Genomic DNA, 126,638 nt, shown 5'->3' on the forward strand with positions numbered 1-126,638 from the left:
GCATGAGAGGATTTCTACACAGCATGTTGTTCATGACAGTCTGTCCTACCCCTGTACAAAAATTTACGACTGCACAACGTATTTCTCACATACGGCCTGTTTTGGTCTTCATTGACTGGCCTTATTACGCCATCGGCTTAGTCGAGCACTTAACGATTGTAAACTTGACATTTGTGTAAATTTTACTGAACAATTTTGTGTATTCGCCAGGCCCTCTGACTACGTAACCACTGTCATTGTGAGGGTTAAGTTTGGATCGAATTGTCAAAGTAATTACTTTTTGCGTAATGCTTACAAAAGTCATTTTTCGTTCATTAACCTCCTAAGCACGTTCTAATTAATAACATTCCGACGTGGCCGCCTATGCTGGTCGCGTAATAACTACAGAGACCAAGCCCCCCAGGGAGTTCGCCACTCTTCAGCGAGTTCGTGCTTGGCTACCACGAGGCCCCAGCCTTTGCAGCATTTTTTCCCTTCTGTGCTGCATGTCTATCCTCTTGATATTCTTTTTTCCCTCACTTGGGAAACATGTCTGGGATGTTATTGCGAATGCTCTGCAATGTCTGTCACTAACGTAAGAACAGTCTCACCTTTGTTTTTAGCTCCCTTATCCTTTCTTTGTTTCCCTTCTCCCCTCGTTCCTCCTCTTCGGCGTTTGAGGTACTTCTTTCTCTTATTCCTCCCTATGTGCTCCTGAAGGCTGGCCCACGCGTCTGACTTGTAACAGGTGACTGGGTAATGAGTAATTCTCAGCCCCAGATCGACAGGTAGGGTTCGCACATACCCCTTGATACAGGCCAGGGAGGGGTGACTGCCTGAGCTGCAACCTTCCCAAATTGACGATTGGTCCCTCTGACAGGCGTTCAGGAGGTGTGACCTGAGGTGTGAACAATCACCTAATGCGGGTGCGCCCCCTTGTGAGGGGGGCCCACAGTTGGAAGGACTGCAGCATCAGAGACGCTGGCAATTATGGGGGATTTTCTCGCAATGAGTCAGTCATTTTCCCAATCAATGTCTACAACGTAAACGTTATGAGGCTAATGATTGAAAGACTCTTCCTGCTGCACCACAGTTCCTCGTGGTCTCTCATACTGAGGACGGTCAGTCCTTTGCCACAGTAAATCCGTTTATTATTCAGAAAGGTGCTGATGCAACTGCTAGCCGTATGAAATCCTCCTCTCGTTTACGGAATGGCACTTTGCTTTTAGAGACTACTTCTGATTCTTAAGCACAACAACTGCTTGCTGCCTCGCTTCTCCACAGCTACCCTGTTCGTGTCGAGGCCCATAGAACTGTGAATTCTTCCCACGGTATAATTTACACCAGGCTGCTCGACGGTTTAACCGATGCCAAAATCCAATCTTACCTCTCTGATAAGTGTGTCATTGCTGTCCATCGTGTAATGAAAAATGTAGATTCCTCCTTAGTGCCCACGCACACTCTTTGTCTCAACTTTGATAGAATCCATCCAAGATCAAAGCAGGCTATGAAATTATCACAGTCGGCCATACATTCCGAACCCGATGCACTGCTACCAGTGTCATCGTTTCAACCGCACTAGAACGTCTGGTCGACACCCAGCCAAATGTGTCACCTGTGGTAGGAATGTGCACAAGGGTGATTGTCTGCCTCCTTCTCCCCGCTGTATCAACTACAATGGCGGCCATGCCGCCTCTTCTCTGGACTGTTCTGTGTATCTTGATGAGTGGGCTGTCCAAGAGATCTAGCTAAAGGAAAAGGTGCTTTACCCAGTAGCTCGCTAGACTGGATAGTCGCAAACGCTGCATTCTCCTGTCTGGCACCTATAGTTCTGTTATTGCTACCCCTCGCACCTTCATGGACATGGCCACGAAGACGTGCGACCTCCAACTCAGCTCTGAGGTTGTGAAATCGCCCAGTGTCAAGGTAGCATCGCCATCTCCCCGTCCAGCTGTGCAACAACTCTTGCCTCAAGGGGCGAAGCCACCAGCTACACAATCAGTAGGCCAGGAGGGACAGAAGGAGTACTCCCGTGAAGACTTTCTCCATCCCCCCAGCCAAACAACACCCGAGTCTTCCTCTAATTGGAAAGGCTTGAAGAAGTCCACAAAGGCAAACGGTCTTCTCCTTTGCCAATTTGAAGATCCTCTTCGACGGTGTCGCCATGTGATACCTTAGCCCAGCTGGCCTCCTTGTCGCCGGTGCGCACCACCAGCCGTTGTTCAGCGTTGGACTCCACAGACCGCCCGCACAAGCAAGCTGATGCTTCTGTGGACACCATGGAGTAGATTCCTCCTGCTTCTGTGCCCTGTAGTAGCATCTCTTCACCGGCTGTCACTCGGCAGCTGCCAAGGTGGCACTCCTACATCTCTTTCTTATCATGACTCTCCTCCAATGGAATGTTTGTGGCCTTTGGTCCCATAAAGAGGATTTACGGCTGCTTTAAGCATCGCATCGTCCCCTTGTACTCCACCTTCAGGAAACAAAATAGCTCCCTAATGACCACTTTGAGCTTTCACATTTCCTACTGATTCGTTCTGAGCTTCACCTGAGGTCAGCATTCTATCTCATGGGGGCGTCATGCTGCTCATATGGGATGACATTCATAGTCAACCCATCTCCCTGACTACTCATCTTCAAGCTGTTGCAGTTTGCCTTTTCCTTCCTCACCTGACCTTTTACCCCTGTACCATTTACGTCCCTCCGTCATTCAGTGTCATCAGGGCAAACTTCCTTCAGCTTATTGGGCAGCTACCTCCTCCATTTTTGCTACTCAATGACTTTAATGTGTGTCATCCCCTTTGGGGTTCTCCCAGGACCTGTCGGAGAGGTGCCCTCTTGGCTGACCTTCTTAACCAACTTAACCTCTTCTGCTTTAACACTAGGACACCCACTTTCCTTTCCAACTCCTCACACACCTATTCCCATTTGGACCTATCCTTCTGCACTGCCCGCCCAGTTTGCCCATTATCTTGACTGGTCCTTTCTTTCTGACACCTACTCGAGCGACCATTTTCTGTGTGCTATCTGTTTGCTGATGGCTACGCCCAAATGGCAGCTTACTAAGGCTGACTGGTAGTTTTACTCTTCCCTGGCGACATTTGGAGAACAAGATCTCCCCTGTTGTGATGACCAGGTGGAGTAGCTGACAAACGTTATCCTTACTGCTGCAGAACATTCCATTCCTCACACTTCCTCTTTATCATGTCGCATCCCAGTCCTTTGGTGGACTGAGACATGCCACGACGCAATTCGCGCACGGAGACGTGCTCTCCGCGTTTTTAACCATCCTCCTAAGATGGCAAACTGCATTGTTATAAACAGATGCGTGCAAAGTGTCGTCACGTTCTTCGAGGCAGCAAAAAAGCTAGCTGGATTTCATTCACTAGTTCATCCTTCCTCTGTTGTGTGGGCCAACCTCCGAGGCTCTCTGGAACCAAGATCCATTCCCCAATTTCCGGCCTGACAGTAGCAGACGATGTTCTTGTGGACCCTATTGCTATCTACAACATCTTGGGCCCCCATTTTGCGGAGGTTTCGAGCTCTTCCCACTATCACCCTGCCTTCCTCCATTTGAAACGAGTGGACAAGGCCTGGGCGATACCCTTCTCTTCTCTGATTCGTGAGTGCTACAATTCCGCCTGTGAGGGAGCTAGATCACGCTCTCAGTTCATCCCAATCCTCCACCCCAGAGCCAGACGTCATCCACAGTTCTTGCCGGCAAGCACTTCCTGCTTAACACGTACAATCGCATGTGGGCAGAGGGCACATTTTCTGGACGCTGGCATGAAGCCACTGTCATACCCATACCTAAGGCCAGTAAGGACAAAAACCTTCCTTCTAGCTACAACCCCATCTCTCTTACCAGCTGCATTTGCAAGGCGATGGAACATGTGATTCATGCCATGCTGGTATGGTGGGTCGAGTCTCGCAATTTACTGACGAATGCACACTGTGGATTTTGAGTGCAGCGTTCTGCAGTTGACCATCTCATTACTTTGTCCACCCATGTCATGGATGGTTTGTTGCGGAAATCACAGACTGTGGCCGTGTTTTTCGATTTGGAGAAGGTCTATGACACCTGCTGGAGAACTGGTATCCACTGTACTCTTTACATGTGGGGCTTCTGTGGCCGCCTACCCTGTTTCCTTCAGGCATTTTTAAAAGACCGAGTTTTTAAGATGCATGTGGGTTCTGCATTGTCGGACACTTTCATCCAGGAAAACGGTGTGCCTCAGGGTTCCGTCCTGAGCGTCGTCCTCTTTGCTATCGCCATTAACCCTATAATGGTCTGTCTCCAGCTCTCTTTTTGTTGACGATTTTGCCATCTACTGCAGTTCTTCACCCATCTGTTTCACTGAACGGCGTCTTCAGCGATGTTTTGATCGTCTTTACTCCTGGAGCATTGGCTTTTCTACCAACAAAACCGTCTGTATGAATTTCTGGCGACGCAGTTAGTTTCTCTCACCATCTTAACATCTTGGGCCAGTTTCCCTTCTATTCGTTGAAACTACGAAATCCTGGGGCTCATGTTCAATACGAAACTCTCTTGGTCCTCCAGTGTGTCTTACCTGGTAGCCCACTGCACACAGTTCCTCAATGTCCTGTGTGTCCTCAATGGTACTTCCTGGGTGCCAATCGAACCGCCCTCCTCTGTTTGCACCGGTCCCTTGTCCAATTGAAACTCGACTATGGGTGCTTTGTTTATGTGCCTGCATGTCCACCCATCTTACGCCATCTCAACACTATCCACCATCGTGGCATCTGTTCAGCCACAGGTGCCTTTTACACTAGCCTGGTGGAGAGTCTGTATGCTGAAGCTGCTGAACTACCACTGTCCTACCACCGTAACTTTCTTCTCAGCAGGTATAATGTCGTTTGACTGCCATGCGGGGCCACCCATCCCATGCCGCCTCCTTTGATGATTTCTTTGATCACCAGTATGGGGTACATCCCTCTTCTCTGTTACGTCCTGGAGTCCGATTTTGGCACCTGCTACGGTGGCTTAACTTCACACTACCTGCTTCTTTCCCAGTGGGTTTGAACCCTTCACCACCTTGGTTCGTGAAGCAGCCCACGTTAACCTTGGCCTTCATTCGCTTCCTAAGGACAGTACTCCAGCTTTGGTCTATCGCCTTCAGTTTCATGGCCTTTGCATGGAACTTCAGGATAATACTTTTGTATACATTGATGGCTCTCGGACTGACTGTGGGGTCAAGTGTGCCTTTGTCACTGGGTATGTTTGCAATCGGAACACAGAACACAACATCTTTCAGATAGCCCCCCAGCCAGAAGTCATACAGATTAGGATCAGGTGATCAAGACGGCCAGGCTGTAGAGAAGTGGCAGCTCATAATTCTAGCATTTCCGAAATGCTTCAGCAGCTGCTTAACTGGATTTGCAATGTGCGGAGGTGTGCAATCTTGTATAAAGATGATCCCATCCACACATCCAAGCTGCTGGAGAGCTGAAATGACGTTGTTGCACAAAAGACACTCATAGCACTTACCAGTGACAGTACAGGTAACAGGACCAGAAGCACCTGTCTCTTCGAAAAACTATGGCACTATGATAACTGATGCCATAAACCCACACCACACAGTGACCTTTTCAGGATGAAGTGGTACTGATTGATGTGCGTGTGGATTTTCTGTTGCCCATATTCGACAATTCTTTGTATTGACATATCCTGTCAAGTGGAAGTGCTCTTCGTCTGTCAACAAAATCTTCCACAGCCAATCACTGTCCATTTCCATGTCAGCAAGAAATCCTAAAGCAATGGTCTCTCTTGCTGGTAGATCAACAGGAAGCAACTCATGCACTTGGGTAATTTTGAATGGATAGCAAAGAAGGATGTTTCATAGGATTTTACACACCGTGCTCACGGGTATGTCCAATGTTTGGGCAATTCTCCATGCAGTACACGTTTGCACACCACCACTCATCTCCTCCTGCATTGCTGTGGCCACTGCTTCCACTGACATCGAATCAATTCGTTTCCTCCCTCTACCAGGATGCACACCAAAAGAACTCATCTTTTCGAATTTCCGAATCATTTTCTCCAGACCCACGGCAGTCATTGGACCAACGCCTTTTTTCAAACCCTTCAGTGTCCGGAACTTCTGCAGAGCTATGTGTGCACAGTCATCTTTCTTGTAATACAGCTTTACAAGCAGAGCGCGAGAGGAGGCAAAGCCATGTACCCGGCATGTGTACACCAACTTCAAAGAGTCGTACGCATGACAGGTGTTTTCATTTGCATATTCTGGCACATAAGCGCCATCTATTGATCAATTTCCACACTATTTTTTTCTTCTGCCATACGTTTTGCCCCTTTTCCAATGATATTCTGTTGCAATTTGACGTCGTTCTGACCAGCGGTATTATTTCTACAGCGTTTTGAAAGTTTGATTTAATTATAATCACCCTGTATATCTTGACCATGATGTGTATCAGTGGTTAAAATTAGGAATTGCCAGTAAGCCATTTGCTGCGATGGTAGTGTAGACTGTAGATGATTAAGAAATGTGTAGGGTCTTTCATTAAGATTAAATGTGTAGGGTCTTTTTAATATTACGATTTTCAGTATGTAATACTTTTTGTGTGCCTCCTGGTGTGCAAATATCTAGTACAATTTACAGTTTCGTCAAGCTACGACTCACCTTTCCTGAACGTTTAAAAATCATTAAAAATTTTACCAATGTGGCTGCTCAGTTGTCAGTGCTCATCGTTTGTTCAGTAGAGAAATGGGTCGCCATCACTGTTTCGCTGTTCACGCTATGCGGCACATTACAGCCAAGTACGAGTGTGATTTAGCTCTACACGACCGTAACCCATCAAAAAGACAACATAAACCACGAAGCGAGGATAATATTGTACCAGCAGCGGCGAATACTGACGATACTTTCAAGACGATCAATACAATTGCAACTCTCCGAGATATCCACTTGACAAATATTGAGATGGGATCTGGGCCTACAGCCACACAATGTTGTGGTGACTCAAGAATTGAAGCCAGACGATCACACAATGCGTCGTGACTTTGCTGATTGGGCCATATAGCTGTTTGAAGCAGAAAGATCATCTTCTCACACGAGGCGCATTTTTGTCTCACTGGCTTCGTCAATACGCAGAACTGTTGTTATTAGAGTGAAAATAAGCCATAAGTGGTCCATGAAGTGCCACTTCATTGAGAAAAAGCTCACTATGTTTTACGGTTTACGGCGTGACAGCATCATTGGACATCATTTGTTTCGAGATAATGAGAGAAGAAACATTACCATCAATGGTAACCACTATAGATCCATGTTACGTGAATTTCTGTGCCTGTAAGCTGAGTCCACAGATACTTAAAACATGTCGTACCAGCAGGACGACGCTACATGCCACACAGCTGATGCTACGCTCGATTTGTTGAGGGGAATTTTGGCGACCGGATCATCACAAGACGTGGATCTGTGAAGTGGCTGCCACAGCCTTGTGATGTAACACCCATGGATTTTTTCTTTGGAGAATTTAGCAGAAAAAACACTCAATGCCATGAGTGTACTGTCTCTTCTGATAGCCCACCGAGAACTTCAGCTCAAAAACGAAATGCTTTTCAGTAACAGGACACTTATTGCATGTCAGAAGGTATTTTTTATCTTTAAAAGACACGAGGAAAGCTTTAAGACAGTATCATCTTGCTACATACAAGTGTAGCAAGTACAGGGTGACAATTATTGAGCTATATGAGATAAAATCGTCATAACTTCTGAACGGTCCGCGGTAGGACGTTCAAACTGCACGGTTGGCTATGGGGCATGACGGGAATTAGTGTGCACACACGCACACGACTTGTTGTTGTTGCCCATTTTCACATGAAAATGTCACGGTACAGCGTGCCTGAGCTTATGGCGCTTGTGAAGGCTACTATGCGAACAATACAGCCCAGTTGTGGCTCAAAGGAAGTTTGCGACCGAGTTCAAGCTGAAGACAACCAGTCCAAGTGTGCTGACAATCATGAATTTGATTCGCAAGTATGAGAGAACAGATAGCGTTTATGATGACACTGTTAGCAATGTCGGTCGTCCAAAGAGGGTGAAAACGCTTGAAAACATCAAGAAGACACGTGTACTGTGTTTCAAACCAGCCCCAGGAAATCGATCAGAGGAGCTACACAACAGATGGGAATCAACCGGGAGACACTGCGACAAACTGAAGACCTGCATCTCTTCCCATATAAAATTCAAACCCATCAGCCATTAAGACACAGGGCCATGGAACAGCAGTAGTGTTTCGCCAACAGTATTTCCCACGGAATTGATGAAGTGGACTTTGATGTGAATATGGTTTGGTTTAGCGACAAAGCCCACTTTCATATGGATGGTTTCGTCAATAAGCAAAATTGGCGCATGTGGGGGACTGGGAATCCGCATTTCGCAATTGAGAAGTCTCTTCCCCATCAACGGATCACTGTGTGGTGTGCAGGGCCTGTCACAGAACAATTGGTGCAATATTCCTTGATGACATGGTGACTTCCGAACAGTACGGGAAGGCTTTGGAAGATTATTTCATCCCCATTATCCAGAGTGACTCTGATTTCGTCAGTATTCGCCGCTGCTGGTACAATATTATCCTCGCTTCGTGGTTTATGTTGTCTTTTTGATGGGTTACGGTCGTGTAGAGCTAAATCACACTCGTACTTGGCTGTAATGTGCCGCATAGCGTGAACAGCGAAACAGTGATGGCGACCCATTTCTCTACTGAACAAACAATGAGCACTGACAACTGAGCAGCCACATTGGTAAAATTTTTAATGATTTTTAAACGTTCAGGAAAGGTGAGTCGTAGCTTGACGAAACTGTAAATTACATTTTTATTGCTGGGGTTGGTTGAATTATTGATCCCATTTACTGTAGTCAGCAATGGGTAGCCTGGTTCTGCATATTTTTAGGGTCTGTTTACTATTTTTCTTGTTAATTACTTGAATTACTATTAGTTTGAATACAATATTGACGTGGCTGTGTTGTTCAGAAGTACGATGGAATGTTTGAAGGAACAGGCACTGCAGCAACTAGTCATTATGAAATATATGAAAGGTATTTGCAGTTGTGAATAAGGACAGCCATCAGCTGTATACTGGAATGATAATGAGAATTTTTGCAGGCTGGGACTTGAACCTGGATTTCCTGCTTTACACAACTGCTCGCCTTAACTGCTTTGGCTATCAGTGCACGATTCATGGCTGGGCTCTAATTTCCTTATGTCATCAACCCTACATCACATCCTGTACTCCTACACACATACAAGGGCTGGAACTTAAATAGTGGCAACTACTTATTCACAACCAGTTACATGTTTGCACCTGTTCCTGTCCTTCAAAGTAGTCACCAGCATTGTGTACAACCCATTGCCAGCGATGTGAAAGGCGTAGTATGCCGTTAGCAGAGCCTGCTCTGTTGATGGTGAGAATGGAGCGGTCTAAAGTTATAGTAATTGTTGTGTATGACTGTGATGTGTGTTATTCTAAAACATTAAGTTCTTCCATGGCATACCGTCAATGCACAGTATTAATGTTCATTTTTGGAATATCACCTGCAATCAGTATTGTGAAAGAAGTGGTGACACTTTCTGCGCAACCCACCGGTCATTTTACACGACAATGCGCAGGCGCATACAGTGCAAGCTGTGGCTGCTCTATTCGGTCGATGGGACTGGGAAGTACTGTACCATCCACCATACTCCCCGCACTTATGTCCTTGTGACCGATTTGATTCCGAAGATGAAGGAACCACTTCGTGGTATTTGCTTCAGAACTGTTCCAGAGATTCGACAGGCAGAAGACCACTCCATTCGCACCATCAACAGAACAGGCACTGCTAACAGTATACTATGCCTTCCACATTGCTCACAACAGGTTCTACACAACGTTGGTGACTACTTTGAAGGACAGTAACAGGTGCAAACACGGAACTCTTTTGTGTGTTGTGAATAGATAACTGCCACTATTTAAGTTCCAACCCTCGTATTATGTAATTCCTGTACAGGGGATGACATTTAATGTATTTGTTAACAGCAGTAGTTGCTGCAGTGCCTGTTCCTTTGGACATGCATACATGTCTGAAGGAACATTTCATCATTCTTCTGAACAACACAGGCACCACAATATCATATTTACCTGCTGACACCCGACAAGCGACTTTCAATTAAAATGTCTCCCCTGTATGGAAACATACATAATGGATGTATGAGTACAGGTTAAGGAAGTTTGGGTCTGGCCATGAGTCATGCTCAGAGTGCCTAATGGTAAGGTGAATGGTGACAATAAGTAGGATATCTGGGTTCGAGTTCCAGTCTGGCACAAATTTTCATTGTTACTCCATTATATAGCTGATTGTTGTCCACATCGCAACTTTGAATGCATTTCACTTATTAGTTTGGGGCTTTGGTGGTCAGCTTCTGCTGGGGTGTTCTTTGGATATTATGTCCTGAGCGGACATGTCCAAAAGAACAGACACCATGCGTTCATATAATTAATTCGCCTAGATGGGCAATGGATCCACCTTCTTCAGTTTGGATGCACAGGTACATCCTACCTACTGCAGGAATCTCAGAGTTGCGAGCATGGAGGAAATGTACAGGGGCTTTGGAATAGGTGGCACTCGGTGGTTGTGAGGATTGGCCATGAGGCATGCTGAGATAGTCTGCTCAGTTGCGATAACAATGTGTCCTGGATGGAGCAGTGGTTAACGCACCTAGCTGGTTAGCAGATCCCGAGTTCAAATCCCAGTCCAGTACGCAGTTTCACTCATCGCCACTGATTCTGTGTAATGTTCCAATGCAGCTGACATCAGTTATCCCTTCCCTTTCCTTTCCTTTCCTTTCCCCCCACTCTATCTTCAACTCATATATATTTTATAATATTGTCGTAAATTATTTCATAAACACTTATTATTGTGAAGTTAAAGGTATTTTAAGGAGCAGAGGACTTTACTGTTTGTTATGTTGCACTAGATATTACATTTTGCAATTTGTGAATTGAGGGCATACTGTTTTACTTGTGTTTGATATTATTTATGAGTTCTGTTTTGTTGAATTTTATTGTCGATAATTCTATTTAAAACTTGTTAATTATTTACACCCACACAACCCCAGTCACCTTCCACTCTGATAGTTCCCTGCACCATAATTGGTAGCTGAGCATGTTCGTGCATTTTGCTGGCACGCTGTTAGTACATAAGGTATTGGTGATATTTCCTGTATGCTTGCACTGTTTTGCAATCATATTGCAAGAACAGTAATTAGAGTGTTCCCTGGATTGAATTGGCTCAACAAGGATGAGTTAGCCCCCCAAATCTGCTATTCGCACAGAGGTCCCTCGAAGGTAGTGTGTCCAAGTTGACACAGCAGCTTCATCTGGTAGTGAGGGAGCAGAGGTGGTTAGCATCAGGAAAGCAGCTGTGCGTAAGGAGTGTAAGTTCTACAATACAGTTAACCCCAACTGAAATTGTATTGTTAATCAAGTTTTCAGAAGGTGAAATGTGCTCCCAGTCACAATTAAAGAGTTACAGGCCTGGGTAACACAATATTTGGTTCGACTGAATGAATTAACAATTTTCACTAAAGATGGTGTAAACATTGATGCACTAGAGGGACTGCACACAAAGGGTGAGCACATAAAATTGACATTAAAATGTAGGCTGGCACTACTTTTGTGCAAGGTAGTATGGTTAATTTAAATGTGGTGCAGGTAGATGACAGTTGTCAAGTTCAGGAGTTAGCAGCTCCAGGTGTGGAAGTGGTGCACTGAAATAAACAGTTCTCTAGCTTATACCACGCTCTCATAGGGAAGATGAAAGAACAAGTATTTTTAGTGGATTCTAGCCAGGGTATTGTACTATTTATTGTCACCTGATGAGGAGAAAGAAGTGTTTCGTTTAAGGGTTATTGAAATTTTACCGATGTTGAATTCAAAACATCCACATTCTAAGCGAAGTTTTCTCAGTGGGTGACTAGGGCAATAATATCATGACAATCGGTAAGAAATGACTTTTCAGGCTTTCCCAGTGGATCTGTTGCAAATACACTTCCCAGGTTTGCTGCCAGATGGTATTGTGTGAATCCCGCAATATTTCACTGATGCAACTGCTTGACATCTTCAGGTGGTGGTCTTCAGATAGTGCTGTTGTCACTACTGCAAGACATGACTGACGATAATCACGTGACAGAATCTAAATTTATCATGCCAGGAACAGGCAATACGTGTGTGCAGGAAGACACTTACAGTTGGAGGACAGTGGCGTGTGTGTGTGTGTGTGTGTGTGTGTGTGTGTGTGTGTGTGTGTGTGTGTGTGTGTGTGCGCACGCGCGCGCAGGTGTGCATGCGCGTGTGTGCGCACGCGCGCGCAGGTGTGCATGCGCGTGTGTGCGCACGCGCGCGCAGGTGTGCATGCGCGTGTGCGCGCACGCGCGCGCAGGTGTGCATGCGCGTGTGCGCGCACGCGCGCGCAGGTGTGCATGCGCGTGTGCGCGCACGCGCGCGCAGGTGTGCATGCGCGTGTGCGCGCACGCGCGCGCAGGTGTGCATGCGCGTGTGCGCGCACGCGCGCGCAGGTGTGCATGCGCGTGTGCGCAGGTGCGGGTGTGTGTGCGCACGGGTGAAGTGGGTCCGCGCGCGCACGCTTGTGCACTCAATGTAAAGTTACCAGTGCCCTTATAAAAATTGGTAGAAATGAATGAGGATAAAACGTCTAAAATATTATAGAACAAATAAAGAGTCATTCTCACACAAAATTATGCTCACTCTCTCCAAACTCTCACAGTCCCCTATGATAACAGTATCTTATATCGTTTAAGACAATGTAAATTTGATTAAACACTAAAATGTCAATTAAAACACAAGTAATACAAGAGAAAAGCTAAAATAATTACACAGTGATATATGGCTGGCTACTCACTTACAAAAAACATAGATGATCCAGCTAACATAATGAAAACAAGTTGGATATTTCACAGAACCCTAAGAATTGTACCACATACATATAACTGACTTTTATAACAGGTGACAAAACTGTAGGTAAATTAGCTGCTGTTCTCTTGTACAAATTAACACAAAGTCAACAAAAACGCAGCACACACTTATCTGTGTGCCACAAGCGCCACACACTGAAGGGTCATTTGCCTGGAGCTAGAAGCCAATCACCACAAGGCTGTTCCTATGTGGAAACAACTGAGAAAAAACACATTCTGTCTGGCTGGCTGGAAGGATGTATGCCACAGCCGAGCTGTCCAGTTTACTAGGTGCAGTTTAATGTCTGTCACTTCCAGACACTCTTCTTCTAGTCTTGCAAGGGCTCATTTATATTTTAAGTTAGCTTGTTGTGGTGTACAGCTCGGAGTAGTCTTCAAACTCCCGACTTGTTAAATATTCTTCTTATTTGTAGAATAATTTAATTTTTACTAAAAAACAGGATTTTGCACAATTCTGATCTTTTAAGGCATTTACAGCATTTTTATATACAACACGTATTAGGTGGTAAGTATCTTGTTACAAGAGACGTTCTGAGTAGTGAACAAGTGGTTTTTCAATACACAGATATATAAATTATTGATATAAACTTCTGGCCATTGGTAACCTTTGACAGTGTGACTGGCACAGAAGGCTTTTTACCACCTTTGACTACTTTGCCTATCAAGACTCCAAGTACGTCTCCAATTCAATTGGAAAGGACCAGCTACCAGGTGGAATACCTCATGCAAATAATAAAATACACAAAACAGGACTTGTCCCCTAATAAATCTTCTTACATGATAATTAAAACTTTTTATTCTGAACAATTATTCTCGATAATAAAAATGCATATAATTCTAATAATAAAGCTTGTTAATTTATATTCAAAATTACTATGAGATTTCACTTTCAATCAACGAAGCAGCAGAATGCGGATCCTGGCAGACAGTGGCAGCAGTCACTGCAAAATGGAACAACTGATGCTGGTATAGGTAAACAACTGCATTTACCAGAAATCATCCTGCTGGCTTCCCATACTTTTGTTGAAAAAGTGCAGTGGTCAATAGAGTCCAGAAACACTTGCCATGAACCATTCTTGTTCCCATTGATTATTCGTCAAGCTTTAGCTATTGCTACTTGACAAGCTGTTTGGTTTTCTGCTGTTGGTAAATCCTTAAACTGTTGCACAAATGCACACCTCACATGAATTGCTGAGGGGCACTCTATGTCTACCAAGGTACAGGCTGCCTTCTAAGACGAACTGAGGACTCTGGCATCCATAAGTTTCTTTTTGAGAAACACTATTGAGAAAATTCAGTGAACTGGCATTTGAAGCTGACTGCCGAACGATTTTACTACCGCCAACATACATCGCGTGTAAGGAACACGTAGATAAGATACAAAAAAATAGGGCTCATACGGAGGCGTACAGACATTCGCTTTTCTCTCACTCCATTTGCGAGTAGAACAGGAGGGGAAATGACAAGTAGTGGTATAGGGTACCTTCCACCACGCACCTTTCGGTGGCCTGCTGATTGTCTAGGTAGATTTAGATGTAGATGGTGGATTACATGTGATCCATCCATTACTGGACACTGTCTTTGTGTTCAAACACAGCCAGCTGGCTGAACAGCATCCATCTTGGCAGCTTCCTTTCAAGGACTGCTCCATCTGGTAGTGGGCCCACAGTTGGAAGTGGTCATTGGAATGAAGGTCATCAGCAAGTCCCCACTGACCAGAATCCGCAAAGGCTGGAGAGCAGAAACAGAGGTCTATGGCTGAGGATGACCCAACGGCAGCAACGAAATGAGTGGGATGGCCCATGATGAGGCCAACACAGCTGCTGAGACATCATAAAACTCTCTAAAACTCAACGTGTGAGGTAGGTTGGGCATGAGTCTCTTAATACATTACGGTTATTCATACCTCCCACTGGAAAGAATGATCAAGGACTTTTTCTGTAAGACCTGTGAGAGCCTTAGAATATTATCATATTACTGAAAAAATTAGAGACAAGTCTTCATCAATACTAAATACTTTGAACAATATTATGAAAAGGGAAAGTTGCTACTCACTATATTGTGGAGATGCTGAGTCGCAGATAGGCACAAATACAGCTTTCGCCCATGAAGGCCTTTGTCAACAATAGAAGACACACACACACACACACACACACACACACACACACACACACGACTGCAGTTTCAGGCATCTGAAAACACACTGCGAGCAGCAGGACCAGTGCATGATGGGAGTGTTGACTGGTTGGGGGTAAGGGCGGTGAGGGAGAGGGATAGTATGGTGGGGATGGCAGACAGTGAAGTACCGCAGGTTAGATGGAGGGCAGGGGAGAGGTGGGTAGGTGGGGGGAGGGGGGGGGGGGCAAGTAGTGGAAAAGGAGAAAATAAAAAGACTGGGCGTGATGGTGGAATGATGGCTGTGGAGTGCTGGAATGGGAACAGGGAAGGGGCTGGAAGGACGAGGACAGTGCCTAATGAAGATTGAGGCCAGGAGGGTTGCAGGGAAAGTTCCCACCTGCGCAGTTCAGAAAAGCTGGTGTTGGTGGGGAGGATTCATATGGCACAGCCCACCCAGTCGCCACTCCCATCATGCATTGGTGCTGCTGCCCGCAGTGTGGTTTCAGCTGCCTGGGACTGCAGTCGCGCGCGCGCGCGCGTGTGTGTGTGTGTGTGTGTGTGTGTGTGTGTGTGTGTGTGTGTGTATTGTTGACAAAGGCCTTAATGGCCGAAAGCTTTATTTGTGACAGTCTTTTTATTGTGTCCATCTGCGACTCAGCATCTCCACTATATGGTAAGTAGCAACTTTCCTTTTCATAATATTGTTTCATTCCATCCTGGATTTTCCATTCCTAGATACTTCGAAATCGCATCCATTACTGTACAAAAACTCATCAGTCATATCATTCTCTACATTCTCCACAAAATCAATTACAGCCTCACAAATTTCCTTGAAGAAACTGAGTGCCTCAAAGACAACAACACAGATGTTCTCAAGCAAAATGAATCACAAAGATCATTGAATCCCTCTTATGTTAACACAAAAAAGTTGCTAAAACCTTCATCTTCATTTGGAGAAAAAAAGAGAGAAGAAAATTACCACAATTAAATAATGACTGCCGCATTACATCAAACTCTTTCAAACTAATTAGAGCAATTTGGCACCAAATGGATTATATACGTCCTGAAATGTGCACTACTTAAGTCATTTCTAAAAAAACAGATGCGATACCAAAGCTGCCATAATCATTCTGTGAATAAACATATTCTGAAAATAGGCATCAGATAGCAGTGTACAAGTGAAGTGTAATCTGTAGCCATTTCTTATACAGATAAGGAAACATTTCAAGTGTCAAACAATGTCTCCATATGAAAAACTATTTAAGCAATTATACTTCAACTACAATGGAACTTAAATTTTGTTTTCAAAATAAGATAAAAAAATTTGAAGTGAATGCAAAAGTAATTTACACCAAATATCTTAAAACATTTTTATTATATACATATCACACATCATCTTCAAATTACTGGCATGTTCTTAAAAATACCCACATCGACAAATGATAATGTTTGTTTTTACTCCACCACTGGACACCATCGTCAAAATACAAGACGTCAAACAAAGAATCCAGTAACAGTAGCAGATCTCCAGAAACATTAAAATCTGTCAATTATGTAAGCCAACAGTACGTCAATCTGATGTTCAGATAGACACTAGTGTCACAATCATAATCACAAACACATTCACAAGAGGCACTTGTTGTATTGCCCTAGTATAACATGTTCATCATACAAACATAAATCAACACGAAAACAGAATGTAAGAGTGGAATTTATTGCTGCTAAACATTATTTCAAATTTTCTGAACAAATATGCCTCATGTTCCACAGTAACCTCTTGCGATTACGAAAAATAGAGAACATCTTTTCAAGAAGCCAAAAATGTAACAAAACCGAGGCAATTTCAATGCAAACTGCAGAAAACATTTGTGTATAAATAATTTTTATGGATAATTGCTACTAAGCAATTTGAGAAGAAAGGAAAACCACATGTACAAAAATCCTGATACATACACAATTTGTCCACAGATCGAATAAATCACAGAAACAAAATATTAACATATATTGACATAGACAACCACTTCAGGACTGATGAGTGTCTCACCAACATCAGTTTATTTCAAACAAACACAAATTCATATTCATTAATAAAATATTTCTGGAATAATTAAATTATAACTTGAAACATTCGGCAATTGTGACGACCTTCAAGGAAATCACAGTATGTATGATAACTGAGTCTTAGTTGCTGTGATCAGGCACTGCTGGAATGATCCAAAGAAGCAAACTTTCCTCAACAGACATGCAGAAAAAAAAGTTATTAAGACACCAAGACACCTCATTTTAGATGCCACAAACAATGTGCTGTATAACTAACTTCTCACTTTTATCAAAGTGTCCACGACACTTCCAGGTCTATTTATTACACTGCATGCTTCCGTATCATTTTTAGAGGCACCTTCTAAACTGATATATGAGGCCTTAAGGCTTCCACAGCCTCAGAAGTCCATCTTCACTGTATGTGCACAGTAGGTTTTGATGGGGATGATGGGCAATTCCAATGACATCCTTCTCATGTACCTGGACAAAATAATTACAGAAAAATTATTTTCATTTCTCCGACAAAATATGACAGAAAAACAGCATGAACACTAAGTAAAATAAAATACATGGCTGCAGTTGAAATACTAAGATGTAATTTCACAGACAAACTACAAATGTATTTACCAGAAAAACCACAACAAAAATCGTTTTTTGAACCAATAAGAGAGCATGTATATATCTACTAGAAAGTCATAGGTTTCTTGTATGACTTAGGATTCCTCCTATTCATCACATTAATAAACACACACAAGTGTTATGCTGCCAGAGAAGGTCTGATAAGGCAACAGGAACATTAAGGAAACTCTATTTACTTATCAATTCTTCTACCTCACACTTATTCCAGTGAATACACAAAGGCTGGATCGTTAATTCACATACTCTTTGAGTATAATTTTGTGAAATTTTTTAATTTATATCCTTGGCTCCAGCTTTACTACCTAGGTCAGTTGGTCCCAATATTTATGAGTCAACTAAGACCATGCGCACATCTATCTGTGTCATATTAAAAGTTTGAAACCAATATTTGAGTCATGTGGCAGAAGGTAAAAAGTTGAGTTCCCATCATTACGCATTATGCGAACTGGAGCCTATATTTACAGTTTTTCTCATTTATCGCTGAAATCAAGAACGGATTTTTACAACTGATCAACTTCTTGTATTAGTGTTACATATTTAGTGGAACACTTAATCTAATTTTTTTGAAATTCTCGATCTTAATGCACTGGTTATAATTTCTTTATTTTGCTGAGTGAAAGGGTTAAAAACAGTATGAAGCATTGTAGTTCTTTGGTAATTTCCATTCTCATGTTTGTTGCACTGAGAATCAGTCCGTTCACCACTTTCACAGGAGAATAAGACAAAATACTGGTCTGGCAGGAAGAATTTAGTTTTCTCAACAATAAGTGTGAAATATTTTATTGTGTTTTTTTTAAAAAAAATTGCACTGTTCATATCCAACTAACTAACTAGATAATGTCCAGCTTTTACAACAAATAAATGTTTATGTTTTATGGCTTTTGCTTCATCCAGTACAGATACTGAAACAATATCAAATATGAAACGAAATGCTATCACATCAAAACAACAATCACATCCACACCTGAAGGCACAGTCGTCAATGTAGTACAACACTTAGACCTGCAAGCACATTTATTACCAACACCAAAGTACAGCCAAAACAAAACTAACCTCCTTGATGAAGAGTGCTCCTATCAATAGAAACACTGAATATTCCAGATCGTTGGTATTTATGCAAACATCACATATTTAAGAATGTATATTTCAAAAACCTTCCAGAAATGATAAATTCTAAACTACAAACACTTGTCAGTGGTGGATTTGAACTCGTGACCCACAGCGCACCAGCCAGAATGCTTACCACTATGCCACACTACATGCACCACAGCTCACAGCAGCATATTAAAAAACATTGATTTAGAGACACCTTTGTAGTGAGTTAGATATTAATATTCTATCTTATCAAAATCTAAATCATTCATTGTGTTTCAGATCTGACAACCAACATATTTTTACAAGATAGATATACAATGACTCTTATTAATAAACTCATATTATTTAGACACAAATAGATAATCTCAAACAGAAGACTCTCCCATCTGCTTGGTAAAGAAATCACTCCTTTGCTTCACCCAGTAAGTCACTGACTTAATCTGGGAAAATATGTTCACAATACTTTTTATGTGTTTGTAAGACACCATTACCTGTAGAATGAAATAGTACTTCATTTCACAAATCCTTCACCACATTTAAATGCTGCAAGAGATTTCACTTTTGTAACAAAGAAATCTTTACTGAAAATACTTCAAGTATGTTAAACTGAAGAGTATTCCAGATATTGCTTGCAAATGGATTCCACCAATAGTTGTTTCAACATAATGTTGTAATGATCTGACTACATCAGCCATACACTCTCCCCCCCCCCCCCCCCTCCCCCTACCTAGGTCAATGCCATAAGATGTTTGCTGAGTGATGGAATTAGGGCTGCAAATTGGGGGTAACCATTGTATTAACAGTTTTGGAAAACTGTTTTATGCTGAGTAACGAGCCACAACAAAGTATCTCAACCTGCCAGGAGATAGAGGATTTGGTTGAAGGAGGCACGAGTGGTGACAGCAATACAACAACAACAACAACAACTTGGGCAACACAGAACTTGCAGATGCTGTCAAGGAGTGTAATGAATACTCTGTAATAATTTTGTCAATGCCAGTCACGCTAGTTATCACCTTATATTTGTATCAGATACACATAATACTTTTAGGTGCACCATGCAAGAATAATTGACTGAATCAATCTTAACCAACTTTGATTCTGTAAGGAACTGCTGTGCACAGCGACCATACACTACAAGGAAGGAGAGGCACATAGCAATCAAGTCATCATCCCACTAGTTTATTACTCTTGCATATCTAGATTTCAGTTATTAATTGCCATTTTCAGTGCATTTGAATTCCAGTCCAACAAACTCGTGGCAGTGCATGTCACTTCTTACTGGTGAATAGACGTAAGGTATCTTCTGCCTACAAGTAAGATTGCTTGGTGACATGTACTACCATGAGTTTGTTGGATTGCAAGTGAAATGCAACGAAGATTGCTATTTATAAACAAAACCTAGATATGCGAGAGTAATAAAAACAAGTGGATTGCAACTGATTGCTGAGTGCCTCTCTTCCTGAATTCAATCTTGATCAAATCTCTTAATGAAAGTATGGTAAGCTATTACAAGGCACACTGAGTGCAGTTTGTGGTTTCAGAATACACTGGAAAGCTTAGTATTCAGCAATCTACTGTTTTTCTTTTACCAGTCAAGAGAACTGAGAGAATAAATGGTGATTTAATTTTGAATTTGTTACATCACAGTTCAAAATACTTTTCATTTAAGCATGAAATGTGTTATAGTGAGAGATAAATTACTCTTTAAATGTGCTGTTTATTCCTTGAAATAAATATTCACGTGGAACACCAGAATTTTTTCTATTGTAGGAATTGTGTTACCTTATGCAATCAGATGCAAATTTAGGCACCCAAGAAGATAATCAGTTGTGCATAATCAGAAATTTTTATGTTATGCTCTTTTTCAATGGGCAGCTCACCCAAGCCAAAACTGTAAGATTTATATTGCTACAGAACTTTAGTCCTAGGGATGAGAGGCTGGGAAAGTTATTAGTTAAAACAAACTTTTCAGGCCATTAAATAAGAGAACTGTGACACTGTCACATGCAGTCTATATCAGCTTCCAACTGCATCAAGAGGCTTAAAATACATAAGCTTTTGACCAAGTACTCCTGGGTCATTGTCAAGTGGGGAGTGACCTTCAGTTGCTGCTGCCATCCTTGTAAACCAGTGCTATCACCTGTGACATCACTGATACCCCTTGCAGGACCAAATAAGGTAACATTTTAGTCATGTGCATCAAACTTCCAATGGCCAAGTCTCATCTTGTGCTTAACTGCAACCTGCTGTCTTTATTAAGGGTGGTTTCAGAAATTTTTATCTTGCTCGCTTTTTTTATGACACTATCCCAGAAATCATCTGTCTTTTTAATAACAAATGCTACATCAAGTGCAATTTGGTGTCTGTTTTTGGTGTCCTTTTCCACACCAAGTTGTGCTCCTACTAGTATCTTAGGATATCACAACACAGGCACAAACATCTCTCATGCTGTATATTGTGCTGTTCAATAATGCACATAGTCTGCCCAACATACAACTGTCCACAACCACATGGTATTCTGTATATTCCACGCATTCTGAGTCCTACATCATCTTTCACAGGTCTAAAGAGTTGTCGAATTCATCTGGAGGCATAGAGACTGAATCAATTCTGTGCCTCTTTAGGACCCACATAATCATTCCTGTTACTGAATCACAGAATGGCAAAAACATAAGCACCTTCATGTCATCCTGAGAAGGTTTCTGATTACGGGTCTTCAGCAAAATGGATTCTGAAATTTATTGGTTGCTGTAGCCATCTTTAAAAAAAGTTCTGCAAGTTGCTTGGTCCTTTCGGTAGGTTTTCAGCATCTCAAACGCCTTCTCCTCAATGTACCAAGACTCTCCGAATAAGTAAATCTCAGGTATTTTTGGGAGCATTTTATAATACCTAGAGACAGTAAGCCATTAGACTGGTGGTACTGCTCTTTTCTAATATCGCCCCCCTCTCTCTATCTATCTACTTATCCACCTATCTTTGTTCAACGTACATTGTAAGTAATGCTTTAAGTTCATTTCATGTCTCATTTTCGTTTTCATGACTACTACATTGTACAGTCCAATTTAACATCTGCTTCATGCTTTTTCTGATAATAATGGATGCTCACCACCAACCTTTCACTAAAACGTTACTGTTTCTGTGCTATGAAAGCCTATTTTCAATGTGGTGTCCTCGCGGGACCTAAGAAATCTTGCTTTGTAACGAATTTCGCTTTCTGAAAATATTCATTCACTCATTTATTCTTAGACAATGAGTCTAGTATACATGCATTTATTCTAGAGTTTCCAAATCAGGAAAACAGATGCTAATACAAAGCAGTACAAATGACAAGTACAGGCTACGAGGACTGGATGCACAGTAAATGAAATAAATGTAAGAGTAAACCTGGTGAGATGTGGTTCTGGCATACTACATAAAAAAAAGATTCCATTTTGTCTGAAACAGTAAATATACAAACAGTATGCATTACCAGTTCTGAATTATGGTAGTGGGACTTTGAATATTAATGTGAAAAGCAGCAAGCATTTGAGAGATGTAAGTTGGCAGGGAAAAAAAAAAAAAAAAAAAAAAAAAAAAAAAAAAAAAAAAAAAAAAAAAAAAAAAAAAATGGGGGATCAAGGAACACAATGGAGTGAAAGATGTAATTATGACCAATGAAAATAAAGTGCCGGTATGTGGTACGTGTGAGAATGGATGGCAGATAAATGAAATAAGGTCTTTGCTGAATTGCAGAAAGATGTGAAAAGACAGAGATTTACCTAATCTGCAGCACAGGGGCCGACAGATAACAGAAATATATGTAGAAGTAGCTAGGCCATGTATAGATTAAGACTCCAGCCTGTGGAAAGGTGTGGTGGGAGCCTTTACCCAGCAGTGGATGGCCAATGAGCTAATAAATATTAGAGCCATATGAATTAGTGTTTATGGATGTTACTTTTAAGGAAGAAGCAACTGAAATCACTTAATAAAAGCAAATCTTTCAGTCTAAAATACACAACAGTCGGGTTCCTTGCAGAGTATACATTTTTAGCAATCATAAACAATTACACAGCTGTCACCAGCATACAATAATGTAATCTGTTGACTAGTAAATGTATGTCACTGACATCCATCTGCCATAGGATTTTGTAACATGCACTGTAATCAAACACTGTGAAATAATTTGGAGCAAATGATCTACTGACAGAGACAGCATGGTTTCAAAAAATCTCATTCTTGAAAAACATGCATGGCTCTTCATTCACACAAAGTAATGAGTTCTATTGACAGAAGATATCAAATTAATTCCATGTATCTGGAGTTCCATGTTCTGGACACTGTTTTCATGCCTATGGAGTACTATTGCAGTTGTCCAACTGGATTCAAGATTTTCTGTCAAAAAAGTCACAGATCATACCAAATGACATAAGCTGAAATGTAACTGATATCTGGAATTCCCCAAGGAAGTGCTATAGGCCCTCTGCTGCTCCAAAATCCAAGCAGCTCTCTCAGATTGTTTATAGATGATGCTGTTGTTTATCATTAAGTAAACATATGATAAGATCAAAACAAATTGCAAAATTATCTAAATAAGACATCTATATGGTGCAAAAAATGGCAATTAAATCTAAACAATAAAACATGTGAGGTTCTCCATATGACTGCTAAAAAATTGTGTTAAATTTTGGTTGAATAATAAATAACACAAATTTAAGCATTGTAAATCCAACTAAACACCTAGTAATTAAAATAACAAATTTTTAGAAGATGCAGGAAAAATCTACTGAAGTGGCAGCATATACTACACTTGTCCAACCCCTTCTGGCACATTACTGTGTGGTATGGAATTCTTACCAGAGATAGCATTGATGTAAGACTTCAAAAAAGTTCAAAAAGCAGACAGCTCATTTGTGTTATTGTAAAGTAGGGGAGAGTGTATCACAGATATGATAAGTGAGTTGGGATAGCAGTCACTAAAGCAAAGGGGTTTTACATTGTGGTGAAATCTTTACACGAAATTTCAATCACAAACTTTCTTCTTTGAATGCCAAAATATTTTGTCAACTCCCACCTACCTAGGAAGAAATGACCATCATCAAAAATAAGATAAATGAGAGCTCACAAAGAAAGATTTGGGAATTCATTTTCCTCGTGTGCTATTCGAGACTGGAATGGTAGAGATATAGTCTAAGAGTGGTTTTACAAACACTCAAGTGTTAATGACAGAGTAATCATGTTATGCAAATGTACAATAAATCACAATTACATCCCTTCTGTTTTTACCTCTTCGAAAATAATACCACTGCCACCTTGCCACTGTCCGCTCCTCTGGGGGAGCTTCTGCTGGAGATGAATTTTATGAAGGTCGACCCCAATCAGTTGCGCCAAGAAAACATTGATGCTATGTGCAACACGACTGAAGAGAGTCAGCACACAACTTACCATTATAGAGAGCGGCATCCTTACGCATAGTGAAGACTGCAGTACATTCGTTTCTGTGTCAACAATTAGCTGTGCTAAACATGTGTTCCCAATGGATTCTGCACAATTTAATCAAAATTCAAAAACATGCTTGTGCCAAAAGATATAACAAAATGCTAAAAAAAATTAACACTGTGATAGGAAATGAAACTTTAACAGATTTGTATGATCTTGCATTACAAAACAAACCAAAACCAACGCAAATGGTTTGCAGGCAGAGCACTTCCAAGAGAATGATCTCTCATTCCTGTGGTTACACTGGCCATGTCAAAACCATTACTTTAGTGGATCAAAAAACAGTTAATACATGTATTTGATTGCTATAGGTCTTTGAGAAAATCAAGAAAAACAAACAAAATTAATATATTAAAATTTGGTAATTTACTTTTATTCTGTCCATCTCAGTTGCATTAACATAAAATTCAGCCCAGAAATGAACAGCTGTGAACCTATCATCCCATGGCAGCACGTCTCAAATAAGCAAATAAATGAAAAGCTCAATACTGTGTATGTTCTATAGAATCCTGTAGGACACACACACTATTGTGTTTTTCATTTATTGTTCATTCCCTTATGAGAAATTTTTTTTTTAATGTAGACACTGATTTTCACATCAAGAAGCTGCCAAATCTTTTCAAAAGGTTGTCTTTAAGGTACAAACATCAGACTGGAAAAAATGATATCTGAACTGTGTAAATTTTAAAGATGAGTATTTCGAGGAACAATAAGATAATTTCTACCAAAATACATTCTTTTTTAATTGATTCTGTAAAAATGTAAAAGGCAGCCCTTATATCTTATTTCAACCAACTTTGTTCCTACTCTGCTTACATCTCCCTATAAATTTTTTATCACAGTCTTCTATTTTGCTCTTTCCTCAGTCAACATTCATTTCTATTATTTTCTGTGTCAGGTCTTATACTGGTATAAGATGTCCCTGAATATAAGACGATCCCCCATTTTTTAAGACGGTCCTTGAGAAAAATAGATTTTTAATGTGTTCTAACTAATCAAAACTGATTCACTGTCTTAAAGTATCTACCAAAAAGTTAACATTATGCCTATTATAAACTAATGCCATTGTCTACATTTTGATAATACTAGGAGAAATAAAATAAACAAAAAGAAATGCTTTACATTAATCTTTGGACCATTTTCTTTTCTATCTTTCTTGCTTAGTAACCCTGTAGTCCGTGACGTCACTATTTTTAATCATAATCATCATCATCATCCTAACAGCAAAGCTGTGAAATTTATACCTTCATCATCACAAATAATTGGCAGTTTCTTCTGAATATGTTGCTATTTCTGAGGTTGCTGCTATGGTGAGACCTGAGAACACAGTTTTTTTTTTTTTTTTTTTCCCAAATACGTATCAGATTTCGCTTCTTTACTGACATGAGAATGTTACAACAATTCCAAACAAATCGCCGCCCACTGCTCTCTCATTGGCTGTGTACAAACAGCTGAAATGCCCCCTTTCATTCCCGTCATGTCACGGCAAGCATCAACAACACTGCAGCAAGAAATGCTTCAGTATGCCACCGGCCCCATCTAGACTTTTACCATCTCCTGCAGAAATGAATACTATTGTTGAGTATTTGTCCAATTTTTAAGTCAGTTTGATTCTGACTACAAGTGGATTCAGGCAAACTGCAGTTTAAACATGGTCGATGTTCATAAAAAGCCAAAGTATGTAGTAAATATGCCCACGGTTGGCAACACGACGACATTTGCTGCTTGCTCACTGCTCAGCTCCCCGCAATCGTGCTTGCTCTCAGCCAAGCTCATGTGTCCGTTCCACTTCCAACCCTTTCTTATTGCTGAGCCTGAATAACTGTGAAAAACAGACTGCAATATCTTCTAGTGTGCAGGTCATATGTAACAACACCAACTAATGCATATGTAAAAGATCACAAGTATGATTCCGTCCCATTCTTGAGCTTTCCCTTGTCCCACAATCTAGTGACATTTGTTGGTACTATCTCCACAACAGGTCTAGTCACTGCAATTTATTCTTGCGAAAACAATTACAGTCAGTTTACTATGATCTACTTACTTTGTTAGACATTTCATTCTGGATTAATTTTCCTTCTTATTCGAGACTACATGTCACCATCATGTTTAATGCTGATTAAAAGCTGGTAACATTTTTACCTTGTGTTCTAATACATGAACAGCGACCGAATTTCTCATCTGCCATCCACTTTGTAAATCATTACAGCCTCTCATAACCAAATAAAATACAGGCCTGGGTTATGAATCAACTAACGGAGGACAACATTTATGTTTTTGAATGCTACCTTTACTTAAAAACCTGCATTAATGTTTGTATACAGTATCCATACATGTACGAGAATGTTTATCACAAACTTGTTTTGTAAGATGATAAAATTTAATGCTATTTCCTCCCGTGTTTCACAAAATTGTCAAATTTTAACCACTGCTATAAAACTGTTGTAGTGGTTAGTTCATTGTGAGTATCATTTGCCAAGCCCTTCCCTTCCGAATTCTTCAAAATACATCTGCACGATCTCAATAGCCAAAGCTTCATCTCTAAATGTAAGATGACCCTTATAAATGTAAGACTACTACATTACTAAACAATGTAAAAATGTTGACATCACTACCATTAGTTTAATCCGCGTTAAGACAATCCTAGATTTCTCAAATTATGACTTTGGAAAAAAACCTTATAATCGGTACTTTCACCCATCTGATTTTGATTCCCATTTCATTTTTTCTTTTTTGATCTCCGTGTCTCCAATAGCTTTCCTTCCAAAATCCTCTGTCGGTTGATCCTGGTTTTTGTTTGTAATTTTTGAGGCACTCTATTTAGCAGTGTTGTTCTTACTGCAGGATCCTAACCAAGTATCCACCTGGCCTTAAAACATTTGTCACACACACCCTTTCTTTCATCATATTTAAAGACCAAGAGAGCTCATATAAATGTTCTAGAGTTGTTCTCGATTTATATATCACGACTAGATCTTAATTAAGTTCAAGATATAAAACTGCGAATATTTTTGATGTTTTTTTGCTGTCCAATTAATATAAAAAATCTAAATGTCTGCTACATTTATGCTACAGTTTCCCAGTTGTGAATATTTCTCATTTTCCCTGTTATTTTATTGTATGCCTTTTTCTTTTTTTTTTTTTTTATTTGCTTCTTATCGCAAAATTGGTTGTGTTTGAGGTCACAATTCATTTCTACTGCCTTTCTAAACACTAAGTTTTCATGCAGTAAGTGCAAACCTTTATCATCACTATCTAATCAAAGTTTAAATCAAACATAGGAAACTCCAGGCTGGAATATCAACAACATTAGGAAATGGATAGAATTCTACTCACCGTGAAGATGACATATTGAGCTGCAGACAGGCGCAACAAAACACAGTTACATATTTCGCTTTCAGCCAAAGCCTTCATTAGAAAAGAAAACACACACACATCCATACAAGCAAGTAAATCACACACATGACCACCGTTTCCAGCAGCTCTGACCGGAATGCAACTGTCATGCTGAATGAAGCAAGCAATCTGGAGAGGGGCTGGGAAGAGTATCAGTTACTTCTCCGTCCCACTCCAAATTGCTGCTTTCATTCACCATGACAGTTGCACTCCGATCTGAGCTGCCAGAGATGGTGATCATGTGTGTGTAAGGTGTGATTGTTTGTGTTAGAGAGAGAGAGAGAGTGAGAGAGAGAGAGAGAGAGAGAGAGAGAGAGAGAGAAGGCCTTTGTCGAAAACTAAATGTGTAACAGTGTTTTCATTTTGCCTGTCTGTAACTCAACGAGTGACAATCTATCCTTTTCCAAATACTGTTAATCAAAATTTCATCCATGTGTTTCACATTTCAGTGGACAAAATAAGAACAAGGCAACCACTCAACTATAGCAGAGTATGGGTGTGGACCATAGCAAGACCTAACGGAAAATATTATTCACACTGGCTTTCAAGTCTCTGCTCTTTTTTTCTGGTAAATGTACACACATTCACATATGCAACCACACAGAAATCATATTTCGGTGCATAGTTTAAGACATAACACCATATTACTAAACAAATAAGTGATCCAAACAGGAGACGTAACACTCACATTTAGAGTTCTTTCCAGTTTACCAGAGGCTGTTGAGAAACAATAAAGCACAAGATCTTCACCAACACAATATATCCATTCACCACGTGGCGAGAGAGTAGCACACACAAAATCACCACCTTCACGCTTACCGCTGGAGAATGAACGTACAATCTGAAATAAAATTAACAACATGAACAGAGTATACCCATTAGGAAGGCTATACGTACAAAGTAACCAATAAGAATCACTTAATACAGGGTAAGAAAAAATAAAAAGTAGTAAAATACACATTGAAATCACAATACAGCAACTGCATGCATGGGTAAGGTGAGTAGATCTCAGCCTGGTGGTGAAAAACTGATTAGAATGATTCATTCTTTTGCACAATTATACGAAATTTCAAATGGAATCTGGTTTCTGCAATCATCCACAGTCTTCAGCTCATTTAACTGACAGTCTAGTTTTTGGAAAGTGCTTGTGAATGAGCTCCTACTTCCTCTTATGATCTGAAGGTGGTGAGAAATTGTCAAACTGGTAATTTCCATGTGGAATTTTATACAATTGTGCCTAACAAACTATTTTAAAAAGAATTTTATCAAACACAGCTGTCTACAACATGACAAAAATGTGATTTTTCCCCACAAACACAAAGACTGAGTCATTTAGGTAACAAATGCATCTTTTTTTTTTTATGTTGTCACCTGTTAGGTCAATCCACTTTTGAGCAGATTCCATTCTGAGTGTAGGTCACGAAGTTCTGCAACATACGCACTTCCAGCTATCATAACCCATCATTGGACTCAAAAATTTGTGTAAATCACAAATTCTTTTAGCCCATTTAGGGAGAAAAGGTAACAACTAATTGAATAGTTGAGGTGATGAGTCATCAATACTACATCGTGCCAGCAGTGCACTTTACTGGTGAGAGGGGTTGAGTCACTCCACTTCCCATTACCAAATTTCTTTGGTTGTGAGAGGTGGAAGTCACTGTTCGTATTTTCCCAACAACTGATACTGCAAATTTCTTAGTTTTGTTATAATTCTATCCTTCTACACAATAAGACAGATCCCTTCTGCATGTCAGAAAAAATTGACTATAATCTTTACAGCACTTAAAACACATTCCATTTTAGTGTAAGACCATCAGCCTCCAATCCACATGTTTGTTGTTTTGTTTCTGGCATGAAGCAACAGAAACACACCATTCACAATGACAAATCAATGCATCACGCCATTTAATACTTTTTAATGGTCCAAACATGCTTATAAATTGTTTTCACATTTGTTTTTGTTCAGCATTAAATAAATATGGCATTCTTATTTCAGCTATCTTCCTGATTGGTAATCATTCCATTTAAAATATACTGTGCTTTTCTTCTGACGTGTCTCTGATGTAAGCTATTCCATAAACGTTAATAGCCAATTTTCCAGTGCCATATTATGGACTTCCATTTTTTCATTTTTTTTTTTACCTGTTGTTGCAATTTTGGGATATCATTCATACAGATAACCTTCAAAATAATTACCACATTTATGTTTAAAAACAACTATCCATGTTCTAAGTGTTAAAAAATCAATGTGAAGAACATTTACAATATTCTTTAGCTGTGGATAATTTTCCACTGTCCTAAATATGAAAATTTATGAATGCACAGTACTACAGTATATTTAGACAAAACATAAAAAACTAATTTTAACAAGCACATAAAAACTATATATTTGGAGATCAAGTTGAAACTTCGCTTAAATTATTGTGCAACATTTACCAACAAAAATACAACGAATTTTCATTGATATCAATGCCACCTCTGCACCACGTCAAGTACCTTAAACCTCACCCTTTTATTCATAGCTGCTCATAATCTTAAATGTATTTGTTCTACATATTTTTCTTTCACCTGCTTTCTTCAGTTTTAACAGGTGAGTTAACAATGACAATTTACAACACGATTTAATGGCTTTCTCAATTTGTTCTGGAAATGGTCCCCTTAAGTACATGACTTATGTCCACAACATACAAGGAGCTGTGGGTCCAAGACCTACATGTAATATATTAATCCGGTCAATTTAAAAAAGGAAGGGAACTAAAGGTTCAATGTCACACTGTTGACAGACATTACAGACAATATGTGCTGAACTGAGAAAGGAAATTGGTCATATCCTTTTCAAACATACATTTTTGGGATTCTACTAAAGAGATTTAGGGAAACCGCATAAAATCTAATATATACAACTGAACAAGGATTTGAACCATTATGTGAGGTATTGGTGAGAGTGGAATAAATGCTGAACAGTGTTGTACTGAGGCATTCTATATGTTGATCTTTCAGAAAGAAAAATAACCATTCACATGCCACAGTTACACTAAAAATTATTTATTATCTTGAAACTGGTTCTTTATCACAAAATGAGTACAAGCACATAAACTTTTTCCTACTGCACTAAGCCTAACAATCCTCATTTCAACTTCTGACAACAATAGCATTTGCTACGACCATTAGTCATGAGAATAATGTGCCAACTACATGTGCTCCACACCTCAAAAAACTGAAGAGCAATTAAGGCACAGATACCTTACATATGAGGGTCCAGCGTTTTGTCAGCATAACACACTACTAAAATGTCACTGATAATTATGTTGAAGGAGCTAAGATATACTAAAAAGAAGTTGGTTACTCACCATACAGTTCTGCACATTTAATGAATCATAAAACATAACATTTGATACATTTACATAAAGTAAAAAAGTCATAATAATGTATGTAGAAATTAAAAGTTATCGGCTCACTGGCTACCTTTTCAAAGAAATAGCACCTTCCAGACATTACAATAACTGTAAAAAGAGCTTATGTTTGCCTTAATAGCAATCATAACACATACATCCTTAAAAGTGGTTGTTCACCAGTAAACTGCCTAGACTTCACAAAAATCAGTTCCTATTTAAAATATATACATTCTGAATAATTAGCAACAATGAAGTGTCATGCCTTTTCATAAACATACCATCAAGTGGGAATAAAAGGATTATAAGCTATTATGTCTAATTAATCTGGCTAAGTGTCCCAATAGCAATTTGTACATTCATCTGCAGTAGCCTAGGTCATTTATCAATACAGCCATTTCTGTGATTGTTACTATTAAGAGTCAGACTGTAGTTTCAGCAAACAAAAGAGCAACCTATGATAGAGGAAATCTCATAACTTCATACCTGTCCTTGCATGTTCATGATGACAACAGTATTTGATCGATTACATACAACAAAATGTTCAGGGTTTTTGGGTAAGAGGTGTATGCTGTTAACTGTTATGTCAGCTGCTCCCAGTGATTTAAAGGTTGCTGTGCACTCAGTTGATTTTGTGCTCCATACCTTCACTGTACCATCAGATGATGCGCTATAATATATAAACAAAACACCTGTCTAAGAAACACTGCAGCATTTTTTTAAAAAGTCTGTAACAAGCAATCATATTAATGCAGAAATATACACTTCATGAGTAATTCATACATTGTGAAAACAACACTGAGAATAATACATAGAATTTTCACAAAAACTGCTATTATTTTTCTGCAAAGGCAGTACCACTTAATATAGAGAAAATGAGTAAATAAAACACTACGTGATACAGGACATTTAAAGAATGGTTAAGGTGAATCAGTTAGTTCAAATTCTCTATTATATATGGCAATAACAGCTAGAAACATTTTAGATTGCTTTCAATTCTCAATTTCAAAAACTCTCACTCTGTACATTATTGAAAATGAAACTGCCTGAAAACTTACTCTGTGTATTTCCATTCATCAGTATCATAGAAGATAAAATTTTGTGGAAGTTCTTCACTTACACACTAAGTAACTGGAAACAAATGTTCTACAATAATGTTGGTAACAACTTCAACTGAACAGCAACATGCATAAATATACAAAGTCAGACAAATCAAAATGAAAATCAAGTGCCAATAACAGGTACATTCTACCAGGGGAGCAAGCTGACCGCTGACACCACTAAAGGAATGACGATGGCATAGGCTACTTGACCCACATGTGTACGAAGGGACCTACTTCCCAAAACAGGCATGAAAAGCTACTACAGTGGGACAAAGAAGCCATAAGAGTAGATAAATATATTAAAAATAACACTACAGAAGTTTAAAAGTTGTAAAACACTGTTAGTAACATGGTAAGCCAAATTTTACACAAATAGCCCAGTCCATTTTCTGTGTCTAAGTAACTGGTAATAAAGTACAAATTAAATAAAATTTGCATGCATAAGGGAACACACAAGAGAGAAAAACAAAGATTACACACACAGCGAAAAGTGTAATCAAGAATCCTGAATATAACAAATTGCAATTTATAACTGATGAAGGTGTTCCACAGAGTGACAATCAGAATAGGACAACTACAAGTCATATACGTAACAGTATGTATGAACAAAGCAATACTAACATGGGCAACAATAACTGGATGATGAACAGCCTCTATTGCCAGTGAAGAAAATGTTTCAGCACATAATCTCATCCACATCTTAATACACATACAGCTGATGACATACCTCAGAACTCCAATATAAGTCACGGATCAGTATATATGTTACAATCCTCAACCAGTTGCTGTACTGTAAAGTGCGCAAAGTCGGAGACAAAATACTTCAAACAAGAGCAGAAATAGAGATTCTGTTCATATTGCAAATATTTTCTTATACAGTAGAATGTCAATGGGTGAAACGTGATACAAGCCCTATGAACCATATGATCAAAAAATGGAAAATCCAGAATGAAATAACAGTATGAGTATTAAGATAGACTACTACTATTAAACATGTCTTTCTGCTATCCAATGCCTCCTCTAATGGTGACTAGCAATCTATCCTAGTTTCATACAGAACCATATAATCAGTAAAAAAATGTATTACTTTTATTAACTAAATGATATATTCCACATTATTGCAATATATTGTGAACATGATCTATAGAACACCCTAAAAACAGTCACTCAAGTCACAGCATACTTCTTGTTATGTCTCAAACACAATGGTCTTCATTCACTCCCCCTGAGTCATCAATATCATAATTCAGTGTAGTCATAACAAAATACCTATCACTTCTTGTTATATAAGGCTGTACAAAAAGGATGCACTTAGCAAAACAATGCTACACTTACTGATGTAGCATCTAACACCTGAAAATTAACTTCGATGTTACATACAGACAAGAAAACAAAATTTATGACAGCCAACAGTATACCTACATTTGTTTACATCCTCTACTAGAAATCGGGTATGGGATGTATAGCAAATACAAACCGCAGATGTTTACAGACAAGCAACGAAACAAGATCAAAAAGAAACAAGATGGAAAAATCCAATTTATTAAAAAAGTAGATGACATATGATTGCAAGGTGGTGGTGTTGGTGATGGTGGGGGTGGTGGTGGTGGTGGTGGTGGTGGTGGTGGTGGTGGGAGAGGGGAGCAGGCAATGCTTGCCACATCTGTGGCTAACCACATGTGCCACTTTGATTACGTCAAATATCAAGCTCCACAGAAATCTCTGTCTCCATTGCCCCAGTACAGATTTCACGATTCTATGTTTTCCAATCTGGGGTTGGCGAGTACTGCCAATACTCTGTAACTGCAGGTTATGTGCAAACTTCAGCAATTATAGTGTGGCACGGTAGCGGAATGTTGTGTGTCATACTGCCTGAGTACCATGATGGTACAAACTTCTGTTAGACTAAACACTACACATCATGGTATGCAATGTGGTGATGGGGTGGCTGGCTGCTGAGACAGAATGGAAGTTAGCAGGCAACCTCTGGGGAACCTGTCCCATGCCATTTGTATAACGCTTACCCAGCCAATGAAGGCTCTGTCGGGGTGGACACTGGAGGCTCTGTCTGGATGTATTCCTTGTTCTCATACCTGCTCACAGGATGTTCATGGATCCCATTACACACAATAAAAACACTTCCTGCCGCTAGAGTGGACAGTTAGGTACTACTTAATACCCAATTCGTTAAGAGAAGTCATGAGTTTAGCCCACCTGAAAACACACTGTGTAAGATGTAAGATGATGATAAAGGGACAACTCAACTGCCATGATGTGTTTTGCTAATTATAAAGTGAAGAGGGTACACTGGAAAGCTTGACATCTTTCTACATTTAGAAGCCTTTATATTCCTTATCAGGAAACCTCAAGGAAGTGAAATGCCTCTAAAGTGGGATACTGATAGTAGAGACTACTACTTAACATCAAGCAACACTGGTGCAAACTGCAAAACAACTTGATGAGTACCAAGTCATGAAGGGGCTAAGGAACACCTTACATTTTAGCACAGATTCCCTGACTTGTAGCAGTATAATAGACTTATGACACTAATAAATTAAAAGAAAAATGGGAGATCGAGGCAGTGAAATGTGTACGTGTCATCATGGGAAAAAAAAAAATCAATGGTGTAACTGCAGAGAACAGCTACATTTGTTATTTTGACTTTAAATATGTCTTTTCTTTCTGAAGGGTTTATCTGCTTCAGAGTCCAGCCCTAGACAGCAAACACATTAAGAAGTTAAAAGACATTTTGAAGTTTTCCTCCTAAGCTATTGTTGACAGGTATTCACTTTATTACACCTTGCACGACTGGCTAATTCTGGCCTTGCAGGTCATTACCAAGAGCAGTGGATGTCAATGTATTGTTCAATTACCTGTTATTGTTCAACATATTGAAATCTACTGCACTTGAAAATGCCCTTTAAGACTAAATTTGGCCAATTATGTAAACTGTAATAAAGTAAACACTTGTCAACAACAGCCTATGAGGAAAATTTCAAAATATCTTCTAACAAAGATACGGCTGTGGTACACCTCATGAGGAAATGATCATTTCAGGTGTTCAATATACCAACATTTTGGATTCACTACGCCATTATGTAAAGATTGGGCAACTTGCAAAACATGGACCAAAGCTGCCCATGACCTTGGCATCACATGCATGTCTCTGCTGTCATGTGTTATAATTTTGACAGAAGCCTTGCTCTTTGAAGGTGAGATTGTCCCATTTACTTTGGAAAGAAATCTCAGCACATCAATGTAAACAAACTAATGATGTACAGCAAAGTAAAAAAGATGTTTAAGGCAACAGCCACCTATTTTTAATTCCCAGTACATAAATTTAATGTGTGTGTCTGCCTGTGGCATCGTAGCTCCCAAATGAAAGGTCCGATTGTAATCCAGTTTTTTTATTTTTTATTTTATTTTAAGCTGGTTCAATCAAGATGGTTCTTAGCTATGTTCCATGAAAGTTTGTGCAGTCAATCAAACTTCATAAGCTGAATTAAGTACAAATGTTTTCCAGCAGCGAGCCCTTTTAATATATGCTACGTAACACATAAGAGCAACATCATCAAGTTATGTAGTACCAGATTATAGAGTTCAGAAAGATCTAAAGAAAAATCCATGGGAACATATGTTCATCTTCATGACTGACCATCAATGATGATTTTTGCCTTTTGAAATTGCCCACTTCAGCAGCTACAAAGCAGAAAAAGGGAGGTTGTGACTCAAAATAAAATATAAACATATGCTCTTGCAGATGTTTCTGTAATTTTTTTTAAGGTCTACAATTCAGTACTATGTCAAATGATTTTGCCCTAATAGTTAAGGCAGCCTATTGCACGAGATCGCATGGCAGCTGACTTTCTTCCAACTTGATTTAGAATAATCACCATTGCTTATTGCTTATGTTATTTAAATTAGCTAAATATATACTAAATTAATATCTGAGTGAATTAATAAAACAAACATCACATAAGTTACAATGGTAAAATATAACTATAATTTTATGTTTAATGTGTTTTAATTATTAATAGTACTGCAAATGAGAATTGCAAAAGTATTCTAAACAAAAAAATATTTTTAAATAATGAAGTATGACACTCAGTACAAAATTAGAGTACTAAAGAACTGTTTCTCAGTCTTTGCAACTCTGCTAAAACCAATCTGTTAGATGGATTATTAAACAGTTTCCTTTGATTGAATTTACAAATAGCAACACCTTACAAGCTTTGTAAACACCTTAAGGTCACATAATTTTGCCCTTCTACAAAAGTACTTATGCCTAAATAAATGACAGCTTTTTCCACAGTGGTCCCTAGCAACTTAAGGACAGTAACAGACCCAACTTACAATTATCAGAAACATTATTTGTTTTATGTTGCCATACTCTCTAAGACCTTGAAATGTCAGACTTCGGTGCCTTTCTGGAATCTATCCATTTTTGTCTTTAAAGCTCTCCCTAATCAATTTGTCATTGAAGTCCATAAATATCTTTTTCACACAAATTCCTCTTGTTCTAATTGATCTCTGCGAAGTCCATTCCAATCCAGTTAAATAAAAAGTTCAAAAAGCATAAAATAAAACTTAAATTAAAAATTTAAAAAAGGACAAGAAACCCTAGAATTAAAAAATAATATGTGTTGCAACTATATGTTTAATGTAAGTAGTAATATTTTCATGCAGGTGGGACCACTTCAGTAGACTGACAAGCAAATAAAATAATAACAGAATACATCTAAAAATAATAAAATATGAAATTTAAATACCAGTAAGCTACTTAGGCAACGCAGGTAAATATCAAAACAACATCAAAATGTTACTCTGAGAAATTTGCAATATAGACACAATCATTAACAAAGCCTGCGCTCATAAGACAGCCCATTTGGGGCACAGCACATGGCCACACCCCAGGTGCCACATACCACGCACTGCACAACTTGTGCGATTTAATTAAGTGTGATTTATACGCTATCATCAAACCACTGCAAGGCATAGGCCTCGTAAGCTAGATTAATGTGTGAAACTAATCTCACTTGTGTAACTAGGTAAAAATACGATATAAAATAAATAGGTTACTCTATTCTTTAACAATGTTAGGCTACTAAGAGATGGATTGGTTTTGATATTTTATATAACAAGTAATTATAACTTCACTCTCTATTTTGAGGTGTGGATGTGTGACATATAGGACTAGTAGAGACGACGTCAAACAGAAGAGGCTTATACCAAGCAATAATGAAAGAATGCGTTCTAGAAAGCATAGCTGCTGTTAACTTCTTTTTTTATTTATAGGTTTTTGTGTTTTTTGTTTAAGTTTTCAACATTATCATTTGTATCTGCTGCAAAAAAGATGATGCCAAATTACAGATATCAGTGATGAGAAAGAACACATGGGTCTGCCAACACACTTGCAGTGGCACAATAGCTACAAAGCAGCCTAACTCCTCTAAGTGGCTAAAAAAAGACCACAGCTACAAAATAACGCACAGCAAACCGCAACAACCTGACCACCCTGTTGCTGAGCGTGCCACCCATCATGACATTCCCCATTTCAACGACTGCTTCAAAGCCTGTGCCATCTGGATCCTCCCCACCAACACCAGCTTTTCCAAATTGCACAGGTGGAAACTCTCCCTGCAATGTATCCTACGTACCCATAACCCTCCTGGCCTCAACCTACATTAGTCATTGTCCTTGCCCACCTGGTCCCTTTCCTGTTCCCATTCCAGCACAACACAGCCCTCTATTCCACCAACGCACCCAGTCTTTTTACTTCTCTCCTTTTCCGCTACCCCTCCTCCTCTCTCTGTTGCCTTTCATTTAACCTTCTGACAACCTAGCTGCCCTACTCTCCACTTCATCCCTGCATGCTCCCAGCAGCACCTTACTGTCCCCCACCCCTAACCTGCTATCACTATATCACTATCCTTACCCCTCCTCACCCCAGGCTCCTCCTTACCCCCACCCGGTTGCCTCTCCCATAATCCGCTGCTGCTCACAGTCTAGCTCCAGCTGCCAGGGACTGTGGTCATATCTGTGTGTGTGTGTGTGTGTGTGTGTGTGTGTGTGTGTGTGTGTGTGTGTGTGTGTGTGTGTACAAAGGCCCTGTTGGCTGAAAGCTAACTTTCCAACAGTCTTTCTTGTGTCTTTCTGCGACTCAGCAACTCTGCTATATGGTGAGTAGCAACTATCCTTTTCATAATATTGTTACATTCCATCCTGGATTTTCCTTTGTTTGTAACTATCAATGACTTACACACTATGTTGTATGAGGGACAATTGCAGCCACAAGTAGACATCTAGAATAATAACTGCTTGGCTGCTCCTGTAAATAATTTCTTAACAAGCAGTTTTGTAACCTAACAGCCACATCATCAGGTTCGATGTGTTAAATCAGAAAAAGTGTTACCTACAATTGTTGTGATATTATAGTTACAGTCAACAGTGTGATACAGGGCAAGTAATTAACATGTTGAATTTTAACACGAAAGTTGCAATATGGATGTTCTAGCCCATTATTAGTCTTTTTTCGCATTAGAATGGGAGGTGACGTCTTGACAGTTCTGCGGTTCTGATGGCAAAAAAAAGGAGAGGGAGAGATAGAGAGAGAGAGAGAGAGAGAGAGAGAGAGAGAGAGAGAGAGAGGGAGAGGGAGAGGGAGAGAGAGAGAGAGAGAAGAGAAAAAGGCACATTTCAGGAACTGGGGATCTATACTTTCTGCTTACATGATGACCCACTAACTGCACCGAGCGGGGTGGCACAGTGGTTAGCACACTGGACTCGCATTCGGGAGGATGACGGTTCAATCCAACGTGCGGCCATCCTGATTTAGGTTTTCCGTGATTTCCCTAAATCGCTCCAGGCAAATGCTGGGATGGTTCCTTTGAAAGGGCATGGCCGACTTCCTTCCCTGTCCTTCCCTAATCCGATGAAACCGATGACCTCGCTGTCTGGTCTCCTTCCCCACAACAATCCAACCCCACTAACTGCATTATTTATTCATGGACAAGGAAAGTTCAGTTCTGTCCATGTTGCAACTTTAATGTCACGATTCACCATGTAAGTAGTTTTCTCTATTCCTCACTATTGATTGTAGGTATAATTCGACCACAATTGTAGTGAAAACTCTTTGGTTGGTTGGTTTTGCGGAAGGAGACCAGACAGCGTGGTCATCGGTCTCATCGGATTATGGAAGGATGGGAAAGGAAGTCGGCCGTGCCCTTTCAGAGGAACCATCCCGGCATTTGCCTGGAGTGATTTAGGGAAATCACGGAAAACCTAAATTAGGATGGCCGGACGCGGGATTGAACCGTCGTCCTCCCAAACACTCTTTGTATTTAGCATATCTAACCTTATGATGTGCCTTCTACACTACAAAGCTGGCCATTAACTAAATTATTTACAAGAGCAGCCACGCCGTTTTATTCCACATGTGTATGAATTCTTTTATACCATTCATCAAATACTATAAAAACATTCAACTCTCACCTAGGAAGAATTATGGCTGTTATCAGATATGTTTATCATTACACCACCTAAAATACCAATTGTTTTAGCATAGTAATGTAGTGAAAACAAACAGTTTTCCTTTTGACAAGTTAACAATTATGAAAGCACCAAATTTATGTCTAATATTAAATTTTGCAGTAAGAGATTTAGAGTTTAAGTTTCTTAGCCAAACTTAAAATTTCAACATTTAAAACTCCAGCTTCTTACTTTGCCTTTTCTTTAATCATCCTTTTCTATCTTGGAGCTCTTATTTCTTGGACTGTTCTCTCTTGAAGACTGATCATGTTGTTTTCATTTTCACCTGATTTCTTCTTTTTTAAGGTTTGTATTCTTTTCGATGAAGCATTCTTCACAGCTAGTATCAATGATTTTGTAATGTCTACATTCAGCTGTTTCTCATTATTAAATAAACTGCTTAATTGCAAACATTTCTTGTAATGTCCGCATTCAGCTGTTTCTCATTATTAAATAAACTGCTTAATTGCAAACATTTCTTTCTGCAACAATTGTTCTACTTCTCTGATTTCAACAACATATCTTTGTCAACAGAAAAGCCTTTTCAACTGCAGCATTTCCATGAAACGTGCATAACACCATCTGTACGAACCTGATGTCATCGTTTGCACTTTACAGTAAATTCACCAGAAAGTGATTAAGTTCGCCCTTCTTAGGACTGTACTGTTTCATTTGTATTTCAGAGTATCCAAAAAATTTAAAATATTTGCTCTTCACTGCCCCTGTTTCTTGACACACATTCTTCCAATGCAACTGTCACTCGAAAATTTCTTAAAATGAAAATCCTCATAACTTCTGGAATAAACACGAGCCACCTTTGACAAACTTTAATTTCAAAGGACTCTCCTCAGCAATTTTTAGATACACACTTTGCAAAACATCTGTGCAGTCATTTCTGAAAATTTTCAATGTAGCTCTTGCTAGCAGCAATGGCACCAAATCCAATACCTACATTATGACTTGTTTTATGACTATGTGCTTTGGTAAAATCAACAAGTAACATGCTAGAACTTCTTGTCATTTCCTTAACAGTTTTCTTTATGAACTGAGAAGCAACACTTTACATTAGCTGAACAAATCTGAGGGAGGGAGGGAGCGAGTCATTTCACTGACACTTAGTTACAAACTCCTATAGTTTAACTGATAATGATATAAGAAACTCAAGTTTTGGACAAAGGACTGTCTTCTAAATGACATTACAAAACTTTTACGTGAGTTGTTAAAAAAGCCTTTCTGACAAAGATGCAAATTAAAGAAATGTAAGTAGAAGAGGAAGCAAACAGACCTAAAGAAACAGCTCCACTAACTGATACGCCTCCAGCAACAGAGCAAAGCTACAGTTTACACATCATTTCACTAGTTGTATATACCTCATATACTCATAGATATGTGTTAACAATGCTAGACCTCCAAATTTCTCCTCTGCACCTGCCCCTTAAGGTTCGAAACTCCTGGAGGCAGAGGTAATGTTAACATGGCTTACACAGATGGATGGACATATGAGGTCCCTCCAGATAGCAAAGACTTTATAAGAGTTCTGACAAATCTTTATAAAATATATATTATTGTTTATTAAATGGGCTGCTGGATACAACATTTTTGGTGGTACTGCTACTTTGCTATTCCCTAGGAACTGCACCTCAATGACACACAAAACAAATTTCATGACCGCTCAATCAATTTCATTACTTTCAAAATCATGTTATCATTTTCATTACTTTTTTACAATGTTGACAACCAGTAGAAACCCTAACCCCAGATTTCTCTGACCACCTTAGGAAGCAGTCAGCACATTAGTAGAGTGACAAGTGCCACTCAGCAGACAAGGTCAGGCATGTAGCTCTACAACCGTTTATATACCAACCAATGACAAAAACTTCACAGCCATTCGACAAGTTAGGACTAAATCTTGACAAATAATAGAAGAGAGCAAAGAAAAGATTCAGGGTCAATGGTCCGTTGATTTCCATAAAATACAGCCAGCCAAATAGCAGTGGTGCTGAGGCAGGAGTGTCTCAAAACAATGGCACAATCCTGCAACTATGGAGAGGAGTGGAAGACATAACTATCCCTTCTCCTGATGGGTGCTGGAACTAACACTGCCTGAGGCTCACGATACTGCACCCAGTCGCAAATAATTCCAATACAGTATACGGCAACGCTTGCAAAAGGTGCAAAAGCAATCAATGGAAATCCTGCTTCAAACTATGAATGGACCAAATGTGTCCCAGTTGTTACAGACACATCACCTTAATGAGCTGTGTAGGAAAGATCCTGAAGCAACTGTCATTTGGTTTGAACATAAAAGAACAGGCAACTTCTTAGCTAGTCTCAGTGCATATTCAGAAAGTGTCAAATAAAGTTGTCAACCTGATACAGATGGCTGCAACTATACAGCAGGTTTTTTTTTATGTAAACATCATCGTACAGCAAAATTTTTTGACATAAGTAAGGCATAAGACACTAGTTGGAGACAGAAAGTTTTAGGATAATTTCACCAACAGGGCTTTTGTGGCCATCTGCGCATATTCACGTAGTGCTTCCAATCACAATGCTTTTTTACATACTGAGTTGTCAAAGCAGTGACCAACAGTTTTGAACAAAAGAATGGTGCCCCTGAAGGGGAGAAACAGGAAACATCTGCTTTTGTGAGGCATCAACTAGCTTATGGGACTTAAGATCACTGCCACTATACACCATGAGGTAATTAGGCTGGCCACAGGTGGTTACAGTGACATACCCATACTCATTCTCTGTACTGATGCTGCAGATCTGCCATGTACCATCTGGTGGCAACTGTTATTCATCCTTTTACAGAACAAATTTCCTTATACTGACTGTGAACTATGACAGTGAACTCAAAGTGCGGGGAAACTATCAATCCAAACACAGAGCTGGAAGACAGTGTCGTCCTTGTTACAGAAGAGGGCAAGAGCAAGTGAAGTACAGGAGAAACTGCTCTTCTGCCTATGTTTATAATCCAATGTTTTATTAAATTTTTAATTCACAGCTGGGTCTAAGCAGTTCGCTTAACTGCTTTGTGGTTTGCACTGATTATGATGCAGAAAACTCGATGCCTTTGGAAGAGAGGATGGGTGTTTGGAGTGCAAAATTCGTCATCTACTCAGCCTCCCTGCATATCCTTCACCCTATAAATTCTTTTACTTGGCAGATAAAGTAGTCCAGAATACCCTTCTCTGCCTACAAAGCCTGGGAAAGGACATATCGTTCCACTGGGTACCAGGCTATACGGGAGTTCAGAGAAATGTATTAACAGATGTAGCAACCAATGAGGCATACAGTGCTAATCAGATAGTTCAGTGAACCACTCCCCTGGATACTACCATCTCACCGTTGAGGTATGGAGTCATGGTATGAAAAACAGCTGAAAATGACTATAAGCCATAGCTAGTAAAGTCAACAATGCAGCCAAGACAAAGTCCTCCTCACTACTCTACACAGAGGACACAGTGCCCTGCCCCCCCCCCCCCCCCCCCCCACACACACACACAGCATATGGGTTCATACACACAGAACACTATTAAGATCTATTTCACAGGTTTCGTGCTATAATGATCTATTTAGCTGTATCAACATTTCACGTGCAAAATTTCTTTCCCTTGTTTATATTAGGCAACCTATAAGAAAACACTACCATAATTTTCTCATCGACATAGATTAATACTAATGTAGGGGAATTTACTGGAGTAACAGTGTGAACTGTCATAGATAAAAAATTTGTCAAATTCTAAAAAGCTCTAATTTATTATGAAGGATTAATGTCTCCACAAAATAAATAGCATTACTTCGATTTAAAGAGTTTAGTTGAATAAATCATTAAAGGTCAAAATGCAGCAAGAATCTTATGACTCTACAGCTTCTTAAACAAGCAAATATTTTTAAGGCCTATCTGCAGATAAAAATGCTGTGGCATTAAGAATCAAAATAAAAACAAACCTCAAAACATTATGTCCATCTAGTGTAAAGGCTACTTCATTCACAAAGGAGCTGTGGCCCCGGAATTCCTTGAGTGTCTTACCAGATTTCAAACCATGAATCCTGAAACATAGGAAGTTAACATCACAATAATATCTAAATGTCACAAATGTGCAGTGACAATTACAATCTTAACAATACAAAGGCTAATTTACAGAAAAAATATTTAAAATTTATTTACATGAGCTACAAATATTTTTGAATACAAATTTAGGATAAACTGATAGGTAATGAGAATCTCTAACTGTTTCCAGATCATACTATTTCCAAATGAGACTTTCAAAGTTTTTTACATCCTTCAAAGTCAATGCCATAAACTTTATCACTCCCTGTGATTAACATGTCATCACATTATTATGCATTTAATATAATAACTCACTCCACAATACCCACAAGTAAAACACAAATTGCAATCTCTTGTGTGTGTGTGTGTGTGTGAGAGAGAGAGAGAGAGAGAGAGAGAGAGAGAGAGAGAGAGAGAGAGAGAGAGTCCTTTTTCTTTCTGTCTACTTCTTCACCAAGCTCCTGAAGGTGGATTATGTAATAGCTTTCATAGAGGCCACACATTTTCCACTGTAGTTAACTAACCAGATCGCCAAATCTGCATCTGGAACTATCTATGCCGTTTGCAAATCTGTTTATTTTAGAAGGAAATGAAATTGAGATAAAATTCATTGAAGATAATCATGATGATAAATAAAACAGACCAATCTCAAGACTAAACTGCAGACTGACTTCATGGTATTGAGGTCCTATCATAGCACAAGTGGGAAATGAAGGAGAGATATTATTTGACAACAGTAAAAGAAAGGCTATGAAACTGTGAAAAAGACAGGAAAATAAGAATTTTTTTACCAGACCCTGAGCTTCATAACTTGTACCCATAAATGTCACAGGAGGATTACTTTCTAACTGTAACTGCAACTAGTAATGGTGAAACTGTCAGTATCTGAAACAGATGAACATCTAATTTGTAAATGTAGGAACCAGAACATTTGATGCGAGGATTCTGAATAAAAGAAAAAGAGGCATCTTTAATAATACAATGTTTTAAAACAGTTCCTTCTTTAGAAGAAAGGGAAAACCATAAAACACAGTACAAAAAAAGGTACGATACAGGGTAGACTCAAATTACAAGAAAAACAATGTTTTACTTTCAACAGATGATAGCTTACATAAATTACAATGTAACAGTGACAAGCACCCACTCATCCACAAAAATATAAGTTCTTCACTCAAAAACAAATTACCATGTACAAATGGATATGACACTTCCAAATGGGCATGAAAAGGAAAAGAATGGGACCAAGTGAAGAAAATATTAACAAGAAAATGTAATTGAAAGGAAACAGATATTAATATACTTAGAGAACATAGAATGTACACTGAATAGAATACAAAGAAAGGATGTGAAATGAATGAAGAAGAGGAAAGAAAGAAAGAATTGTAGAAATAACATTAAACTGTTGGTGAGAGCCAAGATTATCCATTCATCAGGTTCTCTATATCCCATCAAGAGTTTATCTTTCAGTGTCAGTTCCCGCCTCCTTCATTTGGCACGCTGGTGCAAATTATCCTAACCATGAAACCAGAACACAGCTTTCTGCTGCTGCTGTTGCCGTTGTCGTCGTCGTCGTCGTAGTATCAGTCCAGAAACTGGTTTGATGCAGCTCTCCACACTCCTCTATCCTGTGCAAGGCTCTTCATCTTTGTCCAACTACTGCAAATAATATACATTTGAAAATACTTACTGCATTCATCCCATGGTCTCCCTCTACCATTTTTTCCCTCCACATTTCTATCAGTTACCAAACTGATGATTCTTTGCTGCCTCAGAATATCCTACCAACAAATCCCTTCTTTTAGCCAAGTTCTGTCATAAGTACCTTTCCCCCCATACACAATTAAGTATGTCTTCATTTGTTATATTGTCTACCCATCTAAATTTCAGTATTCTTCTGCAGCACTACATTTCAGAACTTTCTATTCTCTGCTTATCTGAACTGTTTATTGCCCACATTTCACTTTCATACAAAGCTGCATGCAAGACTAATACCTTCAGAACAGTCTTCCTAACACTTAAATTTATATTCACTGTTAATAAATTCCTCTTTTTTGGAAAACGCTTTTCTTGTTATGGCCAGTTTGCATTTTATATCTTCTCTACTTGAGCCATAATCTTTTTTGCTGTCCAAATAGGAAATCTCATCTACTACTTTTAAGTGTCTCATTTTCTAATCTAATTCCTTCCTCATCACCTGATTTAATTTAAGCGCATACCATTACTCATTTTACTTTTGTTTATTCTCATCTTATAGTCTCTTTTCAAGACACTATCCATTCCATTCAACTGTTCATCCAAATCATTTGTCACCTTTGGCAGAATTACAGTGTCACTTGCAAATTTTTAAGTTGTTCAAGAACTGCATTATGCAATACACTCCTGTGTCAATATATTTTATCAGAGACAATTGATTTCAGTCTAGGATCAGACCATGATAAGGTCCAAAAACCATCTCAGCTGTGCACTTGTGTAACTGGAATGACAGTAATCAGATGTAGATTGTTCCACCACTAATAGAGCCGTATGTATAAATGTAACATATATGTCCATTCAACCTCAGACTTTTTTGACACAAACATCTATGAGATTAAATGAAAACACTCAATCTCTGACAAAATAATTTAACTGGATAGATAAAAAATCTACTCACCAAGCAGCGGCAGAACACACACATAAAAGAAGGTTATAATCAGGCAAGCTCTCGGAGTCAGTGGCTCTTTCTTCAGGCAGAATGGTTGAAAGGGAGGAAAGAGGGGTGAAGGAAAAGGACTGGAGAGGTCTAGGAAAAAGAGGTAAATTTTGGGAAAGTCAACCAGAACTGCGGGTCAGGGGAGAATTACTGGACAGGATGAGAAGGAAAGACTGATTGATGGGGATCGCATCGTATGAGATTTGAAAATCTGAGAGCTTAAAGGTGGAAGACAGGTTAATATGGAAGACAGAGATTACTGCTTAACATCGTGCATGAGTTAATAAGAGTGAAAGGTAAAGTGCACTGTACATAACAGAGTGGGGGGGGGGGGGGGGTGAAAGATGCCAAAAAGAGTGAAGAAAAGGGTAGTTACTGTGAAGAAATGCTGAGACAGAAAACAACCACTGAGGTCACAACTGTCATTCTGTACAGCACATTCTGCAGAAGGATATTGCATGTTCCAGTATACACCCTCTGCTTATGCCCATTCCTCCTAACTGATAATCTGGCAGTAGTCATGCCGATGTAAAAAGAAAAACACTGTTTACATAACATGTGTCCTTTCGCAGGTGGCTCTCCCTTTCATAGTATATGTTTTGCCACTTACAGAGCTTATATAGATGATGATTGGAGGGTGCATAGGGCAAGTCTTACAGTGGGGAATGGTCACAGGGGTAGGAGCCATACGGTACCGATATGAGTGCAGAAGGAGCATAGGGTCCGACAAGAAATGTGGATGTTGGGAAGGTGACGAAAAGCTATTCTAGCTGTGGTGGGCAAGATCTCAGACAGAATGGATCTCATTTCAAGAGCATGATTTTAGGAAGTCATGGACTTGTCAAAGTAGCTGATTAATAAATTCCAGACAGGATAATACTGAGTGACTGGTGGTGTGCTTCTTAAGACGCTTTTTGGAGGGATCAGCAAGTATCAGGATTGAATGTGATGGCCCAGGAAATCTGTTTTGAACTAGGCTGGTGGGGTAATTACGTCCAGTGAAGGCTGAGGTGAGAATGGTGGTGGTATTGCTATAAAGAGTCTGCAGTTGAACAAATATGTTTGCCTCAAACGCCAAGGCCGTATGGGAGGGAACATTTGACATGGAATGGGATAGCAACTGTCAAAATGTAAGTACTGTTGTTGGTTAGTAGGTTTAATGTAGACAGACTGAATGTGTGTAGCTGACCTTCAGTGAGGATGGGATCAGCATGAGATTCAGAATAGGACCATGTGAAATTTAATTGAGAGAAGGTATTCAGAGATTCCAGGAATTTTAACAGGTCAGCTTCACCATGACTCCAGATGACAAAGATAACATCTATGTATCTAAACCAAACCAGGGGCTGAAGACTTATGGATCCCAGGAAAGCCCCCTCCAAGTGGCCCATGAAAATGTTGCCATAGAAGGAGTCATCCTGGTTCCCATGGCCCTACCCCTGAATTGTTTGTACGTCTGGCCACTCAAAGGTGAAGTAGTTGCTGGTACGCATAAAGTTGATTAAGGTGAGGTAAAAGGATGTCATGGGTTCGGAATCAGGTAGGCACTGACTGAGGAAATGTTCAGCAGCACAGACCATGTTGGTGGGGGATGTTTGTATAGAGGGAGGTGGCATCAATGATGACATGCAAAGTGTGTGGTGGAAGTGGGATGGGCACAGATTTCATACAATCTAGGAAGTGGTTGGTATCCTTGATATAGGAGTGATGTATTTGTACTATGGGTTGCAGGTGCTGATCAATTGAGGCAGATTTACATTTGGTGGGTGTTTTGAAGCCAGCAACTATAGGACGTCAGGATGATTGGGTTTGTGGACCTTTCGAAGGAGGTAAAAGGTGAAGGTGCGTGGTTTGGGAGAGATGAGATTTTCTATGGATTGAGGTGTTAGCCCTTGCAAGGTGCCTGTGGTTTTAAGGAGGGACTACTGGTCAGTTTAAATCACAGGGATGGGATCTTGATGGCAGATACTGTATGTAAAGGTACAGTGCACTTAGCTTTTCACTTTTATTAACTCTTGCACAATGTTTAAGCAGTAATCTATGTCTTGCATATTACCCTGTCTTCCACCTTTAATCTTTCAGATTTTAAAACCTCGTCCGATTCAGTCCCCAACTATCAGTCCTTCCTTCACATCCCATCCGGTAAGCCTCCGCTGACCAATGACTCTGGGTGAGTTTCCCAACATCTACCCCTTTTCGTAGACTTCTCCACTCCTTTTCCTTCATACCTCTTCCTTCCCCTTCAACGCTTCTGCCTGAAGGAGCCACTGGCTCCAACAGCCTGCCTAATTACAACCTTCTTTTATGTATGTGTTCTGCTGCCACTTCATAAGTAGATTTTTTATCTATTCAATTATATTATTTTGTCAAAAATTGTTTGTTTTTGTTGTTATATTAACCCATGTGGCCACCATTCCTTCTTATGTAACACTCTTCTCAGTCTTCTTTGTCATCCATCTGATTCAAACTGTTTCTGTTTTCTATCTTATGCGCTAATCTGTTCATTCATTTATCCGTATCACCAATATTAATCAACACTTTGCACCTACATATCTTCTAGTAATGATTTCTGTGCACGTAGATGGGTCCATTTTTATTTGCATACAACAATTATATTGTTATTAAATTAAATTATGAGGTTAAATGGACATGTATATTACATATATACAGCTATTATTAACAATGTACATCTGATAACTGTTACTCCAATTATGCAAATGTATAGCTAAGATTGTTTGACCCAGGGGTGGTCTGATTCTAGACTAAAACTGGTCGTCTCTAATAAAATATACTGACACAGCAGTGTATCGCATAATGCATTCCTTAAAATTCGTTAAAGCTGTGCAATATTTCTTAAAGTTTTTATCTTCTTTCCATGAACTTTAAGCCTTTGTCATTTCCTTTACTGCTTACTCAGTGTACAGATTGAATAACACCAGGGACAGGCTACAACACTGTCTCACTATCTTCTCAACCAACTCTACTTTCATTCCTTCAACTTATAACTGCAGCCTGGTTTCTGTACAAGTTGTAAATAACCTTTCACTTCTGTATTTCATCCCAGCTACCTTCAGAATTTCAATGAGTGTCCATTCAACAATATCAAAGAATTTCTCTATATCTACAAATATTATAAACGTAATCTTGCCTTTCTTCAGTCTACTTACTGAGATAAGTCACAGGGTTGACTGAGATTCAACATTACATTTTAACAAACTCCTTAAATTGTCTTAGAAAGTGAAATCAATGGCATGAACAGTGACACAGTAAAATTAGAAATCCTCTGTTGTGGTGAGATTCTCATATTGAAATGTTAACATCTACCACTAACACCACAAATTTGTTTAATGTTATTACAAAATTGTTTAATGTTGTTAAAGTGTGTGAATTATTTCATCCGTCACGGAAGTATATTTGATACCTTATGCGTCGCAATGCCAGACATGCAATAGCAATCACTGTACCCCAGGAACACAAAAAGTTTCTCTTGTTAATTTACAAATACACAACTTGAAATAACTTAGATCTACAAGTCAACAAATGCTGAAAATCCTGGCCCACCATGTTTTTTTATATAAAGGCATGGTGGTGGTACAGATACACTATCAGACTGTAGTTCACAAGTTTAATAATTACAATATCATTCTTACAATATCATGAAAAGAAAAGTTGCTACTGACCATATAGTGGAGATGCTGATTCACAGATAGGCACAACGAAAAGACTGTCACAAATAAAGCTTTCGTGTGTGAGTTGCATTTGTGTGAGTATGTGGTGTGTGTGTCTGTCATCTATTATACTTACTGGCTGAAAGCTTTATTTGTGACAGTCTTTTTGTTGTGTCTATCTGCAACTCAGAATCTCCACTATATGTTGAGTAGCAACTTTTCTTTTCATAATATTGTTACATTCTATCCTGGATTTGTTTAATTGTTTAATATCAGTCTTAATAATTTAACCAGTATCTTTCTTGGCACTTCACATTGTTGAGTTTTGTAAGTGGAAACTGTGTACAAATTCAGGTTACTATTTCTTACACCCTTAAATCCTGTATGGATATCACCTGAATTATCATCTAGCTATGCCATGCCATTCTCTTGATGGATGACTACTTCTCTCCCACAACTACATCTGTGCTGAAAATCTGAAAGTGCTTATGTAATTTTTGACGTGCTACTAAATTAATGGAAATCGCTCCTTTTCATATGTGATTATACTGAACCATCAATTACAGTACTTAAACACCTCACATAATGTTCATATACATATGTGTTATGATATTAGATGTGCTCAGTACAACTTGGATGACAGTTATCTTTAGAGCAACAGCCTCGCCTTGCAGAAGCAATGTCTCCAACTGCACCAGAAATCATACACAAACAAGATACAGTATACCAGTGTAAATCACTATTCGAAGTAAAAACTGTTTTCATGGTGATGAGCATCATTCATTGGTAATTTACCAAAGTGATATCTTACACCATAACATCTATCGAAATATTAGTGGGTTGTGAGCTGTAGTCCACTTTATGATCTCTCTCAATGAGAACATCATGTCTCACTCAATGAGAACGCATCACGCCAGTTCTAATATCCAGAAATTGATAATGAAATGGCAAATAATGTAACAATGATCAGAACTTCAAGTTTTAATCTCAGGCTGCTTTGATTGTACATATCACATGCATCAATGGAAAAATTCAATTGAGAAAACTGTTTAAATTACGAAGTGACAGAATAATGTGCCAATATTTACCTTCATGGGGCAAAATGTACTTTGAATATATATATATCAACAGCAGAAAATACTAATTCCATCTTTCAGAACTTGCACATTCTTTCTTCTCTCTGACTGGTTGGGAAGGGTGGAAAAAGAAAAATTGGGAGGGGGGCACTGGAAGGGAGATTGCTCAGAGCCTAGATGACAGTGTGTGTGTCCCCCCCCCCCCCCCATTTCCAACCTTACCAATCTCAAGAGAGAACATGCAAGTTTTGAAAGTTGGGATTGATATTTTATATTGTATGCACTTCCATTAGCAGTCCTAGGAATTATTCATCCTAAAGGCAAATACTGGCAAGTCATTCCATCTTCCTGTAAACATAAGACATGCAATGAAGAAGAAAATCACAATAAATTTGAATATTTCCCCACCTGATGGTTGTATCAAAAGATGCACTCAGGACTTGACTGTTATCTCTGGAAAATTGGAGACATGTAACCCCCTTTGAATGAGCTTTCTCGAATCGCCGAAGACATTGCCCAGTCTGCACACGCCATACCTTGATTTTGCCCTGTTGGGATCCTGATACTAACATTTCTGAATCACGGCTGAATGACATACACAGAACTGCTTCTTCCATCATCATGAAATTATCCTGCAATTTAAAAAATAATGAATGTTTTATTCTCTCCTTTTCAATGACAAGTGACTTATTATAAAATCAGAAACAAAATACACAACAATTACTTAAATTTAAAAATAAAGTACATCTCGCCCCTGCTCTTGAGACACACACACACACACTGTGACGTTTGCCTGCTTTATTTCTTCATTGACAGTCCTCGGTGTCAATGTACTGCTTTGTTATACTGGCTGAAAAATAGGGGGTGGAAGATCAACACTGACTACTTTAAGTAATGTAGTCGACAGTTGCACAGTTGTGTTTCATAGTTCTTTACTTCCACTGTTCATCCCCCCCCCCCCAATATACACAACTAGTATGGCCAGTGCACTATTGGTTAACTTTTGATAAGCCTTATTAATAGTTTGCAGGCATACATCAGCATTCTGCTACAATAGTTTACTGTTGAACATCTAAGAGCAGTAAAAATCTGATCACACAGTTCACATTTCTTGCAGAATAACATGGTACATACTGAACAGATACTGTCACTGTTTTAACACATGGCCCAATTGTGTTACACTTATTTCATGGATGCATTGTTGTTGATCTAACCAATATGGGTTTCTCGTTGAAAATAGGCCATGGACTGACTGTCTCGGGACCAAAAATCGGGCCCTTATACATCCTCACAATACTAGGCACTGAAACTATACATTGTTCAATATGTAATTTACAGAAATTAAAATTGAAACTCATTCAATTAACAGCATATATCGAAAAATTGGTTCTTTTTAACAGTTTCTTCTCGCACGAGAGTTAGGCTGAATTATTTGTTTAAATGATGAAATTAACAGATATAGTTACGCAAACAATACTTTGGACAAAACTGGTCATTACTTTGGAATTAATTAAGAGCTGGCTTTGCTAACGTGTTTTCGAATAGAGCCAAATAAATACTTTAAGGATGCTATCAGTTGGTCCTCCAAATGTTTATAATTAGTACAGAATTTATATTTGTCAACAATGGAATTTAAGTTACGAAACAATTACTGATTTCACCCTATAATAAAAGACATTAACTAGTAATAGTCAAAATAAATTAAAAATCAATTACATACATAAAATCAAGCACAAAAGTAGAGCTGGTGTTATATTCTTTAACACTGAGGGCCAACTTTTCTCTTTTATGAAAATGCAGATTATACTCACATATGTTAATGTTAATCAGTCAGACATGGAAAAATGAATTTTAAAGAGGCAGATGGCAAAACAAGAGGGTAAGTAAAAATATCCCAGCTTGCTTTGTCACAACACACAATACTTCACTGTAATCTAATTAATCGCCTTATAATGAAAATGGTGAAGTTGTCATAAATTGGGCAGAAGACAATAACTTATGATGCAAAGGATAAATAAACATTTAACTGTCTACACCCAGAGCACCACAGGATAAAAAAATGGTTCAAATGGCTCTAAGCACTAGGGGACTTAACATCTGAGGTCATCAGTCCCCTAGAACTTAGAACTACTTAAACCTAACTAACCTAAGGACATCACACACATCCATGCCCGAGGCAGGATTCGAGCCTGCGACTGTAGCAGTCGCATGGTTCCGGACTGAAGTGCCTAGAACCGCTCGGCCACCGTGGCCGGCACAGGATAAAATTCATACAAGATACATCAGGTGTCAACATATACCACTCAATAAGTACACTAACGAACAACCTGAGTTCTCAAGAACTTTCTCTGTGCCTGAAATTTGTGCTGCTCTTAAAACTCTTAAACACAGAAAGGCAATGGGAAGTGATAGAATCCATCTTGAATTTCTTTTGCATTGTTGGAACTATGCAAAAAGACATTATATCTGGTCCAACCTCACAAAAAATAAAGCAATAAAAAATCACAGCAATATTCAAACCTGGCAAGCCATCAGTCCAGCCAAAGAACTATCACCCAATCATACTATTTATAAGTTCCTTGAAAGAATTCTACAAAACTGGAGTAGTACAGTGATTTTTCAGAAACTTCCTGTTGAAGCTGGATTCTGGCCAGGATGTAGCTGCACTGATCAAGTTTTATCATTAAAACATTTACTGAAACAGGATACCAAATGAAACATATGACACAGTTTGGAGGTATGGCCTGTTTAATAAATTATTACAGTTTATTCCAAACAGATGGACAACAAAAGTAACTGACAGCATGTTAGCTGGAAGGACATTTACTGTAACCACAGGAAAAGACAGTAACTGTGCAAAAGTACTGAATAATGGCTCACCATAGGGATCCATCCTCATTCCTCGCCTGTTTAATTTATATATAGCTGGTATTCTTCCAACTCAGTCCCGGAAGTTCGGCTGTATGGACAACTGGACAACAGCTAGCCAACACAAAACATTCAAAACAACTGAAGATATCCTAACTTCTGATCTAGATATCTTAAGCCGTAACTGGATGTTACAACCAAACTCATAAAAAACAAAGTTGCACATTTTCATCTGTCCAACAGACTGCCCCTTGATGTCTATTTTGAGGGAAGCAAACTTCATCATAATACACTTCCAAGCCACAAGACACCTGAGGACTAGCAAGGGGATAACGACTGAGATGATAAAGTGAGGAGATGACATACTATTAGTCAGCAAAACAAAGTTTATTAACAAGATCTGCAGGACAAAAAAACTACCCAAATGATGCAAGAATGTAGTGACTCTGGCAATAAAAAATTGGCTAAGTGCAAGTAGGACTTAATTATGTATGTAGATAGTTCATCCATATCTGGAACTGAGAATCTCAATGATTTTTGCCTGTTATTGATATCAATACTGGCGAGATATCAGTCTCAGATATTCCAAGAATATATCAAAAGCTCTACAGTAGTTCCTCAAACTAGATCAGACACACAAAAAGAAGTGAGGCAGGGACTTCAGTTCATACATGCAGGGAGGGATGAATTCATGCAGGGCAAAGAGGAAATTTGAGCTGGATACAATGTGTTACATATTCCAAGAAATATCCTTATAGTGTTATTATTCATTGTAGTGCTATTATTTATTAATGTAAAAATCATAGTAACTGTATTACAAATTTTTGACATGTCTCCTGTATGCAAACCAAATGGATTGCAAATGTACGTCATGAGATGAATAAAACACAATTCACTTAAGGGGAGTTACAACGGAAATTCTTTTTTTCACATTTTTGGATTTTTATCTCACTATAAAATTTGCAATTTTCCAAATAAAATGATATATCTATATATAGAGGGAAACATTCCACGTGGGAAAAATATATCTAAAAACAAAGAAGATGTGACTTACCAAACGAAAGCGCTGGCATGTTGATAGACACACAAACAAACACAAACACACACACAAAATTCTAGCTTTCGCAACCAACGGCTGCTTCAAAAGGAAATAGGGAAGGAGAGGGAAAGACGAAAGGATGTGGGTTTTAAGGGAGAGGGTAAGGAGTCATTCCAATCCCGGGAGTGGAAAGACTTCCCTTAGGGGGAAAAAAGGACAGGTATACACTCGCATACACACACATATCCATCCGCACATACACAGACACAAGCAGACATTTGTAAATGCAAAGAGTTTGGGCAGAGATGTCAGTCGAGGTGGAAGTACATAGGCAAAGATGTTGTTGAATGACAGGTGAGGTATGAGCGGCGGCAACTTGAAATTAGCGGAGGTTGAGGCCTAGCGGGTAACGAGAAGAGAGGATATACTGAAGGGCAAGTTCCCATTTCCGGAGTTCTGACAGGTTGTGGTAGTGGGAAGTATCCAGATAACCCGGATAGTGTAACACTGTGCCAAGATGTGCTGGTCGTGCACCAAGGCATGTTTAGCCACAGGGTGATCCTCATTACCAACAAACACTGTCTGCCTGTGTCCATTCATGCGAATGGACAGTTTGTTGCTGGTCATTCCCACATAGAAAGCTTCACAGTGTAGGCAGGTCAGTTGGTAAATCACGTGGGTGCTTTCACACGTGGCTCTGCCTTTGATCGTGTACACCTTCCGGGTTACAGGACTGGAGTAGGTGGTGGTGGGAGGGTGCATGGGACAGGTTTTACACCGGGGGGCGGGTACAAGGGTAGGAGCCAGAGGGTAGGGAAGGTGGTTTGGGGATTTCATACATACACACAAAATTCACGTTTTCGCAACAAACTGTTGCCTCATCAGGAAAGAGGGAAGGAGAGGGAAAGACGAAAGGATGTGGGTTTTAAGGGAGAGGGTAAGGAGTCATTCCAATCCCGGGAGCGGAAAGAAGATGAGGCAACAGTTTGTTGCGAAAGCTTGAATTTTGTGTGTATGTTTGTGTTTGTGTGTCTATCGACGTGCCAGCGCTTTCGTTTGGTAAGTCACATCATCTTTGTTTTTAGGTATATATATATATATATATATATATATATATATATATATATATATATATATATATATATATATATATATATCACTTATAAACTCACAAGGGAAGTATTTTATCTTATTTTTTTAAATATAATGTACACCGCTTGAAAATGTTAAAATATTTACTTGTATTAATTCAACATCTAATAAAATCGGTAATTTTTTATATAGAAGGCTGTGGATTGTTGTGTTATAAAGGTTAACTATGTGTTTGTATTGGTAGCACTGTCAAAAGCAGTATCGTATCGTTTCATAGTATAAACACGTGTTGTATGTCAAAGTGTTAACACTTTTCCGAGGAAAAGTGACAATAGATTGGTAAATCTCTCAAAAAGTAAAGTATGACGCCAAAATGAAATGTTTTTAAGAAATGTGGGTTTAATGGTAATAGATTTACGAATAAAGGGAAACACTGTGTTCAACATGTGGCGTGTGAAGTTACAGACAATGAAGTACAGGCAAACTTGAAAGCATCTAGAGAAACACACAATAGTGCTTCAAAGATTAAAATGAAACGTTGTGATACACAGTTTTCTCAAAACTAATGTGATTGATGTAAATGATAGGTTAGGTTATATTCTGATAGATTTACACATCCTAATAAGGGCGTTAGGTGAATGTGTGTGTTCTAAAATATGTGGAGAGTCAATTAGTCTAGCCAGAAAACTTATCATTAATTGTGCCAGTTGTAAATATACTCATTCATTTGAGAATTCTGATAAGTGTAAAGATAATTATTTTGAAGTAAATGTTAGGTGGTTTTATGGATTGAGAGCTATTGGCAAAGGACTCACTGCAGCAGAAACAATGTGTACTGTGATGAATATGCCATGTCCACCTTGTAAAATCGACAAGTATGCAGGATATATTGGAGCTGCTGTGGAATCTGTTGCATGTGAGTCAATGAAGGGTGCTCCAAACAAAGCTGTTGAAATAAATGATGGTATGACTGACATACCAGTAGCTTCTGATGGTACTTGGCAGAACTGAGGCTACAGCTCTAAGAATTCTGTTGCTACGGTCACCAGTGTGAGTACTGGAAAGGTAATAGATTTCCAGATTTTAACCAAACATTGTTATAAGTGTAAATCAGGGAATGAAGAAGGGCATATCTGTGACAGAAATTATGAAGGAACAAATGGTGGTATGGAGACCTTTACAGCTATTGAAATTTTTAGTCGATCCTTGAATAAAAGGGGAGTGTGTTACACTAACTTTTTAGGTGATAGTGACTCAAAAGCATATAACAGTGTAGTAGCCACTCAGCCTTATGGTGAGAAGATTATCACAAAACTGGAATGTGCTGGTCATGTCACAGCAGTATTATGGGATGGCCATTAGAAATAATACTGAGGATTTGTTGAAAATGAAGCAGGCAGTATGGGCTACCTTCTTCCAGACTGTGAACTGACGAAAAACCAGTACACCACTTTTGCCCTCCTGGACCTTATTCATGGTGCAATTACCGCAATACACAGAACTCAAATAGTCCATACAGCCATAAACATTCCATCCCAGCAGCAGTCACGGATATGATAAAACCTACTTACAGAGACCTGGCAAATACTGAATCACTGAAGAAGTGTCTGCATGGTCAGACTCAAAATCCCAGTGAGTCGTTCAATAATCTTATATGGACTCACCTACCTAAAAATGTTTCTGTTGGAATAAAGACACTAAAGTGGGGGGTCAGTATTGCTTTTAATGATGGCTACATTGGTAGGGTGAAAGGGCTACAGCATAACGGAATTAATCCTGGAGCAAACTGCATCAGAGAACTTTAATGGCTGTACAAGGTTTCGGAATCCAGAAAGAAGAAAAGAAGAAAAAAGTTGGAAACAGATCAAGAGGATGATATACAGTATGGTGCAGGGTGCTTCTGAGTGACTAAAAACAAAAAATTAAGCATATATTAAGTGAGTTACAGTCTTTTGAAACTTTAGAAGCCGTTCCTGAAAATTTATATTTTCTGTTGCATTTTTCCCTGACTCTCAAAAACCACTTTGAATAGAGTATTCATATTTTCAGGGAGTAATGACATACATATCCTGAGTCTACTGAACTAAAAGAAGAACATAATGTTATCTATAATTAAAATTCCTTAGGATAACATACAAAAAAGTACATGAAATTTTAACCGTGCAATTAAAAAATTGTGTTTCCGAAAGCAGTGGTTGAAATGCAAATATTGTACTTCAGTAGACTCAGAACATACAAGTTTCATGTCAATGGCTACAATGGTTCCTGAAATACAGGGAAGTCAAGTCACTAAATTTAACATTGTCGGGATAGGGCATTCCAACTCCCCTTAATAAATTATTTTTTATTTACTTGCTAAAAATGACTACAACTTACATTTCATGTTTCCTGCAGTAATATTTTTCTATTATGCTTTTGACAGATGATGAATGCAATGTAAGTAAAAAGGGAAAAACATATTTCCTTCTCATCCTGTCCGGTAAGTCTCCACTGACTTGTGGTTCCGTGTGACTTTTCTGAACCGTAGCCCATTCCTTAAACCTCTCCAGTCCTTTCCTTCACCCCTCTTCCTTCCCCTTCAGCTCTTCTGCCAGAAGAAGGAGCAGTAGGCTTGTAAAAGTTAAATCCTTTAGTGTGTGTCTTACCCTGCCACTGCTTGGTGAGTAGATTTTTTATCTATCCATTTACATTAAAAGTAAATTTTGTGTTATATAATTACAACTAAACAATATTATGAAAAGGAAAGTTGCCACTCTCCATATAGCGGAGATCCTGAGCCGCAGATAGGCACAACAAAAGGACTGTCACCAACAAGCATTTGGCCAGAGAGGCCTTTATCAAAAATAACCACCACACACACACACACACACACACACACACACACACACACACACACACACACACAAACTCAGCAATCTCCGCTATATGGTGAGTGGCAACTTTCCTTTTCATAATATTGTTACATTCCTTCCTGGATTTCCCATTGTTTGGCAATTACAATTTAATAATTTTCAGATTTTTTTCTTTACTTGTACTGTGATACCTTCCTTCTTGCCAAAATTTCACAATTTCAGGTCAACAGGTTTCAATGAGAGTGTTTGCAAATATCAAAATATGTGACCTAAATGGCCGTATCTTTTGATTACACTGACTTAGACATGTACATCTATTATACTGCCAAGAGACCTTGGACATTAATATGTGACATAAATGTCAAATTAATATCAGGCATTCTAGCATATGTAGAGCTCAGCTGAGCAGTTCTGGCTGGTAAAAGAACACGTCTGGGGACAACCAACTGCATCAAACACCTGTGGCATTTATTGGAACAGTTACCTACACATCTTCCAAACACAGTTCTAGCACCCACATTTTCCAGTGGTCTGATTCATGACGAGTGTCATCCTGACAGTTAACGAAGATGAATAGTAGGCCATCTGAATACGGTGCTGTGGGGTGAATTGAATTGTGGGAGTGTCACCAAGGTCGTAATGTGACTGACAGAATGGCCAGGAAAGACTTTTTTGATAAATTAAGCTAACCTATGACTACCAAATGCATTGTTACTCCTGATGATAAGACTAATTTATTAACTGGGCAAATGTGGACTTAATGATTTGGTTGAGCCCTAGAAGACGTGAATAAAAAGTTTTGATTCCTACAAAAATCTGCAATTAAGTGTTTATAATTTATACACTACAATTAGTGTCATACATGTTTATTGCATCAAAAACAATATGCTATGCAAAGTTGCTCTGAATGAAATTATCTCAAAAGTGTTGTCTGAAAACTATACACAATAAAAAAGAAGCAGAAAAATCATTATGTCAATTATGCAATATAGTAAGTTTTAATTTTCGATGAAAATGCAGCACATAATAGATCACAACAGCAAAAATAAAATAAAATAACTAAATTTTTTGATACCTTGGTAACCAAACCCAAAATATATAAGATATCCACCTTATATGGTTTCGCATCACCCTCATACTTTGCATTTTATTTATTTATTTATTTATCAGATTAATCTTTTTCAATACTCTTTCCAATACAGGAAATCACTACATAGGCGGTAAAAGTAAACCAGCATTCTCTATGTAGGTCAGTGCAGCTTGCTGTGGCTCCGATTGTGAACAGGGCAATACAGGTTGTGTATGCACTGTTCTGTCTGGCAACGCGTCTCAGAGTGTCACTATATGGCGAAAAGGGATCTCAGTTCACAAAGTTGCCAACCAAATCAGCATGCAATTTAGCAACCCCATTCAAGCATTTGACCACTATTGTGAGGCACAAAATTTTAAGATCTAGCCCATTGTGGTTTCCAGCAGCCAACGACATCAACTGACGACCACTGCCTACAAGTAACAACTCACAGTAGTCTGAGAAGAATGCAAAACAGCTTCACACTGTCTTTTGGAGACAACAAGGAGGGTTGTGATGACCGAGTCAGTTAGCAACTCTCTCTACATGATCAGTTTGGTCTCTAGGAACCCATTACAAAGAACAATACAAACCTCTTTGTACCGTGACGCATAAAGGTGGGCAAGGGAATATGTTGAATCAAACCTGGGTCAATACTGTCAGATTTCTTCATCAGTGAGTGCATGATTTGTCTGATAACCTGACAATCACTTTACAGGATTGTGTAGGCAGCCAAATACCAAGGCACATCTCACCCTCGCAGTCATATGCATTCAGCAGGGAGATGGGTAAGCCATGTTTTGGGCTAGTATCATATATGGTCATCAGACATCTCTTGCTGCTACAGAGGGTTATTTGATGACTGTGCAATAGTGGGACAGGATCCTCCAAACTACTGTTCAGCCCTGCAGTCAACATTCGAGTGATGTACAGGCACACCAAACCCAGTTGGTGAAATCTTTCTATAGACGGCAGGTACCATCATCTCAGTTAGGATACCTGGGGCCAGTTGAAACTCATAGAACTTCACTGCAGTAGCCTTCCTCACACACTGTGTGACCATAGGTAAGCGACAGTCAATGTAACGGACAGACCCGAGTAGCAATGTCTGGATCACTTTGGTACGATGTGCCAACAAGGATCCAAGGGTGTTGCACTGCATAAAATGGAACAACAAGGTATTCAAAGTTATCCACCAGCTGGTGATTTCAAACCAACTGACTTTGTCCTTTAGTTTTAATTTCACAGTAAGTGTTTTTATATAAGGCTTACTTTTTCATTTTCTTCTCTGGTTGAATTCTACACCCACACACTTTCAGAAATATACAGGTTGTACTTTTTTGTTGAGCTATTTGATATGTTCAAGGACTGGTAACATACTCAAAAACTGCAGCACAAAGATTTCTTTTTGTTACTGATAATTTATCTTGAAACTAACAATGTAAGATCTACACCTGAATCTACAGGGTGAAAAATATTTAAACCGAAAAACCCTGGGAGGTTGTATGGGACATCAAAACAAATATTTTTCCCTAGAGTCATTTTTTCCTATGAGGAGTATTTAAACCGGTAGAGGAAGATTTCTCTGGCAGCAAATTAATTAAACCAACAAACACTTTTCCATGTTTTTATGACCAAGAGACAACACATTAACACAACCCAATTTCAATTGCAGTATATTTTCAAACATGCCTCCATTGACACGTACACAAATGTTACACTGTCGGATCATGTTCTGTCTGACACGGGCAAAAACCCCAGGAGTATCCTGAATTGTTACTGCTACTGCTACTATCCGGGCAGCCAGATCCTCTTCTGATGCAACAGAAGTTGCGTAAACAAGGTTGCGCATCTCTCCCCCTCACACAAAGTCCAGAGGGAACATATCTGGGTATCGAGCAGGCCATGTCACAGGACCACACCTGCCAATCCACGGTCCAGGAATCGACACACACGGCGACTGAAATGTGCCAGTGCCCCGTCATGTTGGAACCACATGCGTTGTCTTGTAGGGAGCGAATTGTGCATGTTGAGGACTCCATAACGCCCGAACGTTGCTTCATCGGTAAGCAACACAGAGGATGGAAATGTAGGATGCATTTCACACTGTTCCAGGTACCACTGCGAAAACTATGCTCTGGGTGGATAATCAACTGGTTCCAGGTTGTGGACACACTGTAAGTGAAATGGATGTAACAATTGCTCTCGAACGATTATTCTTAAATTCGTCTGATTCGTCCCCATGTTACGTGCAATTGCACGAGTGCTGATTGAAGGATCCCGCTCCACATGCTGCATGACAGCTTCCTCAAATTTCAGCGTTCTTACCGTGCGATGGCGTCCCTGTCCAGGCAATCCACTAAATGACCCGGTCTCACACAGACGTTGGGACACAGCAGCAAAGGTGTATGATGCAGGATACAGTGATTAGGATATTATTGTTGATAAACCCACTGTGCAGCTCATCCGCTGTGGTGCACTACATAGTACGCACCAACCATATCAATGTACTCAACTCCAGGTGTATCGCCCCATTAGTAAACAGAGACAATGCACTACTACACTGGTGGACAGCAGGTGCCTACAACTCAAGATCGTAATACGGCCTCTAACAACTGAAGAGCGTAATATGACCTCCACCGGTTTAAATAATCCTCATAGGAAAAAATGACATTAGGGAAAAATATTTCTTTCGATATACCCTACAACCTCCCAGAGTTTGTCGGTTTAAATACTTTTCACTCTGTATATTACACAAACCATCTTGTGCTGTAGAGCAAAGGGTACTTCTAGAACCAATATTTTTCCCTCTCCTTTCTTGCTCCATTTGCAAATGGCGAACAGAAGGAATGACTGTTGATAAATCTCTGTTTCAGCTCCAATTACTCTGATTTTTTCATCACTGTCATTTTACAAGACTAATGCTATAGGAAGTAACATGAGGCTCTACTCTCTTGAAAGACACACTCTTGTAATTTCAGCAGTAAACCTCTCTGTGAAACACATCTTCTCTCTTACAGCATACGTTACTGGAGTTTGTTGAGCATCTTCGTAAGCTTCCTGTGCATGGTGAAAAATCCTGTGATTACATGTGTCAACTTCGTTGGCTCTTCTCTCTGTCTTATTAATCCAGCCTGATAAGAGCCCAGCCTTGTAAAGCTCCTCCTGTCTCTGGTTTACTTTAGATTAATTTTTGCGGCTATCAGAATCATGTATGGGGGCTTTACATAGAGAACATACTTTGTTATAAAATAAACCTGACCACGTGACTAATACGAACACGTCTCTTATACTTCTCCAATATTAAAGTTATCCAGCTGAAAATGAAAAATGTCACTTGAATTAATAACAGTACAAGTCAAACTACTATATTTTATTGCCCCTTTACCCTGCAACCAACTTCCCCAACAATGCCAAACTCATCTACCAGCCTTTTGTTAACAATTAAGCTCATTTTATGTTCACTCTGAAGTAACCATTGCTAAGTTGCATTTCCACATTAAATAAATAGGTAAGCACTGATCATGGCAGTGTCACAGGCTTGCAAGCATGCTCACACAGGGTACCGAAACACTTGCAGCAACCAATGACTTAACCTTGTCGGAAACCTGTAATCATTTCAAAACAGCTTGTCAAATCGCACTGAAGCTGTTGACACTATCTTAATGGTAGGTGCAGCGGCAGCTGCTGTGTAAGAGCATAGGAGCATGTGAACACCCTAACTTTCAACATCTAGCAGAGTTATTGGTTATTTTTCTTTGAATGATGTTAAACATGACAGAGATGCTGCAATCTGAAAATCTTAAATCTACCACACTACTGCTTCTCAAGACTCCGTGAAACTTGGCAACAGGGTCACGAGCACACCTTCAGTTGTGCATGTTTCAAGGAGCTTTTGTGAATGCACAACTCGTGTGATATATTGCCAATTAGATCAGTCACCAGTATATGTTAAAGTTGTGCTAACAGTAAACCTATTTTGTGGGTTTCTGAAAGAGTTCTACTATAGTAAGTTATGAATTTTATCATACAGCATCCATCTGAGGCACTGACAAGGGAAACTCCCCGCCACACCCCCCTCAAATTTTGTGATAAGAGGCCCAGTGGACAGGATGTCAAAACCTGATCACAGATCAAGCATGAAAACAGGAATGTGTACTGAACTGTAAACAAAAAAAGCAAAATAAACGCAGTGAGCGGTCCAAGGAAAAGAAGTGCAATCTAGAGCAAGCTGAAAGAGTGATAGCGTCGTGGTTAAGTGGTCACAGAGTTGGACTACCAAGCAGGAGACTTGTGATCAAATCCCCCAGTGCCATTTTTTTTACCACTGTTCTTTGCATTCAAATGTGTGTCTGTGTCATGGTATAATGTCCGTTTGCAAAAGCGAGGTGTAAGGAAGTGACCTATAATGACAGTACATTCTGCACAACTATTGTATTAGCAGCCAAAAGGAAGTGGCTTTCACATGGGAACTGCAAACGTCTGATGACAAAGCAACAAGTTGACCGAATCCTCCACTGGTAATCACATCTGGTGTGTCAAATGGTTCAAATGGCTCTGAGCACTATGGGACTTAACATCTATGGTCATCAGTCCCCTAGAACTTAGAACTACTTAAACCTAACTAACCTAAGGACAGCACACAACACCCAGTCATCACGAGGCAGAGAAAATCCCTGACCCCGCCGGAAATCGAACCCGGGGACCCGGGCGCAGGAAGCGAGAACGCTACCGCACATCTGGTGTGTCACACACGGCATTAGTGACAGTACGTGTGTCATATGATAGGTACCTCTTACCGACGCAACTAATTTGTACGCCTGGTAAGTGAATGAGATATGCCTCCTTGTCCGATTTAGGAGTTCATATGAATGTGAATGCGATCACCCCCAAGCAAATGATGAAAATATAATAGGTTGTCACATAAGCTACAAAAATTGTTTCACAATCAGACAGTTTCTCTGAGCTCTGTCAAAACATATGTTTTTAACGTTTTTGAAGATGTGTTCCATTTTGGAAGTTCTGGCTCCTGAATTCCATTGTTGTAACATAGTTCACACCCGTTTATTTGTTGTTTTCATTTCTGTGAGATGTCTATGTCGGGTCTCACCTGCTATCACTAGTCATCACATTTTCTTGTGACTCGTATTCTGTACCAATGAATAGTACGTATTCTGTATCAACGAACAGTATCACGGCTGCCAAGACTACAGAAAGAGAATGGACAGTTCATAATGTTGTGAGGGGGGGGGAGGGGGGGGGGGGGGGGAAAGGAGAGAGAAAGAAACCACACACATGGTACGAAAGAGTTTTGAACACTCCTTGTCCGCTTTACAGTACAACACCGTGACCACTTAGCTGCGACGCCACGCCTCTTAATGTGCGCTTAATATTGCACTTGTTAAGCTTGAGCCCTTCACTTTTTTGACGGGCTATTCACTGGGCAATTTTACCACTAAATCTGAAGGGGATGCAATGGGGAGTTTGCTCTGTGAGAATCATAGGGGCCCAACACACATCACCGTATATTGTGAGCTTATAAGATTTATTCATGCTGCTGAAATCTGTTGATCTTATGGTGGGTCAGGTTTATCTTTGCTGTAGGCCCACATTTTGTATATGAAAACTCAAGAAATGCTGTCTCACTGGTTTCTGTGATATTCATTTAAATGTGGGATTGACAGTGTGTGCTTTAGGTCCTTATGGATGTCAGTGTCTAATTTGTATTTTAGTCAAGTGATCATGTTGGTATACATTAATATTTGAATTTAATCATTTCCACAAGTAGCACTTTGCGTTTGGATTTGGAGTTCAAGTCTCAGTCCAGCACACAGCTTTAATCTGCCAAGAAGTTGCATATCAGCGTACACTATGATGCTGAGAACAGATCCTTTGATTGAGAGAGTGACGAAATCAAATAAGGTTGTCTACCAACAAACATTTAACAAGGAAGTGTACAGTTAGCACAAGTTGTTGTGTGGGTGCAGTGTAAGAATATCAGATTTTTCAGGCTGGAAGTAAATTCGTGAACTAATACATCTCTTAAGAATCTTGTACATTAGTCTGAAAAAATGGAAAAATGTGAAAAACTCCCACTTACACAAAAATGCGAAACGGAGAATTGTGAAAGCTTAAATATTATTTCAGTATTGCCTTAAACTGTACTTAATTATGTACAAATAACAAAATTCCACAAAAACAATTCTTTCATTTGTCAGTTAAGTTACACATCTTAATAACTGTTACACAGCAGATGCTGTTAATTTCACACACTCAAATTTTTCTGAATCTAAAAATTTGTGAACACCCAGAATGTATACTCGTGAGCCACCACTGGGTAGATGACACTGCAAATCCTAAAAACCATTCTGAGGAATTGTAATTAAAATGGATTAAGCACATGAAAAAAGAAATAAAACTTCATGAAATGTTTCATTAACCTGTGCTTGGTATTTAAGATCTTTTCTTATTTTTCCTGTGGTGAAATTCCAGACCTCAATGAAACCATCCACGGATCCTGTTACGAGGTACTGACCATCAGGTGAAAATCGAGCACACTCTACGTGTGACTTCTGTCCAAATTTTATCTGCTTTGATAGTTGTGTAGGATATTTCTCTTCTTCCTGGTCACGTATAGCGGCCTTACCACGGAACAGATCAATTGTTGTTCCTGAAAAAGAAATTTAAAAAAAAACATTCATTTTATATACGACAAATAAATGAAGCACTTATAAACAAAAACAACTACAAATCAACATTTTTTCCCCACAACAATCAGCCTAGGAGATGTATTACATGAACTGCCATAATAAAAAAAGCCTGATGGGTTGTGGATAGAAATTGCACCCTCAAGTCTTTATAGTTTAAATTTATTATCTGATGATGCTGAATGTTAACAGTTAATCACCTTGTTTTACACTTTTCACTTTCAAAATATTGGTAAAAGAAGGAGAATTAGACTGCTAACAGGTGCAGTGTCGGGAGGCCGTTGGGCAAGGAGGTTGGGAGAGGAGGGGGGATGGAGAGAGGCGGGGGAGAGATAGTGCAAAAAAGGAGAGGAGTGGGGGAAAGATGGGCAGGTGCGTTGACACACAAACAGGGTGGAAGACAAGAATAGAGAAGAGGTGATAGGACAGAGGAGGTGGAAACTGTTGAGTGGAGGGTTGAAGGCCCTGGTGAGACCCTCAGCATATTGGGATACTGGGCAGGGATTTCTTGCCACTGCAGATATGCCATCCCTGGGAGCCCACACTGCACGGCAAGGATTTTTTTGTGTGTGGAAGGGATGGCAGCAGTCAAAATGCAGGTACTGTTGGTGGTTGGTGGGTTTATTGTGGGCAGAAGTGTGGAGGGAGGCATCAGAGAGGAGGAGAGCAATGTCCAGGAACGTGGCATAGTGGGTTGAGGAGGACTAGTTGATGCAGATGGGGGAGAAGAGGTTATGAAAGAATGATGATAAGGCTTCTTGGCCATGAGTCCAGATCATGACAATATCATCAATGAATCTGAGCCAGACTAGGGGTTTGGCATTTTGGAAGGCTAGGGAAGTCTCCTCTACATGGCCCATAAAAAGGTTGGCTTGGAAGGGTGTCATGTGGGTGCCCATGGCTGTGCCATGGATTTGTTCATGTGCATTCCCTTCAAAGCAGTTGTGAGTTGGGATAAAGTTAGTAAGGTGTATAAGGGATGAGGCAGTGGGTTAGGAGTCTGAAGAACATTGGGAAAGTTAGTGTTCAGTAGCAGTAAGACCATGGGAATGAGGGGTGTTGGGGTATAGAGAGGTGGAATCAACAGCAACAAGTAGGGATCCAGGATTTTAAGGGGTGGAGATGATGGAGAGTCAGTGAAGGAAGTGGTTGGTGTATGTGACATGTGAGGCTAGATTACGGACAATTGGTTGGTGGTGTTGATCAATGAAGGCCGATTTCCTTTCAGTGGGGACACAATAACCAGCACAATTAAGCACCCAAGATTGTTGAGTTTGTGGACTTTGGGGAGCATGTAGAAGATAGGTGTGCAAGGTGTCATAGGGGTGAGGAGGGAAATAGATTCAGGGGAGAGGTTCTGGGAAGGGCCTAAGGTTTTAAGCAGGGATTGGAGTTTATGCTGGACTTCTGGAATGGGATCACACTGGCAGAGTTTAGAAGGTGGAATCAGATAATTGCCAGAGGCTTTGTGCCAGTAGTCACTGTGATTCATAAGAACAGTGCTGCGAGTAGGATAACTATGTCAGGATTTGTTTTGAGGTTGTGTATGGCTGTCCTTTCTCCTGCTGAAAGGTTGGTGTTCTGGGAAAGGAACCTGGGCAATGATGGTTAGGCCAAGCTGGAGGTAAGAAATTCCCAGAAGGTAACCAGTGGATGGTTAGGTGGGAGGGGGGAGTGAATCATGCTTGGATGATGGTGTGAACTGGGAGAGGCAGGGTTCAATGTTGGGATCAGGTTGGCTTTGGTTGGATTGGGGGGGGGGGGTGTAGTGCTAAAGGTGAGGGCTTTGTATAAGGATGAAACTTCTGTGGGGCTGATGGTTTTTGTGGACAGGATAACAACAGTGTCATGGGAATGTTTTGGCTCTGGATCTGGTGGAGCAATGGTAGGGAGTTTTGGGGGACGAGGCAAGTTGAAAATGTCAGCTAGGCTGTGTTTGGGCGCAATGAGGTGTTAATGAGGAGAAACATTCTGGGTAGGATAGGGGTTGGATAGTTGTCCCTGGATTGGTAGCAGGATGTCAGCAGGTCAGATAACTTATGGAAGTGGTGTTCGAATGCTCCTCCAGGTGCTGCAGAGCTTTGTGTTTTGATTACCTATCATCATGCCCTGACGTAAGGGACATCCTACCCAATATTCTTCTCACTCCTCTTAAAGCAGTGTTCCATCGCCCATCAAATGTCCACAACATCCTAGCCCACCCCTATCCCAATCCCAACCCCTTGCTACAAGGATCGTATCTCCGTGGATGACCCAGCTGCTATGTCTGCCCAACCCGGCCACCCCGAACTTCCTATTCCAGCCCTGTCACAGGTGTACCTAAGCCACAGAGGCTGAGCCACCTGTTGAAGTAGTAATGTCTTAACCAGCTCTGATTGTTGCACAGATGACAAAATGGTAGATATCGAAATAGACGACAGAGCGATAGCGAAACAATTAAAATCACTCAAAAGAGGAAAGGCCGCTGGACCTGATGGGATACCAGTTCACTTTTACACTGAGTATGCGAAGGAACTTGACCCCCCCCCCCCCCCTTTCACGCAGCGGTGTACCCCGTTTTCAAGAAAGGACGTCGAACAGATGTGCAGAACTATAGACCTATATCTCTAACGTCGATCAGTTGTAGAATTTTGCAGCACGTATTATGTTTGAGTATAATGACTTTTCTGGAGACTAGAAACCTACTTTGTAGGAATCAGCATGGGTTTCGAAAAAGACGATTGTGTGAAACCCAGCTAGCGCTATTCGTCCATGAGACTCAGAGGGCCATAGACACGGGTTCCCAGGTAGATGCCATATTTCTTGACTTCCGCAAGGCGTTCGGTACAGTTTCCCACAGTCTTTTAATGAACAAAGTAAGAGCATATGGACTATCAGAACAATTGTGTGATTGGATTGAAGAGTTCCTAGATAACAGAATGCAGCATGTCATTCTCAATGGAGAGAAGTCTTCCAAAGTAAGAGTGATTTCAGGTGTGCCGCAGGGGAGTGTCGTAGGACCGTTGCTATTCACAATATACGTAAATGACATTGTGAATAACATCGGAAGTTCACTGAGGTTTTTTGCGGATGATGCTGTGGTATATCAAGAGGTTGTAACAATGGAAAATTGTACTGAAATGCACGAGGATCTGCAACAAATTGACACATGGTGCAGGGAATGGCAATTGAGTCTCAATGTAGACAAGTGTAATGTGCTGCAAATACATAGAAAGAAAGATCCTTTATCATTTAGCTACAATATAGCAGGTCAGCAACTGGAAACAGTTAATTCCATAAATTATCTGGGAGTAGGCAATAGGAGAGATTTAAAATGGAATGATCATATAAAGTTGATCATCGTTAAAGCAGATGTCAGACTGAGATTCATTGGAAGAATCCTAAGGAAACGCAATCCGAAAACAAAGGAAGTATATTACAGTACACTTGTTCGCCCAGTGCTTGAATATTGCTCACCAGTGTGGGATCCGTACCAGATAGGGGAGATAGAAGAAATAGAGAAGATCCAACGGAGAGCAGCGCGCTTCGTTACAGGATCATTTAGTAATCGCGAAAGCGTTACGGAAATGACAGATAAACTCCAGTGGAAGACTCTGCAGGAGAGACGCTCAGTAGCTCGGTACGGGCTTTTGGTGAAGTTTCGAGAACATACCTTCACCGAGGAGCCAAACAGTATATTGCTCCCTCCTACGTATATCTCGTGAAGAGACCATGAGGATAAAATCAGAGAGATTAGAGCCCACACAGAGGCATACCGACAATCTTTCTTTCCACAAACAATATGAGATTGGAATAGAAGGGAGAACCGATAGAGGTACTCAAAGTGCCCTCCGCCACACACCGTCAGGTGGCTTGCGGAGTATGGATGTAGATGTAGATGCTGCAACCATTGTACACCTTTTTATATTGGTATAACTACCAACCAGCTATCTACCAGGATAAACAGCCACTATCCAACTGTAGCCAAGAGCAAAATAGGCCACCATGTGGCACAACATGAAGCAGAACATAATATGCTTGATTTCAATGGCTGCTTCACTACTCCTGCCATCTGGATCCTCCCTCCCACCATCAGCTTTTCTGAACTGTGCAGACGGGAATTATTCTTACAACACATTCCCCACTCCCAAAATTATTCCACCCTCATCTTACACTTACATATTGTCCCCAAACCCTCCACCCAACAGTTTGTATCCCCTCTGTCCTGTTAACTCCTCCCGATTCTTATCTCCCACCTTCTTTGCATGCCGTCCTCTGCCAATGCAACTGCCCATCTTCCCCACTCCTCCCCTTTTTCACTATATTCCCCCTCCCTCTTCCTCTCCCCATCTCCTTGCCCCAAAAGCTCCTGGCACTGCATTGTTGGCAGTCTACACCCTGCATGCTCTACCAGACATTGGTGCTGTTCTCTCCCACCACTTGTTTCCTCCCACCACCCGTATATGGCTATCAATTTCCCTTCCCCGACCCCTCAAGACTTCTGCTTCCATTCCATGTGATAGGTGCATTCTAGTCCGAGCTGAAAGAGATGGCGGTCATGTGTGCGTGAGGCATGCTTCATTGAACAAATAAGTGTGTGTGTGTGTGTGTGTGTGTGTGTGTGTGTGTGTGTGTTTCTCTTTCTTTTTCTGACAAAGGCAGTGGCCAAAAGATTGCGTGTAAGTGTCTTTTAATTGCACCTCTCTGCAACTCCATATGTCATCTTTACATTATGTAGCAACCTACTTTTTTCCCTACATTGCTGAAATATTATACAAAACATTTACTAAAACAAATACACTGCAATACAGTAAAGCAGTTCTATGGATAATGAAGTTAAGAAATCTCTGAATGAACATACACACATTTTAATTAATTTTTTTTTAACTGGCCCTTAAAAAGACACCTACAGAGTTGCTTATATTATTTGGTAACCTATTATAGAAGCAAGCAAAATGTGATATGTAACTCTTTCATTGCTGGGAATCTTGTGATAATTCTAGTTCATGTATTGTAATTGTGAATGTCACTTTTCATTATGCTTATTTCATTATTCTCTTTTACAAACTGAATTACCTTGAGGTTGTACAAAGAATAAAAAGTTAGTTAGTAAATTAGTTAGTAAGTTAGTTAGTAAATTATATTTGATGAAGTAATCCCTGTAGGATTGGTGTCTGTTTATAATAGCAGTTTCCTAACTGGTCTCTTCTGAATCCTGAATATCCCACTCATGTAGACTGTGGGTGCTCCCACCCCAAATTTCAATCCCATATTGGAAATGCAAGTGGATTAGTCGACAGAATATTAATACAATGGAAATTTAACTTTTATTTACTTGATAACTAGTTTCGGGCTGGGGCCCATTTTCAAATAATCCAGATAGCCAAAAAAAAAAAATGGTATTTTCCAAAATATAAGAACTATGTCAAGATTGTATTCTCTGTAACTGTTCATTTGAAGTAAATAAAAGACAAATTTGCAAATTTGGTTATTTTTCCATTGTATTTATTAACACAAGTCTGTGTCCTGCAGTTATTCCAGCAGGCTGGAAGTTTACACAGAATATTAGTTTAAGGGCAAGAGAGCTTACTATTTTAAAGTGAGAGTTTTAGTAAGTAAATATCACAGCTAATCTTTTTACAGATGTAGCTGATGTGCTGTTTCCATGTTAAGATGTTCATCAAACAAAACGCCAAAAAACTTACATTTATAAGATGTTTCAGGTGTAGACAGTGATTCAATATTTATGTCCACTTGAGACTGGTTACAAACTAATAAGAATTTCATCACAAATTGTCCTCAATCAGTGTAAGTTTATTCATGAATAGATACCCTGTGATCAGTTCAAAGTTACCTTTGTTGTTTTGGAATACTAACTACTTTGGATGGCCCCAGACAATAAGTGATGAATCATCAGCATAGTTCACTACCTCAGCACTCAAATAACTTCAGCACAAAATGTGAAAGTATGGACTTACTTGACAATATGTATAATTTCTGTCACACCCAATTACCTGCCACCCATCATCTCTCCCTCCAACGTTACACACATACGCATAATTAATCTTTTCACAACTCAGTAATTATGCATAAGCTGCAGCTTGGATGTAGAAACCAGAAAGGATTGAAAAATCATGAATCATTATCTGAAAATGAGCATTCCTGACTAAAGAAATTGCACTAAAATTAAAAACAAACCAGATGGCCTCAAGTGTGAGCTCACCATCTCCCATACCCATAGGAAATGTACAGTTAAAATTAATAAAACCACAAACTATGAACATCATGACTACACATTTCCTCTTTTCCCTTCTTTTTTTTTAAACTTTTATATTTTTTAATACACCAGTAATTAAGACTCAACATATTTACATCATCTTTGTGAACAAAACAATTAAAACTACAGCACATTTTTTTATATTTGTAATCACAGCTGTATGAAATATAATAGAATTCACTCAACCCACCTGGTGGCAATAAGCCTTGATGCTGCTGCCATTTCAGTGACTGACCAAGCAAAGCGAGCAGACGTGACGACGGCACGACAGACACCTCGCCTGACAGGGCTTGTGCTATTGCCGCACGACGCTTCTCCTTGCTGCTGCCATCAGGATACGCCTCCCTGGGATCAAAATATGACCTTGCTAACAAATTTTCTGAAAATAATGAAAACATATATAAATTATATATTCAGGCAGCTTAGGAACAAGAAAAACAATGAACAGGTTAAATTCAACGTATTTCATTAAAATATTTGAAAAAAAAATAACAACTGAATAGTACAATGAAGTCAAAACATTTGGCAAAAAGTACTAAAAGGGATAAATTTTATCAATTGTTTGATGTAATTAATGAATAGATACAAAGATTAACAGATACATTTTCAGACCACAGATGATGATGATGATGTCCCATACTCCGAGGAGAGTAGGGAACAATCTGGGAGACCACAGAAATACAATGTTAAGGTAAGAGAATAAAGGGAAACTTTGTGCACATGGATATGGTATAATTTATACACAATGAAGCAAAGGAAATAAATGTTGACTAGAATTCTATCGCAATTGAGATCTTGAGTGTAGATGTTAGGACGTTGAATGTAAAAGTTAGGAATGAAACGAGTATATGTTTTATGGAATGATGTTTCCAGTGCTCGATTTGGGATGTGATAGAACTGCAAGGTGGTATGGTATTTCAACAGCTAGTTTTAAGTATCTAGTGAGAGAACAAGAGGATGGCACATTTTCTAGCAATGTTTTTGCCCTAACTACTCATGATCTAAACATCTTGTTTAGGTGCTGGTCAACAGCATGTAAGAATTTTACAAAATGCATTACACTGTGCTGTCTGTGATAATGATATTTATTCTGCTAGCAGTTTCAGTCTTAAACCATCTTCAATTGCAGAAAACTTATTGCATGCTATGCATGTTATCCTTTTGTGAGTGAGCCTTCATATTATATTCATGCTACGATTTTCCATTTATATTGGCAATTATCATTTTCAGAATTAACACATGCCAAACCATGTGTGACACGTGAAATCTGTGATAAGTTTTTGCTGTTGAAGATGATTTAAGAATGAAACTGACAGCAGAATAAATATTATCACAGACAGCACAGTGTAATGCATTTTGTAAAACATTCACTATCTACACTAGCAATAATAAAACGGGTATCAAGAATGTATAGCAATACAGCAATTTAAGCCAAATTTCATGTCTCTTCCTAACCACAATGTTTACCATATAGAGGAGGTGCTTAAAACTAGCTGCTGAAATACCACCTTGCAGTTCTGTCATACCCCAAATTACGGACTGGCAACATCATTCCACAGAACAAATAGCCATTTCCTTCCTAACTTTTACAACATACTTTTGCATTCCGCCTTGGATTTTCCACTGTTTGATTTAACCACAATAAGTACCTGCACAGTCAACATATCTGAATAACTAGTGGTTAGCGTATTGTGTAGTTACTGTATAACTGTTCCTAGTTTTTCTCACACTGATTAAATGAAAGCTGCACTGCCCAAACATGAGCAGTATAGTGAAAGCAACGTAAACTGGAATGATTTTACATTTAATTTTACACACAGAAATTTCTAGTCTGAATGTTCGAGGTAGATGTGTTACAGAGAGAACATTGATGGCCAACACTTGTGTATTTCTGATGCTCTCCTGTTCTTGGTTTGCAGTAATAAGTTTTGGCCAAAACAATTGTTGCGGCCACACTTAGTAAGCGTTGCTTCACACAGTGGAGAATGGCAAAACAGAGGCAGCCGGCGATCATGGCATTGCGAAGTAGGAGTGGCGCAGATAGTCTTGCTGACAGTTGCAGTCTACCAACTGGCTGACGCAAGGACGCACGCAGACTGAGTGCCGAGCGAAGCCTGGAGAGTGCTGAGTAAGGGAAGTGAGGCCAGCACGCTAAGTTAGCTGCAATACACTGCGGGAGTAATAACAGGAAGCTGCCACCAAGGGTAAAAAACGTCCTCCTGCCGGATATAAATAGTGGAGCGCAGGCAGCAACGGACAGAAGCCATTAGGAAGCAATTCGGATCTGAGGACGGACATGGTCCGTGTCCAGATGTTCAATCTTCATAGATGATGATTCCGGAAGTCTGTTCCAGCCCGCAGGAGTCATCTGTTCGCCGCCAGACATCTACTTCAGCTCTGGGGGTCGGCCCGAGTCTGGTCGGCACCATGGCTGACTAACTACAGCGAGAACTTCCAGCAGGACCGGCCGCAGCGCGGTCTTGGGCACAGGCGCCGCCGGGGACTGACGCCCGGACTCCACAGCAACCCGGCCCCACGGCGCGTGGTCCGTCCATGATGGGAGCTTGTGGACATCGCGACTGACGGCTTCCCAGCCGCCGGTGCAGCAGGCCGCGGCAGCTGACCTTACGGCGGCGCGGCTCCGTGGGGGTGCCATACTGGGCTGCCGAGCGGTGACGAGTTCATCTCAACCACAGGGCATCCTGACTTCAGCGGAGCACTGGTAGCGCGATGCGCGCATTGTCAGAAAATCTACTCAGCAGCACCCAGGCGGAAGGATCCGCAGGGCTGGGCAGCGCCGATGAGCGAGAAATTGTAAAGAAAGCTCAATAAATAACTGTAAAACTCCACACCATCTCAGTCTTTCGCGCAGCCACTGTGTCTGCTGCTAACAAGTACTGCAGAAGTCGTAACAAGTAGCAAACGGCCCTAACAAGTACTGCAGGTGGCCATCTGACATAACAGGTGGTGTCAGGCGCATCCACGCCATGACTTTGACTAGCACCGTGTGGAGCAACCGAGAAACACCGAATGGGGTGAGTCCAGCAACTGCCTTCTCTTTATGTTTTCTGTGTAGCTAGACATGTCGAGGGTAACCTTAAGGGATGTGAGAGTGTCATTTGAAAGGCCTAGCAGCCCTGTAGACTTATTGCAGTTTCGTGGGAATGATAGTCACGTTAACTTAGTACCATCTAAATGTGTAGTGTGTGGATTAACAGGTCACGTCGCTCCTTGCAATAAATTTATACCAAGCACTTGTGATGTGTGTGGCTTCTATGGTCATGTAACGGGGTAATGTGGTAAGTCTGGATGGCTTGCCATTAGACGTGCTAGGAATTAACTTGCTTCTGGGTAATACAATTTTATTTTTGTGAGGTGAGGTATACCACACGGAAAATGCCAGACACACGTGCAACCGGGACAAGTGACGTCGTAGTTGCATTGACAGAGCAAGTTAAGAAACTGATTATAGAATAAGTTGCAAAAGCAGCACATGCAGAAGTTGGAGCAACAATTGTTGCAAAATACTCAATTAGGCTCGGGAAGTGATAGTGTAGAATGCAAGAGTACTGTCTTTTCCGGTGTGGCAGATTGTTCAGCGGCTAATTTGATACCTTCCTTCTCGGGTAAAACATCAGAGGATGGGAATGTTTTCATTGGTGACGTACGTAGTACGGCTAGACTGTGTGGCTGGTCGGATGAAATGTTTTTGTAAATGGCGAGGTTACAGTTAGTAGGTGACACAAAGACTTATGTGGCATACCACAAAGGGTTAAAGGATGCTACTACGTTCACAGAGTTGGCTGAGGGATTATTGCAAAGGTTTAGGAAACAAAACAGTGCCAGATTTTTTAGAGAAAAATTGGGGAAGATGACGCAAAAAACGGGTGAAACGGTAGGAGAATTTTCAGACACAATTAGGAGAATGAATGTGCACACGTACGAGTTAACGCAAGATGCAAGTGCAAATGAAGTTCTATTGAAAGAAGCAGATAATAGAGCTTTAGACGCATTTTTGCGAGGGGTCTCGCCGGATTTTTTACGCCGAATACGGATGGAAAATCCAAGTGATTTAGCAGCAGCATTGCGCGTAGCTACACATTTGCAGAAAGTGGATAGCTCCACTAGAAGTCGCAATGACAAGAAAATTTTTTCATCTTCCCAAGAGTGTTACCGTTGTGGGAAGCAAGGTCATTTTAAGGGACAATGTCGGGAACCGCAATGTTTCAATTGTCAAAAAATGGGGCATAAGGCACGGCAGTGTAAAGCCAAGAAACGGGTTAATGATACAGCAGGTAAAAAACTGTTAAACAAAGAAGGGAGTGTTCCTGTCATCGGGAGGCACTCCCAGTAAAAAGAGGTACTCAGAGAGTGCACGAAGAGGCGGATCGTATTTTGATGGTTTGGATAAAAGATAAGTGGCGAAGAGTTTTAGTGGATACTGGAGCGCATGTATCAGTTGTCAGAGTGGACCTCGTGGGCAAGAAAGGATTGGAAGCTCGAGACGCAGATTGCGCGCAGTAGGTGATAAAAAATTAGATGCACTAGGGACAGCACAGCTCAAGTTTAAGATAGGGAATGTGTGGTTCCAGGAGCAAATGGAGGTGTTGTCAACTGTGGGACAGGGATTTTCAGTGATACTTTCGCAACATACGCTGGAACTCAATGGGAACTTGTTCTCAATGGGTACAGCCGTTGCAAATGTTTCAGAGTCGCAAGGTACACCAACAGCTAAGGTGATACCAACTAAACTGCGTACAAGTGCATTAAAGGTGATTTTGTGTGACAAAGTACAAACAGGTACAGGGAAGTTGATCTGGGTACTGGTGGATGTCGATGTGCCACAGCAGGGGTTATTCTTGGTAGAGCCACTACTGAGTAATGAGGTTTTAGACGAAAAGCATTGCTTTATTCGTAGGAGTGCATCACGGGTAACGGACATAAACAGGCAGTTTATGGTTCCGGTGAGTTTAGATAACTTCGGGCGGGATGATGTCGATCTACCGAAGGGATTAGTAATGGCCACATTAGAGTTAATGGATGAAGAGGACATCGATAGTTCGGGGCTAGACTATGATGTAAAGCAAATCATCAGCACGTCTGCACTTCGTGACAAGGTAAATCATTTGAGAGGAAATGATCGTTCGGGTATAGAAGCATTATTACTAAAGTATAAAGCATTGTTTGAAGCACAGGGTATGTTACCTGCTAAACCGATAACACAGCATCGTAAGCCGACAGGGAATCACGCTCCAATGTATCAAAAGCCATACAGACTACCGAAACAACTACAACCAGCAGTAAAGCATTAATAGAGCAACAACTGGAAGATGGGATAATCCAGCACAGTAATAGTCCTTAGTCTAGTAGCGTGGTCCTAGTTCCGAAGAAGACACCAGATGGGTCGAAAAAATTTTGCTTTTGTTGCGATTACAGACATTTGAATGAACGGGCAGTGGCGGACGTATATCCGATTCCGAATATCACAGAAACATTAGACAACCTAGGGCAGTGTAAATTTTTATCCACTATGGATTTGCGAAGCGGTTATCACCAGATTGAAGTATGTCCAGAGGACAGGCCAAAAACAGCATTTACGACGCATTGTGGTCACTTCGAGTGGAAAATAATGCCGTTTGGACTAAAAAATGCTCCAGCAACATTTCAGAGGTTATTGGACGGAGTCCTTCGCGGGTTGAAACCAAAAAAATGCATGGTGTATCTGGATGACATTATAGTTTTTTCAAGAGATATAGAGCAGCATGTGGAACGGTTAGAGGAGGTGTTTAAAAGATTAGAGGCAGCACGGCTAACATTAAGTTTGGACAAATGCCATTTTGCGCAAGCACAAGTAAATTATCTTGGGCATGTTATCAGTCAGGACGGGGTACGGACAGACCCTCGTCTCACTTCTGCAGTACGAGATTTTCCGGTTCCGCAAACGGTTAAACAACTGCAATCATATACTGGTCATGCGAGCTATTATCGAAAATTCGTACAGGGGTTGGCAGAAATAGCGAGGCCACTTACTAAGTTGCTAAGAAAAGGTGTTACCTTCCAGTGGACGTCAGAGTGCGAGAAAGCATTTCAAGAATTGAAACGGATACTGACATCAGATCCAGTTTTGTAGTTTCCAGACTTTTCGAAGGAGTTTATACTACAATGTGACGCGCATAGTCACACTCTTGGGATTGTACTTGGGCAAGAAATTGATGGCAAAGAACATCCGATTGCATTTACGTCTCGTCAACTTAACAAGGCGGAACAAAATTACTCCACGATGGAGAAGGAATTGTTAGCGGCGATATACAGAATTTCGTACTTTCGATGTTATCTGTACGGTAGAAGGTTTAAGGTTGTGACAGATCATTCAGCTGTGAAATGGTTATTAGGTCTGAAAGACCCAGCAAGTGGGTTAGTGAGATGGGTGCTGAAACTCAGTGAGTTCGATTATGAAGTAATACACAAGCCAGGTGTGAAACCTGCCAATGCTGACGCATTGAGCAGGAAAGTGGCAGTATTACAAGTAACAGGGGTGACTGAAGATGAGTGGAAAAGGGCACAAGCCATGGATAGTGATTGCCAATGTTCAGAAAGCAACCACAGTTCCTATTACGGGATGGGTTACTTTGCAGGTCGACGAAATGCGGCCCGAGCGTCGTCGTACCAGCAGCGTTAAGATCTGAAGTTTTACAACAGGCGCATGACCATTTTCTTTCACGACAAGGCGGATAGGTGGATCGCGGAGAAGTTTTGGTGCAAGACACGACGTCAAGACGTGGACGAGTACGTCAGGAATTGTGTGCCACGCGCCAGCGTGCGGACTTGAGCCATCAAAAGATTCAGCTTCAAAGATTACCAGAGGCAGACAGACCTTTCCAACAAATCGTAATTGATGTATTAGGTCCATTAAATAGGAGTACAGCAGGGAATAAGTATGTGTTAACAGTGATTGACCACTTTTCTAGGTATTTAGTCATGGTCACGTTACCAGATCAGAAGGCAAGTACGGTGGCACAAGCTTTAGTTAATAATCGGTTACTCAGGTATGGGATACCACAGTCCTTAATCTCGGATCAAGGTACTAATTTCACGTCTGATCTGATGAAGCAACTGTGTAAATTACTGAAGGTAAAGAAATTACGGACTAGTCCATTCCATCCGCAAGCAAACGGACGAACGGAGAGAGTGCATCGTACGATCGCTAAGATGTTGAGTCACTATGTAAATAGTCAACACACCGACTGGGATGTGTACTTGCAATTCGTAACCAGTGCATATAACAGTAAGGTACATACATCGACAGGATTGTCACCATACGAAGTGGTGCATGGGCGGAAGATGCCATCACCTTTTGACATGCTTCGTCCAAGGCTGGGAGTGAAGGGCGAGCAGGTAAGGCAATTTGCGAAAACTATTAAGGAAGCATGGCAGAGAGTTTGACGAGCTAACACGAAAGTGTTGGAACGACAAGAACAGATGGGAGGTACAACGAGGAAGTTGCCACAGTACAGAGTAGGCCAATGGGTGCTACTAGCTAATCCGTATGTTCCAAAAGGGAGAACCAAGAAGTTCACAAACAAGTTCCAGGGACCATACCAGGCAGTGGAAATGACATCACCTGTCAATGTAAAATTACAATTGCCTACCAAGACAACGGTGGTTCACGTTAGTAGAGTTAACCCGTTCCAGGGGGTAGCAGATCCTTGTATATGTACTTCTCCTTCTGGCAGAAAGCGAAAAGAAGTGCCAGAAGCAGACAGTAAACTGGGTATTAAGTATAAGTTGCGTTCGAGGCATGTGTAGTTAGCAGTAATTATCATGTGTGTATTATTTTTGTGTATGGACTAGGGTTACTTTATTGGTATTAAGGGGTAGTGATGGGAGTTTTTTCCTTCTCTCTCCATTCTGTAGGTGAAGCAGGATGGGGTGCAAGTGGACAGTATGGGGCGTAGTCCTCTGGCAGTTGACACAAGCTGGCCAGGTACAGGATATGCCGTTGCGAAGTGGAATGTTGTTCGAGAAACAACTGGATGTGGTCCTCACAAGTCACGAGTGAACGCTTCGGCTGGTACTCAACATCCTGCAGGTAAGGAATGAGATGCGGCAGCTACAGGAGGTGGTATCGAGTGTGGAAACGGTTGCATCTAAGAACGGAATATTACGAGACGTGCAAGAAGAGTACAAGGCTTTGGATAGGTCATGTAAGGAAATAAGGGAACAACTGCGCCAAGTCGTGAGCATGATTCCAGGGAGGAGAAAGAGACTAAAGAGAGGTTGGTTGAATGCAGGTGGGAAGTTGCAGAAAACAATTTTTGGAACAGCAGATAAGAGATGATATCGAGAGTTTGAACAATTCTTTAACAGTTATTCGCGACAGGTAGGAAAGCATAGGGAAGTTAGTGGATATACACACAACAGAGGTACGGGGATTAGGTACAGAGTTGTTGAATGGGACATGCGTGGTGCGTGGGATGGCTACGGGATTACGAGCATATATAGAACAAACACAGAAATTATTGAAACGGGTCTGGAACAGGTACGAATGCAATTGGATATAGTGGAAAGGAAGCTGGAAATGGCTACATTGCTGCGGGAACTGGTTAACAGCATTGGTGATGCACGAGTGAGGATGGATGAATTGCAAGAGGCAGTACATCACGCATTGCACAGGCAGGTGAGTGTGACGTTGATGTCACCAAAAAAATTCAGACGGAGTCTGAAGCAGGCTGAGGGAGAGATTCCAGAGGGGGATAGAGCACGTAGTGCCGATAATTGAAGTGAGTATGTCACTCCTGGAGATACTAAAAGGTATCAGATAGATTATATAATGGTAAGACAGAGATTTAGGAACCAGGTTTAAAATTGTAAGACATTTCCAGGGGCAGATGTGGACTCTGACCACAATCTATTGGTTATGACCTGTAGATTAAAACTGAAGAAACTGCAAAAAGGTGGGAATTTAAGGAGATGGGACCTGGATAAACTAAAAGAACCAGAGGTTGTACAGAGATTCAGGGAGAGCATAAGGGAGCAATTGACAGGAATGGGGGAAATAAATACAGTAGAAGAAGAATGGGTAGCTTTGAGGGATGAAGTAGTGAAGGCAGCAGAGGATCAAGTAGGTAAAAAGACGAGGGCTAGTAGAAATCCTTGGGTAACAGAAGAAATATTGAATTTAATTGATGAAAGGAGAAAATATAAAAATGCAGTAAGTGAAACAGGCAAAAAGGAATACAAACGTCTCAAAAATGAGATCGACAGGACGTGCAAAATGGCTAAGCAGGGATGGCTAGAGGACAAATGTAAGGATGTAGAGGCCTATCTCACTAGGGGTAAGATAGATACCGCCTACAGGAAAATTAAAGAGACCTTTGGAGATAAGAGAACGACTTGTATGAATATCAAGAGCTCAGATGGAAACCCAGTTCTAAGCAAAGAAGGGAAAGCAGAAAGGTGGAAGGAGTATATAGAGGGTCTATACAAGGGCGATGTACTTGAGGACAATATTATGGAAATGGAAGAGGATGTAGATGAAGATGAAATGGGAGATATGATACTGCGTGAAGAGTTTGACAGAGCACTGAAAGACCTGAGTCGAAACAAGGCCCCCGGAGTAGACAATATTCCATTGGAACTACTGACGGCCGTGGGAGAGCCAGTCCTGACAAAACTCTACCATCTGGTGAGCAAGATGTATGAAACAGGCGAAATACCCTCAGACTTCAAGAAGAATATAATAATTCCAATCCCAAAGAAAGCAGGTGTTGACAGATGTGAAAATTACAGAACTATCAGCTTAATAAGTCACAGCTGCAAAATACTAACACGAATTCTTTACGGACGAATGGAAAAACTAGTAGAAGCCAACCTCGGGGAAGATCAGTTTGGATTCCGTAGAAACACTGGAACACGTGAGGCAATACTGACCTTACGACTTATCTTAGAAGAAAGATTAAGGAAAGGCAAACCTACGTTTCTAGCATTTGTAGACTTAGAGAAAGCTTTTGACAATGTTGACTGGAATACTCTCTTTCAAATTCTAAAGGTGGCAGGGGTAAAATACAGGGAGCGAAAGGCTATTTACAATTTGTACAGAAACCAGATGGCAGTTATAAGAATCGAGGGACATGAAAGGGAAGCAGTGGTTGGGAAGGGAGTAAGACAGGGTTGTAGCCTCTCCCCGATGTTGTTCAATCTGTATATTGAGCAAGCAGTAAAGGAAACAAAAGAAAAATTTGGAGTAGGTATTAAAATTCATGGAGAAGAAATAAAAACTTTGAGGTTCGCCGATGACATTGTAATTCTGTCAGAGACAGCAAAGGACTTGGAAGAGCAGTTGAATGGAATGGACAGTGTCTTGAAAGGAGGATATAAGATGAACATCAACAAAAGCAAAACAAGGATAATGGAATGTAGTCGAATTAAGTCGGGTGATGCTGAGGGAATTAGATTAGGAAATGAGGCACTTAAAGTAGTAAAGGAGTTTTGCTATTTGGGGAGCAAAATAACTGATGATGGTCGAAGTAGAGAGGATATAAAATGTAGGCTGGCAATGGCAAGGAAAACGTTTCTGAAGAAGAGAAATTTGTTAACATCCAGTATAGATTTAAGTGTCAGGAAGTCATTTCTGAAAGTATTCGTATGGAGTGTAGCCATGTATGGAAGTGAAACATGGACGATAAATAGTTTGGACAAGAAGAGAATAGAAGCTTTCGAAATGTGGTGCTACAGAAGAATGCTGAAGATTAGATGGGTAGATCACATAACTAATGAGGAAGTATTGAATAGGATTGGGGAGAAGAGAAGTTTGTGGCACAACTTGACCAGAAGAAGGGATCGGTTGGTAGGACATGTTCTGAGGCATCAAGGGATCACCAATTTAGTATTGGAGGGCAGCGTGGAGGGTAAAAATCGTAGAGGGAGACCAAGAGATGAATACACTAAGCAGATTCAGAAGGATGTAGGTTGCAGTAGGTACTGGGAGATGAAGAAGCTTGCACAGGATAGAGTAGCATGGAGAGCTGCATCAAACCAGTCTCAGGACTGAAGACCACAACAACAACAAGATTAAGGTAACAACGAATCTAGTTAAGATGTATATAGAGATTAGATTTCCAGTAACTAGTGTGGGGAGGAAGTATCACTGTTACACAGTGCATCCTTATCCGGTCAGATGGGAGCGCATGGGGAAGGACGTACAGTTCAGGACACAAGAGGTTTTATTAATTTCTAAGGAGTGAGATACTCGTGCTACTATGTCGAGTTTAGAGTTGAGTAGATGTCTAACGGAGTCAGTTTCCATTTGTCCATCACGGATTGTTTTCACGGGCAAGGGGTCATGTGAGATCCAGTTATTTAGGGCAGAAGCAGAAGCTTCGGAGTGTCAAAGAATAATAGTGAAGCCTACACCACATTTTCAGCAAGTTGGGAGGCATTGGTTGTATTCTGTATTCGCTACAGAGAGGATATCAGCCAAGTGTTATGACAATGGGAATTGGACAGCAACCACGGAGATGAAATTACGGGACAGTGGTTTGCTAATCAACGGAACAAATTGTGAAATAGTAGGGGATCGTTTCAGCTTACCACCGACAGCCACGGGAGTCACCAAGGTTACAGATACTCATCTAACGTTGTACTGGCCAGATGCGTCATTCAGCAACGCTCCAGGAGAAAATTTGGCGTATATTAACAACACCTTGGATGCTACACTATTGCAAACAATAGATAAACTAGTAGATTCGGAGAAAGGTCAAATTTCAATGCAGAAATTATTAAGGCTTGTGGAGGAGTACGATACCAGTCGGAAACATAGCACAGTGACCATTGGTATTTCAACCAGTACTATTATCGTGTTGATTGTATTTATTGGTGTGATATGTGTCTTATTAAAATGGAGGATTCACCATGTTAATGCAAGACCGCTCAATGAGATTCTTGTAGAATGGATTACCACTAGGGCATAAGTCAGGTCAACATGGATGTATATAGGGAAGAATTAGAATATAGGTATATAGGGAAGAAGTAGAATATAGGATAGAACTAGAGTTAACGTATAGGGTAAATTCCAGGACGAATTTAATTTTTAGGAGGAGGCAGTGTTGCGGCCCCATGTAGTAAGCATTGCTTCACGCAGTGGAGAATGGCAAAACAGAGGCAGCCGGCGATCGTGGCATTGCGAAGTAGGCACGGCACAGATAGTCTTGCTGACAGTTGCAGTCTACCATCTGGTTGACACAAGGATGCACGCAGACTGAGTGCTGAGCGAAGCCTGGAGAGTGCTGAGTAAGGGAAGTGAGGCCAGCACACTAAGTTACACTGCAATATACTGTGGGAGTAATAACAAGAAGCTGCCACCGAGGGTAAAACACGTCCTCCTGCCAGATATAAATAGTGGAGCGCAGGCAGCAATGGACAGAAGCCATCAGGAAGCAATTCGGATCTGAGGACGGACGTGGTCCGTGTCCGAATGTTCAATCTTTGTAGGTGACGATTCCGGAAGTCTGTTCCAGCTCGCAGGAGGCATCTGTTCGGCGCCAGATGTCTACTTCGGCTCTGGGGGTCGGCCCGAGTCCGGTCGGCACCATGGCTGACTGACTACAGTGAGAACTTCCAGCAGGACCGGCCGCAGCGCGGTCTTGGGCACAGGCGCCGCCGGGGACTGACGCCCGGACTCTACGGCAACCCGTCCCCATAGCGCGTGGCCCGTCCATGACAGGAGCTCGTGGACATCGCGACTGATAGCTTCCCAGCTGCCGGTGCAGCAGGCGGCGGCAGCTGACCCCACGGCGACACGGCTCCGTGGGGGTGCCATACTGGGCTGCCGAGCGGTGACGAGTTCATCTCAACCACAGGGCATCCTGACTTCAGCAGAGCACTGGTGGCGTGCGTTGCATGTATTGTCAGAGAATCTACACAGCAGCACCCAGGCGGAAGGATCTGCAGGGCTGGGCAGCGACGACGAGGTAGAAATTGTAAAGAAAGCTCAATAAATAACTGTAAAACTCCACGCTGTCTCAGTCTTTGGCACAGCCACTGTGTCTGCTGCTAACAAGTACTGCAGAAGTCGTAACAAGTACGAAACGGTCATAACAAGTACTGCAGAAGTCATAACAGGTGGCCATCTGACATAGCACAATTAATACAAGCAGCCTGAAAAGAAAGTGAAGAATATGTGGACAATACATATATCCCTTACCATAAAATCCTTTACAAAAAAAAGAAGAAAATCAGAATTTAAAAAACAAAGATATATCAACAAAACTAAGAGACAGGTTCAGACCTATGAAAATAGCACTCAATGAGTTGTATGAATAAAAAGAAAACATTCTTCGGAGAAGATTCTCAGACTAAAAGAACATTCTCTGAGTAAGTTCTAAATTTTTTATGAATAAAATATTTGAAGCATATTCCATGATGAGGGAGTTCTTTCTCACTACCTCCCCTCCATCTTGAGAAGTGTCTCAGTGTGTGTCGTCTGCCGCATCCAGCACAGAACACACACTTAATCTTACATTTCATTCACCTCACTCAAAGAGGGAAACTATTTGTTGTACAAATATGGAACTGGCATAAATGTGTTCTGGAAGAGTCGCACAATGTTTCAATTTTAAGTTTATGTGCGGCAACAAATTATTCAGATGAATACAAACAGTTCGCATTTTATGAAGATGTTATCAAATTTTCAACTTGTGGGAAATTTTTTGCAAACAAAATCTTAGGAATACATCACATTTTTATCTACTCTGAAACTGAGCTCTGTTAAGAGTTTTCTAACATGAAATACTTTTGTAATAATATTATGAAAAGGATAATCGCTACTCTCCATATAGTGGAGACGCTGAGTCGCGGAAGCCACAACAAAAAAAGACTGTTGAAAGTGAGCTTTTGGCCAACAAGGCCTTCTTCAAAAATAGACAAAACACACACACACACACACACACACACACACACACACACACACACAGAAAGTGCGCACACGCGCGAAACTGAAACTAAGACTTGCTGGCCAAACGCTCACTTTCCGACAGTCATTTTGTTGTGCCTATCTGCGACTCAGCACCTCCGCTATATGGTGAGTATCAATTATCCTTTTCATAATATTGGTACATTCAACTGTCTGATGAGATATGATGCATAATGGCCCGTGACAAGTACTTAAACCATCACCTGTGTGGTTTCATTATGAGACTCACTCAATTTGTAATAAACCAGTTATTAATTTTTCAGATCTGCCTATTTATTTCTAACATAACAGAATGTAAGGTTTACGCTGTGAGAAAACAAGATGAAGAACATCTGAAAATTTCAGTGACACAGTTGTCTAGCGTATACCTAAGCCTTTCCCTACACCAAAACCGGGGTCTGCTAAATAGCATAAAAAATGCTTCATTTTCCCTCCTTGATTTGACAGGTCACTGCCCACTTCTTTCGAGTTATTCAGGACAGAAGTTCACTGGAAAAAAAAGGTTTTTTTTAACCTGTATAAATTATACAGTTTCTCTCTTCAATATTTCTTCATATTACACATATCTTTGTTTGCCTTCTGTGCAACACAAATTCTGGAATTTAGCCAAAAAACTGGGTAAAACTTAACCTCGAAAAAACTTACTCCGCTCAAAGTATGCTGTAGAGCGCACTTCATAAAATGGAAAATGTCCTTCGCTTGTCAGAAATTTCACCAGTTTTATTCATACTGAATCAGAGGGGGAGTGTTCACTGCAGTTGACAAAATTATTGTCTCCACTGAGGTAAAAGTTGAGTGTGACATTGAAGTTATCTGCTTGCATACGATGTGTGTAGGTGAAACCACGTTAATTGCTGGATGTTTTTACCAGCCACTTGATGCCACTGTGACAGTTCTAGAGTCATTCACAGAAAGTCTATGGTCAGTTGTGCATAAATACCCACATCATGCAATACTAGTTGGAGACAACTTTAACCTCCCAAGTACAGACTGGGATGTCTATGGATTCATTGCAGGAGATACAGACAAAGTCATGCAAAATACTTTTGAACGTGTTTTCTGAAAACTGTCTTCAGCAGCTAGATTGGCAGCCTATAAGCAATGGAAATATTTTAGACCTTGTAGCTACAAATAGGACAGACCTTATTGACAATTCCAATATAGAATCAGGGATTAGTGATCATGATGTCATCATAGCAACTATGATTACTAAAGTTAATGAATGAGTCAAGAAGACTAGGAGAGTGTTTCTGCTAGATACAGCACGCGAGCAGTTGTCAGCCTCTCACTTAGACAGTGAACTGACATCACTTAGTTCCAATACGACAGGTGCAGAGGAATTATGGGAAAAGTTTAAGCAGACTGTAAATCATGGTCTGAAGAGTTATGTACCTAGTCAGTGAATAAGGATGGAAAAGATCCACCAAGGTTTAATAACAAAATTCAGAAGATGCTGAGGAAGCAGAGGCTGTTGCACTCTCAGTTCAATAGAGAATGCAAGTGAAGGTTAATACAGATTCGAACATCTGTGACAAGATTTATGCATGAAGTATACAACTACCACCATCACATCTCAGCAAAAAATCTGAAAGAGAACTCAAGATAGTTCTGGTCCTATGTAAAATTGTGAAACTTCCATCCTCTCCAGGGGACACCACCTCAAAGTAGCACAGTCCGTGCGGGTGGAGAGGCTTGTGTGTTCGCGTGAAGCTGAGGGCTTGCCGGCTGTAGGAACCCATGGTCGGTAAGGTCTTGGCCCATGGGCCAGACTAAGTGTGTCCCACAACGACCTGTCACCCCACATCCATTCCTTGTCCTTTCCCAACTCCTTAATACCCAACCCAAAGTGTGTTGTGATCCATGCTGAGAGGTGCATGGCACATGGGAAGATGTGTTGTGAATGGAGCCTCAGGGATACCAGGCGACCTTCCTGAGTAAGTAGCCTTGCACAGCATGAGGTTTCCGTGGTGTGGACCGATTAGATACACAACTCTCGTGGGACCAAAATGAACATGAAAGAAAACAGAAATACTTCTCAAAACCTGAAAGTCTTGAAAGAGGATTGGAAAGTAATCAACTGGAAGGTTGCTCCAAACAGTCAAATCCTTGTGGTAGAAGGCAATGTGGGAACAGGACCTGAGACTATACTTGGGGTTCTAGTAGGTTGCCGTCAGGGTAATCATCTCATTCGTCTTTCCTTCTCATTCCGTACGGTAGGTCTCCCCTGATCCATAGTTCTGGGTGACTTCCCCGAAATCTACCCCTTTTCTTAGAACTCTCCAGTCCTTTTCCTTTACCCTTCTTCCTTCCCCTTCAACCCTTCTGTCTGAATAAAGAGCCACTGGCTCCGTAAGCTTGCCAATTACAACAGTCTTATGTATGTGTTCTGCCGCTGCTTGGTGAGTAGATTTTTTATCTATCCAATTAAATAAGATTACATACCAGGTGTCTCAGGAGAATTTTCTCTAGTGTTCCGGCAGATATTTCCAATTTTGTTTTTTGGATATGTAGTTGGAGTCAGCTCATACAACCAGTGATGATGTAGAGCATCAGATTGTTTCTCATTAGAAACAAAATTATTTTTAAAGAGGTAGGATGTCCCAAATTGGTCTACTGTGATATTCGTTTTAGTGAAACTTATCAACAGAGACAGTGAAACATGAAGAACCTGTCCCATCTCACTCAAGTACCACCCTTCCCAGCACCGTCTGCTGTTATCAACAGCACCACTCAGTCACTGCTAGATTACTGTTTATTCTTCCATTTTTACTGTCCCTGTCACTGCATATGACTAAAATGAATACAGAACAAGACTAATCTGGGACTACTGAATCGAATAGAAATAAACCGATGTTTTCCACTGAGAAGGGGTGTTTCACAAAAGACACTATGAGCAGTAATTGTTTTGAGTCGACTCCAGTCCAACACTGCAAAAATGAAATTGTAGATACCTGCATAAACAATAGAGCGAGCGAGCGAGAGAGAGAGAGAGAGAGAGAGAGAGAGAGAGAGAGAGAGAGTGAGTGACAGTCACTATACACTATCTATTGGTAATGATCACATGTTCGACTCATGGGAAAGTTTGTCTGCCTGTGATAAGTCTACAATACTAACAGACCCATTCTCATGTAATGTTCACACAATATAACCTCTTAGGGAAATTCCTAAGCATAAACTGACATGCTTCACTTAATTTGTGCCAGTAGTGCAAATGTCTTCAGCTTAGGCTGTGATTTCTGCTGAACCATCTGTATGCTATACAATATATAACATTTTCTAGCTGTGCATATAGCTGAATGTTTGCAGGAACACAACGCAGCACCTGCGAAGGTTGAGATTGACAGAAGGGAGGAGCAAGGGAGGTGGGTGAATGGGGAAGAGGGGGGAGGGGGGGGGGGGGGTGTCGTGTCACGGGCTGAACACTGAAACACCGAGATCATCACTCCCTCATTCAAGTGATTGTCCATGTGGAGTTTGTGATATCAGCCAGAAATTTGAATGACTTTAGTGATGTAAGTATTTGGTGTGATGAATTGCAGCTTGCTCACAATGAGTGAAAATAAAAGATAATGACAATGAGTAGGAAAAGCATTAATGTTTGATCACAGTATTGGCAGTATGATGCTTAATCATTTGCACTCCATAATGCAGGAACAGGGTGTCTCAGTGCACTCTTATTAAAATCTTCACCACCTGGGCAGCAAATGTGCCACACGGGATTGTGCAAGTCTCTTTGTGGAAATAATGAGGCCACTGACAAACAATTACAGTATACATTAAAACAAAAAGTGTGCTTTCACTGAAATTATTTATGTAATCATTGCAATACAAAAGCATTCATTGTGTGATATTTATTGAAACCCTTGATTGTTTAAAACGAATCACTGTCATCATCAAAATCATCCTTATATTTGTTTGCACATAGACATTCCTCTAAAAGCTTTACCATCTCTTCCTCAGAAAAGACTGGGCGCAAAGAACTAGTCATTTTACACCTACTAACTTGAACATAATAATTACGAACTTTCTCTCAACACAACTGTTACAGTGTGGCACTGGGTTAGCACAGGCTTCCCGTGATAGTAGCACTATGCAGCACTGATGCCTAGTACAGACAGATGTGAGAATGGTGCAATGGAGAGCTATGAAAAACCGTGTTGACTGAGGTTCAACACAGGAGGGGATAACAAAATTTGCAATGTCAAGTGCGATTCGCTGTTGGGAGTGAAAAGGGTTAACACAGTCATATTGGTTAAATATGTAGGTGAAATGTTGCAAAGATGAGCATGTAAGGTCAATGTACAGAAGGAGAAAGGTTGACTTCAGTTTACTGTGAGAATTACAGGGAAGTTTAGCTCATCTATAAATGAAACAGCATATAGATTACCTGTGTGACCCATTCCTGAGTACTATTCAAGTGTCAGATAAGCGAGTCAGGGCTCCTACAGAAGCATACAATCATTTTTCCCTTGCTCCATTTTTGAACAGAACAAGAAAGGGAATGGGTGCAAACCAGGATGTGAGGTGAACAAGTTTCTGCAGTTTCTTGGTTCTGCATTCCTTCCATGGAATGGTCAAGGAGGGAAAGTTCTTCGGCTCGTAATGATGTGCAGTGAAGTATTTGATTTTAGAGGTGAAGTCTGAGAAAAGATTTAGTCAAAGAGTAAGATTGCAGCACAGGATAAGGACCAAAAAGTCCTGCAATGGCTCAGTGTCCGACACTTCCCACATACGTACTCACAAAAGAGCAGTGAGTCCCCAAGGGAGTCATCTGCCGAGGAACTATTCAGTCAGAAATCTTAAGGAGAAAAATAAGAAGTGCTATTTCTAAAGCTGACCACCTCTCTCTAGTATCTGTGTGTGGAGGATCTTTTAACAAAACGTACTCCACCGTGGCTCCTAAATACTTGCAACATTTAATACTGTGCAAAGAAGCTACCCAAATCCACTACTTACTTTACTTTATGTGATCAGCCCCAGACGATCATGCACAGTCACAGTTAAAGCTCTCTATCTGCTTCTGTCTTCTGCCATCTGTCCCGAGTTCTCCATGGCTGCCAGTCTACTATATCCTTCCATCTCTTCATAGGTCTACTGCTCTGCCACCTGATAGCATGTAGTCCCTAGCAATTTTGGGCCATTTCCTTTCTGCTATACTTGTTATGTGTTTATTCCACTGGAGTCTTTTGCTTTCCATCACTCCAAAGATAATAGGTTCCTTGTATAGTTAGTTATTCTAGTTCTGCATTGTGATGCCTTTTCCGTTCACCGAAAGTTTGTCACAGACAGGTACATATATTTTCTTGAGGACCTTCCTTTCAAATGCCAGCAATAGTTGTGATACACTTCTAGATCATAAGTCTGGATTTAGAGAATAATACCATGTGTTTCCTGCCAGCAGTCTTGCCTTAATCTCTGCTTCAGTTAACATTACTTCAATTAAAATCGATCCAATATATTTGAATTCTTTCACAGATTTGTACCTGGTACAGCTCATCGTTGATTTTGGGACTTGCAAGCCTATCTTCATTTGATCATGTACTCTGTCTTTCCAGTGTCAGATTGGAAAGGACAGGTGATAATCCATCTCTTTATCTTAATACTGTGTATGATGCCACTGATTTCTGGGTCGAAATACTTCTTTCCAGTTCTTCTTGTGTGCATGCTATTAGGATAATAAGCTGCATATGGCAGATAGGTTATATTTTAGTTGTTGATTTGAACAACCATAAAAATTACTTTGTTGAACTCTTGCTTTTCAAGTGCCAAATTGGAAAGGACAGGTGATAATCCATCTCCTAATCTTAATATTGTGTATGCTTGGAAACTTTCTGTCATTTCATTGCCAATTTTAACTTTGTATTTTGTGTCATTTAAGCACATCTCTGTAAATCTCACCAATTTATTTAATATGCCAAATTCTGTTATGGTTTTAATCAGATTTGGTCTATGGATACTATTATAAGCCTTCTTGAAGACTTGACATATAATGAAAAGAAATTTAGTTACATATCGAGTGAAGGTATAAAGGCTGTAAGACGTGGAAAAATCTAATTTTTTCGTCTAACAGCTTTTGAAAAATTGGACGATTAGTATTTCATATTGGCTGGAATGCCATCTCTTCAGCACAGGCAACATAATTAGCCCTGAAGCAGCAAAAGAGTTAATTCACTTTGGAATTACTTCTTGGGCTACTTCTTCAATTACATCTCCAATTACCTTCCGATTCTGATCTATCTCAACATTTCCGTCATCTTCATTCTCCAATGCTTCAAAAAAATTGGTCAATTTGATCTCTAAAGTGCTGCGTGTCTTTGTTCAGGCTTTCCTGATCATATCGAGTTATGTTTTGTATTTCTTTGCATTTTGTGGGTCACCACATTGCCTTCTTCACTGTTCTACAAGCAAGTGGTCCGATCCACATTCAGCACCTATTGCGCCTTGACATTTTGTATCCCTTCTTCATTCTTGTCTATACCAGTACAGAATTCACTGTCTTTCCATCTGGAGATACCCAAGTTGCTTTACAATAATGTTCTGAAAAGGAAAGTTGCTACTCACCATATAGCGGAGATGCTGAGTTGCAGACAGACACAACAAAAAGATTTTCACAGTTAAAGCTTTCAGCCTATGGCCTTTGTCAACAATAGGCACACACACACACACACACACACACACACACACACACACACACACACACACACACACACACACCCGCACGCGCGCAAATGCAACTCACGCACACGACTGCAGTCTCAGGCAACTGAAACCACACTGCGAGCAGCAGCACCAGTGCGTGATGGGAGAGAAATAGAGAGAAACAAATAAGCAAATCAAATAAAATACAATAAAGAAAAGACTGGGTGTGGTGGTGGAAAGACGGCTGTCTAGTGCTGGAATGGGAGCATGGAAGGGGCTGAACGGGTGAGGACAGCGACTAATGAAGGTTGAGGCCAGGAGGGTTACGGGAACAAAGGATGTATTGCAGGAAAAGTTCCCACCTGCGCAATTCAGAAAAGCTGGTGTTGGTGGGAATGATCCATAAGGTACAGGCTGTGACGCAGTCACTGAAATTAAGGATATCATGTTTGGCAGTGTGCTCAGCAACCGGGTGGTCGACTTGTTTTTTTTGGCCACAGTGTTTCGGTGGCCATTCAGGCGGATAGACAGCTTGTTGGTTGTCATGCCTACATAGAATGCAGCACAGTGGTTGCAGCTTAGCATGTAGACCACATGACTGGTTTCACAGGTAGTCCTGCTTTGATGGGATAGGTGATGTTAGTGACCGGACTGGAGTAGGTGGTGGTGGGAGGTTGTATGGGACATACAACATGAATATAACATAGATATAAGCAAAATTCTTTAAAACTGGAACCATAACCCACTTGATTAAATCTGATTACCAGTTCTCTATGGACCAATGAACAAGTATTATTCCCTTTTACGAGAGCATGTGAACTTGAGCCAATCAAAGCTTTATTTCCTATTCTGTCTAAAACCTCTTCATTAATTCACTGCATTTCTTCTTCCTTTCATCTGCCCATTTTTTTTCCTTGGTGTTTCTTTTGTTGAGATCTGTCCAATTTTCTCGTTTCTGATCTTTCTTCTGAACTGTTTTCTGGTCTCAATTCCTTCTTCTGAAATTTTCTATTTCTGGAGGTCTTCTTGTGTTCCTTTCATCCACCTGGTCTTTCATTTGCTTGCTTTAACAAAGCTAATTTTCTTTTAGTGTGTGTGTTTTCATCCATCTATCTACATAGATGTCCACAGAAGTGTATGCATCTTTATCCTAAATTCACGTGTGATGTCTGGGTGTTCTTAGAGTTGCTTTGTAGGTTGTCTGACACAAATGCCATCTCCGAGAACAGTGCTATAGATTTTTCTGAGAATTTTTCGTTCTTGATTCCTATGTGATAAGTTTTTGTCATCTGTCTAATTACATTTGTTTCTTCTGCATGCAAGGCTTTTGGTAAGACAACCATATTGTAGTGAAGTAGTCTTGCATTATGAGTTGTCTTTTGTTGTTGTGACTCCATGTCAGTTTGGTTTTTGCAATTTGAATATTCTTTCTGTGTTGGAGACTGTGTTCAGTCTTTTGGGTTGGATGGATTCTCCTCTGATTTGGTGTCCTTATACTGAATTTTTTCATAGGAAATTTGGAGTCCAGTTTTGCAGAAGATTTGATATAGTTTATCAAGTGCTAGTTTCACTTCATCTTTGTTGTTAGTTGACATAGCCAGGTAATCTGCAAGGGCCAAGCATTTCACAGTGACTCTTTTCCTCTCTTTTTTTTCCAATTAGGATACCTTTGATGTGCTTCTCCCATTCCTAATTATTTTTCCAAAACAATGTTGAACAAGACTGGCAATAAGCCATCACCTTGTTGGACTCCTGTGTGAACTTCAAGTGAGTTTGAGATTTCTTCCACAAATTTCATTTTTAAAGAGTTTCCTGATAAGGTTACGTGGATGATGCCCTGGTCTGTTTATCAACTCTTGATGCTTCTGGGCTATTAAACAACTTTTGCTTGTCAAGCTTTTTGAAATCCACAAATGTGACTGTAGTGTTCCGACTAGAGATAACGTTATATGTTACTGGCAGAAATTTATATATGCAATCCTATATACCGGATTTATCAGATAGTTATGAAAAGGTGGTCCTTAAGCGAAATTTGTCCAAAACAAATAACATGCACAAGAAATAAGTAACTGCAAGACAAATTATGTTGAGTGACACTGGTGAAAAAAATTTTAACAAATATGTTTATATGAGACAGTTAATTAGTATCCAAGGAAACTTAAAATTTGAAATTTTTCACCGAAACAATCTATGTTGGAGGGTTCATGAAAGAAACACAAATCTAATATGCCAACAAATCAAAAAAGGTTGTTTACAAAAAGTGTGATTATCCTGTACTAATGTATGGTTGTCGAGCTTAGATTTTAAACAAGTTTTTCAAAAGAAACCTCCTAACAGCTCGGAGATCTATGGGAAGGTTACTCCTATGTCTCACTGAGAAGGATGGGAGGAAGAAAGGAAGGAAGGAAAATCAGTGTTTAACGTCCTGTCGACATCAAGGTCATTAGAGATGAGAATACATGCTCTGAATGTTTCAAGGATGGGGAAGGAAATCGGCTGTGCCTTTTCAAAGGAGTCATCCCATCATTTGTCTAGAGTGATTTAGGGAAATTATGTCTCACAAAGAAGATCGAAAAGAAGTGATGGCATAAGAACACCAGCAGGAGTTCAGGATGCTGTGGAGAGGGAAGGGCTCTAAAATGGAAATGGGCAGGACATATTGCATGAAGAAGTGATAAACAACACATATAGGCAGTACTAAACTGGAGGTCCACAGAAAGATCATGAGGTGGACCACCTGACCATTGAGATAATGATTAAAAAAAAAATAAGCTGAAGAACTGACAGAGAATATCAGGAGATAAAGAGGCATGGACACAGTGATTCAAATTGTGTTTGTTAGTTTAAAAGTCTATTAAAAGTGTGCTGTTGTAGCTCCACTTTCACTGTCTGGTCATCAGCTGCATAACGTACCTCCACTGGATGCAAATAAAATTAGGTGACACACTAAACCAAACTAAATTAAACTCTGCCTGAACAGGCCATGAAGGTCCAATGGTACTGACTGGCTGCCATGTCATCCTCAGCCCATAGGCATCACTGGATGCAGATATGGAGGCACATGTGGTCAGCACACTGCTCTCCCGGCCATATGTTAGTTTATGAGACCTGAGCCACTACTTTTCAATCAAGTAGCTCTTCCGTTTGCCTCACTAGGGTTGAGTGCACCCCACTTGCCAACAGCGCTCAGCAGACCGGATGGTCATCCATCTAAGTGCTAGCCCAGCCAGACACTGCTTAACTTCAATGATCTGACGGGAACCAGTGTTACCACAGTGGCAAGGTCATTGGCGAAGCAACACCCTATCCTTCATAAATCCATCAACGTGTGCATAGATTTGACATTTACTTCAACACGAGCATACTATGCCATTTTCCAAGTCAATGTCGAGCTGACACATAATGTTGATTAAATATAATGTACACTCAAAACTTCAGTTATAGCAATGCCTGTCCCCATTTCAGCCAACATGTGAGGAAGGGTTAATTTGCAGTCTGCTAGTCTCCAGTTATAGAAGTTCTTATAAACCAAATACTCATGAACAAAGTGATGCATCCACAAAGAATAACAACTCAAAATTATTAATTATTTCGCACATAAAGTTATTGTCTGCAAATAAAGGCATTTTCAAACTAAAAAAAAATCATTTCATGTAACCAACCTAGATGAATATATCTCTCCGGTTCCTGCTGCTTCATCATAATCATTGGATCTGTCTGTCTAAGAAGTGATCGAGCTGCACCCAGTTCACGTAGTTCAATCAGTTCTAACACAACCTGAAAAAAAGAACAAACATTACGCATTGCCAATACCTGGTCGCTTTTCCTAAAAAGGGCAATGAACAGGGCAAGAAAAATACAATGACCATGATAGGATAACAACAAAGATACATCATTAGGCTGACTTAAGAGTTCTCTACAGTCTGATTTAAACTAGTGGTCACTTTACAGTTCACAGCCTGCACGGCTCCTGCCACAAACAAACCAACAGGGCCTGTCACCATCAGCTCCCACAGCATTGCCACTTCCACTGCACTGCCCTGCCTAAGGCATTGTGCCAGAAAGTCCTCACGAAGCCGTTGTAGTGAGAGGTTTGGGTGACATTTATCTTCATGTGCCTTACAATGTGTGATGAAAGTAGTTGAAAGATGGGCAGACCAAGGCTGTACACACCTAGGAAACTTTCAAAGAAGTTAGGCAAACATGCCCTTCAGTTGGCAAATCCGACTCTAGATGAAGTCCTACCCATTGCTCACTCGTTTGTAATTTCTCACGCCGCTGGAGCACAGATAGAGGCATGGGGCGACGTACGATGTTGCGATGTTGACGAAGCGTGTGGCGTGTCCCCGCCAGCCGACGTGGCCGCAGTACGCTCCCTAGTGCAGCCTCAGCCTAACCGCAAACAAACCTCTACGAAACTGCAGCAAAACCCACAGCAACTTCCTTCATGTCCGCGGTATTTTATGAAACATGCACGAGAAGATTGTCCACAACATTGGGCCGTGTGTCACAAATACAAAAAAAAAAGGGGTCATGTGTCATCCGTTTGCAAATTCGACCGCATACATGATGTTCATGAACATGACGCTGATTCTGATTCTGTGTTTTCTGTCAATTCTACTTCTTCCCTTTCAGGGAAGTTATTCCTCACTGTCCAAATACTTGGTCGAGATGTTCGCATGCAGGTGGATACTGGTTCTGCTGCCACTATCATCAATTCTCAGACGTATCTTCAGTTGGGTTCTCCAATCCTGTCACCTGTCACTAGGCAATTACGGACTTACAATAAACAGAAGATTTCTCTCTTGGGACAATTTGATGCTAAGGTATCTTACAAATCTGTAGTTCGCACTGTTCCCATATTTGTGGTCGGCCATAGTAACGCGGAGAATCTTTTTGGTTTCAATGCCTTTCGCGTTTTTGGGTTCTCCATAGATGACTCTGTCAATATCGTCTCTGATGCTATTCTTTATGCTCAATTGGATTCCTTGTCGACGACATTTTCGTCCCTTTTTTCTCCTGGGTTAGGCCATGCAAACGACTTTGAAGCTCATATAACTCTCTAACCCACTGCTCGGCCTAAGTTTTTTCGGGCTCGGCCCATTCCTGTGGCCTTTCATGATCAGGTCAAGCGGGAGCTTGATCGTCTCACTGCTTCAGGGGTCTTGCTTTCTGTCACTTCCAGTGAGTGGTCCTCTCCTGTCATAGTCGTAGCTAACCCAAAGGGTGTCATTCGCCTCTGTGGCGATTTCAAAGCCACTGTAAATGCTGAATGCCTTATCGACACTTACCCTAGGCCTCGACCTGAAAAATTGTTCACTAAACTTGCTGGAGGCCAGTATTTTTCTAAACTTGACCTGTCAGAAGCTTATCATCAACTTCCTCTCGACACTGCTTCCTGGCAGTTTCTGGTCCTTAACACGCCTTTCGGCCTCTATCAATACCAACGACTGCCATTCAGGGTTCCCAGCGCCCCTGCTCTCTTTCAGCTATTCTTGGAACAATTATTGCTCACTGTCCCTGAGTGTATAAATTACCAGGACGACATTGTTGTCACTGGCTCCACCACTGACGAACATCTTCAAAATCTCCACACACTTTTTCATGTCTTACATACTGCCGGTCTTAAGTGTAATCTTCAGAAATCAAAATTTTTTCAGGCATCTATCACGTACTTGGGGTTTCAACTCTCTCGGGATGGTATTCGTCCACTTCAGCAAACTGTCGCTGCGATCGATGCCCTTCCTCGCCCTACATCTGTTAAGGAACTGCAGGCCTTCTTGGGGAAAATAGCATACTATCACAAGTTTTTACCGTCTGCTGCTTCGGTGGCTCAGCCGTTGCATTGCCTGTTGCATAAAAACGTGCCTTTTCACTGGTCCGCGTCATGTGATGCGGCTTTCCAGAAATTGAAGACTATGCTGAAACAGGCCCCGTGCCTGGCTACTTATCAACCTGGCCAACATCTTGTTCTTGCCACGGACGCCTCTCAATATGGGGTCGGTGCAGTCCTTGCGCACCGGTTTTCTGATGTTTCTGAACAACCCATTGCTTACGCCTAAAAAACGCTCATGGATGCCCAACAAAAGTATTCTCAAATTGAAAAAGAAGCTTTGGCCATTATTTATGCCTTTCATAAGTTTGGTGTTTTTCTCTATGGGTCCAAATTTCATCTTGTTATGGATCACAAGCCACTTGTTTCCTCGTTTCATCTATCAATGTCACTTCCCGACAAGGCTGCACACCGCCTCCAGCATTGGGCTCTTTACTTGTCTCGTTTCAATTATGAGACTCATTTCCGGCTGACGCCTCAACATGTGAATGCTGATGCACTGTCTCGTCTTCCTATGGGTCCTGATCTGGCATTCGATAGGGACGAACTTTTGTGTTTCCACCTGGATGTTGCCAAGCAGTGGGTTGTGGACAGGTTTTACGCTGTATTCAGAAGGGTTGGCCAGATCGTCCATCCGCTAAGACTTCTGATCCATTGTGGAACTACTACACTTTGCGTTACCGCCTCATGGCTAGGGATGGTGTTATCCTCCTTTCCACCGAAAATGCTTTGCCGCGTGTTGTGGTACCGGCGTCTTTGCGTGCTTTGGTCTTGCGTCTCCTTCACCAAGGACACTGGGGTGTCTCTCGCACAAAATCTCTGCCATGCCGTCATGTGTACTGGCCCGGCATCAACTCTGAAATGGCACACATGGTCGCTGCCTGTGGCCCTTGCGCGTCACAGGCCACCGCCCCGAAGTCATCTTCATCACCGTGGCCTTCGCCTGAGAAGCCCTGGGAGCGTATTCATGCTGACTTCGGGGGACCTTTTTAAGGTACTTACTGGCTTCTCATTATTGATGCCTACTCTAACTGTCCTTTCATTGTCTGTTGCACATCGCCTACCACCGCGGCAACCACCAATGCTCTAGCTCGCATTTTCTCTTTGGAAGGCCTTCCCTCTACTCTTGTTACTGATAATGGTCCGCAATTTGCCTCTTCCGATTTTGCGGATTTTTGTGCCAGTCATGGTGTCATGCATGTCACGGCCCCTCCGTTCCATCCACAGACAAACGGTGAGGCTGAACGACTGGTCCGCACATTTAAGGCTCAGATGAGGAAACTCCTGACTTCTTCTGCTGCAGACGACGTACTTCTCCAATTTCTGGCTTCTTACCGTTTCACCCCCATGGGTGACCAGAGCCCGGCTGAGCACTTACATGGCCGACAGCCCCACACACTACTTCATCTACTGCGGCCTTCCACCTCACGGCTGCAGGTGCCTTCGCTTGGCCGGTTCACCAACGACGAGCTTGTATGGGTACGGGGATATGGCAGGTGGCCAAAATGGAGTCCTGGCCGCATCTTACGATACCGTGGCCAACGCCTGTATGAAATCCAGATGGACACGGGTGTTGCAGTGCGTCATTCGGACCAGCTTCAGCCTCGTGTGCTGGCAACGCCTGTTCCAGATGCCGCTACACCACCTTCGGCTCTACCTGACGCTCGGGATACTGGAATCTCTCATTACTCACAACGCAGTCCTCTCGAACTGACGCCACCAGGAGACGTGCCCATGCAGGAACCAGATGACCATCATCTGTCGGAGCAACTCTACTCGCCTCGTTCTCCTACGGACGCGGACACATCACCCATGTCTCCTGTTATAACAACTGGACTTGCTGCAACAGGCAGATTGGTGCACAGGGCCCCAGCAGATTCGGCCCCCACGTCTCCTGTCATCTCGACCCGTTATCATCAGGGACACTTCCGTCCATACTGGAAGCCTCCTCCTCGAGACTTTACGGCCAGTCAAACAACACCTATGGACGTTAGCAATCTACAGGCCACCTCCATCAAGACCTGTGCAAAAACTTCAAAGGGGGGTAAAGTGTTGTGACTCACCGATCTTTCAAAGTGCCACCGCGCAATTTCGCATGTCCTCTACATGCGGCACTGTCTGCCAGCCATGCAGCAGCAGCAGCAGCACCACCTAAGCGGCTAGCCAGCCAGCGGCCGCTAGACTCAGACTCAGTTATGATCTGACTGTTAAAGTGTACACACGTCTTACTCTGTTTACTTGACCTGTGACTTTCATGTATTGCGTCTTCCTTGAAATATATTTGTTCAACCTGAAGTTATAACAAAGAGGTACCTCGAGAAGGGGGTCACAAATCTGAACTGTTTTCAGGAAGATGCAATTCACTGTAGATATATGCATATTATTCAAAGAAGGAGTATCCGACACAAAAAGTGACATGCTACCCATGTAGCAATGGTCCTATCTCAGGGCAGTAAATCATCCTTGTTATGAGTTGTGAAAAAGTTACAATTCTGCTATAAATCCATTTCTGGCCACAAGTTATTATTTTAACGCCAAGAAATTGCAGCCTGGTGATGCCGCTTTCTTAAAGAATACATAGGGACAAATTTTTACTATATCATTTGGCTTGATGAAACATGGGTGGCTGCAAGACACAGTTTGAAAAATGGCTGGATAGACAATACTGTCAGCAACAGTATGGCAGCTCCGATAGGCAGAGGAAAAGGAATAATTGTAGCAAGTGCTGCAAATTCGAAGCTTTCATTGTCTGCTGTTATTCAGTTCAAACAATACTTCAGAGTACCATGAGGAGATGAATCATAATACCTTTGTGCATGGTCAGAACATAATGAAAAACTCTGTAATTATTATGGATAACACAACATATCATTTGATTGAACAAGATAAAATGCCCACAAAAGTTATGAAGAAAAATGACATCGTTTGCTGGCGAGACAGGTATAGTATGGCCTGGCAGTACCGGTAATTTGACAAGGGCACAATTATTAGAACTTTTATCACACTACAAGCCAGAGAATCCAGTTTACATTGTGGATGAAATAGCAAAAAATTACAGGCATTAAGTGCTCAGACTCCCTCCCTACTACTGCCACTTCCCACGCAATAGAGCTGACTAGGGGCACACATTAAATTTCATATTGCTGCAGAAAACAAAAAAATTACATTGACCGAAGTGGAATGCCTTTTGGAGGAGGCAGCTGAAAATGCAACACCAGAAGACTTGCTTACCCCGCCAGAATGTTTTACCCAACAGATAAGCTTGCAAAATGGTTGGTACAAATTTTTGTCAGTCACAATCTTCCAGCAGCCAAGGTTGTCTTTGTAGATTCACATACAAACCACAAGCAGGCGAATTCGTCAGGAACATACCCCATTCCTTATTCATTCAGTGCCACAATGTTTAGAGGTACTGACTCTAGTGGCTTCACACCATGCTTAATACTCCATATGGAATCATATACATATATCCAACTGCTGTGTATTTAACTCATGGAAAAGTTAATTTCATTCACACATACCATTCCTGCAGTTTTATTTTAACAACATTCTTAATAATTTTACACACTGCAAAATATTCCCTGTATTATTTTGACACAGCATGCAATTTCAAGGAATGCACATATGAAAAGTTTACACTAGTGTATCCTCAGCTACTTCTGGCAAACTATAAGTGATACACGTAACATTGTTTTATCCTTTTGCAGCTTAAGATCTTAGCGAACTGCCCTTGCTATATGTTTGAAGACAACTGTCTTGTTATCCCTGCCCACAAGAGGTGGCAGAGTTCATGCATGTAAACTGATAAGATCACATAATTACAATGTTATTTTTAAAATTATTTAATCGGGTAGATAAAAAATCTACTTACCAAGCAGCCGCAGAACCCACACATAAAATACTGTTGTAATTGGCAAGCTTTTGGAGCCAGTGGCTCCTCCTTCAAGCAGAAGGGTTGAAGGGGAAGGAAGAAGGGTGAAGGAAAAGGACTGGAGGGGTCTTGGAAAGGGGGTAGATTTTGGGAAGGTCACTCAGAACCGTGGGTCACGGGCGACTTAACATACGGGATGAGAAGGAAAGACTCAAAATTGATTTTAAATACTTTCAAACCATGCAGATGATCTTACACGCCAAATTTAATGGAACCCTTTGAACCAAAGTTACTAATACACTGAATGAATCACTACCGTAATTCACAGAAAGCGGATTAAAAAAAATGATGAAACAAGGGATTTGTATAAAATACACTAATAACTGACAATGCAGTAAAAGACTCTAAACTACAGTGATGAGCTGCTGTAGAAGTTCACCTGTTCATAGAGATCAATAAGCTTCTTGTCTGGAAGTTTAAGTGACTGAATTGCTTTAAGCACTGTATCCCAATGGCCATTATTGATGTCAGCCACAAAACCTTCAACACTGTCCACAGTGTTAAGGGAAACACCAGTCTCATCCTAGAACATAAACAACAAAACCTTTAGCAATGCACACTATATGATCTATAAATACACATTTTATCTCAAAACGGTGAGTAGTAACCTATAGAAAATACAGCACAGGGTTATCATTTGCTGTCAAAATCATTAGGTTAATATGAATATAAATCTACAGAATAAAAAAACTATCATTCAAATTCTTACAGATCTCTGCACACACATAAATGATTTCAGGAAGAAAATATGAAAGATTACAATTCAACAGCCCATCTACTACAAAGTCTCAGAGGTGGGGCACAAGCTCGGATTGTTTTAAGGATGGAAGAAGGAAATCGGCTACGCCCTTTCAAAGGAACCATGTCAGCATTTGCCTGGAGCGATTTAGGGAAATCGAGGGAATCTAAACCAGAATGGTCAGAAACAGATTTCGTCATCCCCCCAAATGCAAGTTTGGTGTGCTAACTACTGAGCCACATTGCTCGATTTGGCATCAGGGCATAGTTGTCATAAGCAAAATCTTCAAGTATTAATACTCTCTAACAACTTCACTGAACAGTAAGCATGCTTTTATGGTAATGGTGTCACCAAGTTACTCAAAAAATGCGTACTGTATCAGACAATTCAAAGTGAGGAGAAAAGCCAAAAAGCATTGGCAATTTAATAGACAAATACATTGTCCATCGTTTCAATGAAACAACATAACATTTACATTCAAATTCAGAAAGCAACCACAAAATATATGTTACAAGGTACTTTCAACGAGTATTAGTTACTTAATTCCACTACAAAATTTTGAAAGAAAATGGTTCCCTTTCTACTGAAGCCATACCATATACACCTAAAACTTGTAGAATTAGTCTGCAATCTTGCAAAAAGTAAGACCTGTAGCTGTGATATATCAAGCATCTCACACTCTAACCTGAAAAATAACTGTTCACACTTATACTGCTAATAAATAAATGTCGTACATTACCTCACCTGGCACAAGCCTTCTGACCAACAACACTTCAGCAACTCGTGCCTCAACTTTGATGATTTCACTTTCAAGTGGTGTTTCAGTCAGCCTCACAAGGCTCAGTGAACCTCCTTACAGATCTTTCCACCAGAGAAAAATATGAGGTGGCCAACAGGAACCAAATCTGAGACCTCAACTTTACTAGCCAAAAATGCTAACCGCTGGACCAGATGGTCAATTTGCTTCTGCTGCTTTGACATTAGCTTTCATTGTTGCACCATTGGAAGGTTAGAAAGGCTATGTATCATTCCAAATCAGTGTATTGACTACTGGAGGGGAGATACTCTTACAGACAAAGAAGCTGAAAATCTAATAAAATCAGTTGCCATGGATTTGAATAAAGAGTCAGCATCATCATCTGCACCTGAAACAGCTGACCGTCGATAAACACAAAGTTGTGGACAACAGCATTATCATCAGGGAAGGAAACTTTCACATAATGCCAGCAAAGCGTCATGAACAGCCAAAATGAGGTATATTGTATGTCCTATTTCTGTTCTTATTCTACATAAGCACTTCATTCAGACAAGTAGTGCTTGACAGTGCTACATTTGTAAGAGTACTGGAGTGTGTGTTATTGCTACATCTCCCTCAAATTTCTCAGGCATATACACAATGGTGATTCCACCCTATCCAGGTATTCAGTTTGATTTGAGGGGTAATAACAAATACTATAATATAATGATCACTTGTTTATAGACATGGAACATCTGGATATTCAACAGATATCACATATTATTAAGAGCAATAATGGTTCAAAGTTGACACAAAGACCTGCAAACAGTACACAGAGGCAGCACAGGCCAATTTCTTCATCGCTTATGGATCACTTTTCGGAGTCACGTATTTTACTTTTCAGTTTAACCATGTTTACTCATTTTATCTTCGTCTATTTATTGGAATCCAAATATTTTTGAAAATGTTTCTTTCATTGTAGCAGAGCTTCATCTGTGTATTTTTTTTAAGTAATATGCATGAAAAACAACATCTATGACATAACCTTTGTTACTTGAAAACTATGTGATACATACAGCCAATTTTAATTTTAGATACAGAGAAAGTGTAATGTTTGAATTGCCATTATTATTTTTAGATTTATTCCCAAAATTTTAAAGCTTTCCATAGATGGGCTACAAGAGATTAATGGGTTGCTTCTTTATCTATTAACGTTAATTACATCATAGAGTTTGAACCATTTTCTTCACAGATATTTCCCATAGGTAAAATTCTATTATTGACCTGAAAAAGTCCTGTTCTTGTAGTGTACTATCTAAAACAGGAAAAATTCCGATGCTAACAGAAGATAAACTTACAGTGTATTGTGACTAACTTTAAAGATATGCAGATACTTTAATGAACAGCATATTTTAGCCCGGGGCCAGCAGTCTCAACGCAGATGCAGACACATAGAGTTAAAAAATGTGTGTACACCTAGACATTCCAGCTTTGGGTGCTGTTAAGGAAACAGATTACTATATCAGCATGAATGAAGGCTGACAATTTTAGAGGCTGAAAGACTTATTTTCCATGTTAACAACTAAACAAATTAAATACAGGCCATAAAATACAATAAAACTTTGATAATATGCTTGGCCGAAACTTTGTAAATAATATCTTTGTGTGGTTAGGTAAACTACTTGTTTTTATTGTGTATCACTATAAAAAGTTACTCACATTACAAAATTAAGTTAATGGAGTTCAAATTGTGAACCTGCTCACTCTGCTTGGATAGTACTTCTTGCATTTTACCTGGGTTTTTGTATTCTCATGACAAATGAGTGTTTGAAATCTGAAATTTCTGAAGTATGTCACACCATCAGACAAAACAAAAAACTTTATTTTATTATTTATTTAAAATGTTTACAAGTTACTTATAACTTAAAAATTCAGAGGAATCTTGATTCATTATGAGTCTGAATACATGAACCCATCAGCTTCAGTATCCTGTCATGTTATCTGCTGGACAATGAACATTTTATAGGAAGAATAACCCCCAGGAAAAAAATTCAAGAAAACAGCAATAAAAAATTTAAATGTTCAGACTGATATGAAAATGATGACAATGACGATGATGATGTTTGGTTTGTGGGGTGCTCAACTGCGCCGTTATCAGCGTCCATACAAATTCCCAACCTTTGCTCAGTCCAATCGCGCCACTTTCAGGAATGATGATGAAATGATGAGGACTACACAAACACCCAGTCATCTCGAGGCAGGTGAAAATCCCTGACCCCGCCGCGAATCGAACCCAGGACTCCACGCTCGGGAAGTGAGAACGCGACCGCGAGACCACGAGCTGTGGACTGATATGAAAAGCCTCTTGGTTTGTGTGTGGGGCTGTCAGAAGCAATAATCTTCTTATCTGCTGTCTCCCTCTTTGTCTTCTTTCATTATCTTTCTTCTGCAAAACTTCTCTTGTTGCTCACGTGATACAACTGTGATCCCGCCAATACTGAAAGTCTTCTTGTAGAATCTAAAAGTGTTACTTGCCTCAAACCTTATAAGTAACTTTTATGGATGCAACCCAAATGACCCATGTTACATCTACATGTTGTTCAGTGGAGGGATTCATTCACTTTATGCATTTCACCTTTAGTACATCTTTCCACTAGTGCATCAGAAGTCAGTTTCGGTTCCATGGGCAGCATTGTTGCCATACTGTTTCAGACATCTTTACCTTCCTTAAAGTGTGGGTGTTTACACATCCCTCTACAATTTGCTTGTTGGCTCAGCACCAAGAATTCCCATGTTCTGGATATGTTGCATACTGGTTTGTTTTGTTTTAGGGCACAAAAACAAATACGTCAAACACACCCATGTTAGAACTGTAGATAACTCATACAGCAAAACACAAATTAGAAAATAAGTGGTAAAAAAAAAGTGCATTTGGTCAGGAAATGGCAAACCATCAAAGTTGATGACAATGAACACAATGATCACCACTTAACAAATGGTAATGACTGAAACAACGGTGCCCAATAAGCAACCTAGCTAAAATGATCTCCTTGCAGCGAGCGGGCTGAGGAGGAGGTCGGCCAAGCTGCTGGGAGAGGTTTAATTTCCCGGAAGTTGTTCCCATGAAGGGAAGATGAGTGGTGATGGCAAAGGGACAGCACCTGCCGACAGACAGCAACACAGAGATAATTGGAGGGAATGGAAGAACTAGCGGGCCGATGTAGGAGGACTGCAGCCTTGGCAGCAGTATGAGCAGCCTCATTTCCCATCAGAGAGACATGACCAGGGATCCACAACATCACAGTGTCTCCATCAAGAGTGTGCAAGCGAAAGCTTTCCTGGAGCCAATGTACTTAGGGACAGGCTGTGTATAGCACACAGAGGCTCTGAAGTGTTCCAGAAGCCAATACCAAAACTCGTTAGTGACAATAACAAAGGCACACCTGACACCACAGTCAATCCGAGAGCCATCAGTGTACAAAAAGGTACTATCGCGAAGTTTTTTGTGAAGGTCGAGAAACTTATGGGGATAGAGTGAGCCTGGAATAGTGTCCTCAGGAAGCAAATTAAGTCCAAGGTGAACAATAGCTGTCGCACGAAGCCAAGATGGTGCTCAGGGTTCACACCCATTGAGAAAGAGGCAGGTAGTGTGAAGTTAAGCTGCCACAGCAATAGCCAAAAGCAAACTCCAGGAGGTAACAGAGAAGAGGGATGTGCCCCATACTGGCAGCTAAAGGAGTCATCAAAGGAGGCGGCATAGGATGAGTGGCCACACATGGTAGACAAACGCCATGCACATCCGCTGAGGAGAAAGTCACAGCGGTAGGACAGCGGTAGTACAGCAGCTTTTGCAAACAGACTCTCAACCAACCTCGTGTAAAATGCCAGTGGCCACACGGATGCCACAATGGTGGATTGTATTGAGATGGCATAAGATGGACGGACTTGCAGATGCATAAACGAAACACCCATAGTCTAGTTTCGAATGGGCACGGGATCGGTACAAACAGAGGGACGTGGTCTGATCCACTCCCCACGAAGTACTGCTGAGGACACTTAGTACACTGAGGGACCAGGTACAGAAGGTGGCCAGGTAAGACACATGGGAGGACTAAGAATGTTTGCTATCAAGCATGATCCCCAGGAATTTTACAGTTTCAGTGAATGGAAGAGCAACAGACCCACGATGTAAGGACAGTGGAAGAAAGCCACTGCACCACCAGAAATTCATACAAACAATTTTGTCAGTAGAAAAGCAAAAGCCATTGTCGATGCTCCACAAGTAAAGTTGATCGAGACATCACCGGAGACACTGTTCCAGGAGACAAGAATGTGGAGAGCTGCAAGAGATCGCAAAATCGTTAATGAAAAGGGTGTCGAAGGTGCCCAGTGGGAAACAGACCATAATGGGGTTTATGGCAACAGCAAAGATGACAATTTCTCAGGACAGAACCCTGAAGCACACCGTTTTCCTGGATAAAGGTGTCCAACAAGACAGAAGCCACACGTACCTCGAAAGCCCAGTCTTTTACAAATTACTTAAGGAAACGGGGCAGGCAGCCTCAGAAGCCCCACGTATAGAGAATACAGAGCATAACAGTCCTCAGGGCAGGTGTCGAAATCTTTCTCCAAATAAAAAAACACAGCCACTGTCTGGTATTTCTGCAGAAAAACATTCATCACATGGATGGACAAAGTGAGAATATGGTCAACTGCAGAACACCATGCTCAAAATCCACATTGTGCAGTGATTAATAAATTTTGAGATTCGAGCCACCGTACCAGGCGGGCATGAACCATACGTTCCATCACCTTGCAAACACAGCTGCAGAGAGAATTGGTGCAGTTGGTAGAAGGAAGGTGTTTGTCCTTATTGGGCTCAGGTATGAATGTGACTGTGGTTTCAGGCCAGCGACTGGGAAACGTGCCCTCTGCCCAAATGTGATTGTATGTATGAAGGAGAAAGTGCTTGCCCACAGGAGAATGGTGCTGCAGCATCCAGCTCTGGGGCAAAGGATTGGGATGAAGTGAGAGCATGATCTAACTCCCTCATAGTAAAGGCAGCATTGTAGCACTCACGATTCTGAGAAGAGAAGGCTATCACCGGAACCTCCTCCACTCATTTGTTAAGGAGGAAAGCTGTATGATAATGGGTGGAGCTCGAAATCTCCACAAAATAGAGACCTGAGGTGTTGGAGATAGCAACCGGGTCCACTATGACATCATCTGCCATGGTCAGGCCAGAAATTGGGGAATGGACCTTGGTCCCACAGAGCTATTGGAGGTCGGCCCACACAATGGACGAGGAAGTGGAACTCTTAAAAGAACTAGTGAAGGAAATCCCGCTAACTTTTCTGCTATCTCAAAGAACACAACAACACTGCACATGCATCTGTTTACTAAAAATGCAGTTCACCATAATAGGATGAGTGTTAAAAACACAAAATTTGTTGCGGCACACCTCAGTCCCCCGAGGGACCAGGATATGGCACAGTAAAGATGAAGTGCGAGGAATGGAACATTCCGCGGCAGTAAGGATAACGTCTGCAGGGTATTCTACCTCGTCATCACAATTGGGAAAATGTTGTTCACGGAAGGTCTTCAGCAAGGAGAAAAGCCTTCAGTTGGCCTTAGAAAGCTGCCATTTGGGTTTGCACATAGTTGGGGTAGGATTCAGCAAACGGATAGCACATAGGAAATGGTTGCTCGCCTACATGTCAGAGTGAATGGACCACTTGGGATGATGGGCAAGCTGGCAGTGCAGAATGAGAGGTCCAAGGAATGTGGGTGCTCCAGTGTTAAGACAGATGAGGTTGAGTTTATTGAGAAGGTCAGCCAAGACAGCATCTCTTGGACAGGTTCTGGGAGAGCCCCAAAGGGAAAGGTGCAATTTAAAGTCACCGAGCAGCAAAATGGGATCATGGAGTTGTCCAGTAAACTGGGGGAAGTCTGCCCTAGTGGCACCCAAATGACAGAGGGACATAGACGGTACAAAATCAAAAGCTAAAGCGAGGAAGGAAAATGCAGACTACAATAGCTTGTAGCCGGGTGTTGAGTGAGATGGTTTGACTGTGAATGTCATCCCAATGAGCAGCATGACTCCCCCACGAGATGGAATGCCGTCCTCAGGGGGAAGGTTAAAGCAGGTGGAAACAAATTCAAGAGGTCAAAGTGTTCACGAGGACACAATTTTGTTTCCTGGAGCCAAGGAACAAGTGGACGCTGCGATTCCAAGAGCAACTGTAATTCCTCCTTGTTGGATGTAAGGCTACAAACGTCCCATTGGAGGAGAGTCGTGATGGGGAAAGGGGAAGAGGGAAAAAATGAAGGGGTGTCACCTCAGCAACTGCCGAGTGCCAGCCTTCGAAGACTCTCAGCTACAGGGTGCAGATGGTGGAGGATCCTGTTCTATGAGATCTACAGAGGTGTTGACTTTCTTCCTCAGTCAATCTGCAGTTTCCAGTACGACACGAAGGTCGGCTGGCTGAGGCTATAACATGGCGAAACCATTGAAGAGGATCTCCAAGTCGGCGAAGAAGACCATTTGCCTTTGTTTGATTTCTCACAGCCTTTGCAGTTGGCAGATGAAGATTCAGATGTTCGTTGGCTGGAGGGACATAAAAATTCTTTGTGGGAGTGTTCTTTCCATCCTGTCTGACCTGCTGGTAGTGTAGCAGGTGATTTCACTGTGTGAGGCAAAAATTTGGTGGCTTGTTGTACAGCTGCAGGAGAAGAAGACAGGGATTCTCGGTGACACTGGGTGAATTTACAACCACAGTGCTGAATTTGATGTCGCAAATCTGTGTGGTCATGTCCTTCTTGGAGTGAGATGTAGCAAGAACGGTACTGTAAGTGCCGGATGGTAAAATGCAGGGCCTCCGACAGCCCAGCAACTTGCCAGTGACAGGGTAAGGCACTTTCCTTCACCCAGATCTCCTGGATGGTACACTAATCGAGATACACGGGACATCCTCATGGCCGCCATTGCAATTGATACAGTGGGGCGAAGGGGCGGGCAATTGCAGTCGTGAGCATACCACTTGTAACACATTTGACCAGGTGTCAACAAGACATTCAAGTGTGGTTGTAACGATGACACTGGTAGCAGCGCATCAGGTTCAAAATGTATGGTTGGACTGTGATGACTTCATAGCTTGCTTTGATCTTTGATGGAATCACTACTCTATCAAAGTGAGAAAAGGAGTGAGTGTGGACACTAAAGATGTATCTACCTTTTCCATCATCCAGTGGACTGCAGTGATGCATATATGACCACTGTCTCTGGCTGCCTCGGCAACCAGAGACAGTGTTTTGTGTGTGTGTGTGTGTGTGTGTGTGTGTGTGTGTGTGTGTGTGTGTGTGTGCGTGGGTGTGTGTGTGTGTGTGTGTGTGTGTTTTGTCTAATTCTGATGAAGGTCTATTTGTTTGACAGTCTTTTGGTTGTACCTACCTGCGACTCAGCATCTCCAAGGGAGTAGCAACGCATCCTTTCAGAATATTGTCATTATTCCGTCCTGGATTTCCCAAGATTATTTATAGGTAAAAGACACTGGGAATCACTTAAAATGAATCTCTCTCTCTCACACACTCACACACACACACAATTGTTTCACATGCCGAGTGGTGTCCCTCCACAACCAAACTGACAACTCCTTAAAGCCGCAGAGTATGTTCTATCAACCAATACCTTGTTTTACTGAAGTTGTGCCAAACATTTCTTTTCTGCCCAATTCAACTTGTGACATTCGCCTACTTTATTTCTTCATTGATAGTCCTCGGTGTTGATGTACTGCATTGTTATACTCGCTTAAAAATGGGGGGTTGGAAGTTCAACACTGACTACTGTAAACGATGTGGCTGACAGTTGCGTTTCACAACTGTTTTCTTTCACTGCTCACAACCTTAAATCACACAGTTATATGACCAGTTCACTATTGATAAGCCTCACTAATAGTTGCAGGTAAACATCAGCATACTGCTACGGTAGTTTGCTGTTGAACATCTATGAGCAGTAAAAACCCAACCACACAGTTCAAGCATAATAATACAGTAAGTGTGACACTATTTCTCAAACAAATTGAACAGACACTGTCATTGTTTTAACACATGGCCTACATGTGTTACACTAAGTCCACTGTTAAGTTACTGCATTATTGTTGCTCTAACTGATACAGACTTCCCATCTGAAAATCGGCTTTAGACTGACTCTCTCGAGACTAAAAATCAGGTCTTTATATATCCTCACAATAATAAGTACTGAAACTGTACATTGTTCGATGTTTAATTTACAGAATTTTGGAATTAAATACGGGCTGGCTTTTCTAACATGTTTTTGAATAGAGCCAAATAAATACTTTAAGAATCCTAGTAGTTCTTCTTCCAAATGTTTATAATTATTACAGAATTTATATTTGCTTGTAAGTCAACAATAGAATCTAAGTCATGAAACAATTACTGATTTCACCCTATAACAAAAGATATTAACTAGGAATAATCAAAATAAATCAGGAAATTAATTACATACACAAAACTAAGCATAAAATTAGTTCTGGTGCCATATTTGTTAAGACTGAGGGCCAACCTTTCTCTTATATGGCAGATTATACTCATGTATGTTAATGGTAACTAGTCAAAAAAATGAATTTAAGGAGGCAGGTGGCAAAACAAGAGAGGAAGTAAAGAGAACCCAAATTTCTTCTTCACGAATTCACTACCTCCTTATTAGCTATTCGATCTTCCCTTCTTATCTTCAACATTCTTGTGTAGCACCACATATCAAAAGCTTCTATTCTCTTCTTCTCTGAACTGCTTGTCACTCAAGTATCACTTCTGTGCAAGGATACACTCCAGCAAATACCTTCCTATCATTTGCATTTTTGTATTTGATCTAATTAAATTTTTCTTTTTCGGAAATGCTTTTCTTGCTACTGTTAGTCTATATTTTATATCCTAGAACTTCAGCCACCACCAGTTATTTTTGTGCCCAAATAACAAAACTCATCTACTACCTATAGCATCATTCCATCTAAAGTGGTCTAGAGGTTCCCACACGGCCACCACGCATTTTGATGAAATTTTGTATGAACATTTGCATATATCCCCAATAAACATTGGTAAAGTTTTAAAATAACTAATCCAATATTCTGGGGATATAATCATTTGTCTGATCCCGCAGCACAGCTGTCAAAAGGGCATCCGTGAGTTTTTGGCAAGTTTGAGACACAAAATCTCTGGCAATATCTTGAAAGAAACAAAACTAGGCCATCTTGTACAACTTTTTTCGCACTCTCTCAAATGAAATAATAAGAAAAGAGTTTCTGAACAATTTTCTTACAGTGCTACTTTGTGTGTTCCTACATTTCTCTCAAACCCAAACTGCTTCCTCTAGTTTGGTTTCTACCAGTTGTTTCATTCTTCTGTAAATAACTCGTGTTACTACTTTGCAAAGATAACTTATTAAAGTGATGGTTTAAATATTTAAAAAATTGGATAAACGAAAAGTGGTTTACCCAGTCATTCATCAGAAATTAGCCTAAAATCATTCTCTGAAAGCAGCTACTGAACTACCCAAAAGACAAATACATAAGCAAGTTTTTCCATTCTTCCACAACTAATATGTGGTAGTACTTTATGATCATGACTTATTAAACTGATAGTCCAGTTTCATTTTCAACCATCAGCTATGGTCTTATTTGAAACTTTCATTATTATAATGAATACAGATCTATTAAAGTAATATCATAAATTGTGTGAAGAACACACAAGAAGCAAACAGGTATCACATCCCAGGATAAACAAAAAGTGGTTTATTCAGCAGCTCATCAAATAAATTTTTCAGTCTGTATAACGAGAAATTTGGCCTGATCAGAACCTCACCATGTGATAGTTGTCACAACAAAGCAAGGATCAGTTAAGCATACCAGAACAGCCACCATTCATCACTGAATACCCGAAACACTTTCAAGGATTGCTGGAATTTGGATCTTCCGAGAAATAAAAACAGGTCTAATATTCTGGATGCATGATGCAGGGTTGGAGGGAATACACAGCCTTGCACAAGAAGAATAATGTTGCAGACAACTTCGTGTCTTCGCACCACATGATGGGTTACTTCCTTGTGCTGGCAACCATCTTGCTGTTGGGTCATGTGCTCGAGCCTCTGCTAAGGGCTGCCCAGCTACACCATTGCTGTTCACCGGTCCTTTTGGGCATTCATTGTTGCCAATCAAAGCACAGTGCAGGCATATGCCTTCAACTTTGGACATCCTGGGTTCTAGGCTTAACACCGTCCGTTTCTGTGTGTTGTCCCTGCAGCCAGGGCCTTCCCTCACGAACACAATGGTGCTTGGTCCCCACGGCAGCATAGTCATCAGCAGTGACAACTACTGCACATGTTGCCTGCCAGGCCAGTGAAGTGCTGAAGCTGGCATGCTGCAGCGTCCTATGTCACCGACAACAATAACCTAACATCCAGATGACTCCATCCTTGTAATTGAAATGAACAAAGCATTATGATAACCAGGAGTGTTTTACTGAACATTTGTCGTACAAATACAGTCACCACCACACAGCAGCCCACGTCCAGGTAGGAAGATGTCGTGCATTCTGGGTTGCCATCAACCATTTCACTTGTTGCTGTAGTAGCCACATCCTGCCTCAACATTCCAGCATCAAAAGTGTTCGCTGCTATGTTGACAGCCGCTATCAATCGAGAGCACACTCCAGCTGCCACATCACCACCATTCCAGTTTACAGCTTCAACAGTACGAGTGTGGTGATTGAACTTGTGCTCTATGTACAAACATAGACATCTGCAGGTGTGGTTTGTGAAAGCACAAGGACCTGCATATATGTCTCAGTTTAAAGGTAAAATTAAGGAATACTATTCACAGCGAGTAAGATGTAAGCAGAATAACTTGCAGGGCCACAAGCAGCCTGTCACATGTAGAACGCGCTGATGCTATGCGCAAGGCGCACATCAGTGTTCAAAGTTGGGACAGCTCACAATTCATTGCAGAAGTTGAGATAATTTCCTGATCTTATGTATTAGTACTTGTAGTAGCTATCTTTGTTTCCTTAAATTTTTGTATACTTTACATGTATTGTATGCAGAATGAGGAAAGTAAACTGAAGATACTGTTTTGAGAATATGTGATAGTTTGTGCCATTTGGAACAGGCAATGTGTTCTGTGCTGAGGAAAGCTATGGCTTTTTTTTTTTTTTTAAAGTATATATAGCTTTAGTAATGTTCAGCCATTCAGGAAGAAATAGTACGCTACAATAAGAAGATTATCTTCATTTAAGCATTCCCATCAACATTCTGTTTTCTTCTCTTGTTTTCTTTGTGTAATCACTGCAGGGTAAGCCACATTGTCTTTGATACTGCGGGGAGCCACCGTGGATGAAACAGTGCCAGTTTTAGCAGTCCAAGTAGCACACTTGTGAGCAAACAGTGCAGATATGTCTAAGCCAAATAAAGGCTGCGGGATGAGGTCAGGTAGTTATAGCAGAGAAAATGAAGGTTGTGAGAGACAATGTAGCATTCCACCATAGAATTACTTCAGAGGTAGTGGAGAAAATGCAGCAAATTGGTGTGTTAGAAATAGGCAGCTGTGTGGTCATCTACCAATAATTCATGATATGTTTGTGCAAAGTATTACGAGATTAAAATAGAAAACTGTTCATGCGGGAGCAGAAAGCAAGGAGAAAGAAGTCAGAAGTGTAAGTTTAAGTGATGTGTAAAGTACTAATATTGCAGAAGTTAAGGAGAGTAAGGTAGAATTATCAGCTCCAATACGTTGTGATAATGCGGTGTCTGAGTCATCTGTAGTACCAGACAAAGTGAATGTATGCTGTACTGAAGTAACTGAGTGTGTGAGCAGCAAGATGGCTGATATTTATTTAGGTGCAGTAAGGTCTACCCTATTGGGTGCTATGTAGAGAACACTGAAACTGAGCTGTACGAACAGGCAATTACATGTGCCAATGATTTTTGTGTTACACAAAGTGGAACTACAGGTGATAACTTTGTTGTAGACACTGGATGCACAGGAAGCTATTGGTGATGTCAGCTGTGCTGCAACTGTAGTGGATGAGGAAGTATTTCCGAAGGATGTAAGCCTAGTTAGGTTGCCACCTGTGGTGTCGCCATCTCCTCAGAGGAGTGAAGAAGGAACAAAACGAAGAGGGGACATGCTTGTATGGCTGATGATTGTGCCAACAAAACAGAATCCCTTCAGGAAAGGGCACATACAGGAGGTTTGTAAAGTTGATGGTATTTGCAATGTTATGCGTACTGAGGGTAATAAAAAAAAAAAAAAAAAAAAAACACTGTGTAATCATTCTTTGGCAGCAATGCACCGCCAAACTCAGGGAGATATTGTTTCAGCAGGAGCAGACAGTTGCAAATAATATACTGTCCCGTTGTTGTATCGACATGAGGAGAGCATCAGCTAAACAACGCACAAAATCATTAAGATTCATGTGATAAAAGCGCTGCAGGACACAGGGAAGTTGTTTTGGATGAGCAAAGGTACATGGATGAGTGACAGTCAATCTTTAATTAGCTTTAAAGTAATGGAAATAGGTGGAACTACTAGACAGTATATTGTTTACATGGTTATTGTGTGAACATAGTTTTAAGAATGTGTTTGATGTGAAAATTTAAGGGGAACTTTAGTTGTATAGAAGGCAAAGTTACGGATGATTTGTCAAAACAGTGAATTAAGAGATGTAATGCCAAACATGAGAAATTAATTGCATGGAACCATTTGCAATTAAACAATTGCTAAGAAATCCATTAAGAAGAACACTCTCTCATAATTTTATTTTGGCAGTTTGTTGTGTGATAATTCAAAATAGCATTCAGATTAATATAGAGCCAATGAATCATGTGGTTTATACTAAATCTCTAATCACAACAAGGAGAAATGGAGGCTGTTTATTTGTTTTTATTATGTCAAACTGTGAAATGTGTTAAGATTATTTTATCTGATAATGTAAACAGATCACAATCCAGAGACAGGATTCTTCAAAAGAGGGTGGAATGTTGCACCGTGGTTTTGCAGAGGGGAATTTACTGTTCCGGTGACACTCAGTGGAATGACATCATGAAGGAGGAAGTAGTCGTCAACCTGAAGCCCACATACCGTTTCACAAGAAAGTGTACTCAGAGAGAGAGAGAGAGAGAGAGAGAGAGAGAGAGAGAGAGAGAGAGAGAATGCACATACAGGATACTGGCAATGTAAGAAGTGTCTAGCAGCACCTCTGAAAGGTAAAATGGATGACAAATCTTAGAAGACTCTGGGGGCGCTGACAAAACAAGAATGAGCGAATCAAATCATTGCCACCCAAAGGCAATGCCCTTTTGCCCGGAGATCTGGGGTAGAAGTGCAAGCATTGGAGAGAAACTCATTAACTGGTTCATGTATACACCCCTCCAAATCAGACACTCACTCACTTATGCAGTATCCACATGTGAATTTGATGATGAACAATAGTGTCTCACCAAGCACTAACTACAAGAGCAAGAAGCTGCAGTGCCAGATGAAGCAGCAGCCACATTCCACAGACTTCTGACTCCAGCAGCTGCAGGCACTAGCCGGAGCTAGAGTTTGTATGCAGAAAACTTGTCATCTTGACATTGCTCAATGACTCTCTCCTCCTGGTGACCACACCTCCAAAGTGTATCGGGTGTTTGACCCTGGACTAGGTTCTGCCCAGATATGCTGTTGTTATCCAAGAGTCCTTGACAGCCAATAAGTTGCTGATCACCGACCGGTACAGACATATGCCTTCAACTATGGACGTGCTTGAAGATACGGCTCAATACAATCTATTCCAGTGTTTCCACTGTGGTCGTGGCCTCCCCTCAATGCCGGCACATCACTCGCATGAGGGCTCCAAGACGGCTCTTATATCAGCAATCGCAGCTTCTGCATGTGTTTCCTATCTGGCAGGTGAAATACTGATGTCAATATGAAGTGCGCTCACAGTGCCCTACATCACCAAGGCAAATAATCCACCCTCCAAGCTTGCAATGCAATAAGCATGTATAAAGTTAATCAAGGCTGTTTTACTATGAGATCACTTTATAAGTACAATCATCATCACTTCTGTAGTCCACGTCCAAACCTTCCTGGGTATCCATCAGCTGCTTATGCAGTGGTCACACACCGACCCCCACAATACAGAGCTACAGTACATACACTAAAACACATGAATGTCACTCAGCGCTCATTTAGATATGCAACAGTGTGTTATGAATTGTAAATCTGTAGTGAACTAAAGTGACAGTGAAACTGACAAATATTCATATACTGGAGACAAATATGCATTTAAGAATGAAATAATTAAGACTGGAAAAGAATTTGTATCTGCCAAAGATAAGCATAGTACCATGAATATTTCAGTACAGTCGTTGTACAGTGGTCCAAAACAGCTGCAGATCCCTCTCCCCCGCCCCCTATTTAACCTTTAATTGTCGTAGGATCCCATGCAATAAACCATCACATAAAATTAATAATGTTCTGAAGTAGACAAATGAAATGTCAGTAGCAACCAAATGGAGACTGATAGAACCCATTAATAAACATTTAGGATCAACTGAATCTACAAATTCTGTATGTTAACTTCCCCTCAAGACGTAATGGTGTTGTGACATCATACATGCACAAACTGGAAGAGAACGTAACACGAATTTGGAATGCAGGTGTGGTAGTAAGACTGCTCCGTAGCACACCCCAAAATATAGGCTACAATGAAACATGACAATCTGAAATAGTTGATGAAGTCAATGAATGCGAATACAAAATCTTAACTGTGGTGGCATACTGATTAGTGGTAAAGGATACATATTGGACTCACTTACATTTTTCAATATAACATGGATGTAAACATCAGTCTTAGCTGGAAGTCAATTTGTTACCACAACCAGATTTTCTGCTTTCACATTAATTGGCATCGGCAACACTCAACTAAATTGTCACCTTCTAACCTAACCTAGACGTCACGCTGTGCTACAGATCAGTCTGCCACCACATCAAAGATTTCAGGAACAGTTCAATACATAACTTCAGCTCTAATTTGTATTGCAGCCAAAGATCTGGTTTAGGATGAAGATGACTAAATTGGCGAAGTGGTACTAAGGCTTTCAGTTAAACCAACAGTTACAAAGTGTACAGTAAAGTAGATGGGACGAAGGCATATTAAGATTGTAACGCACTGTCAACAACCATGTCATCAGAGATGGAGCACAAACTTCGATTACTATAGGATGGATTTGGAAATAGGGCGTGCCCTTTCAAAGTATTCCCTTCATTTGCCTTTAGCAATTTAGGGAAATCATGGAAAACATAAATCTGGATGGCTGGAGACGGATTTTGAACCGCAGTCCTTCCGAATGCAAGTCCAGCTCTTTAGAAACTAAACTGATTGTTACACTTAGTCTGACACACTGAATGCTATGTTTTTTGTCATCTGTAGCAACTTCTGTGAACAAAAGTCATACTGTGTCAAAAGTTTCTTAAGTTGCAAATATGTTCGTAACGACATAGAACCTGTAATTCAACAGGCACAACCATGAATATCAAAATTACTTTTTGTAGTTATTAAGTTACTTTCGCTCCATCACAATAATTCAGCTGCCCGAATGGTACTTATGTGTGAAATATTGACACCTGGTTAAAGCATTATTTTATTAGGAAGAATATGGTTAGTTTTTCCTAATTCTTAACAGGGAACACGGCATCTAAACTCTTCTATGTCAATTCTAGTTAGCAGTGATTAACCCAATCAAGAGCAAAGATGAAATCTAAACAACTCCCAACACTTCGTACACTCCCTGAAGGTGAGCGCCAATAATGAGTAACGCGGGTACAGTAAACGCCAACGTAGTGATGCCAGCAAAAAAGTCTGTCGATATAATGAGCAAATTTTTTTTTAGTATTCACAAAAAAAAAATTGTTTTACCTGCAACGTCTGTAGAGTTCTCAGTAGGTTGGATTCTTTCAGGTACTGCTGAATTAGACGGACAACGCTACAAAAAGAAAATGTGTCACGGTATTTCACAACAAGAAATATATAAATGTACAGCGTTAACACGCTCCTTATACTTACTCCGCAGACTCGATTTCTATAGACATCTCCAACAATATTATTATCCACTCTCTCAGAAACAACAACAATCCAATGAATTCTATAGTCGAAGACATATACATCTTTTCATATCGAGTATTTGGAAGCACAGAACATCAAAATTCGATATAATTACTTGAATCTCGATTCTGAGTCCCTTCAATTCCATATTGAATGATAATCATCACCTATCACATTTATCTTACTGATTCCCAGGAAGATACGACTTCTACAGAAAAATTTAGGAAATAACAAGGTATTATGTAATGATTCAAATAAAAGGAAAGGAACATGAAATACTGTAAAATCAGAAAAAGGTAAAAATAAACAAATACCAAACAACTTTAGAATTAAGGACGTGATTGAGGTAACGAATGATTCACACAGTAAACGTTGTGAAGCAGAAATTTACCAGTATATTAGCAAAATTCCAAAAACCTTCATAAATGTTGCCCATGAGAATCTATATCTCCACTAGTGTATGGACTCTTTGCCGATGTATCTATGAACGTTTTTTAATGTTACTTACATGTTTTGTGTTCTATAAGAGTAACAAAATAATTTATGTGTTGTTTCAAATCATCACCACTTTCCAGCACAAATTAAAGTTTATGGGCCCAGTAAATGAGGTTTGCTGAAAATTACACTGAATTCAGCGATCTGTTGGAAGCATGAAACATATTTTGATTTCTGGAAGAAGTGAAATACCACTTTGTGAAGTAACACCCATTTGTCAAGTTGTCAGGGATTGTACTCCGCAAACATTCGAGGTGGCACAGCAAGCAGCAGGGCAGACCCGAGGTGGCAGGCGGCAGGAAGAGATCCGTCGATCAAAACCCCCGGAGTAGTGACGAAGGAGTGCGGTGATTTGAGTGGCGGAAAAGGGTGTGCATGTCAAAGACACTAAAAATGTGCTTCTTATGAGAAGGCTATATTTATTGTTGATTGTTTATCTGCGAGATTTTCATTCCTGTAAACAGTAAGCATGTTTGAACATTGTTTATTTTAAAATTATTTGTGACAAAACCATCATGTGTAGACTTGTAGACTGGAAAGGACTAGTGGAGAGAGGAGCTCTTTCAGCATACAAATATTACCTGTAAATTGCACACTAGACTCTCACTAATCCGGCCTTCAGTAGTCCAGCCTCCCAGTAATCTGGCGCACATCCAAAAACACGTGCTCAATGAATTATCGTGCACAACAATGGTCTACATCTATATCTACATCTACATGATTACTCTGCAATTGACATTTAAGTGCTTGGCAGAGGGTTCATCGAACCACAATCATACTATCTCTCTACCATTCCACTCCCGAACGTCTTTGCTTTAATGACTTCCATCCCAACACGCGTATCATATCTTCCACACTAGCACACTGGACTCGCATTCGGGAGGACGACGTTTCAATCCCGTCTCCAGCCATCCTGATTTAGGTTTTCCGTGATTTCCCTAAATCGCTTCAGGCAAATGCCGGGATGGTTCCTTTGAAAGGGCACGGCTGATTTCCTTCCCCATCCTTCCCTCACCCAAGCTTGCGCTCCGTCTCTAATGACCTCGTTGTCGACGGGACGTTAAACACTAATCTCCTCCTCCTCCTCCTCCTCCTCTCCCCTATTACGTGATAATACAAAACGAGCTGCCCTTTTTTGCACGCCTTCGATGTCCTCCGTCAATCCCACCTGGTAAGGATCCCACACCGCACAGCAATATTCTAACAGAGGACGAACTAGTGTAGTGTAAGCTGTCTCTTTAGTGGACTTGTTGCATCTTCTAAGTGTCCTGCCAATGAAACGCAACCTTTGACTCGCCTTCCCCACAATATTATCTATGTGGTCTTTCCAACTGAAGTTGTTCGTAATTTTAACACCCAGGTACTTCGTTGGATCGACAGCCTTGAGAATTGTACTATTTATCGAGTAATCGAATTCCAACGGATTTCTTTTGGAACTCATGTGGATCACCTCACACCTTTCGTTATTTAGCGTCAACTGCCACCTGCCACACCATATAGCAATCTTTTCCAAATCGCTTTGCAACTCATACTGGTCTTCAGGTGACCTTACTAGACAGTAAATTACAGCATCATCTGCGAACAACCTAAGAGAACTGCTCAGATTGTCACCCAGGTCATTTATATAGATCAGGAACAGCAGAGGTCCCAGGACGCTTCCCTGGGGAACACCTGGTATCACTTCAGTTTTACTCGACGATTTGCCGTCTATTACTATGAACTGCGACCTTCGTGACAGGAAATCACGAATCCAGTTGCACAACTGAGACGATACCCCATAGGCCCGCAGCTTGATTAGAAGTCGCTTGTGAGGAACGGTGTCAAAACCTTTCCAGAAATCTAGAAATACAGAATCAACTTGAGATCCCCTGTCGATAGTGGCCATTACTTCGTGCGAATAAAGAGCTAGCTGCGTTGCACAAGATCCATGTTTTTTGAAACCATGCTGATTACGTATCAATAGATCGCTCCTTTCGAGGTGATTCATAATGTTTGAATGCAGTACATGCTCCAAAACCCTACTGCAAACCGACGTCAATGGTATAGGTCTGTAGTTCGATGGATTACTCCTACTGTCCTTCTTAAACACTGGTGCGACCTGCGCAATTTTCCAGTCTGTAGGTACAGATCTATCGGTGAGCGAGCGGTTGTATATGATTGCTTAGTAGGGAGCTATTGTATCAGCGTAATCTGAAAGGAACCTAATCGGTATACAATCTGGACCTGAAGACTTGCCCATATCAAGCGATTTGAGTAGCTTCGCAACCCCTAAGGTATCTACTTCTAAGAAACTCATGCTAGCAGCTGTTCGTGTTTCAAATTCTGGAATATTCCATTCGTCTTCCCTGGTGAAGGAATTTCGGAAAACTGTGTTCAACTTTAGCGGCACAGTCGTCTGTAACAGTACCATCGGCACTGCGCAGCGAAGGTATTGACTGCGTCTTGCCGCTTGTGTATTTTACATACGACCAGAATTTCTTCGGATTCTCTTCCAAATTTCGAGACAATGATACGTTGTGGAACCTATTAAAGGCATCTCGCATTGAAGTCCGTGCCAAATTTCGCGCATCTGTAAATTTTAGCCAATCTTCGGGATTTCGTGTTCTTCTGAACTTCACATGCTTTTTCCGTTGCCTCTGAAACAGCGTTCGGACCTGTTTTGTGTACCATGGGCGATCAGTTCCCTCTCTTACCAATTTATGAGGTATGAATATCTCATTTGCTGTTGCTACTATATCTTTGAATTTGAGCCACATCTCGTCTACATTTCCATAGTCAGTTGGGAAGGAATGGAGATTGTCTCTTAGGAAGGCTTCTAGTGACACTTTATCCGCTTTTTTAAATAAAATTATTTTGCGTTTGTTTCTGGTGGATTTGGAAGAAACGGTATTGAGCCTAGCTACAACGACCTTGTGATCACTAATCCCTGTATCAGTCATGATGCTCTCTATTAGCTCTGGATTGTTTGTGGCTAAGAGGTCAAGTGTGTTTTCGCAACCATTTACAATTCGCTTGGGTTCGTGGACTAACTGCTCGAAATAATTTTCGGGGAAAGCATTTAGGACAATCTCGGAAGATGTTTTCTGCCTACCACCGGTTTTGAACAAGTATTTTTGCCAGCATATCGAGGGAAGGTTGAAGTCCCCACCAACTATAACCGTATGAGTGGGGTATTTATTTGTTACGAGACTCAAATTTTCTCTGAACTGTTGAGCAACTATATCATTGGAGTCTGGGGGTCTGTAGAAGAAGCCAATTATTAACTTAGTTCGGCTGCTAAGTATAATCTCCACCATACCAATTCGCACGGAGTATCTACTTCGACTTCACTACAAGATAAACCACTACTGACAGACACAAACACTCCACCACCAATTCTGCCTAATCTATCTTTCCTGAACAACATCTGAGACTTCGTAAAAATTTCTGCAGAACTTATTTCAGGCTTTAGCCAGCTTTCTATACCTATAACAATTTCAGCTTGTGTGCTTTCTATTAGCGCTTGAAGCTCAGGGACTTTCCCAGCACAACTACAACAATTTACAACTACAGTTCTGACTGTTCCTTGATCCAAGCACATCCTGTACTTTCCATGCACCCATTGAGATTGCAGCCCACCCTCTAACCTAAACAACCGCCCAGTCCACGCCACACAGCCTCCGCTATCCGTGTAGCCGCCACCTGAGTGTAGTGAACTCCTGACCTATTCAGCGGAACCCGAAACCCCACCACCTTATGGCACAAGTCAAGGAATCTGCAGCCTACACGGTCGCAAAACCGTCTGAGCCTCTGATTCAGACCCTCCACCCGGCTCTGCACCAAAGGTCCACAGTCAGTTCTGTCAAAGATGCTGCAGATGGTGAGCTCTGCCTTCATCTCGTAAGCAATACCGGCAGCCTACACCAAATCAGATAGCCGCTGGAATCCAGAGAGAATTTCCTCAGATCCAAAGTGACACACGTCATCAGTGCCGACATGTGCCACCACCTGCAGCTGGCTGCACCCTGTGCTCTTCATGGCATCCGGAAGGACCCTTTCCACATCAGGAATGACTTCACCCGGAATGCACACGGAGTGCACACTGGATTTCTTCACCTCCTTAGCCGCCATATCCCCAAGGGGCCCCATTACGCGCCTAACATTGGAGATCCCAACTACCAATAAGCCCACCCTCTACGATTGCCCGGACTTTGGTTAGTTAAACAATGCTTTATACATTGTATTTGAAATTGTAGCTTTCTTTACAGTTCGGAATCATGTCTTCTAAAAGGAAACACGTTACTCTAGACCTCAAGCAGAAACTCGAAATTTGAGATAAGTTAAATCGAGGTTCTTCACAGAAAGCCATTGCTGCTGAGTTCAATGTTGGACGAGCAACTATTTATGATATCAAAAAGAAAGATGATGTTCTTCGACAGTACTCAACACAAATGGAAAGTGATTTGGGAAAACGGAAGGTTAGACGAAAGAGTGAGAATTAAGAACTGGATGTAGCTGTTTATGGATGGTTCATACAACAACATAGTAAAAGAATTCCGTTGAGTGGCCCTATTATAAAGGAAAAATCAAATGCATTTAACAAATAACTTGGCAGAAGTAACTTGTTTGCAGCGAGTGAAGGTTGGCTGTCAAACTGGAAAAATCGACATGGCATTCGGCAGCTGACAGTCACTGGGGGAAGTTGCTCAGCTAATGATAAGGATGCTGATGAGTTTGCAATCAAGATACAGAAGATAATAGAGAAAGGAGATTTAACTGCTGATACCTTATATAATGCTGATGAAACAGGACTCTTTTGCAAGATGCTTCCATCAAAAACATTAGCTGCCAACAACGAGAAGGAAGCTCGTGGTTAGCAGCAACAGATATAGCATATAACATTAATGGCGTGTTGTAATGCAAATGGGAGTCGTAAACTACTGCTTATGGTGACTGGAAAATCCCAACATCCACGTTTTTTTCAACACACTGACATAAAGACCCTACC

At 40.7% G+C, this 126,638-nt stretch overlaps 1 protein-coding gene across 1 annotated transcript; it reads right to left on the reverse strand.

Annotated features, from left to right (window-relative positions):
• Nucleotides 1-16,464: 16,464 nt before the first annotated feature.
• LOC126416415 (WD40 repeat-containing protein SMU1) lies at nt 16,465-121,194 on the reverse strand. Its single transcript, XM_050084133.1, has 11 exons — nt 121,118-121,194; nt 120,971-121,037; nt 103,906-104,049; nt 97,425-97,539; nt 73,345-73,533; nt 66,632-66,861; nt 51,680-51,903; nt 43,736-43,837; nt 31,635-31,818; nt 28,445-28,597; nt 16,465-17,628 (listed from the first exon to the last, which is right to left on the reverse strand). The coding sequence occupies exons 1-11, from the start codon at nt 121,141-121,143 to the stop codon at nt 17,530-17,532; spliced, it is 1,533 nt and encodes a 510-aa protein (XP_049940090.1). The 5' UTR covers nt 121,144-121,194; the 3' UTR covers nt 16,465-17,529.
• Between the last annotated feature and the right edge of the window lie 5,444 nt (nt 121,195-126,638).

This window comes from Schistocerca serialis, chromosome 8, assembly GCF_023864345.2.
Source record: "Schistocerca serialis cubense isolate TAMUIC-IGC-003099 chromosome 8, iqSchSeri2.2, whole genome shotgun sequence".
In the NCBI taxonomy this organism is placed as follows: domain Eukaryota; kingdom Metazoa; phylum Arthropoda; class Insecta; order Orthoptera; family Acrididae; genus Schistocerca; species Schistocerca serialis.

Excerpts from the sequence above, each read along its gene's own strand:
- LOC126416415 (XM_050084133.1), bottom strand. The coding sequence starts at position 121,143 with ATGTCTATAGAAATCGAGTCTGCGGA. Across the intron at positions 121,038-121,117 it reads ATAGAAATCGAGTCTGCGGA|CGTTGTCCGTCTAATTCAGC; the intron begins GTAAGTATAAGG and ends TTCTTTTTGTAG. Across the intron at positions 104,050-120,970 it reads GAACTCTACAGACGTTGCAG|GATGAGACTGGTGTTTCCCT; the intron begins GTAAAACAATTT and ends TTTATGTTCTAG.